Source organism: Vulpes vulpes, chromosome 5 (assembly GCF_048418805.1).
Source record: "Vulpes vulpes isolate BD-2025 chromosome 5, VulVul3, whole genome shotgun sequence".
Classification (NCBI taxonomy): Eukaryota; Metazoa; Chordata; class Mammalia; order Carnivora; family Canidae; genus Vulpes; species Vulpes vulpes.
Window position 1 is genome coordinate 56,208,216 of NC_132784.1, and position 143,142 is coordinate 56,351,357.

Genomic DNA, 143,142 nt, shown 5'->3' on the forward strand with positions numbered 1-143,142 from the left:
TCAGCAGCTGTTTACTCTGGTGAAGATAATGAAATGTGAAAATAGTCTAAAAGATTGTTTGGAAGTACCTCGGAGGTTCTTTTCCCCTGTGAGTTAGTGAATCAGTGTCCAGCCGTGACCTCTATTCCATATCCTCTAATTAACGCGGAAGCCATCAGGGGACAGCACGCAAGGGCCGCCCAGCCCTTCCAAAGCACAGCCCGCACACGCCATACCCGGGCACACAACCTCTGCTTGGCCGGGGCTCATGGCCTACGCACCAGAACAGAGACAAAAGAAGACGCCCATACAAATATCATTAAAAGTTTATTATTTTATTTCAATATTCAAGAACAGTGTGTACTCCACGAGAGCCACCGTCACAGCACATGCTGTCCGGGTGTAGCTGCGAGGGGAGCTCGCTCGGCCCACGGTTGGCTCAAGGATGTAGAGAGAGAGTGTGTGTGTGTGTGTGTGTGTGTGTGTGTGAGACGCAACTGGAGGTTTTGTTTCTGAAATCTTGTTCCTTGTTCCCCTGTAACCCTCTCATCATTGAGGCTATAGATTAATAGACATTATATTAAACCCACACTGGACATCGGAATTAGGATGGGATTATGCTGATACGCAGGCTACTCCTCATGTTCGTGCTAAGGGGGACGATGCCAGTGTGGGCTCCATGGAAGGCCTCTAAGAGACACGCTAAAATCAAAAGGCGGGATCAGTACGTTACGAGGGAAGTGCAGGGAATGTCAGTTCCAGTTAGAAAAGGCACGATTCGGAGGAGCCCCTGGCCCGGCTCCCAGGGCTGCCCAGGCCCGGCCCCTCCTCTGGGTGAGCGGGGCGGGAAGGAGGCGCTCCGAAGCCTATTCTCTACACACGTCCGCGTCTAGGATGCCAGCGGACAGCGCGTTATCCGTCCACCAAGGGTTAGTATCTGCAATGTGCACTGCCGTGGGATGTGTGACCAGGGTGACACTGCGAGGCCACCCAGAAAACTCCTCCAGTCCCGCTCTGAGACAAGCGTCTCCCTGGCCCCTCCTGCTGGGCTCTGGGGGGAAACAGGTGGTTCGTGGAGGCCACCCTGGCTCCCGCTCTGCCGTCACCTAATTTCCGAGAAGCTCCTGTTTCCCGCTGGGGCCGCAGCCCAGCCCGGCCTTGCCTCCCTGTCCCCTCTCTGCCGCGCCTGAATTCCACTACGGTGTGGTGGGCAGCCGCCACCCGCAGGCGCCCCTCCGCGCCCACCACATGGGACTCTTCACAGCTGCCCGCCCGCACTTCACATACCGAAGCCCCCTGTGCCGCTGCCGACCGCCTAATCCTGGAGGGAGAGTGAGTGTGTGTTAGGGGGTGAGCAAGGGGCAGGGCAAGAAACCAAAGTAAGCCTGGACCAGCAGTCCTCACCGCCCTGCACGTCTCTGTGTCCACGGCCGCGCGGCCACGGCAGCGCCTGCGAAGCCGAGGGATGCGGCTCAGCGAAGCCGGTCGGAGGATGGAGGTGCGCGCGTCGGGGCGTCGGGGCTGCGCTGCCGGGGGCTGAGGCCCCGAGGACACGTCGTCTCCGGACACAGCGTGGCTGTGGAATATTCGGCCTGTTTCCTCCTTTGAAGCTCATGGCCAGAAACCGCCGGTGGGCCGCGCGCCTGACCCTGCTGTGTGCACAACTCGACGGGCGTTAGGCAGGAGGGTGCTGCTACGGGTGGGAAGGACGGGGCGGTATTAACGTCTAAGGCGGTTATATTAAGAAGCTGAGGACAGGGTTCTGCGGCCACCAGGCGGGGCTTCAGCGTCTGGCCATGGGTGACCCGGAACGACTATCTCTTCCTCCCTGAGGAAAGGAAACACAGAGTCAGGCCATCTGCATGGGCAGCCGTGGCCTCCACGCCCTCGAACCTGGGCTCGGGGGGTCTTGACACTGCGAATGGACATGTGTCCTGGACAGACACAATTTGAAGTCAAGAACAGAGTTGGCGGTCGTGGAGGGGGAGCACAGGTGCGCGGGGCGGCGGCTCTGAGGACACGACAGGGAGTGTGAGTCCCCACATCCCTCAGGAGGACGGTGGCGGGGGACACCCCTTTCTTTGGGCATTTGTATTTTTATTCAAGTTTTAGGCTCTTTCTTCTTAGGTCATGAGTGAAAAGGTCATCCTGTCAGGGATCTCCCTGGGCCTGTGAGCAAGTGACATACGTATGGAATATGCGCTATTCACCGGGTGACCCGCGTGCCCTGAGCCGACGCGACCTACTCTAGTTACGTCTGCCACGCCACACAGTAACATCAGTACCCGTGGCCCAAAGCCAGAGAGCCTCGCGGCACAGTCACCGGAAGGGGTGATGGTCGTGATTTGTTGGGGTCCTACGTTTTCCAATGGAATCTCTGTGTCGTCAAATGACTCATCTGTGGGATCTTATTTTCCTAAATGAGAACATTCACGGACTCCCAGTCTCCGGAGGACCTGCAGGGCCCTAGGGGAGCCGTCCCCCCCACGGGAGGGCCCCCCCCCCTCGCCTGCCAACCTGGGTGCTGCCCTCCGAGGAGCCCAGAGCAAGTCTGCACCTGTCTCCCCTGCCTTCCGAGTTCCCGGGAAATTCATCTGCACGGCTCCCTGTAAAGCGTGATCTAGTCCTGAAAAGCGGCAGATGCACTGCTCCCGAGAACGAAGCGCATCCAGGGTGACTCAGGCGACGGCCCCACCACCCCTTTGCAGGACAGCTCCTGTGAGGCAGCATTTCAATTTCCTGACGGCTCCCTCGGAAAGGAAAACAATGCTGGGCATTGGGTTTGATTTTCCATGATCGGACCTACAACCAGCAAGTACCTCCGTGATCGAAAGAGAAAGCCCGTCCTGGAGGCGGGAATCCTTAGCATCCGTGGCATCCCTGCTTTGCCGTCGGAGGAGCCGACATGTCGAGTCACTTCCGCAAAGCCATTCGGCCCAGGGCAGAGTCAGGGGTTGCACCAGCACCTCTGCCCTGTGGGTCTCCCACGTTTTGAGCGGGTTGACCTGGAGCACGTGGCGGGAGGAGGTTGGCCCGAAGCTGCATCTGGGGTAGGGTAGGGTAGGGAGGGGAGCTGCGGGAAGGTGGAGGCCCTGCTCTGCAATTGGAAATGAGAAACTGATAATATCTCGATGCGGTTCCCTGACTGGGAGAAATGCAGGGCTCTCCACCCAGTTTCCAACCAACAGGGGCAGAAAGGCCAAGGGAATGGTGCCCGTTAAAACACTGGGAGGCGCCACGTCCCCGCGCGCCTCTTTCCAGCCCCTGTGGCCTCTCAGCGGTTGTTTTCCATCCACTGTAGCTGCACCGGTGGACTCACCCAGCCCGATGACCCTGGTTGGCCAGTGTGTGGACACTTCTCGTAGTAAAATCTAATGAGAGCCACACGAATTGAAATTCACTTTACTTCGACAGATCGAAGCTTCTCTTGAACTTCTCAGAAGCTTTAAAATTTCTAAACTGCTTGGTACAAACAGAAATTCAGGAAAATATCGAACCTATTAAAGATACACGGGCCTTGTACCCTTGTGTTGGTTACACACCATGAACGTCCTGAGCCAAGACAGGGCTGTGCCGGCCAGCTCCGCCTGTGAGCACCCGACCCTGGCCGGGAGCCAGGCCTGTGTCTGTACCACCGAGGCCAGAGGCACCTTCCCCAGGGTTGCCGTGTCACCTGGCCACTCCTTCAGGGGACAGGCGGGCACTATGCCAGCTAGCTCAGGGATTGCTCACCTGCGATGGGACACACCTGCGATTCCCAGGCGAGAGGGACACAGCAGGTTCCCACTGGGCCTTTCTGGTGCAGGAAGCCCTGGGGGGAGCCCAGGAGTGGTCTGGGCATCGCAGGTGAGTCACAGGCAGGAGACTGCTTGGGAGACATTGCTATGCTGAGTGCAGGTCTGGGCTCCTCATGGCCACGGCCCAGAATTCAGCAGACGTGTCATGATGACCTCGGTGACTTGGACGTGGGGTAGAATTTGTCTCCTTACTCAGATTTGCTTTAGGATTTAACATGGAGGAGGGGATCCTGCCTGCATTTGAGCTGATGTGGAACGAGTCGGCACGTCTCGCATGACATGAGCATGCATGTCACACACAGAAGCCCTGTCTGGGATAGCAGGACCTTCCCGGCACCTGGAGGCGGGCCCTGCACCCATTGAATCTACACTTGGGGTGGGGGCTCCCCACACATGTCCTCGCTGAGCCGACCCCACCGTGCATCCCGACCACGGGACGCACCACACGCACAACTGCGTGATGACTCTTTGGGTTACAGACCCAATTATTCCCCCACAAATTGTAAAACTGTGACGTGTTAGCCAATTAGAAAGCCTAGTCACGCAGGTGAGAGCCCTTGTATCACGGTGATTGGGGTCGAGAGGCCTCGGGCCGGCTGGTGGAGGGCCAGCCTCAACCGGGGTGGCCTGGGGCCGGGTCTCAGGGCGCGATGCCACCAGGCCTTGCACAGCACAGTCTTTTCACGTTAAGTGAAGCTGCCCACTGTGACCACAGCGGGTGGTCCAGGGACAGGTGGAGCAGAGGTGCTCCCGCTCTCATCCACCACCCAGAGCACCTAGAATGAGCAGTTTCCATGGAAATGTGTGCCTTCCCAAGAATGTGACCTCCGGCCCCATGATGCAGGGTGACCGAGCTTTCACGTGGAGTAAGGATCCTGGTGAGTCTGCGGTGCCTGGCCGCTGGCCGCTGGCCGCGGGGGAGCGGGGCGTGGGCGTGCCGTCTGGGGACTAAGCCCAGCCTGACCTTTTACCGGGGCCACCAGGCCTTTCCTCTGGGGACGGCCATGCCAGCCTTTCACCCAAGAAAGAGGAAAGTGAAATCTTTCATGATTTGTTTTCTCTACAGCGTGCCACGAGCATTGTGGGGTTTACGCCCTCTGTGTGCCCTTCCTGCCGTAACGCAGGAACCCTGTCTTCTCCACGCTGCCATCTGCCTTCCTGATTATAGTTCTTTGGGTCAGAATGCGAGCTGAGGGGGGCACCTTGTGAATTATTAGGACTATTAGCGTCAGCTCCCAGGACATCGAGCCAGCAAATGGGCGGCCTCGTGTGGATTCAGAGTAAGTGGGAGCAGTAGCTCGGCTGTTCTAATGAGAGAGCATGTGGGAACATGGGCTCACAGTGGAGCTGCCAGACTGTCCGCCCCCCTGGGCACCTGCTCTCCGTGCTCACCCAGGGATGAGCACCGCTCCCCAAGCCCTGAGTCAGGCTGCACGGAAGGTGTGATACGTTCCTGCTGGGGTGGGGTCCTCCCCGTCCCCTCCAGCTGGGAGCCCTGGTGCGCTGGCTGCTGCTGGGCCCCTGGCTCTGCTCCAGGCCCCTGGACGGGTGGCTGCAGAAACCCCAGCCCCATGTGTGCGGGTCTCGTCCAGAGATGCATGGCTGGCCTTTCACTGCGCGCAGCTAAGCCGGGGGAGTCAGGGGCCCTGGGGGGCAGGGCCCTGGGGAGGGGTGCAGCCCTCTGTGTGGGGAACCCTGTCCCCGTGTGCCCGGCTCCTCAGGGCCTGGGCTTCCTCCAGCCGGGAGCTTTCCCTGAGTGTGTGGCGGCTCTTCAGTCCCCGGCCCAGCGAGGCCTCCTCGTGTGGCCCCCCTCCCTGGAGCCGGAGGCAGGTGCTCCCTCCAGACTCTGCCCTGTGTCCTCCTGGTGGCACAATTCCAACCACTCTGTGTCCCTCATGCAAGAATATGCTCTTCACGGGGCTGTGGATTCCTGAAGCTGGGGGAACATCCCCAGCCCCCCAAGAGCATCTGCCTGTGGAATGAGCAGAACCGCATGGTCGCAGACAGGGCGCCTGGACAGCCTCTGGCCCCTGACTGTGGGCACGGTCAGTGTGGGCTCCCAGCCAGCCTAGCGCTGGGGACAACCTGTGGATGGGGGGTGGCGCCTGTCACTGTGCTCATCCGGGCCTCTGCCCACCGCATGTGGCTGCCGGGAGGTCATGCCTGAGGCTCTCGGATGTCTAGCCTACAGCAGGCCAGCTGGCCACTGCCGCTATCCCTCATGCCTGAGCATGGAGCCGTGGGTGAGCCCCGGAAACTGCTGTGAGCTGCTCTGGGGGCCATGGGGGTGGTGGTGGTGGGCATGAACGGAGGCCGAATGGGCCCCTCCCAACCCCTGGCAGCCTGCCTAGGGCTGGTTAGAGCTGAGGATGGGTGGCAGTGGGGCTCTCTAGGTGCCCAGGCTGAGGCTGGAGGGCGTCCTGTCTCCTCCAGCCCTGTTGGGTGCCTGGCCCTGCCATGGTCACTCACTGATGGTTAGTGGCCTGGGTCTAAGACCCCAGGGTCGACACCAGGTGTCCCCCGCATGGCCTCCGGGACCCCTGCCTGCCTGCCCAGTGACTCGGCTCCCGCTCCTTTCCCTGGGACTCACACACCTGCACCCAAGGCCACCCCAGGCCTCCCAGGGCGCGGTGGAGCCTTGTGTGGGGACCCTAGCATGTCCTTGAGCTCCCCAGGGGAGCCTGGAACAGGGCAGCCAAATGGGCCCCCAAGAACGTCCCCGAACCAGCTGGGCTGGCAGGTGAACCCCAGGGAGCCCAGTGTGGGATGGCCAGAGGCCTCTCCCCAGCAGCCCCGACCAGTGACCCCGGAGTACCCTGGATGTTAAGAAGGGTTACATTACCAGTTTGAAGATTTTGGAAAGTGTGCCCTGGGCGTCCGTGCCCTTGAGCCCCTTGTGAGCTGGAGCGCGGCCTCCGTAGCCAAATCCCGGCTTCTGGCCCTCGGCTCCCTGCAAGAGACCAGACAGCTCTCAGGGTGGCACCCGTGGGCCTCTGGGGTGGGGTGGGGTGGGGGCAAGGGCCAGGCTCCGTGAGGCAGGGGCCCCGCCCGGGCTGCCAGCATTAGACATGTGCCCAGAGGCTCCCACTGCAGGACCAGACTCATGCACTTGGCCAGTTGGCTCCAAGAGAAGTGCGGTGTGTCGAGCAAGAACAGCTGAACGCCGTGTGTCCACAGGGGTGCAGGACCAGGGCGCAGGGGCGGCTCTGGGCCCGGGGGGAGCTTCCCCGGGTGGGTGGATATGGGGGGCCAGGCGCCTGTGTGGGGATCCCTGCCTGCTTCTTCACGCACATGCCTCTCATCCCCCCTCTGCTGCAGGTCTACAGGGTGCAAGCTTTGCACTTTGCACAATTTTGAGGTCCGTATGTTTCCAAAGGAGAAAGTCAAGGTTCAAATTCTCTGGCCTGGAGGAGGCTTCCCTGGGATGTCCACGGCCAGCTCCCCTGGCCACAGCGTGGGTGCCCTGAGAGCTGCCGTGGGACCCTCCTGGGGACCCAGGATCGGGGCGGCCAGCAATCCATGTCCCTGCTGCCACACACCAGGGAACAGTCCCAGGCACCCAGCAGCCTGCATAGAGTCCCGGCTCTCAGGTCCCTGGCTGTGGGACCTCGGGCAGGCGTCCAAGACACTCTGAGCCTCAGGATCCTCTTCTATAAAACGGGGATAAAATGGCCCCTCCTTCCGGGGTGGTTGAGGAGGGGACTGCAAGCCCCTGGATGCTCCAGGCCTGTGCCTGCTGTTGTTACGGGAGAGGCCAAACCCTCACACTTGTGGGAGGAGGAAATCTCCTGCGTGTCACAGAGTGATGGCAGGTGATTGTGGGAATGCAGGACACCCACGCCCTAGGACCAGTCTATCTTCCCATATGCTTTACTTGCAATGGGAGCATCCCCTGTGGATGGGAGGGAGGCATCGGGGGATCAGGCCATGCAGACGCAGAGAAGGTAGCGTTTGCAGGACAGGGGGCTCCGCCTCGGGGGGGCCAAGCAGGCCATAGGGGCCTCGGGTGAGGTCCCTCTGCCCCGCGAGCCATCTTCAGTGCGCAGGGCCTGGGATTTCGGATCCTGCCAGCAGGGCGTGGGGAGCTCTCTGTGGTCTGCTCCTAAGGACCTAGTCACCGAATAATCGCGTCCTCGGGGGGAGCCCCAATCCCCGGCCTCAGCCTACGGTGATTTCAAGCCCACACGTTTGTTTTGGGCTGTGGGGTTGGGGATGCCGTTCAGTCCAGGCCCTATCTGAAGGCGCTGGAGACACAGCTTCGGGGATGGGGGGGTGGCAGGTGGGGGCCGGGCTGCCCTGGAGCCCTGCTGCCCTGGTTCCGCGGATGCGCTCGCTCCAGACAGCACACAGGGGCGGGAGGGGGACAGGCCACGGCCAACGTGTGCAGTGCTGAAGGCAGACACGTGATGTGGACAAACCACAGCTCGCACACCGCGCCAAATCCTCCCGTCTCTACTGCTCTCCTCCAACAACGGAGCTTCTGAGAACAAGATTCAAGGATAGGTTTTTCAGATTAATCATCTGCTTGACTTTTCCTCCTTCCAAGTTCTTGGTCACTCCTATCTTTGGACAACCTAGAACTTGCCAAGAAATAAATGTTCAACATGGTTTAGAAAAAGACGGGGGCGGGGGGGGGGGGGCAGGGGGACTTTAAGAAGCTCCAAGGAAGAAAGACAGTCCTGTAGTTTGAGAAAACAGACAAACAAACGAGATGCGGAGAAGGATGTTGCTTTGGAAAAAAAGAGAAAAAGAATAAAGATTAGTTGGCCCCAAAACGGAGACGCAGAGGGAAGCCGAGGTCTTTCCGGTTAGCTGCCGGCCGGGGCGGGCCGTCCCTGCTCGAGGGGAGGAGGTGGTGGCGCCTGGCCCGCGTCCCCCGCCGACGCTGCCTCGTGCCCCAGAGTGCACGCCTAGAGAGGCAGACCCCGGTTGCCAGCACGAGAGGTCGTCCTGCATGTCATCTGTCTCCTGCTGGCACAGAAAGTCAGGAATTAACTGGCTGTGAGGCCTCGCCACGTGTTTCCTACATGCTTGGCACTTTCTTGCAAATTCATGGGCTTCAGAAGAGGCTCAAATGCATTTGCATCGAGTGTTCCAGCAAACTCCCTGTAAGAAGGCACCAGGGCCGTCCAAGGGCTTCATGGAACACCCTGCTCTTCTCTGTGGGTCTTGCCCTCCTCCCGCCCCTACCCCTACTGCTCCCCCTTTCTTCCTTCCTCTTTCTTTTGAACCCTAGCCATCCATTTACATGGCGCTCGTTATTGAGCACCAGGTATGTGCATGCTCTGCACAGGGTCAGGTGCTCGTAGGGCACACGGGGTTCCTATAGGCCACTGGTTGCTCTTCCATTTTACTCTGCAGTGACAGCTTTAGAGAAGTAGGAACCACATCTAGCATCTAACTGAAGCCGATGGGTTTGGTTACGATACACCCATAGGCCTTTAGACTGGTTCAGACACCAAATGTCACGGGTGTCTAGAAAGTGGACAAGCTGGCCATGTAAAACCTGGATGGACCCATTGCCCTCGGTTTTCAAAGGCCTGAAATTCCTCAAGAGGCTTTCCTGGATGGCCCGATACCTAAGCTGTGGTTCTCACTACACCATCGTCAAACCCCAGAGCTTGGAGCCTCCTTGGATCATGTGACTGAGGGCAACATCCTTCCCATATGCTGGTGGCATTGTGTTTCCTCAACCAAGTGTCAACCTGGGGCAGGGCTGGTTATTTGGTGGGTCCACTGGCCACAGGGCCTCCCGCTGACTGCACCATGGGGACTTCCCTCCAGCTCTTGTGTAGGAAGGAAGTCAGGAATATTCTCGAGCATGGAGCGGCCCCTTCCTGGGCATGGAGGCAGGCGCCTGTGCCCTGCTGCAGGGTCAGGAGCAGTGGCCCCCGGGTCCTCCCAAGACGGGAAGGCGGCCTCTAATGGTGTGGGCAAGCAGGCTTGACGGGGATGAAACGGGACCATCAGGTGGCCCAACGGGGCAGAGCATGGAAGCTGGGCAGCTGTGAAGAGCAGAAGGGAGAGGGAGCCGCGTAGACACGGGAGTGTCACCTACCCAGCTAAATCTGCTGAGGGACAGTCCTCGCCCCTGTGTGAGAAAGAGAGAGAAACAGTGACATTGTGATCAAGGCAGGAGGAAAAAAGCCTTTTAATAAACAAGAAACAGTGATCAGGATCGTGCTGAGATGGTGAAGGGTGTTCACGTTGGCTATGTCCCAGGGCTGGCGGTGGCCACGGGGGCGGCTCGGGGAGGATTTGGGACCAGGGTCCTGAGGAGAGCCAGCCGGGAGCCAGCAGCGCTGTCTGCTCGGGTGCGTTTCTTAGCCTGTTCTACTTGGGGTCCACGTAGCAAACATTTTGCTGCGAGGCCAGCCCTTTTGGTATATTTAGGGATTTCAGGGAAGTGCTACAAATGGAAGGACCATCAGTAACAACGTTCAGAGGTCTTACCTTTCCTTGCGATGGAGGAGGTGTGCGTGGTGTCACCTACAAAGACACACAGAGACAGGTGAGCTCATGGACTCGTGCCCTCACCTCCCTGCTCCATCTACTGGGAACCCGAGGGCCCAAGGATCACCCCTCTCCACCCAGCCTCCCCATTCCTGTCCTCGTTCAGTGAGAATATAGGCCCTGATGATCCAATACCAGGCAGAGTTTCCAGAACACTCAGAAAGCATTTCGGAGAAGGGACACATCAGCAGGCCCCATAAGGAGGAACTGCTTCCTCCCCGGGGGTTCTGGGCACACCCTGTACATGGATGGGGGCCATGGCCCTCACTAGGGGTCGGAGGTAAAGTGCCCCCTGACACTCTCAGGTCTGTGGCTCCTAAAACTCATTTATCAGCATGCAATATACTGTCTGAAATGCCTGCTGCCCAAAAAGCTTATGATCGGAAGCTTGTGGTCCTGCTTTTGCTTTAAATCCTTATTTTTTAGAGCAGTTTTAGGTTTCTAGAAAAAAATGCATGAAAATGAGAGAGTCCCTATGCATGCTCTCGTCCTGCACACTGTTTCCTACTTACTACAGCCTGGCATCAGCCTGGCTCCTCTGTTACAGACCATGAACCCAAACCGACATGGGTGTATTAGGTGAAGCTCATCATGCACGGTAAGGTTCCCTCTCACGTTGTGCGTTCTGTGGGTTTGGACACATGTGCAATGACATGTGTCCACCAGCTCAGTATCGCAGAGTCCTTCCCTGCCCGAACATCCCTCTGTGCTCTGCCTTTCATCTCCTCTGCCCCTAAACTCTGACAACCACTAAACTTTTTTATCTCTTTGATGTTTTTGTATCCATGGTTTTGCAAAGCCTGCATTTTTAAACTAAGCATCTCATAGTACTTTAGTCTCAAAGGAGTGAGTTCTTTGCTAGAACATAAAATTCAGCAAGGGGCAGATGCAGTGTGGACCTTGTGACCAGGTGCTAGAGTTGAGCTCCCATGACCAACCTCACCCTGAGCAGGAGGGACACATCGTTGGGGATAGACTCAGGTCCTCACTGATTAGAGCTCAGGGTCATCTGGGGACAGACTTAGGTCCCTCATGGGTTAGAGTCAGGGTCATCTGGGTATAGACTCAGGTCCCTCATGGGTTAGAGCTCAGGATCATCTGGGGATAGACTCAGCTCCCCATTGCCTAGAGTCAGGATCATCTGGGATAGACTCAGGTCCCTCATGGGTTAGAGTCAGATCATCTGGGATAGACACAGGTCCCCGTGGATTAGAGCTCAGGGTCATCTGGGGATAGATTCAGGTACCTCATGGTTAGTGCTCAGGATCATCTGGGGATAGACTCAGGTCCCTCCCTGACTCCTGTCTAACAGTAGTTCTGTGCATGTTGTGCCAGAGGAACAAGAAGTGTCCCCTTCTTCAGGAGACACTTGGCCACCAAGAAGTCTGAAGGGTACTTCTGCAGAGATGAGGGCCTTCGGTGGGCCTCATGTCACCTGAGGTACCTCCAGCCTCAGCTGGGCTGTGGTTGGAGTGACAGGTGCCTTGCACCTGGCTCCCACAGATGGGTGGCATTTATGGCTGTCCCCAAATGCCCACAGTCCTGCCTCAAACCCCCAGGCCTGAGACCCAGCCATCACTGTTGCTTCGATGAACGAATCTTCTGTCTTTGACGATCCTTAGACTCAGGTCTTTCATGGGTTAGAGTCAGGGTCATCTGGGGATAGACTCAGGTCCCCATGGATTAGACTCAGGGTCATCTGGGGATAGACTTAGCTCCCCATGGTTAGTGTTCAGGATCATCTGGGGATAGACTCAGGTTCCCATAGATTAGAGTTCAGGATCACCTGGGGATAGACTCAGGTCCCTCATGGTTAGAGCTCAGGGTCATCTGAGGATAGACTCAGGTCCCCATGGATTAGAGCTCAGGGTCATCTGGGGATAGATTCAGGTCCCTCATGGTTAGCGTTCAGGGTCATCTGGGGATAGACTCAGGCCCCCCTGTGGATAGAGACAGGGTCTTAGGGATAGACTTAGCTCCCCAGTGGATGAGGCAGTGGCCAGGCAGCCCCTGACCCCTGCAGTCTTGATTCTCCCTGCTGCCTGGTGCTCACAGGGGGATGGGAGCACTTACAATGTTCTTGAAGAAATGCACTACGGGGTTTTCATCTTGGGGCCGGCCATGCTGGGACTTCTGGGGCAGGGAGCCATAGTGGGCAGTTCTCGCTGCGTGATGTCCATCCTGGAAGAGAGGGCGCGATGACCTTAGGCCTCCTATCCTCTGCTCTGGCCTCCCTGGGGAAGCTGCCTGTCTTCTGTCCTGGGGATCTGGATTCTTTTGGATCAGGATTTATGCTGGGACATGGCGGACATGACACAGGACATTCCTGGGGCAGCACATCTGGGGGTGAAGCTGCGATGCATTGGAAGCATCTCCACCCCGGAGCCAGCATCGGGCTGCTTCCAAGTCCCGTAAGCAACAGCACAGGGGGAGAGAAGGGAATTCAAGGGTGAGCCCACCTAAGCCGGGCGCCGGGTCAGTAAGCAGTGAGAGAAAGCTGTTATTTTCCTGAGCTTCTGCTGTAAATGAAGGAAAATACTTAGGAATTACATGTAAAACATAATAGCAAAAACAAAACAACAACAAAAAAAAAACTGCCATGAGCTTTGGAGGGTTCAACACGTGAGCTAGCCTCTGTGTCTCAAAATCAGCATCCCAGGTCACAGTGGCAGTGGTGTCTGCCCAGTTGGGAGGACCACTCCCACATCGTGAGCAGGGGGGAAGGACGGGGCGGGGGTTGGGGCCCGGTGCCTCCCAGCTGTGGAGATGACATGGAACGTGGTGGGCAAGAGTGAGGTTCACAGAGCAGTGGCCTCCATGGCCCCCACCCCCGTGGGCCAACTGTCACCCACACAGGAGTCCGACCACTGGGGACAGGCACCCTGAGCAGCCTCCATAGAGATGGGGTCTTCTCCAAAGAGCCTTCCAAGCAAAGGCACCAGGGCCTGGTGAGAGCTTGGGGGGCTGACCCTGGGGCTTTCCTCCTGCTCGCCCAGTGACACAAGCGGGCAGGAACGTGAGTCAAGGTTCCTTAAGGTCAGAGGGCCCTTTCTGTTAGAGCGGATCAGTCACCTGCGCTGACGGCCCTCCCTGGCTCCTGTCCACTAGCAGCTCTGTGCGTGTTGGCCAGAGGAAGCCCTTCTTCAGGAGACACTTGGCCACCAAGAAGTCGGAAGGGTGCTTCCGCAGAGGTGAGCGCCTTCGGTGGGCCTCACCTCACCTGAGGTAGCTCCAGCCTCGGCTGGGTTGTGGTTGGAGTGACAGGTGCCTTGCACCCGGCTCCCGCAGGTGGGTGGCATTTATGGCTGTCCCTAAGTGCCCACAGTCCTGCCTCAAACCCCCAGGCCCGAGACCCAGCCATCACTGTTGCTTCGATGAATGAATCTCCCGTCTTTGACACACATCAGTGTATCCGTTCCCCTCTCTGCAACCGATATTAAAACCAAAGCTGGGTGAGCTCCTTCTCTGAGTCCAGACACATGTGCAAACGTGGGTGACCTCTTCCTCCTTCCCTCTGGCCACTGACCATCGGCCACTGGCCACCAGCCACCAACCACCAACCACCGCTGCTTCTGTTTCACCAAATGGACGCCATTGCTCCAGCTGGCAGCCCACGGAGAACCCACTGCCCACTCAGGTCTATACTACTTGCCACATGTTTGCCCTGAGTGGCGTGGCCCCTCCCTCATCTGTGCCCTGCCAGCCTCGGTGCAACTCGGCTCTTGCTTCCGTGGGACTTTCTGTGCCCGGCTCACCCTTCAAGTGCTGCTGCCTGGACAGGTGGGTGGTGGGAGGGAGCCAGGGGTTCCATTACTGGGGAACCCCTGAGCCTCCTTGCCACTCACTGCCGATGCTGCAGGGACCTGCATAATCTGCTTCTTCCTCCACATTCTTGTCTTTCACTGAATTTCCAACTGTCGGGCTTCACTGGCCAATCCCCTTCAATCAGCGCACCAGCCTTGTATGCTTTCCTCCGGTGAAGGAGTGAGCATAAGGATTAAGGACTAAGAAGCAAAATAGATGAGCCAGGAAATGATTTAAATGACTTACTTTAAGACAAATACCTCCTAAGCGTCTGATACGTCTACCAGGTGGTTATTTATGAGATGTCATGCTAATGGTCTGAAATGATGAAATGAGCTCGAAATCCAGTGCATTCACAGAATGTGTGAAAAGCTCTCAAAACTCAATAGTTAATAAAAAACAACCCAGTTATGGGGCAGCTGGGTGGTCAGTCAGTTAAGTGTCCTGCCTTTAGCTCGGGTCATGATCCCCAGGTTGTCCTGGGGTCTCTAGGATCTGACCCCAAGTCCCTGTTCAGCCAAGAGCCTGCTTCTCTCTCTCCGTCTCCCTGATTGTGTGCTCTATCTCTCAAATAAATAGTAAATAAAATATTTTTTAAAAACCCAGTTAAAAATAATGGACCAAACACGGAATTGATGCTGCATGAAACAGGTCAGGCCGGGGGCCAACATGCACATGAAAAGATGCCCAACATCATTAGCCAGTAGGAAAATGCAACACAAAGGCCCAGGAAGATACCACTACACACACATTACAATGGATAAAACTAAAAATACCGACAATACTAGGTATTGGTGAGGATGTGCACCACCAGGAACTCTCTTGCACCGCAGGTGGGAATGCAACATGGTACACTCTGCAAAACACTTCAGTGGTTTCTTTGTTAGCTGTCTACTTTCCATAGGACCCTGGGATCCTACTTCCTGCTTTGAATCATAAAAGAAAAACGATATTTTTGAAAGTCCTTTTTTTGTAATGAATATATTGGTCACCAATTTTTTGAAGGAAAAAGTAATTTAAATCTTAAATGAAAACTTCTATCTGGGGATCCCTGGGTGGCTCAGCGGTTTAGCACTGCCTTTGGCCCAGGGTGTGGTCCTGGGATCCCGGGATCAAGTCTCGCATTGGGCTCATTGGATGGAGCCTGCTTCTCTCTCTGTCTCTCTCTCTCTGTGTCTCTCATGAATAAATAAATAAAATATTTATTTTTTATAAATATTCCCTTAAAAAGGAAAAGAAAAGAAAAGGAAAAAAAACACCTGTCTGTGAAGGTTTATCAGGAGCCCAATTCCTAATCACGAAATTGGCCAACAACCCAAACATTCACCGTGGGAGAAGGGATAAAAGAAACCATGTGCCCATGGTTTGTGCCCATGGTTGCTGGAATATGGCTCAGCAATAGGACAGAACAAACTTTTGACACAGACAACGATGCAGAGGCATCTCCAAAGGATGCTGCACTGAAATTTCCTACCGTGTGATCTCACTCATGGGACGTTTTCCTGACGATTAAAGCATAGTGAGGGCGAGCAGAGCGGCGGTCGCCAGGGCGTGGGGATGGGCAAGGGGAGCCTGTGGTGGGCGTGCAACGGGAACGTGGTAGGGGGATGGCTCTGGGGTGAAGCGTCCTCCTGTGGTGGCAGCTACACCAAAGGCCACATGTGTTACAATTCAGGCCATTGCACACCGAGAACCAGTCCGGCTCCCTGGAGGCTGATATCTCAAGTGGCCCACGGCCTCTAGCGGGCTCCGCCTTTACGAAGCTGAGTGTCCATGGAGACACGGAGTCATCACCCGGACTTCCCGGCGGGAGGCCTGTGTCCGTGAGTCCGGCCATCCTCGACAATATGGCGTCTCCCGTCCCTCTCTGGGCGCTGGCTCGCGCAGTTGCCCTTGCATGGAACATCTTCACCTTCCAAATGTGTCCACTTTCCTAACAGTGTGGCCCCTCGAGGCTGGAACACCTCATGCGGCATCAGACTGTCCTTCCTGCAGAACCATCTTCCCTCTTTGGCTAATTTCAGTATGTTTCTGGAAAGAGGAATAACCTCCATGCGACGACCCCCAGAGCTCCTGGCGCTGGGACTCAGTGCAGGTCAGCAAGTACTAAGTGGACAAAGGCATCAGGAAACCTGCTTTGTACCGTGGCCTCGACTAGAGAGCACCCCGCGGGGAGCAGGGAGGCCCGGGCCTCACACCGGGGCTGGTGTGATCGGGGGGCGCGGTGCGGGCTGCTGGGGCGTCTGTCCGCTCACCTGGGAGCAGCGCAGATGGAGGGGCCCTGGGGCAATGCTCCACTGCACACCAGCCCCACGAGGCCACCGAGGAGCAGCCAAGGGGTGACAGGAACTCTCCAGTGAGGTTTACGTCTCAGGGCATTTCTCAGACTCTAGACCGCGTCTTTAACCTATTTATTAAGGGGCTTTTGCAGGAGCGCACCTCGCTTGTCGTGGCGAAGATGCCCTTGTGTGGTGGCGGTGGCACGGCGGCGAGCTCTGAGCCACTCTTCACATTTTTTTTTTCAGTTGTGGTAAAATATACGTGACATTCACTGCCCTAACTGGTTTTAAGTGTGTGGTTCGGTGGCATTAAGTAAATCCACACTGTTGTACTACCGTGACACCGACCACCTCCAGAAGGTCCTCTGCATTCCCTCAACTCTCTCCCCTCGTTCCCTCTCCCCGGGCCCTGGCGCCCACCATTGACTTGCTGTCTCCCGGGTGGGACTGCTCCAGGCCCTCCATAGGAGCGAGCGGTTCAGGACTTGTCCTGCTGTGTCCGGCTCCTTTCCATCGGCTTCAGGCCCTCACGGCTCATCCATGTTGTAGCAGATGCCAAGATTTCCTTCCCAGATTTGTAAGGCTGGATGAGGTTCTGGAGCATGGACACACCACCTTCCACCACCTTCTGTGTATCCGTTCATCCTCTGAGGGACACTTGGGGTTGCTCCCACCTTTTGGCTCCTGCACTGCATCCCTGGCCTGTGCAGGCCTGGCCATGTTTCCATGGCCTCTGACACCAGGCAGAAGAGACACCTGGACCCCCACTCTCCCTCAACAGCTCGAAGGGACGCTGTTGGGTGGCGAGGAGTGTGGGGTGGCTGCGAGGAAAAGCTGAAGCCCTGCTCCAGTCCTCCTCCAGGGGAGTCTCTGGGCCTGCCCCGGCAGCAGCAGGAGCCCCCGGCAGGCCTGAGGAACCCCTTTAAAGATACTGGGGTTTCGGTTGTTATATTTTACAGTTTATGGGACGTGGGTCCTTACCTTGTTCTCATACCCCAGTGAGAGTAAGGGGACCCGTGTGCTGGGACAGGAGAGATGGGGAGGACACTGGCGGGAGGTAAAGGGGGTCAGGGCCCAGGGCCCCAGGGTGACCCATTGGCCTATAGACCGGGGGCCAGGTGGGGGCCGAGGGGCATCCCCTGCTGCAGCCCTCTGCATCTCATTTCTGTCCCGAGGCCCTCCTGGTCCTCAACCTCTGCTGCACAAGCACCTGGGGTAGATGGCATCCCCTGCCAGGCAGCCCACTGAGCTGGGGTTTCCTAACAAAGGAAGGATTTTTGGCACTTAGTTTTAGTTGTATTTTGTTCTGTCTGTAGTCTTCATGCCCAGTAAGGGGCACGACGCAGGGCTTGATCCCACAACCCTGAGATCAAGGCCTGAGCAGAGATCGAGTTGGACACTCAACCCACTGAACACCTGCCGGCGCCCCAAAGCTTAGTATTTAAGATAAACAGTTATTCTCTGATGATGCACTTTTGTGTCCACTAAGGTTGAATTAGAAAAAAAAGAGGCAAAATGGTTATAACATTTTACTGTTGTTTCTCAAGATTGGTGTGTCTTTGCCCGAGTCCACCCCATTCCCAGCAGCTCTTTCCTCTGTGGGAGGTAGAGAGGCACCGGGGCCTCTTCGGGGTGGCTGGGACCAACTGGGACGAACTGGGATGAGGGGTAGGGCGGCAGCTGCGGGCAGGGCTGAGAGCAGTCAGAGCCGGGGAGGCAGAGGCCCCGGAACCCCACCGCGTCCCCCCCACCCCTCATCTACACCTGCAGCCAGGCCGTCTTGACACAGCATCTCCAAAATATGTGCAGCTGAACGTTTTGGACAAGCGAGATTTGAAAAAAATAATCTACTGACTTCTTAATGAAAGCTTTTGGACTGACAAGAAAAATTATATGAAAAAGTCAAAATTGGAAAGAAAGGTTGTAGAAGAAATTCTACTGCATAAGGACAACCCTTCTTTCTCAGTTTGGCGAGACAGCGTTCAGGCCTGGCTCTCGCAGACACGCGGAGAAACGTGCAGATGTGATCTCAGTTTGCACGATGTTATGTGGCATTATTGTCACTTTTTTTTTTTTTTTGCATCGTGATTAATAAAACAACTCCTGGATGGCAGGTACCATCATGCTGAGAAGACTTAACCACCAGAGGCGGGAAGCCATGGCACAAAGGGCAACCATTTCATTAAGTTTTAGGGTAAACTGCTTTTTCCAATGACCTATGTCATGGTGTTGCTTTTGAAAAATAGGGATTATTTTCCCTCCACTTGAGATAATGTCGGACCCCGGCAGGGGGAGCCCGTGCACCAGCTTCCAGGCCACCTCCCGGTCCCCATTCACACCTCAGAAGGGGATTTTTAACAGTTTTCCAATTTACCAGAGAGCTGGGAGTTCTTAAACCTGCAAGGACTAGCAGATTAGTTTTCACCCGCCACGTCTGCAGATCAATGGTCATCACTTTGGGTAAAGACTCATTCCTTCGAGCCTGATGGCTGTTTCATGAAAATAAGGAGCATTTGGCAGCACGTTTGCATTTGGATTTGATCAGAGACAAATTGACAGGGTCATTCCCTCTCGGAAGAAAATGCCGTATCTGGAAAAAAATTAATATTCACTGTGCCTGGGGTTTTGTGGTTGGGGGAAAAAAATCTCTAGCTCTTACTTTCTTACCTTATCCGGAATCAACCGTTGGAATGTCAGTGAATGAAATCCTAGTGACTCCCTGGCTCCTGGATGCATCCCCATCCTCCGTGTGCTCACCACTCCGGGGGCTAGGCCCCGAGATGCATGAGTGTGCTCCGTGTTGCACGAGACACTGCCCAACGAGACCTGGGCCCCCTCCCCTCCCACAGCCCGGCCTTCGTTTGCCACTTTTCTCTCCTGAGTGGATGGCGAGGAGGTGCCGAGAGGGCAGGGATGAGTCACTTCATATGCAGGCACTAAGGAAGGATGCTAGAAGCCTGGCCGAGTGTAGACCCACAGCTTAGAGCAGTCTCCCAGGAGCCCAGAAGCCTGCCTGAGGACCAATACTTTCTGGTGCTTTAAACCCAAACTTCACACTCCTGTGCATCTGGGCTGCTGCCTCCGAGGCTGAGTCCTCACAACTGAGCGATGCCCCCGGGGTGTGTTACAGCATTGGAACGGTTTTTTCAAGGCCCAGCAAACTGTCCCAGCTTCCTTCCCATCAGGTGTATGAACCTAAGGCACATTGTGCTCCCCAACCTTCCCTCCATGGTGCGCTAGCTCGGGGGAAACTGGCCTGCCCCTACCTGCCCCCCGAGTTTCCACACGATGGACAAAGACAGGAGCTCGGGTGGAGGGGCTACAGGAGAACCCCTGCCCTTCCTCAGGCTTGAAAGCGAGGCTCGCCATGGAGGTCCCCAAGGTGGGTGCTCCTCACCCGGCTTTACTACTGCAGCGCTCTCCGGCGTGCTCCCACCCTGGCCCAGCAGCCTGGTCGCTGGTCCTCCACAAACCTCTGCTCCTGTGAACAGGATCCTGAGGCTGCAGGCAGCCAGCCTCTCTCTGTGCTGTGGCCCCTGACACCCCTTCCGAGCAGAGACACTCCAGGTGTCACCTGTTGCCCTCCGATGGGTCCACACACGGGACGGCTGGTGCGAACCACAGTGATGGTTTTCTGACCAGTGCGGTCCTATTTAGCCAAGTCATCCAAGTTCTAGAAACGTCTCCCTGTGCACCCAGAAGATCCCATTGAAAAAGGGAATGAAGAAAGTGATTCTATTTGCTTTAAAAAATAAGGGGTGTATGATTCTTAGGCTCGCCCTCACCATTTGGAGAACAAGAAATGTTGCTCTGCACACTCTGAAGCAACCACTCCCTTTAACAGGTGCGACAACCATTCCTCGAGAGGGGATACAAGGGTGTGCAGGCCGGGTGTCCTGACTTTCAATCTGGGGCCCAACGCAGTGGGCCACTGCACCACGCCACATTCGTGTGGGCTCCATGTGGGACACGGGCTGATGTTCCAAACCTAACGTGGGGCAGTAGATGGAGAAATCACGGGCAAGCCGTACGACAGAAGAGAAAGGTAAGAAGGAAGAATGTTTTTTTTTTGTTTGTTTGTTTTTAAAGAGTAGGGCTTATTTTATTTTATTTTTCATTTGTAGACTTACCTTCCATTGACTTGTGCATGTATGACGAGCTAGAAACGAAAATGTTCCCGTGTATAAGGAGAAACGAATGTCTGTGGACGGAGTCAGCTCCAGGAGTATGTTAACGCCTGGAGGGTTGGGTACATGTGGCTGCTGCTCTCCTCTAGAAAATCAGTCCCTTCCACTCGGGTGAACACGGATAGTTGGGACAGCAAATGCGAGAGCAGTTAGCATTCTACAGGATGCAGTTGTAGGTCATGAGAGCTAGGGGCCCGTCCACTCCCACTGAGCACGGAGCAGCTGGGGCTCCTTGTGGACACGCAGACCACACAGTGGGCGTCATTCCATTCTGTTTGTGTGACGGACCCCGTCCAGCCCCCCAGCCATGCACCTGGCACACACATCTTGGGTCCTTACTCCTGCACCAGGCAGGCTTATTGCCACCGGAGATTGCACGTGGCCACAGAGCGGTGATGGGGACACTTGCTGTGTGCTCGGAGGGTTTCACCAGGGGCCTTGATGGCATCAAGGGATTTGCATTTGCCTTTTCTTGCCCCAGAGAAATCTTTGATTTTGTGGCATCCTCTCTAGAGAGACTCCGGTCCAGGAACCATGCATGTGACCTCTGTGTCTGTTTGAAAAACCCGAGCAAGACTGGGGGTCACTGAAATGTTTTTCTCCCATCAAAGTGGTAATTGGCCCAAATACGTTCTCGTGTATGGTTCTTGTGCTCTTTGTATCGACGGACCAGGAACGCAGCACACGACAAAACCCAGACACTGTTCCGCCTCCTCAGTGTCACCTCACGTCTTCTGCGGCTTATAGAAACCCCTCGTGTCCAGGAGCGATCTTGTTTCGACGGTTCCTCCTCCTGAAAGAGTCCGGGGCTCGAAAGGCTTCCTTCTTTCCCCCAAGACACTTCCTTACACCCTGCTGGCCGCACCGACCTCCTGCCGTAACCCTGCCCCCACCAGGTGCCGAAGGAGATGCCCCTGACGCGTGACCCAACGCGGCACGTGCACCAAGGCCCACGCGTCTGGGGTAAAGTGAGCCGCCTGACCGTGAGGGGTCTGAGCTGTGGCCTCGGGCCCTTGTGGAGCGGGTGCGGGTGTGTGGAGGAGAGAGCCGGGGCAGGGCTCCCACCGCACCCTGGACCCCAGCGCTCCTGGAAGCCAGGGTGGCAGGCCAGGCTCTCCCACTGCCTCGGGGCCACACTCCCACTTCCGCCGCCTGTGGTTTTCGGGGGAAGCCATCGCACCGGTCTTGCTCTGATTCCAATGTGCCTCTGGACGGAGAGGGTTGGTTAGTATGGGGCTTTTTTTGGGGGGGGGGGGCAAAGTCAAGACAGTCTCACTCTCACTGACGGGAGAGAATTCTTCTCTGTCTAGATGACACGTGCAGTTGGTCGTGTGCTTTTGTTCTTTGCAAGTTGAACAATATATTTGTTCCTGAAATGTTGACTCGGGCAAGTCTGATTAGAGCTTTTTTACAGAAAGCTGTGCGGAGTTAACAGCAGCCTTGTCTATTTCTGGAGGAATCTGCAGGCAGACCTTTGATGTAGAGGGCAATTTTAGGGTCCCCGGTGCCTGTCCTGATAGTAGATTTCTTCTGGGGTGGTGAGACAGCCAGCAGGACGCAGCCTGCAGGCTCGGTGGTTTGTGGGGTGCGGCCTGTGGGCATGGTGGCTTGTGGGTGCAGCTTGCAGGCATGGCGGTTTACAAGGTGCAGCCTGTGGGTACGGCGGGTTGTGGGGTGCAAAATGTGGGTGGATTGCGATTGTGCTCTTGTTGCTGACGTCCAGCTCAGCAGGGACTGTGCCCTGGTCTTGTGATCACAGGGACCGGCTCCAAAGTCCAGGGCTTTGCTCGCTGTCAGCCAACCATGAAGCTGGGGTGGAGACAACAGCTGCTGTCTGGGGGCAGAGGGGGAGCAGTGCATCCCGGCTTCTTCTGGGAAATCGGGAACCTGACCACCTCCATCCCCTAAGGGATGGCTCTTCCCCTCCTAGTGGCCACGACGGAGTCGCGGTCAGAGGTCTGGACGACGACAAAGGAAATACGAGCCTGAGGCTGTCACCGCGGGTACAGAAGGACACAGCGAGCCCAGTGTCGCAGCTGGTGCCCCGTGTCCAGCTCTGTCATCCTGGGAAGTGGGTGCGGCGGGCGGAGGGGTGTGGAGGGGTGCCGGGCACCTGCCAGAGCTGGAAGTGGCTCTCAGGTGGGCGCAAACACCGTCAGGATGGTGCTGTGCTTTCCGGCCGGTAGCTCTCCCATCTCCTCCATGGGGACGTGGTGCCCAGCTCCGACCCGGCCCTTCTGCAGAGGCATCCCCACGCGGGAGCAGGAGCGTGGCTACTGCCACCTGAGTGCCCCCAGAGCCCCCAGCGTCCCCGCCCTTTCCCTTGGAAACAGGCCGAGCTCGCGGGTCCTCCCTGTGGGGAAGTTCGCCCCCCAGAGTCAGCGGGGCTGGAGTGGGGCTCGTGCCCCGCAGCTTCCCGACGCTGCCTTGCTGTCTGCCCAGAACGGTGGGAAGCAGGGCTGGACGCAGGCTGCACCGCTCTGATCTTTCTCTGTCCATCCGGGTACTGATTTTCAAAGGCCCCAGTTGTGTGACGCATACAGAAGTCTCCCTTGGCATAATTGTCAAGCTAACATCACAGCAGAGCAGAGCCTTAACCCGAAACATGACCCCAATGTTCCTTCCCGGCTTGGAATCCATCGTCTCTGCACAGAACGTGGACAAGCAGTTTCAGGGGTGGGGGGGCAGGGTCTGGAAGATTCTCTCCGGGAGGAAAAGGCATGTTGCCACGGGTTTTCCAGCAGGTGGGCGGCAGGCCCCTGCTTCAGCAGTGGCGGGAAGTGGCTGTCAGGGGGCGGAACAGGCCACCAGCCCTGCTCCGGGAGAGGCTGGGCCCAGCGCAGCGGCGGCCTCCCATCCCGGTGGCACACTCCCCGGGGAGCTCGGTGGGGGCCCACGGCTCCTAGGGCCACTGGCTGTCCTTCCAGTTGCTGAGCACTGCGCAGCCGAGGGTGCTGGGGCAGGGGCAGCGCGTGTGCCTCTCTACTCCTCTGCAGTAGCGCGGACCCTGCAGGCTGCAGGCAGCACGCCCACCTGCTCTCAGGTGAGGACGGGAGCCCATGGTCCATGCAGAGCCACAGCCTGTGTTCCTGGTTCCTCCTGTCACCTCTCCACAGTACAAAGTGTCTTCGGCTCCTTAAACTCTGGTGTGCAAGGTGGCTGCCCAGGGCCGTCTCCAGCCATAGGGCCTCCAGCCTCCAAAGGCACAGGAGCCAGAGAGCAGTCAAGGGTGGACGCTGCAGCCTCGCTGCTCCCCGCCTGCCCCAGGGCTCCCGTGGAAACCACATGCAAGAGGGCTGGACCCGTGCTTCAGGCCATGATGTCCGGATGGGGACCCCATGCTGGGTGACATGGCCGGCTGTGTGGAGCAGGACAGGCAAGAACGGAGATCTGACTTTTTCCTAGGGGACTGCCTTGCATCGCTTTGCTCCCTGTTTCTCACTTGGAACTCTTGCCTCTCCAACGTGTGCTTGGGTTCCCAAACACGATGCCACCTGTCTGTGGGTCCCCTCTCCCCACCTGCAGTCATCCCATTCCGTCCCTGGAGAAGTCGCACTCTGGCCATTCTAGGACCTATATGGAACCTCCTGGAATCAAAGACTTCGTGCTGGGGAGTCGGTTCGTGAACACCTTGGACAGCACCGGAAGCCGTCCATCCTTTGATGGGTTACCCTGATGTCACGGTGGCCGGGGGTCCCTAGCTCCCCGCTGGATCTGCAGACAGAGGCCGACAGAGAGGAGGAGGAGGAGTGTTTGGGAAGGTCAGGGTACAGAACTGCTCGGCATCACTCGTTGGTACTTTTGGAGTTTCCGAACCACAGAGGAGGGGAGGCGGTTCCAAGTATTTGTAGGGTAACCATAAATGAACACATCAGAAATGCCAAGAACCTATTACCAGACACCCGCAGCATGTCCACTGCACCTTGCAGTGTGTCCACTGGTGGCCACACAAAGATGGTGCCCTGTGGAGTATCTGTGTCTCTTAGGCCGGGTTATTTTAACGCACGTGCAAACGTCTGTCTGGGGTGAGGAGGTGGGGGCGACAGGTGTTGCTTTTTCCCTGCCAAGTGGTTTTGTAAAAGAAAATAATCAATATTCTGTTGACAGTTTCTTAAGTGACCCGAATAGCACAGCCCTGCCTTCCTCTACTTTGTGTCTCAGGAGCTCTGGCAAAGTCTCTGCCTCTTCGCCCAGGGGGCCCGCTTCTGATGGCAACTGTCTCGGCCGGTGGAAGAGATACTGGGGCCGGAGCGTACAGTGGTTCCAGGGTGCAGGGGGCAAACCTGCCCCATTTCGGAGCTCCAAACCCAGGCGTTGGGCCTGTTGCTGTCTCATCACATGTACCACACACTGCTGTGGCCCAGGCGCTCTGGGGGCCTCCCTGAGTGTCGGGGAGCACAGGCCTCCTGGGTGGGGGGGTTGGCGGTGATCAACGAGCTGCTGAGAGAGGGCTTCAGAGAGTGAGTGTCCCCGGGAGCGGGGACACAGCCAGTCGGGCTGACACCTCAGGAGGGGACTCTCCACTGTGTGTCGGGACAGCACATTTACCAGGCTGCCCATCATCTTCAGGCACGGCTGGTGGACCTTCTGCATCTTCCCAGGTTAAACTCTCAGGTGCCTGCATCCTGCGCCCGCGGTCACCTGGAAGCCTACGCCCGTGGCCGTCACTGTGTGTAGGGAGCGGCATGGCTCCCGGCTGACTCGGTACCTCCTCTGGGGAGGTGACACCTTTCCAGACTCCCCCTGCCCACCATCCAGACACCCTGTGGGACCTTTGTGCTCTGAGCAGCAGGACATGAGGGCAGGGGATGGCTCATCTTCTGTCCCCATGCAGGTTCTGCCAAGCCCGGGGAGCGGGGGGACAGCACCTGCTGCTACATTTCCCATAGACACACGTCATGTGACAATTTAATTCAATGAGCGGTGGCCAGTGTATGTCAGGCACGGCCTTCAAGGGCAGGTCAACGCCACGGCTGCCGCCAACTCCATGCTCCAGTGCCTCTGGAACCAACAAGGTCCCGGTGGCCCTGTGGGCCGGTCCACCGCCTGACCCCACAGCCAGCCCCATGCAGGTCATCTGTGCAGGGTCCTACCTGAGCACTCACAGGCTCTTGAACAAGAGCTTCCCGTCTTCATACCTTGTCCCTTGCCTGTCTCCCCTCAGGAGCGGCCCTGCTCGAGTTGGCAAATGTGCCTTCCCCATGCACGTAACACCTGCTGCTGTTGGCAGGCAGGAGCGTGCCCGGGGGTGGCCCCCACTGGCCGAGGACGGGAGGGGCCTGGCGGGGTCGGCGCACGTCTTACCTGGTACATGTTGCACAGCCCGGGCTGGCTGCGGGCATGAGAGGGCACAGGGCTCCTTCTCTGCTTGAGCCAGGGCACCTGCCAGGGGACACAGAGTGGCCATTGAGTCTGTGCGGCACCACCAGCAGAGCCCCCAAGTCCTCCAGAAACGTCCCCTCCTGAGCGGGCTTGGTGAGCCCCCACGCGGCAAGGAGGAGGAGCGGGGACGGAGGTCAGAGGGTGAGGGCGTGAGGGTGGTAGACAGCGACCACGGAAGGGACAGAGGAAGGACGAGAGGGCACGGGGCCCCCAGTGCTGCGGGGGAGGATGGAAGAAGACAGGAACGAGGAGACAGATCTAGGGAAACCTTCTGGAGCCCTGGACCCAGAGATGCAGCCAGATTCTCTTAAGGTTGTAGCGGACACAGGACCTGTGGGGTTTTGGGAGGAGCAAGTGGAAGCAGCACCTTCCAGAACGGTGACACCTGCTGGAGGCCCCCAGCAGGATGAGCTGGACATTCCCCCTCAGGAGACTCCCTTTTCTCAGTGCAGCTGTGGGAGCCTCTGTAGGGATCCCCAGGAGAAGCCCTGTCCGTTCTGCGGAGGTCACGGTGCTATGTCCCTCAGGCCTTCCCAGCCACCGACAGTGCGCCAGGAATCGGCTCTAGGAGCCACCCGTGGCCAAGGTCACGCCAGGCAGCCCCTCGGGGTTACACGGTCTCACACTGCTCCTGATCTTGGTGAGATTCAGGGATTTCAACACTAATATCAACTTAATACCCCTGCAGGTGAGCGTGCGTTCACCGTGACCCTGAGTTCTGCTGTACAGCTTCCTAAGTGATGTCTGCTCCTTCTTAATTTTTTAAAAAATATTTTAAAAAGATTTTATTTATTTATTCATGAGAGAGACACAGAGAAATGCAGAGACACAGGCAGAGGGAGAAGCAGGCTCCCTGCGGGGACCCTGATGCAGGACTCAATCCCAGAACCCCAGGGTCACAGCCTGAGCCGAAGGCAGACACTCAACCGCTGAGCCTACTACATGCCCCTGTAGTGTTTGCTCCTAGTGTGGCATCTTCCCGAATCGTTCGCTGTAAGGTAGTACCTGGTATCACCCAGGTATCACCCTGAGTGGTGTGGCTGACAGAGCTTCACTCTGGGGCCAGCATAAGGGGCCTGCAGGAAGTTCCTGTTGTCTGATTGTGTGCAGCAGGGCAGGGGGTGCATGGGGGGGGGGTAGAGAGAGACAGAGAGAGAGAAAGGGAGGGAGACAGAGACTGAGAGAGATAGAGATGGGGGAGGTACCTACAGTGGTCAAGAGACAAAATCAATGTAAAGGATTTCAAGAGCTGTCTCAGGGTGGCTGCAGATGATGTGGATTTCTTAAGCCCAGATCCCCGGTTGGTTCAGTGTGGAGTGATGGTGGTAAAGACACAGAAGGATGTGAGTGGGCCAAGGAAAATCACTGTAAACACAGGGTCTCCGGAGGCAGACGTGGGGGGTCCGGTGTGGCTGTCCCTCCCACACTTGGCCCCCCACATGAGGAGGCAGCTTCTACACCTGCAAGAAGCAGCAGTGACCTCAGTCCAAGGCAGGTACCAGAGGAGCACGGTGACTGTGTATTTGTGTGCAAAGGGCATCTGGTGGGCAAGCCTGCGGTGGCCCTGGCTCTGCTAAGGCCTGGTCTTCTCTGTGGGTGTGACACCCCCACAACCATTGCCGAGTCCGTGTTATACCCTGGCCAAAGGCAAGGAAGGATTTTCTAATTTATGTTTTCCCTGCTTGAGACACTGTCTGTCCTCACAGAGGGGACCAGCTCCTGGAGGTGTTTCCAGGAGCCCCAGGGCCTGGGTCAAGCTGCCCCCGAGCCAGGCTGCTCCACAGGCTGTTGGCCATGCAGTTCGGGGAGGGGTGGCTGGGAAGGCAGGCCGCCCAGCCTGGTAGGGGAAGGTGAGGGGGAGACGCGTGTCTTCCCTAAGGGTGATGGCAGAGGGACCAAAGGCAGAGGGACGAGTCACCCAGTGGCTGCGCTCACCTGACCTCCCGTACAGGTGCCGTGACTGGGCGTGCCCACGGGGGCCAGGGGATAGAGGCAAGAAGTGCCCCTCGGAGGAGCCCTCGTTCATGGGGCTTCCTCAGAAGAGTCCCTGCTTCTGCGACCCTCCCCAACGTTATACTGTGTCCTCCAAAGCTGGACTTCGGGGCAGTTGAGAGTGGAGTGTAGACCTATGGAGAGGCTCTTCCCACGTGAAGCCAGAGCTTAAGGACAGATGTCTATGGTACTTAGAGGCTCACGGGAGCTCTGGGGCGTCTCCCCTCCTGAGACACAGGCCTCCGCATCAGGCCCTGCTCCCCACCATCCAGGCAGCCTCGCCTGTCACCAAACGTCTAATCCTTCTACCAAAAGGAAAATCAGCGACGCTTGTCACTCTATGTGCATGAACAGACATGGCAGGAGGTGAGCGAGGACCAGCATCTCCTGACAACACACTGGGCAGGTGACCACATCCATTAATCCTGTGTTCGCTTTTATTTCTAGTTCATCCTCGACCCAACCTTATCTATGACCTTCATGCTCACCAGCATCTGTGGGACAAGCTGGCCCACCTCCACATCCACATTCCCTGGGGGTTTCTCGGGCTCCCTGGGACACAGCCTCAGCAGGGCACCCAGGCGGGGTGGGCCTCCCTGTGCTGAGCAGACCGCATCCCCACCACACATGTGCACATGCACACACAGAGACACAGCAGAGTCCACGCCGTGCACAGGTGTCCCTGCCAGCACGGGACGGCACCCCCAGAGACTAACACATGGAACAGGATGAGAACAGCCAGAACAGAAAGGCCAGGACGCCGAGCTGCCCGTGGAGAGGAACACCTCAGTGTCTTCATGCAGAAGCACCCGAGTGAGACACAGACCTGTGTGTGTCGTGGTGGCAGGCGCTCGGGCCTCACACTCGCCTGCTGGCTGTCATGTCAGGAGCCCGCGAGAACACCAGTAAGAAACGCATTTCATAGGAGAGGGATGGAGGATGGATCCTGGAGAAGGCAAGTTCGAAATTCCAGTGCAGTCAGCACAGCACCCTTGGTCTGTGACAATGTCTAACGGGTGCAAAAGGAAGAAATGTACACGGACCGAAAGTGCATCACGAAACCAAAGAGGCAGATGCTCACCAGAAGGCAGTCCTGTCAAACACGGTGACATAAAGCACGGACGTGTCGCTCACGCAGAGGACGTGGAGAGACCTCCCAGTGCAGGGCCACACGCCCTAACAGCTCCTGCCTCCTGCAGCCACCGCACCCTGGAGGCCGAGGGCCCGGGGACAGTGCGAAGGCACAGCAAACTGCCAGTGGCCCGGCAGACAAAGCTACTGGTGAGAATCTATCAGAGTAAAAACACTTCATGAAGAAATTCCTGTGGGAAAGCTCAAAAAGTAGTGTTTGAAATATACCTGCCCTGGTTGCAGGTTCTCTAGAAAGAGCTGTGGCCCCAAATGGTCACATCACTACCTCTCGGACTTGCGCAGATTGGGGTTGGGTTCATGTGCACGGCTGTGCCCCTGGGGGCCGAAACTCTCCACTGAGTGGGTGTGCGGGGGTCTGCAAGCCTGGGACTCGGGGCTCACAGGTGCCACATGGCCCGCCCCCCAGGCTTCCTGCCGCGACCCTCCCTGCCGCCGCCTCTGAATGCTACACTCCCAAGATTACAGAATACAGCTATGAAACTGGGTGACAATGAAGAATTAAGGGATGGTAGGACTAAAATGCATTAAATGAAGTTAAAAGGCAGTGGAGGGGGGAAACCCAGGGAACAGAATATGGTGATTAATTTACAAGTATTACCCCGTGGCAGTCAATGACAAACGGTTTTCAACCCATACAATCAAATCAGAGGCACAGAAATGATCCTGAGTGCTGATGATGGGATACGGAGAACAGCAGGTTATAAATGGAGCAAGGCTGGAGAGTCGGTACAGATAGGTGCGGGCATCGGGGGGACTGGCTTGACCAGAGAATAGCCTTTAAACTACCCTGGCCTGGAGCAATCTGCGAGGGGTGAGTTCTCGAGGCCTTCTTCCTTGGGGCCGGCCTGGCGTGCATCACTGTGTCCAGCTTGGTTACCTCATAAAGCCTCACTCCTTCCAGATAAAAAGGAACAAGGGTGGTCTCCAAAGGGCTCAGGGTTTGGGCCACTGCAGCTGTGTGGGCTCGGTCACGGTGGGCCGTGGGGTCTGACAGGGAGTGGGTGGGGTGGCTGGCAGCAGCTGGTGGACCCCCTGGTCCCCAAAGTGCACATGCATTTTACCCTTCCCGGTCAGGGCTGCCTGTTCCCACTGAGGCCCCACATTCCAGGGCACTGGGAAACCTGTTCTGGAAGCAACAACACAGCCCTGTTTCCTCCTGCCACCAAGGAGCACATTCTCCAGGAACACACTCTGCATTTAGGGCTCTCACAGAACATGCCTCCTCAAGGAATTCATAATGCGCTTTGCTTGAATGTCAGTGCCCCGGCCGCACAGGGGTGGGTGTCATCAGTGCATTCCGAGGATGGGTGGGGGCTGCTGCCGACCTGGGGGTGGGGAGCCCCATGCCGCCTTGGGGGGATGGGGTGGGGGGTGTTGGGGCGCAGCAGACGGCCCAGGGACCCACAGTCCCCTCCCCCAGGGGCCCTGCATCCAGCCCGGCGCAATTCCATCAGGAGAAGCATACTCCAGACACACAAGCAGAGCCGCTGCTCCCTGCCACCCACCTTTCAAGGTCGTGCAGGCCTGGGGGTGCCCTTTAGGGTCCTATATTTGTCTCGGGAATGACAAACTGTGGAAACAGGAAATGGGTTTTTAGGGAGGATCATCAGGGCCTTTTGCTTCTCTTCTTTTCTCCAGCTTCGATCCAGATATCTTTCTATATGAGACGAGGGCTCTGTGGGTTTACACACAGCGCACAGCAAGTACTAAGCCAACACGAAACAGGAAGCCCTCAGCAGCCCACAGAGTGAACACCCCAGAGCCCTGGGGCTGAGCTGGGCGCATGCCTGGGCGGAGAGGGTTTTTAGCTCACATTTCCAGTGTTTAAGAGCAAAGAATCCATAATAAAATAAAATAAAACGCAGCACGTTCAGCAAAGACGCGACCCATGACGGCACCTACGTGACCACATGTGCAAACTTCTCTGGTATCAAAAGGCAAGGCTGTTCATTTTTAAATCTTCTTTATTCAACATTCGATAGTGAACAGAATTGAAACTTCAAAAAGTTCTAAAACAACTTGTTTAGACATTGTTTTCATTTTTAAAAATCTTGTGAAAATATTTTGATTTCTCTGGATCCTTGATAATCTGGCAACACTATTTTGCAAAGTGGATGCCTACTTCTGCGATGAATCTTTTCTTTGAAAGCATGAAAGAGTAGAAGAGCCTTAGAGTAACAAAGGTTGTAATTCTATACCAAGGGAAAAAAACCACGTATGCACGTACATATCTATGTATATGTATCCATTCTGATATAAAGTCACAACGATTGATACAAATGCATTCGCAATTTTATTTTGACTTAGAGCATTACCACTGAAATGAAGCCTGTTTTGTAATATGTGCTATACAGCAATTTAATCTTTTCTGCCCAGTGTAATTATATTTTTCCTGTTCCTTGAGTTACGCAGAATAGCTTAAGCTTTCGGACTGGCGGTGCTGCATGCATGTGGAGCACTTAGAGTAACAGCAAGACTCAACAGGCAGCCAGGGTCTGGTGTGGCTTGATAGCCGTGCTCTGAAAAAGCACCTCGGACTGAAATCAACATTGGAAATAGGTCAGATGACCAACATTTTGGGGTGACACAAGGCTGCCCAAAAGGAAAAGCAAATGTCTACAAACACAGACACTGAAAGGACCAAGCAGAAGGTGAACGCCATCAGCACTTAGGACGCGTCAAGTGTTAGTCACGAGAAGGCATGACCAGTGACATGTGAGTGATGGCACCTGGGGGCAGATGCTGGGGACCTCACGACCAGCACCTGCGGTATCCCCAGCTCCTGTGCCGCCATGTCCCCTAATTCCCGCGTGGCAAAACTGCCTTTGTTTAAACACAAATCGCTCAATGATTTCACAATCAGCAGTAATTCTAAATTCTGTAGTTAGAGACTGAGCAAGTTTTAGAGACCCCTTTAGAAACCACAGGTCAGAAGCCTCTTTACATTCCCAAGACTTTCAGAGTCAGCATGATACGCACGCAGCCAGAGGAAAAGTGACAACTTAGGTGTTCTGTGAGCACAGCCAATAAACCCGGGCTTTCCCCAAAAGACCCTCTGCTTCCACAATGACCCAGCCAGGCAACACCCGGAAAAGGCATACAGCACTCTATGTGCTTGCTACGGCAAAGCCACTCGGGACTCAGCTCCCTGACGGGATGTCACCACAGATGCCCCATTCACACCGACTCCGGGAGCCACTGCTGGAAACTCAGGAACAATGGGAGCTTTTTCCCTTGCGATACAATTTTTATCTACAGAACATTTACATAATTACATAATGAGAGCTCACAGATCCTCTATTCAAATTAATGGAATAACAAAGTAATACAGTTTCGATTCATAGGCACTCTCAAGGATCCCTCCACCCCTTGCCCCTCAATAACTCAGATAAAAGACATATCTGCTCAAGGCGAATTTCAATCTTGAGTTTGTTCAAAAGTCCTCAATCGCATGATTGTTCCAAGACAACGCGAAGCTACAAGACAACACGAAGCTAGCAGCGCTGACACCAAGAAAAGTGAGCACAACACAACGTCGAACCCAAAAGCGTGGGCGCAGAAGCGAATCAGCCACCAAGCCCCCAAGCGTGAGATGCCGGTGACCCTAGAACGCGGTGCCCGTGCCGGGCCCCACTACGGATGCGGAATTCAGGATGTCCTTGCATTCCTGAGCCACATCCTGATGGCATCCCCTGCGAGGACGGGGGAGAGGCTGAGCTGCGTGGAAATGCGGCAAAGCAGCAACCCGGCCCCCCGCCCCCCCGCCCCCCGCCCGCGCCTGTGGCCGGTGAGCATCGCTGGCGAGGACAGACAGCGAGACAGCATCCCCGCCGGGGCTTAGCTCACCTGCTCACTCTCCTTCCTTTTCCTTGTCAACTAAAGTGGACACACGTTGTGTGCGCCCCTAGTTACTCCTCAGAGCTCACCTTGCCTGAGCCCCGCTTGGGCACACCCCTGTCACCGCCAAAGAAGCGCCCGAGGGAGTCAAGGATGCCCGTGTCTCTGTGCCTCGGGAGGAAGCCATGCCTGGCGTGATCCATGGCGCTTGCTGAGGCCAGGTACTTGGATCCGTGCCTCTGGGAGGGTCTTTTCTGTGACGCCATCACATCCAGGCCCTCGGGAGTGGCTGCGCTGTCCTCTTGGATGGTCTGGAGCTCGTCTGACTCCGAGGGCCTGTCTTTGAAGGTGTTGTCCTCCCTCCCCGGGGCATCTCGGGAAAAGAGGCGGATCAAGTGGGGGCGGCCCCCTGGGTCAGCTGGGTTGGCGTCCTGCCAGGCATTCTTTGGGTCCGCTGTGCGCTTGGAGTCTGTCACCGCTGTGTCCTGAGAGGGGGTCCCATTGTTCTGCTCCACATCTGCCTCCCCTGCAAACAACAGTGAGATATGAACACGGGCCGTGCAAAGCAGAGCAAGGGACAATGCGGCTTTCTTCCAGGGCTGGGGACCTGCTTGTGTCCTATGGAACCCACAGAATGCATGCGCGCCCGGGGCCGTCAAGCTACCTGGTAGCCCCAGATCACTCGTGGTGGGACCCAACCTGGACTGAGCGTCCTACTTGCAGGTCTTGTCTCGGGGAACCCCAGGGGCTGCTTCAGTTACTCGACACGTGGTGCCCTAGATAAAGCGTACCCCAGCTTCCTGCTGAGGAGGCCCAAGCAGACACAGCAGTCACCCCTGGGCGCCGCCGCTGCTGCTGCTGGGCGTGGAGGGGCCAGGGCTGCAGGCGCCTCTGTGGGACATCGAATCCCTCCAACTCCACTGGTGCACAAGCTAAGCGTGTCGGGAGCAGTGGTTTGATCAAAGGTGTTTTCAGTGTTCTCGATAAAAATGGAACTTCCCACATCTTTTTGCAATTCATGCCCTAAAGAAATGGGGCATTTAGAATCCTTGAGTTTCCAGATTCCACAAGAGGCCTCTTGCATTAGAGAATTGCTTATTCAGGGTATTTTAATTTGGCTTTTCTTCTGCAAGCAGCCCCAGTTACAAAGTGTGAAGTGGGAATGGCGTATTCTGTGAGCCATATGACCTTCTCCCAGCTTTCACGCATGTACAGGAAAATACCACATTTCCTTCCAGAATGGCAACACACCCATTTTGCTCTCAAGTTACAAGTTAGGTTTGAGGGTATGTCCACCCTACTTCACTCCCCCCTTCATTACATATCTATAGAAAATGTGGGTTTACTCAGCTTTCCTCTAATATCATCCATCCATCCATCCACCCAACCAGCACCAATCTGTTCACTGACATTTACCAGCAACAGCACCCACTTGCCCATTTATCTGCTGAGCCACCTACCTACCAATCCAGCTACTGATCCAGTCACTGACCTGTGACTAACCAGGTCAGCTGCACATCTTTTCACCTACCCACCCAATCACCCATCCATCTGCCCGCCCACCCAACCATCCATCCACCTGCCCAACTACCCACCCACCCAACTGTCCAATCATCTATCCACCCACCCCCAGCCAACCACCCACCCAACAGCCCAACCATCCATCCACCCACCCAACCATCCACTCACACACCCAACCACCAACTCAGCCACCCATCCATCCACCTGGCCACCCATTCATTATTTATGGAGCACTTACTAACCATCATATACTGAGCTAAATGTTTGGGCTGCAGTGATGAAAAAGATGTGGTCCTTGTCTCATAAATATTAATGGAAATGAATATTAGGAAATGAAGTATCCCCCAAAAAGGCAGGTCCCCATCCTAAGTCTCAGTCCCTGTGAATGTAAACTTATTTGGAAATAGGATCTTTTGTGGATATAATCCAGGTAAGATGAGGTCGTCCTGGCTGAGGGTGGGCCTAACCAAGTGACTGGTTGGTGTCCTTATAAAAAGAGGGGGATACAAAGGGGATATAAAAAGATACAGATACAGACACACAGGGAAGGGACCTTGGGATGGTGGCAGGGACGGGAGTGACGTGGGAACACCCGAAGGTAAGAGACAGGGCACAGGTCCTCCCCTAGAGCTGGTGGCGAGAGGACAGCCCTGCTGACACCTTGGTTTCAGATTCCCGGCCTCCAGATGAGAGAAGAAATTCCTGTTGTTTGAAATCACCCAGGTTGTGGTACTTTGTTGTTGCAGCCACAGGACACAACTACTATGTATAATTTCCTATCAACCTGTGATAGAAAAGACAACAGAGCAGGATAAGGGGCTTCAGGGGCCCCAGAGGGATGGCGTGAGGGGTCAACGGCACACACTGGGGCGGAGCTGAGGGCCTCTGCCAAGGGGCGGGCACCCAGCGCGGGTCTGGCGGGGAGAAGTAGAAAGGTCTGGAGCTGGAGGGCCTGGTGTGAAGGAGAGGCCAGTGTGAGGTCAGCAGCAGGGACAGGGGTGGGGGGAACGAGAGGCCAGGAAGGCCCAGGGGCCCAGTCAACATGGCACAGGCCTCAGAGCCCAGGAAGGGCGCCCAGGAGAGACCTGCAGGTGGGCCCAGGTGGGTGGGGCTGCAGGCCACGGGAGAGAGAGGTGAGGTCACAGAGCTGCAGTGCGGCGGGTGTCACACGTGTTCTCGAAGTGCATGTCTCTACAACACACGCTTTTGCTAACACGTCCAGAGCAAAGGGCAAAAGACTTCATGCTCTTTTGATAGAACCGCAGTGGTCAGGAGGCTGCCCCCCGAATGACACTCTTTAGGCAGACACCACCTTCACTTGCGTCTCCAAGGTCGAGTGAGTCACTCCAGCATATGTCCTCAGTGCCCACCAGGGACAAAGTGCATGGCAGGGACACCTGGCACCCGGGGTCACCGTGACTTCATTTAGGCCCCGAAGAGACAGCAGTTGGTGGCTACGCCTAATGCTTTGGGAATATATCACTTAGCGCATGGCACGTCCTCCCTGACCACTGACGGAATCCAACTCCTTAAGAACACATTACTTATAGTGTGTCTACCAAATGTCTCACGGCATCGGGGCGACAGGAAGACGCAATGTGAAGAACACCATGGCCAGCAGAAAACTGTGGATTTTTGCAGGGATGTGCTGCTAATTTATACGTTGACAAAGAAATTGAGGCTGATTTTCTAGCTGTGCTTTATATTCTGTGGCTAATATCAATTAATGCAAATGTGGAAGAGAAACAAAAGCTATATTGTACAAAATTAAACGCATTAACAAAACACAAGCGCATCTGAATACTAATATTTGTATAACAGTTGGGCTTTGTGTCCTTGAATAGGGCTGTTTGTGAGGCAGGGAGAAGGGCATCCGTGTCCTGAAAGTAGCTCCTCTGAGCACACAGGGGCATGGGGAGAGGTCGGAATCTGTGGATGTGCAGCCTTTTTGGTAGCGACAAGCGCAGTTTTAATTTGTCAATTAATATCAGCTTTCACCAAATTAAAGCCCAATGTGGAGTTTCTGTTTAGACCGTAATTGTGGAGCATAGCATTCAGCACACAATTTGTGAGGCATGGACCTGGTTCTGGCCAGAACATGCACTTATAATGCTCAGTTATGGTTCAAATTCTACAGGAATTTGTGATAAAACTTCTTAAAAAAAAAAAAAAAAAGAAAGAAAGAAAGAAAGAAAGAAAGAAAGAAAGAAAGAAAGAAAGGCTCACCTCCATCTAATTGCTAGAACGACCTCTAGAGAACTTTAGTGGGAATTGAGCTGAACTTCTGAAAACGATGCTGCGGAAATCACGGAATAGCTTCCTGGGACATCTCTGTGGAACAGAGACGTCATTCCCTGAGAGTGGCTCCTGGGGCTGAGACACCCCCAAATCAGAGGATGACACTGCGGGGCGCCGTGTCTACTGTTGAGGGAGCTCACAGATGCGGACCTAAGCCAGGCGGTCCCTCCTACCCCTGGGAGTCAGGCCCCTTCCCACCCACTCTGTCCCCGGCAGGCGGGGTGTCCCAATGCCTGTGGCTTTGCCCCTGGGAGTCTTTCTTTTGTGACCAACTACAACCACTTTCTTCCTTTTTCTTTTCTCTTTTGGCCACTTTGTGCCGGGGTCTTGCTACATCGCCATTGCCGGTCCTGTAGAGCCCAGCTCCTCTCTTGGGATTCCATTTACCCACTGCTGCTGGAAGGTTGGGCACAGTCCAGGCCCCCGGTCCGGGCCTCAGTGCCATGCGCACCCAGGACGGGCTTGCTGGCCCCCCTGGTCCATGTCCTAACCCGCAGGCCTGCGCTGGGCACCTGCGCTGAGCTTCTGGGACGCAGCTCCAGGGTGGTCAGCGGCACAGTGCGGCCGTGAGTCTGCGGGGTCCAGCCGAGCTTGGCCTCTACCTCACCCCACAGTGAGTCTGCACAGGTGCCCGGCACAACCGTCTGATCACTGACACGCCGATGTCGGCTGGGCCATTCCTCCAGAGGGACACAGTAGACGCCCCGTCTCCGCCTGCCCTCCTGCCCCTTCTTTGCTAGAAGAACTTACTTAGCTGTTGGCATGGCAGCTGTTAAATTGCTTTTGATATTCTTATTTTTAAGTGAAGACTTCCCTTCAGTCCTGAAGGGCTCTACATCAGGTCTAAGGAGCTCTGGCTTAGAAACGGATTTCAGTCGGATAATCAAATTTTTTCTGGTTATGAGACGTTTTGTAATATTCTAGATTTAATCAGTTGACATGGCTCTGAGCTACCAGAATACACAATGGAGTCTCCCCGCTTGTTCTTTCACAAACTCCAAGTTCAAGTGTTAGGCCTGGGTGCTCATAATGACCACAGCTCGTTGAGTGGGACTGACCTGACAAGCCATGTCGTCCACTTGTGCTCTGTGATCCATTGGAGAGAACCTGACCTCAGGGAGAGCACCTGACTTTGGGGAGGGCACCTTCCTCGGGGAGGGCACCTGACTGCTGGGAGGCACCTGACCTCGGGGAGGGCACCTGACCTCGGGGAGAGCACCTGACCTTGGGGAGGGCACCTGACCTCGGGGAGGGCACCTACCTCAGGGAGAGCACCTGACCTTGGTGAGAGCACCTTACCGCTGAAGGGCAACTGACCACTGAGGGGCACCTGACCAGCTGCATCCAGAGTCAGAGCCAAGGATGATCAGAGGTCTGCGAGGCACAGCAGAGAGGAGCCCCAGAGACCAGCCTGAACCCCTCTAACTAGCTGGCGGTCCTAGGCAGGTCCCTGACTGGAGGGTCTGCCCTGGCACGGGGAGACGCAGCCACGTTCTTGCCTTAAATCTCGCAAGGCCCCTCTCAGCGGCACCGGTAGGATATGGCAGGCTGAGCTCCTACTCAGTGCCCCCACCCCGTCCCACAGCTGGCCACATGGAGCCCGGAGCAGAGGCCCTTGCTGCCTGCATGCTGGGTGCTCTGCATGCATTATCGACAATCCTAGAAGCGGATCATTCTAGGAGCCCTTCTGTTCATACAGAGGAAACTGATATAGAAAAGTTAAATAGGAATCAACGGAGGAGTTGATGTCAGTCCAGATCTGCAATCGGCACATCGCAGCTCTGGGTGCCTCGTGGCCCGTCTTCTCCTGCCCTGACTGGCTTTAGCCGCAGCTAGGCATTTGCATCCAAGGGTAAAGTTTCACTGCAGATAATTGGCGGCTACACTACGTGTGGATCACAGCTGCTTAACAGAGAGGGAGTGATGAGGAAAAAGCCGCCTGCCCTGAGCCCAGAGCTCAGCTAGGACCTGCACTTGCAATCAAGAGACCAAGATGTGCCCATGGGCCCAGGCGCTCTGCAGGTGGGAGGGGCTGTGTCCTTACACACGTGTCCCCGCTCACCCACACCTGCAGAACATGGTAATGACTGTTAAACACCCCAAAAAAGTTGAGTTCAGGAATCCTGAACACTGTATTGCCACTCTGGCAAGAAGTATCACCCCTGAGGGTTTAGAAGCCCAGAATGTACTCTCTATGCTTGTTCAGAAAACTCCCCCACCTGTACCCAGAATATGACACACCCCAAATACTCCTAAGATTATCTCAAATAATGTCATGACAAAGTGATGACTGTCCTATATTTAAATATTACTACTTTTTATTTTTATTTGTTTTTTTTAAAGATTTTATTTATTTGAAGGAGTGAGTGAGAGAGAGAGAGAGAGAGAGAGAGAGATCTCCATCAGGAGGAGGGGCAGAAGGAGAGGGAGAAGCAGACTCTCCGCTGAGCAGGGAGCCCAATGTGGGGCTCGATCCCAGGACCCTGAGGTCATGACCTGAGCTGAAGGCAGATGCTCCACCACTGGAGCCACCTGGGGGCCCCTTTATTACTACTTTTTAATGTAGAGCATATATCTTTTGCTCTAGGCCACTACACCCATGGAAATCAAATTTCCTGAATAACTTCCATCAAAATCACCTCTGTGTGTGTGCGTGTGTATGTGTGCTTGTCCACGAGAAAAATATGGATGTCAAGCCACAGTCCAGACCCAATAAATAAGAATGCAGAGGATAGCACCTGGTTCTGCTTTTTTTTAACAGGTCAGTGGAGTGAGTCGGTCTCTGTCCAGATAGCTAGGTTCACCTATTCATGACAGCACTGCGTGCACTGTTCCCCCTCACCTCCACTCACTGTGCATGGTCACTGGGAGGAGAGCTCAACCTGGAAGACCCAGAGCATCCTGAGCCCGCTGCAGTGCGGGTCTGCTTCTTGCCTGTGGAAATGTCATCGCTGGGACTGGGACCCAGCACTTTCTGCCTCTTTGGGTGGACTTGAGATGCTGCCGTACAGTGTGCTGAGTCTGTGGGCGAGGTCGTTGTGGGCACGGCCTCAGCTTGCCCCCTGGGTCTGCGCCTTTCTTCCAATGCCAGAGGCTCTCAGGTCAACGCAAATAAGAGTATTTATTTAGTTACTCAGAGCATGACTACACTGCTCACCAAAGCAGAATAAAGCATGATCCAGAAATCACCTGTGTGAATGCAAGTCACTCTATTATATTTAATTAAATAAGAATCTTCTACTGATAAGATGGGACAGTGCAAACTCTATGTTTTCTTCTATGAGTGGAAATCTCAAAACGCTACACCAAAGGGATCAGCGATTCACCCAGGCCATTTAATAAAATTTCAAATTCACGGCCGGTCAAATCTCCAATGAGATGGAAACAATGAAAAATGAATATCACTCAGCCAATTAGGGGTTTTGCCAATATTACACCCAAACACGTGCAGCAGATACTTAGCCCACCCAAGTCATTGCTGTTGGTTTAATCTATTCCCATGCGCTATTCCCGTCTCAATGGGTGTCCACACTTCACGGGCCGGGGAAATAGTGAATGCTACGGGCGGAAGGAATGGGCCTTCACATTTCGGTCTTGGGACTTGGGCAAGTTGTGACCTTGCTGGCATATTAAGAGAAAACACACACCCACTGTATAACGAGCTCACAATTTCACTAAAGAAAGAAAAGGGATTTGGTATCAAGAGAACAAGAAAGGTGTCATCTCAGAAGAAGGGGCTGTGGAATGCCTTTGGGTCACTTCTTGGCCCTCCTCTGTGTCCCAGGCCCACCCCAAATGGAGGCCGTGATGTCCAGCCCTGCTGAGGGACCTCCTGGCGAGGTCAAGGCTGGGTCTTGAACATGCCTGAGACTCCGATCCAGCTCCTCCTGCCCCTGCAAAGGCTCCAAACCCCACACATGGCACCACTTCTACTTTGGACTCATGGTTGTCACTCTGTTGCCAGCTACTAAAATACCCCCACAGAGGGGCTTTTGTGAACCCCTTTCCACATATATTCTTTCTATGTGACATCCTCAAATCCTTGGGCAGAAAATAAAAATTTGTTCTTCATTTTGAGGGATCAGACTGGTGTCACTCATCAAAATCTTGGCTTTCACAGCATCTATTCCGGGGGCACATCTAGTTGGGTTCAAAACCTAGAGTACAAATCTAGTTTGTCTGAGTTGTTTCAAGATCCCATCAATGGCCCTGAACCCCACAAAGTCCCAACAGAACTGATTTGATGAGTCTGTCCTCTATCATTGGGATTTTTCACCCAAGGAACTAGGATTTTTCCTGGTTCAAAAACATGGTTTCCCAGCTTACCATCCATGCCACTTCCTTGTGATGGGCATCATACACCACAGACCCAGACAGAGTCTCAAAGGCCCCATAGGAGACCCCCAGAATCACTGCCTCTGAATATTGTCTAGGGCCCACAGTGTAGACGACTGCTAAGGAAATGGTGGGGCTCTGAGAGCTAAAGTACAAGCGGCTAGAAATGAGTGTTCCTAGGCACCCAGGCACCAGCCAGAAGGCTCACAAACGGCTCGCGGCCCTGCCCTGTCTCCCCCTGGATCGTGCACCTCGGGGAGCCCCACTTGCAGCATCGTCTGGTGTTGGCGGCAGAAGGGACTGTGCACGGACAAAGTCCTAGACGGGGCAGTCAGTCACCTCCCTGGGCTGGACGGGGCATCCGCACAGTGATGGGGATGCTGGCACTGGGACACTTGGTGACTTTCATCTAAATGTACAATGGCACAATTCAGAGGAGCTGTAAGCGCTGTTGTCCTGGTGCGCTGAACCGTTTTCTCTTGAGCGATCTGCAATCCGGTTTTTCTAGCTTACAGTCCCTTTAGGAAGTATTATCCAAAAATAAGCCCAGATATCCCAAGGCACCAGTGTACCCTGTTTTTCCTAATTGTTCAGCTTCATCCTTAGCTTCTAACTCAAGGCAGCAAGCAGCAGGAATCCACAAAATGGAGGAAATCTTCAATTATTTGGTCTCTGGTTGTTTTTTAACTCACACTCTAACTTACACTCCCCCCCCCCCACCCCCCATATATTTTCATCTTGTGGTATCTTCAAGATTACCAAGACACTGAAGCCATGGTACCATCTAGAATCCCACGACTGGCCCTATCCTGGGCCCTCTCTCACCGGGACAGGTGGACGTGGTCAGGCAAGGCTGTGCACACCGCAGCTCACGTCCCCTAGGGCGAGCGAGCCGGAGCCCCGCGCCATTCTTTAGAGTCAAGAAGATCCTGCGATACGGAGAGGGCTGCAGGAGCCCAGGAAAGTCACCTGACACTGCAGGCCCCAAGCCCCTACTGCCCAACCACCGCCAGAAGGTGGTACGGTCTCCTGCAGCCCAGGGCTCGAAACTGAAGTAAGAGGAACATTAACTCTCCACCCCCCACCCCGAAGTCTTCCTAAATTCTGATTCTCGAGTCGCTTCTGCCAGAGGGAGGGCAGATGGTGCGGGTCTGCTCTTTCGGGGTTTTTACGGAAGGCAGCTCTGCAGGTGAGCACGTGACCCCCAGGGCGTGCCTGCCCACCTGCCAGTGGACTCCAGCCTCCGAGCCGGTCGTCCCCGGGGCTGCCCACCGGGAACTGCTCAGAGCGCCAGCTCCTTGGGCAGGAACACGCTCGACCCCCCGGCGCAGAGATTCCAGGAGACCCGAAGAAACAGGAGGCAGAGCCTGTTACCTTTGTTTAGACCTGAGGCTGGGCCAGATTCTCATTTTCCCTAAAGGTATTAAATTAGTCACATACTATCAGAACAAAAGGTCCAGTGTGCTTTTCTGTAAGGGAGGCTTTTTTTTTTATTATTGTTATTGCTTGTTTTTAATTTTTTTTGCCTCGTCACTCTGGGCCTGAAGGTGCGGGGGCCTCTGCAGTGGGGGCAGGGACCCCCACCCCCACCCCGGGTCCCACCACCAGAGTCTAGATTATAGACTCTCCTGGGAGTCTTTCTGAAGACTGTTTAAGATAAAAGCGTTCTGACAGTAGAGAAGCATAATTAAAGCTCCACAGACCTGCTATAACCAAGTGCAAAAATAAAAACCAGCCAGTGTGCAAAGGGAATGCAATTCTTAATGGGGGGGTGTGCTTCACAGCAGACACTGGAGATAACAACTGCAGGCCTGGCTGCCTGGCCCACCCTGAACCACCTCCAAGCAGGACCAGGCCGCCACGGGGAGCAGGGGAGGCCCTGCTCCCTCACCTAAGGTCTGAAAACATGAGCTGTGGATGCAGGGGGTGGGGTGGGAACAAGGAGGTGCAGGCAAAGTGCCTCTGTCTCCATCTCTGGCCAGAAGCACCCCACTTTCTTTCTTTTTTTTTAAAATTTTATTTTATTATTTATTCATGAAAGACACAGAGAGGGAGAGAGGCAGAGACACAGGCAGAGGGAGAAGCAGTTTCCCTGCAGGGATCCTGATGTGGGACTCAATCCTGGGACTCCAGGATCATGCCCTGGGCGGAAAGCAGGCACTAAACCTCTGAGCCACCCAGGGATCCCAGCACCCCACTTTCTAAGTGAAGTTCTTAACACTGGGCTTGCAGATGTGTCATTTGACAGAAAAGCATCCTGTCCCACTAATATGATACATCCCAGAAGAAGAAGCAGCATCTTGCCAGGTGTATGTGTGACCCATCAACCAGTGCCCATCATGGCAGGGGCCAGAGGTGCCACACTGGCCACCAAGTGTGTGGCTCTGTCAGGCTCTGACTGAACTCGAGTCAAGCACCCCCATGGAGAAGCCAAGGGCAGGCAGCAGGGAGGGGCCTGTAGGCTCTGTTGCAGGGATAGCCACGTGGGAACCAGTGCCTCTGCCCACATGCCCAACTCCCATCTTAGAGATGGAGACAGGTGGGGGCCCCCTTCCTGCGAGGGGGTGCCTTGTATCCCCACGCCCCAAACCAGGCTTGGACAGAACTTCACTGGAAGAAGACGGTGACATAGGGCACCAGGGTGGCTCGGTTGGTTAAGCATCTGCCTTCGGGTCAGGTCATGACTCAGGGTCCTGGATCAACTCTTGCATCAGGGCCTCTCCTCACTTTGCAGCCTGCTTGTCCCTCTGCCCCTTCCCCTTGCTCATGTTCTTTCTCTCTCAAATAAATAAATAAAATATTTAAAAAAATAGAAAATAAGATAAACAGACCGTGACAAGCAGGCAGGACCGTGGGGCAGGAGCCCCATGCCCATGCTTTGGCTGACCGTCGGCTTAAGGAAGGGGCACTGGGAGTCCCTGCATGTCCCTGACCTGGTGGCTGGGCCCCTCTCTGCAGAGGACCCGGGGGGATGGTGGGGGGTGGCCAGGGCGGGCGGAGCCATGGAATTTGCGAGTGTAGGCTAGGGCTGAAGAGGACCCTCCTTGTTTGTGGAGCACTTCTGTCCCTGGCTCACTGTGCTTGGGGTCACCGGGGAGGGCGAAGGAAACAAAAAGGCCATGGTTGTGGCCGTGGATGTGCTATGGCAGAAATTCTGCATCTATGAGAGGCATGCAGCCGCCCTCCAGGCTACCCGCACAGATTTCTTTCAAACTTTTCCACCAACGAATCTTATCAACCCACCCATCTCGCACGAATGCCTCCTTTGTGTACCCAGAACATATAGTTTTTATCTGCTCTAAATAGCTCACCCGTCGAGCCCTCCCACAGCAGGAGCAGGTCACGGGACAGGCAGCCTGTGTGTGCGGTGAACCACCCGCGAGGGCTGGGCCGGGCTCCCCTGGGAGTCTGCACTTCGTAGACACCCACGTCGTCAGAAGCCCGCTTCCCAAACACAGCTGGAGACAAGATGAGAGATCAAGAAAAAAGCCCACTTTCCACGTAGGTCCTGTGCCATGAGCAGCTTCTGCCCATCGTCACGGTAGCTCTGTACCGGCCATGACCAGGCCCGGAGAGGCTACGAGATTTCCCCCAAGGAAGTGGCATCACAGGAACACAAGAGCTGCTTTTCACTGGGGAGTAAATCAGCTGAAAGAAAAGTATTCCTGCTTCTACATCTATTTTACACAGTGGGGCTCAGCAGACGCTGCTAGAATCACACAGAATTCAGACTGGGAGACTCAAGGTTGGGGGAGTCAAATCCAGTTGACTTTGGTTCTTGGTTCTACCACCTACTCTGTGGCCTTGAGCACGTGAGTTCATCTTTTCAAGTCCTGGGTGTCTCAGCTGCAGAGTGGAGCATATTGTTGGGGCTCCCTCCAGTACTGCCAAGGTGCATGTGATACAGGCTCTTAGCACTGGTTCAGTGATCATCCATCCATCAGGGCTTTTGTTACTGTGGCTGTTAGACTGTTTGAAAAATGACCCCAGGAATACTTTGCACAGTGATAAGATCCTATGCATTTCCATCCACCGGTCCACCCACTCACCCACCACCCATCCATGCAGCCACACATCCCTCCATCCATCCACTCATCCATTCATCCCTCCCTCTCTCTACCCACTCACCTATCACACATCCATCAATCCACCACCCACTCACCCAACCACTTGTCCATCTATCCATCCACCCATCCATCCATGCATCCATCCACCCACCCAATAGTCATTTCATTCCCATGTTAGGCAGAATTCTAAGAATGGCCCCAATAATTCTCACCTGTGTATAATCCTTAAAAGCCTGTAAAGATGATGAGGTATCCCTTGTGATTATGTCACATGGGACTATTTAATCCAATCACATTAGCCTTTTGAAGGCAGAGAGTTTCCCTAGCTGATAGCAGAGGTGAGAGCAGAGAGACTCTCATGCAAGCACCGAACGATGGGAAGCAGCACCGTAGGCTGCAGAGAGGGATGGTTTACCTGCAGGGTCCAGAGACGGGGCTCTAGTTGCTGAGGGTGACCCAGGATGACAGTCCCCAAAGACCTGGACACCTGATCCCAACAACTACACGGAACTGGATTCTGCCGACAACCTGCATGAGCCAGGACGGACGCTCCCCTCTGAGCCCCATAAGTGTCCAACCTGGCAGAGACACCTTGACATCAGCCTTGGGGGACACTGAGCAGAGAACCTGCTGGAGCCAGCCTGGACTTCTCGCCACAGGCCAGGAGCTCCAGATGCATTGTTTTACGCCGCTAAGTGTGTAGTAACCGGGGACGCAGCAGCAGCAAACAGACACATGGCTGCTGTGCGTCCAGGAAAGCAGCTGGAACAAAACAGAGTTCCTGCCCTCACGTGCTTGCAGATCAGGAGACAGGAATTAACAAAACAAGCTCACAGATAAATACACGCAGCTTTACACAAAGGAAAGAGGGTCAGTGGGAGGGCCTCGGGGTCAGGGAAGTTGTTGCTGGGAAAGGGTTTGCCAGATACCAGGGGCCGCAGGTGGGGGGCCCTGGGCAGAGGAGGCGGCAGGCACCAAAGCCGTAGGTGGGACGGGGCCTGGACACCAAGGGGAACGTGGTCCCAGCAGGCTGAGCGTGCGCACTGGGTGCTGAAGGCCATGTGGTGTGCTCTTTGCTCCTTATTCTAAATGCACGAGAAGCCCCAGAAGAGCTTTTTTTTTTTTTTTTTAAATAATAAATTTATTTTTTTTTTTTTGGTGTTCAATTTGCCAACATACAGAATAACACCCAGAAGAGCTTTTTAACCAGGAAGCAACATAATCAAATGTACATTCTCAGAAAGTCCTTCTGGTTCCACTGAGGAAAAAAGCCAGTGGCAGCGATCAGTAGAGAGGCTGTGGGGCCTCCTGGGCAAGGGACGACGGGTGGCCTGGGCTGGGGTCAGGGTTTTGGAGCTGGAGAGTGCAGATCCGAAGGCTGGGGGGATAAAAAACCAGGCCTGGTTTTGGCGAAGCTCTGGGGATGGAGGAGGAGAGAGGGGTCATGACCAGCCTCCAAGCAGCATCGGCATCACCTGGGAACTTGCCAGAAGTGCATATACTCTGGCTCCGTGCCAGACCGGCTGACGAGAAACTGGGGTGGGGCCCTCAGTCTGTGTGGTGACAAGCCCTGCGGGGACTCTGACCACAGGGCACCTCGAGCGGGGCCAGCACCGCTCCAGCATACGGATGAATGTCTGCCAGATGAAAAAAGCCCCTGCGAGGCTGTAACAGAGGCTCTCGATCCAGGCTGCACGTTCAAGCCCCTGGACGCACTGCCCCCCAGACTGAGTCCACACAAATCCCAGGTGGGGTGAGGGTACCTTAGAGGCTGCCTACGGGGCCACAGGGCCAGCCAGGTGGCAGGTGTCTGGGTGTCACTGAAGGAGTGCCCGGGCTGTCCTCTACCCTGGGGAACATCAGACCAGCCTGTGCTGAAGCCCATGCCAGCCTGGCTGACTGAGGAGGGGTGCGGGCATCAGGCTGGTTCCTGCAGTGATTTCAATGTGTCTGTATGTCAACAGAAGCCGTGGGGGCAAATGTGGGGCCAGTCTTTTCAAGGTTCCTGTATGTCCCCCCACCCCCAAAGTTCGATGCCTGGAGATAAATAGGAAGGTAACAAGGGGGATCCCTGGGTGGCGCAGCGGTTTGGCGCCTGCCTTTGGCCCAGGGCGCGATCCTGGAGACTCAGGATCGAATCCCACGTCGGGCTCCCGGTGCATGGAGCCTGCTTCTCCCTCTGCCTGTGTCTCTGCCTCTCTCTCTCTCTCTCTCTCTCTCTCTCTCTGTGACTATCATAAATAAATAAAAATTTAAAAAAAAAAAAAGGAAGGTAACAAGGTGCAAGGTGTTGAGGAGCTACCAGCATTGCAGCAAAATGAAAGAAAAGTGGAAAGACCTCAGAACACCAAAGCAGCGTGATGCCCCTTAAGAGTGTCGCCCTTAAACCTGTCTTGGTTACCTTTATCCAAAACAGGGACTTCGACGCCAGAGTTCCAGGGTGTACACAATGGTCAAGCTCTGTGCAGACGCCCTTGGGGGCTGAAGGCCTTTTCCTGAGAGAGGTGGTCTGCCCCTAGTTCATGACCATCAGCAGCAGCCATAGAGAAGTAGTCCCCCTCTCCTGGCCCAGCCCGCTGGCCCTGACCCCGCATCCCCCAGGTCACTTCCTTCGCTGTGACCCACTTCCGCCCTTCATCCCTGCTGCCCCTCCAACCTGGCCCGAGATCCCCCAGCCGTGGACTGTGACCTGCAGCGTTTCTTATTATGCGAGACAAAGAAGCTGTGACCTCATCTCTGATTTGTGTGAAAATCACTACCTTGTCCGACGTGAGTTATCGCACCCCGAAACCGCACAGGATGGTCAGCTCGGCTCAGGCTCGTGTCCCAGTGTGGCTTGGGGTCCTCCTGAGCCAAGAAACCCGTCCAGGGTACCCAGGTCCGTCCTCAACCAGGCGCCCTGCTCCCCGTCTGTCCTGGGGACTTGGGAGACATGCACAGCCTCTTCCTTCCTTCACGAGATAGAAGAGGTGCCATGGAGCAGAGTGCAAGCATGCTTACACAACCTGCCCTCGCACATTTGCACCAACTTGTCTAAGTGGCACCTGTGGGGGCAGCAATTGGGGCAGGGGACGCATCAGGCCGACGTGCAGAGGCTTCGCTGAGAGGGCCATGAATGTGCACCAGGAGCGAGGCTGAGTCCGCACAATGCCGCAGCCACAGTAACCGTGGGGGATGGAGGAAAGCATCGTGAAAGCACAGGAGATGTCTTTTCCCAGAGGCAATGTGGCAGGACTGCTACAGACGGGTTGAGGGGGGAGGGCAGCTGTGGGCAGCATCTCCCAGTGCCCAGTGCAACGGTCAAGGAGATGGAGGCCAGGTGCATCCTGCTGGTAGGAGGCTTCGGAGTGAGTCCCCTCCGGGTGCTGCCCCAGGCTTGCTTGCTATGGGACTGTGGGAAGATGGTCACCTGCTGGGGGACAGTGGGTGCAGAGGGACATGTGACACCGGTTACCATGTGGGCACCATGTGGACTTTGGAGATGGCACCTTTCCGCTGCTCCTGATTCCCATAGTCTCTCTGTCCTCCCGCGCATGTGTGCACACATGCATGTGCGTGCGTGTGTGTCCATGTATGTGTGTGCACGTGTGCTGGGGGGACAGGGCAGGAGGGGGAGAGGGGGGGTGCCTGGCTGGAAAGCTAATGCTGTTACTCGAATGGAGGTTTAGGAACGCGAGCTCAGTTTAAAGGAAAAGAAGCAGGGTGGCCAATAACAGAACAGGGGGCAAAATCCAAAACAACAGCTCAGAAGCAGAGGAGACGCAGCCTCCCCAAGAACGAAGGCGATGAGATCTGAAGCATACAGACGTGCTGACACATCCCCACACTTGGGTGCCAGGACCACAGAGAGCACACGTCTCTACTCCAATTTTACAAGCCAGGCCGTCAGGCCCAGACAGTCTGACCCCATAGCACACAGCGAGCAGAAGTGCCAACCCAAGTTTTCTGATATCACACTGCATTTTTCATACCACATGGTAACTAGTCCTGGGAATTAGACTAGATTGTAAGGTCCTAGATCCATGGCTGTGTCTGTTCCGCACTGTCTTACAGTCTCACCTCCCCAGGGCTTGGAAGAGAGTAGTCACTGTGTATGGATGGATGTGTGCATGTGGGCATTTGTGCGAGTATACATACGGACGCACCCAGGAAGTGGGACTGGATGTACCCCCTCCTTAATGAAGGAATTATTCATTCATCAGTTAATTCACATGATGGGTGCTACTATTAGCTTTTCATGTAACATTTCTTTTTTTTTTTTTTCATGTAACATTTCTAAGGGGCAAGAAATTTTACAACTGGCTTACAAAGCAGAGATTTTTTTGTTTCTATTCTGTACTGAGCAGAAATCAACATGGTTTCACTGAGTTAGCAAGGTATTCGCATCATCAATGATGCAAAAGGTGTTGGCAAACAATGCCCACCACCAAATCTGGCCCACCTCCTGTTTTTGTACAGCCTGTGAGCTAAGACTTTTTTTTTTTTTTACCTTCTTAAATAGTTTTTAAAAAATAGTATTTCATGACACATGGAAGATATAAAATTCACATTTCAGGGTCCATAAATAAAGCTTTACTGGAACCCAGTCACGGTCCTTTACTGAGAAAATCATTGGTGCCGCTTCCATGCTCCAAAGATAGAACTGAGTGAGCACCAAGGGGACCATCTGGCCGGCAGAGCCTGAAATATTTACTATCTGCCCCTTGTTACAGAGAGTTTGTTGACCTCGGTGATCTGCAATAGCATTTCCAGCTCTGAGAACAGGAGTTTCAGTCATGCACCCGTCATAGGACACAAAACAGCTAAATATCAGACAAATTGAGGAGAAGTCAATGCACCATGAGCCTGGAGGACCAGAGTTTGTTTAACTCCTTTCTTGCACTGTTGAAGCTTTTGTAGCTTGACTCATGAGACATTTTTAAAAATGTATTTGTTTTTAATATAATGAACGGAATTAATGACTGTCTTCAAAGAAGAAGCTGAATGTGTATGCCTGCCAAAAGGACGTCGGCTCTCTGGAGTCAGCTACTTTCAGTTCACACCCCAGGGCCATTCCGGAACCTCCGCAGGGACCCGAGACACAGAGAACAATAATCCAGATGCAGGAGGTGCAGGGAAAGAATGCACCAGCAGACCTGCCTGGCCTGGGTGTAACGTGAAAGCTGTTTCTGAGACAAATAAACACCCCCTCAGGCAGGAGCTGTGCGCTGATTGGGCAGGAGGAAAAGGGCGGTGAGCCCTCGTCACCTGTAGGCGGAGGAGACGAGGGCAGGAAGGGAGCACGCGGGCACGTCTACAGCACCAGTTGTGCTGTGGCACCAACGTCTCGCATGGGACTTCTGAGTTAAGAGGATGTCCTGGCACCTGTGCCTTGCTTGCCTGCGCCTGCACGTCACTGCCCCTGTTCTTAGTACAGCGGAACTTCTCTGGTCACTGAGGAACGTTCTATACAAAATCACATTATAAGTGATGAAATTCCAGTTACGTGTCTGAGTCCGCATCTAGCTGGCCATTCACGTGTGTGCTGTTCATCTGTAAAAACTGAACATTAGGGGTGCTTGGGTGGCTCTGTCCATTGAGCATTTGACTCTTGGTTTCGGATCGGGTCACGATCTCAAGGTCTTGAGATGGAGCCTGTGTCGGTCGGGCTCTGTGCTCAGTGCAGAATCTGCTTGAGATTGTTTTTCTCTCCCTCTGCTCCTCCCCTTGCTCCTCTCTCTAAATAAATGAATAAATAGAATCTCAAACAAACAAACTGAATGTTATAACCTTCTCATCTCCTTTTCTCTTCCCTTTCAATTCTCAAGTTTGTTTCCTAACTAATCGGCTGACATAAAACTGCTTATTTTGGAAGAATTACCGACAAAAGGCCTGTAGAACACAGGAGCCTAGAGTGGCCCAGCCTACGTTCTCTATTTGAAACCAGTGAAAAGATGTGAAGTTTCTACTAATCATAGCACTACATATATATATAAACCTGGAACTATCTGATGTAGAGATGAAGGAACACCCATCCACAATAAAATGGAAATAACTATCACTTCCTGTGATCTTTTTGGAGCTTTTGCTTGTTGAATGCACAAATATCCAACATCAAATACCCGCAGAGGACGGAGGGAGTAGGTGCGTAGAAAGCAGCTTGCCTTCTCGTGGTTTCAGCCAAAGACACCTGTTTCAGAAACTGTGTCCTCAGTCTTCCGGAAAGATCTGACACTTGGCATGGATGGGACCGCCTTGCATGGTGTTTGCCGGGAACAGAGGAAGGAGGAAGCAGGAGTCCAGGATTTAACTGTTTTGACTGGCAATCCCTTCTCTCAGCTGAAACACAACTTCAGTTTAACTGCCCCACCTAGAAACATTAGCGCTGTTTTGTCAGTACTCAGAGAATACTTTCATCCTTCCTGACCCAGAAAAATCTGGTCAGAAAGGATAACCTTGTATAGTTGCTCCATTGGGCAGGACAGAAATAATCGATACATTTACACTTCAGTAAATGAGAGGGTTATTTTTAGGCCTTTTCTTGGAGACAGTCGCAGATCTGTACGGTAGCACTTTCTGTCCCTGCAAGCCAAGGAACAATGGTGTCAAATGTCTGGCACAGCAGAGATGGGGGCTCTTCGCACAATGTCTGCTTTTCACAACTGGCGATCCGGCACCCAGAAAATGCCTGCGCCGTGCCAGCCTCGTACCAGCTCGTGATAGCTGCTGCGAGCTTTTAAGGATAAAAATAACTTGAAGACTCTTCAGGTTAAGAAATATTCAGTGAAATACTTTAAAAAAAACTCAAGCAATAAAATACAACTTTTTAGAGTGAGAAAAAGTGACTCCGTGCCAGATAATAGGGAGAAAATAAGACATTCTAAGATATTTATAAAAATGGCCTCAGGTGAACTCTTGTCAACTCACTTGCTGCTTAGATGCATGTTGTTCGAGCACAGTGCATACATACTGATACACTCTTTGAGGGGTTTATTTTGTTTTTTGGAAATCATTTCAAGACCATTTATCATGCTCCTACAGTCAGATAACCATTTAATTTCCTAGAGTATCCAGCCCAAGAAACCAAAAATATCCCCTAACTTCTCATCCAGGGGAAGAAGATACTTTTAAAGATTTACTTATGAAAATTCAAAATTGACCACCAGGGGTACTTAGGATAATCTATTTTTATGTTTTGTTGCATGAACCCTGAACAAACTGGTCATTTCATAAGAAAATTATCCTAAGTAGAAAGTCAGCATTTCCATGTCATGAAAAGAAGCTCACATCTATCTTCAGATGTGGGCGTGTGTTACCAAGTTCTCTAAGGGAAATAACATCTGAATCTTCATCACAGAGACAACGTGGTGACGTTTCCCACCTGTCTTGGGTCATTTCAGGGGTCCTGGTTGCTGGTCCCGGAGTGTCTAAGGCTCCGTTGTGTGATGTAACCTGGCTGGTGGCAGTCGCCACTCACTATGATCATCGAAGGCCAACGTCGCTCACAGCAGGGTTGGGGGCGCTCCAGAGGTCCCTTGGTCTTTATCTCCGCAGGACCCCAAATGTCGTCCTTAGAAAGTGGTTCATCGGAGACAGAGCTTTTAATCTCCATGAACGCCCCCTGCCTTGTAATGGACCGAGCAATGTCATGCTGTCATGTGATGGGAGCGCATTACCTTCTCCTCCTGCTTGCCACGTGGGCCCAGAGTCGACAGAGGACAGACACGGACACGCATCAAAGCCCATCTTTCCACATCTGCTGGAAACACCATTTTACCGGATGCCACTCCTACGTCAGAGCACTTGGGGCAGGGATCTCCCACATGGACTCGCTCAGCATTCAAGGCCTCAGATGCTCTTTTTGCCCCTTGCTTACCCAGACTCCCACTACAGGCTCTGCCCCCAGCCCCCATGTCATGTGCATGGGCCTGTGTCCTGATCACCTCCGCCCTCACCCTCCATGCTGTGCGAACCCCCTGCCCCCCACAAGATGTGCATCCGTTCTCTGGATGCTGGTGGCCTGGGCTGATCTGGCCATGACGGCTATACCTGGCAGGCCACCCAGGTTCACATTCAGGTGACGGAGTGCTCCAAGTGATAACCCTGATGACCTGCTTGTGACCGCCCGGGGGCAAGAAGCCTATTCTGCTGAGGACCCAGGGCCACACGGACCCACCAGGGCTGCCAGTGAACACAGCACAGCGGGCAGGGCAGGTCCCCGGGGTGGCGCTGTGTGGCCCGAGAATGACACGGGGAAATGTTTGGAAAGTCAAATTTGAGGAGCCGAGGACTGATCCTGCTGCGCTGCCCTCCTGCCTCCCCTCTGCAGGCCTGAGGTCCCGTCTCAGCATCTGCTCTGCAGCCTCACCCTGGATGCATAGCCACCACGCCGCTTCCCTGTAGCCTGGTCTCTCAGGGCCCCTTGCGCTCACCCACCACCAACGCACGGAGACTGCACTCCGAGAACCGCCAGCAAAACCCTCTTGCGACCGTCCTGCATGTGGCAGAGCCGCCCTGTCCTCCCACGTGCTCCCTTGTCTCCCCGGGCTCCCCTGCTGGCAGCCCATGAGCTGCTGCACTGTCCACACACGCTGGGGTCAGCCTAGAGGCCACTCTGGCCCCAGGTCTCGCAGATCCCCCTGGCGGAGGCTGGCCCTGGCCCGAGGCCCGGTCTCCTGGCTGGTGCCCCCTGAGCATGCTCCTCTCGATGGAGGCGCTCTGTGGTTACATCGTGAGGCACCCAGTAACTGTCTGCTCTGGGGACAGAACAAAATCACATCTGAAACTCTGAAAATCAAATTAAGCCCAACTCATAACAGGAAAAAAAGCATTCGTTAAGCAACAGCCATACATTTTTTCTGTTTAAATACATTTACTTCTAGGAAATGGATGTATCTGTCCCCTTGAAGACAATTCTGAGGATGGTGGTAGGTTTCTGTGTTGTATTGTGTGCACACACGTGTACAAGTGTGTGTGTGTGTGTGTGTGTGTGTGTGTATGTGTGTGACTGGAGACTGGACAAGGTACGTCCAGATACGTTGATAAGTGGGTGTCTTTGATCTTCATATAGATTGTGAGCAAGGCTTGCTCTTCTAAGTAATCCACTCACGTTCCCAGAGTCAGTCCACTTATTCTTTCCCGTTGGATCAGGAACACTGTGTTCTGGGAAGTGCAGGCGACAGGAGGACCCAACGTGGTCTCAGAACAGCGAACGGCAGGTGCACAGCCCAGCCACTGTAACCTCCAGGAAAATACCACAGCCCACAGATGAGAGAACTGACGCTGACTGTGTCAGTGCCGGACAAAGCAGGTCAGCGATATGTGAGGCAGCCACCTGCAGAGACATGTGTGACCGATGGCCTTGCAGCCTGTGGGTACTGTCTGGGAACCACTCAGGCCCGCCTGGGAATCCAGAGGGCAGGGGTCACGACCTACACGGACGATTACGGAATCCCGCAGCACTCAGTATCTCAACCTCCCATAGCAGAAGCCTTCCCAGGATTAGAGCAAGTGTCATGAATTTATTTCATCGTCTTTTTTCTATTAGAAAAAGTGCCAGTGGACAGTGGGCTTGCCTAGCTGGTTAGCGTGTCCTGACGCAGGACGAAGGAGAAGGAAGCCCTCCACGAGCTGTAGTGGATAAGAAGCGGACCACAGGTGGAACCAAGGGCCCGCCTCTCAGGACAGGCTGCTGACAGGGGCTAAGGCACTACGTGAAAATTCCGCCATAAGTGGAAGTGTGGCTCGGCGGCCAGCCTGGAGTGGCCCAGACGTCTGTTAGGGAAACACCCGGAGGAGAAGGTTTCATTTTTCATTCATGCAAACTATCAGCTGCACATACAAGAAACTTCATAATCCACACATTTGCAGGGCTGGGCCAAACTGCACGGTAGGCACGGGCGTTCATTTTTATATGTCATCTTTTTCCTAGTGGTGATGGGAAGGCCTGCAGCCACTTCCTGTCCCTGGAACGTCACAGATATTTACATCTGAGGCTGTCTGCCTATTTTGGGACATTCACAGACATGGAACTTACCGCACCATGAGCAAAATCCCCAATTTCGCTGGAGTGCCTTCAATCACCGGCCCACTCTCCCCCACTCTAAGCAAACAACTCACCCCCATGAAGCACAGCAGCATGGCTTTCTTGAGGTGAGGTGAGGGCAAGCTTCAGGACGGGCCCGGGGGACAGTGGTCAGAGCATGTGCGGGTCACATGCCAGCCCCTCCCTCTAGCACCAGCCGGCCTCCTGACTGTGAGTCTGGGGTGGGCCGACCCTCTCGGCATGTCTAGGGGGGTTCCTGGGGGGCATGTGACAGATCTCGGTCCCCAGAGACTCTGAATGACCCTCTTGTTCCATGGGTAGAGGGAGAGTCAGCTCTGGAAGATGCGGGGGAGAGGTCTGCAGTGTGGCTAAGTATCGGCTCAGAGAAACTGCATGCGGAGGTGATCAATCCTCCAACGATGACCACCATTCGTGGAGGTGGGGGAAGAAATCCCTGTTGCAACAAAGTATCTGGGGCCCCTCCATTCCTCAGTTGCCTACAAGCCTGACATCTTCATGGATTAGTGAATCAGGCACTGAAAGGCACTTTTCCGCTGTGGTGGAGGAATGATGCTTGATAAGCACCCACATGCAAATGGCAGACCAAAAAGTGAAAGTGTGCAGACAGCCCAGCCCTCTGCAGCTCAACATACAGACGAAGTAAAGCCATCACGGTAGGCATCTGCCCATGAGAAGGGAGCACCTGCACCCCACCACCACCACCACCACTGCCACCACCACCACCACCACCCCACCGAGACTGTGGGCAGCATGGGCAGGACAGGTGGGGCGAGCAAGCAGCCCTCGCCTTCGCCCACTGAGGGGGGAAGCATCCAATCGAGAGTGTCAGAAAGAAGGGGCGAAGCACTGACACTCGCCACTGCGGGGTATGGGCCTTCTCCAACTTCACACTGTGCGAGGTGTGAGAAGCCTGTTACAAGGGCCACGGGTGTCGAGTCAGCAAAGCCACAGACAGAACGTGGATTAGTGGTTTCAGGATATGCAGGTGGTGGGGAGGATGGAGAGCTGCCAGCTGGAGATGTTTCCTCTGGGGTGACAACAATGTTCTAAATTAGATTATAGCAGGCACGGCGCAACTCTACAAATATACTAAAACCATTAATTGGTCCAATTAAAACAGGTGAGCTTCATGGCATAGAAATGGTATCTCAACAAATCTCTTAAAAATGGAAACAATGAAGGGTGTCTCCATTTTACTGTTGTGTTGCTTCAATACAACTTTTTAAGAAAACTGAAAAGAAACCAGAAGATGAAAGGGGACACGCTCAGGGTTTTAGGGCAAGAAGCCGAAACATGTTGAGTACTTAATTCCGAATGCCAGCGAATTAATTGGTGCTTATGTATTATCAGAATACCTCTGTGTCACACAATGAAATAATTACTCGTCAGAAAATTCTAAGCAAAAATTATAATCACAAAACTACTAAAAACAACTCAAAGTCTAGAAATCTAATTAATTTTCTAAAATGTGACCACATGGTGCTGGTAAGAAGGATGCTGTCAGTTTGAGAATTAAAGATCCAAGTAACCCCCATCTATCCTGGCTTCTCTCCTTTGAACTCCTTCATCTCCACTTGGGAGCACATTCCTTCCACCCAAAGTCGCCATGCAGGGATGCACGTGCTCAGCAAGGAGCAGGTGAGAGGTGGCCCTGGGTGCTCAACCGTTAGGTGGTGTCCTCCACCTGGGAGTGTTTTGTGACCCTGCCTCCGGAGCCTTCCGGAGATTACAGGGTAGTGGAGAAAAGGCAGGAGCATATCACAGCAAACTTGCTGTGACCTGCACCTAAGGATGTGGGGAGGGAACAAATGGGTGCCCTGATGCCGGGAACACGAGACAGCAGGAAAAGCCAATGCTATCATACCGAGACCACTGTGTCGTTCCCCCCAAATCGCTGCCCTTGTGGGTATGACAGTCCTCATCGTATAGATGTCAACAGCAAGGCCCGAACAGGTCAAAACAGAAAACATGCATTTATTAAGAGAGAGTCAGGATTCGAGGCCCGTTGTCCTCAGGAGGGCAGGGTGTCAGTGGTTTGGCTCACAGGTGGACCCCCGCACTCACACGAGATGCAGAAGGAAGATGCCGTCGTCTATGGGGTGAGCATCCTTGTCTGGTCCCCGTGCAAACCCTGACCAAGAAAACACTGGTCTGTTCCTTATCTTCCAAGATCCTGGGAGGGTAGGATCTGAGCTGCAGGGGGAAGTTCCTGTGGAGCAATGGTTCCAAAGGGGCATCTCGCTCATCTGAGGACGTCGGAGCTCGGGTTTGGTCACTGCTGCTGTCCATGCCTGCCTCTGCGGGCCATTATTTCTGGTCGCAGGCAGGTGTGCTTACATACTTGCCACCAGATACCCAATGACCACCTCCGGCTGCCCAGAGGACGCCCCCTCCCATAGCCATGGAAACGAGTGCTGTTTGGGGTTTTGCTGAGTGTGGATACTGTCGCTGCCGACATCCTTGACAGGGTGACAGCAGCAATGACAAAATGGACACGTTTGCAAGGAGCAGTTCTGCTCCCATGTTCCTGTCCTCTTGTGACCTGGAGAAGCTAATTGCCCCCAGAGCACTACCGCTCCACGGAAGCAGCTCCAGACTTGCGAACTGCTGACTCATCAGGACATAGCTGGCAAAGAACACTTCCCTCCTGGCTCAAGTGTCTGGCTGGAGAGAGAAGCAGTTGCAAAAATAAAGACGTGAAAACTCACATAACTTTTGAAAATAGGGTTCTGAAACACAAAAATAGCATTCTACTTATATTTTAAATGTCAAATGACATCCTTTCCCTGCTCTATAAGCTTTGCTGGAGCCGACAGCTTGCGACCAGGTTGTCCTCTGCACCCTCAGTGATGGGAGCCCAGCTTCACACTGCTCAGCTGAAGGTTCTGTGTCAGCAGGTTAGGAACCCCCACCTCTGAAGACTTTATCTGGGGTGGAATAACTCTGTTTGAGTCAGTCAAAGTCCTGCTGATTGTCTCAGGCCTCTAAACCTTGAAGGATCGTTTACTGGAACCCAAGGAGCCTATGTATAAGTCATGACTGTGTTCCTCTTGGGCTCCCGCCCTCCCGACCTGCAGGAAGGCCTAGAGTTCCCCAACTTTCCCTTTGTTCTCCTGGGTTGCTCCCCCGACAGGTGGCTCTCCACCCCTACATCACTCTGGTATTTCTTTCTCTAATTCAATTTTAATGAACGTGAGTAAGCATGACTTGGGGACCGCGCAGCACCCCTGACACAATGAGGAGGATTCCTGTGAACGGGAAAAGCCAGAACCAGAACCTGCCATGTAAGAGGGAAACGCCCAAGGGAACTCCCAAGTCCTGCAGGGGAAGCGTCCTGCCCATCACTTCCCAGCAACAGCAGCTGCGACAGTGTGCGGCAGCTTAGCAGACCCTCAGATCCAGACCCCTCAGATCCGGACCTGCCATCCTGATCTCACTGAAGTACCAAAGCCCTTGAGTGTTCCATCTGGGCCAGCAACCCCCTACAGGAAAGCCGCCAGGAGACCTCTACCTCCAGCAGCACACACCTCTGGCATAGTGTAGTGGAGCTTGCTCTTCACACATGGAGTCACAAGGATAGACAGAATGACAGACCTTCCCAACAGGAAACCAGCTCGAGGGGACGACAGCCTCCACCCTCCCTCCCTCTCTCTGTGCGTGAGCCTGAGCACCTGTGCATATATGAATGAGGGTGTGCATCAAACTCCATGCCACTATGGTTGGGGCTGCATCTGTCTTCCCCAAAGATGGACAAATCTTATCCCATGATCTCCCCCTGACCCCTGGGATCACACAGCATTCTAGGAGTCTCTGTTGTGTTCACATCACAACGTTACCACCTCGAGGCCGGTGTCCCACTGCCCTCACTCCTCCACCTGTGGCATGCTGGATTTTGATACAGTGTCATGTTCCAGTTGTGGGACCACTGGTTGTAACACTTGCTCATGTCTTTGCCTCTTAAAAAGTTTCTGGGGAAAAAGATATTGAGCCTTTAGACATCATGTTTTGAAGTAATTTAAATTTTAAAAGTTTCAGCTAGAGGCAGGAAGGTAAGACCCCCTTGGTGTTAGAGAGAAGGGAGAAAAAGGTAGGAGTGCCTTCCTGTGTACACTTCACAGAATTTGGAAAGTCCTGAAATAAGAATGGCCTGAATGCACCATGTCCACCTAACAAAACATTCCAATTAGGATGTGCCTAAATTACATCAGTTTACCTGGACTTTACTTGCTGGCGAAGGACGTGAGCATGTGTGCCCCCGACCTCCCGAACACGAGCATCTCTAACTGCCTCTGACCACCTAAACATGATCATCACTACTGCCCTCGACCTCCTGAACATGAGCATCTCTAACTGCCCCTGACCTCCTGAACACGAGCATCTCTAACAGCCTGTGACCACCTGTACACAGCATCTCTACTGCCCCGACCTCCTGTACAGGAGCATCTCTATTGCCCCTGACCTCCCGAACACAAACATCTCTAACTGCCCCTGACCTCCTGAACACGAGCATCTCTAACTGTCCATGACCACCTGAACATGAGCATCTCTACTGCCCCTGACCACCTGTACACGAGCATCTCTAACTGCTCCTGACCTCCCAAACATGAGTATCTTTAACTGCCTCTGACCTTCCAAACAAAAACCTCAAATCAGCTGGCACCATGCCACATTTATCACATCGATTAGAAGCCCACCCGCCACCACCATCACAGGTACAAGAGGTCACCTGCCAGACAGATGTGGGGCTGCTTCTCCGGATTCAGATGTGCAGGGGGAGGTTGGGAGCCCAGCAGCACTGCTGATGGAAGGTGGTGATGCTCCACTCAGAGGAGGAAGCCTGGGCTGAAGCAAGGACCTGCCTTTCACTTGACCCTTTAGTGGCCGCGAGCCAGGGAGCCCCAGGAGGGACAGCGAGGAGTCAGGACCACTAACAACTTTCCTGGCACATCATGCACCACAGCTCAAGGGAAAACTGGTCAGAATGCAATTGCATTCTGTAGGTGGAACTCTGCAGGGCCGTGGTGTGGCCAGGAGCAGGGTTAGTCGGCATGATGGGTAAGGACAGCGTGAGTCTGGCTGTATTTGGCCTACAGTGCTGCTAAATCCAGAGCTGTTTTATTTTCCTTTCTAAACACTTCATTTCTTCAATTAAAAAAATACTGACAGTAACGCTCCTGGTAGAGGTGAGCAAGTGGGGAGGCTCACCCCATAGAGGTTCACGGAGGGGACACCCGATGCCCCTTGCCTTAGCGGGAGAGAAGGATGAGAGGTTTGCGGCACCTCCTGAGTCATGGCAGCTGGGAGGGGTGTGTGTGAGTGCCGTTTGGCCTGCCAGCGGGTCCTGTCTGCTGGCCCCAGGCTCCTGGATGTGCTCTCGGTGGCTGAGGCTTTGGGAGCACAGTCTACTCTGCACGCTCAGGTATGAGGTGGGAATGGGACACAGTAACCCTTACTGATAGGAGCCACCATGGGCGCTTTCAGATTGGAAGCCCGACACCAGGCAGGCTTGTGCATCAGGCACACAGTAGCAGGTGAGATGTGGGGTTCCACAGAGAGGGGCCGGAAGGGCCACGCGTCCCTGGGCCTCTAGCGGGACCTGCCGCTGGCCTCTGGCTGCAGCCCATTGCAGCTGCTATTTGTGCATTTGTGAAGTCTGTGTCCCCTCTTTGTTCTGGAAGGCATTCAGGCATCCTATTGTGGCTCTGATGGCCTCAAGTGACTCCCAGCCGCCCCTTCTACAGTGAAGGCCAGGACCAGTGGGGCTGAGTGCTTAGGGCAGCCACTGTCAGGCCGTCCAGGAACAGGAGCGGCCTTCCCTCTTGAAGCGAGCCTCCTCTGGACCTGCTCTGCTGACTCAGGTGCAACGGGCCGCCTCCTAGCCTCCTTCCCTCCTCACCTGACCTCACCTACAGATGGTGCGAGGAGGTGTTGAGAACCTGTTCGAGCCCATGCCCACCCTGGAGGAGCCTCCCTTGACCCTCCTTAGAATGTGATGGGAGTGAGGGGGTACTCTGTATTTCCTAAATTTAGACAAGGTAAGGAAGCCACCCACACTAGTCTCTGCTGTGACGGGTCGGTGTGGCCTCAGAGTGGACAAGCCCTGATGGCCAGGAGATGCCCAGCCCCACACACCTGTGTCTGCAGGGGCTCTTAGCCTCTGTGCAGTCAGGGGTGTCCTGCAGGGGGTGATATCTGCAGGGTGCCTCAGACGGTGGGGGCAGCCACTCTCCCACAGGGGCTTCACCGTTATGGGGAATTTCCATGGAACACGTTAGATCAACTAGAACCAAAACCATAAACCATATCTATGGACAGCCGTTTTTATGAAAATACTGGAATGAAGATAGTTGTAGCATTTATAATTTCAAAGAACAAAAGCAGCTCTCAGAGTTTCAGGCATATTTTTTCAGTGGGAAGAACGTGTACCTGCACGGGCATGTGTCCATGCACCCACGTGCACACGGGAGCAGGTGCATGCACCTGTTCTAGGCACATCATTCGCTCAGCAGCAGCCAGAGGCAGAGATTCTCAAGAGCAAAAAGCTCAAGCGTAGGTCGAGTTGTCTGAATGGCAGTGTCTTCAGAACACAGCAATTTGTAAGTCTGTCTCAGGGAGAGGAGAGGACAGTGCAGGGGGTGGGGCGGGGTCCTGCAGATCCCTGCGTTATCACCAAACCCTAAGCTACCTGGGCCAGGCCCTCGGCAGGGAGACGGACCACCCTGTGTCTGCCATGGGGAGCCCACCTCCCAGGGGCACTGGGGGGCAGACGACGACACAGGCCCCAGAAGGAGGCAGTGTCACTCGATCCTGGCTCCCATCCTCTTGGCCAGACAGGGCCCTGAGATGGGCTTGTGTGCTGGTGCTGGGGCCATGGGACTACTTGTGACCCACAGAGCCTCAGTGGACATGATGGACGCTGTCTCCCTGCAGATGTGCCCTCCTCTGGCTCCCCACGTCGCCCGTGGAAGCAGCTTGGGTATCTGAGTCACTGCTGGCCTCGCTGGGCTCTGACTCAGGGAAGATGACGTGGAGCTCTGAGATTCTAGTGTTCGGTAGGCTGGCGCGGCTCCCCGCTCCCCCCCATCCTAATGCAGCTTGGGACCCCCTGGTCCCAGCGTGGCTCACCGCACCCCTGCCATCCCAGTGTGGCTCGCCCCCCTCCCCCGTCCCAGCACAGCTCGGCACCCCCTGTCCCCCCTGTCCTAATTCAGCTTGGCACCCCCACCCCCGACCCAGCACGGCTTAGGCCCTCCCACCCCCGCCCTAACGCGGCTGGGCCCTCCCTCTCTGTCCCAGGGCAGCTCGGCCCCCTGTCCTAATGCAGCTCTCTTCTACGGAGGCTAGTCAGAGGAGGCCTCACTAAGGAGATGTCTGGGGACAGACCGGAAGGGGTGGGGAGCTCATCACTCAGATGTTGGGGAAGAGTGTTCCAGAGGGAGGGCACAGCTGTGCAAAGGCCTTGTGCTCCAGAACAGAGATAAGGTGGGTGAGGGAGGCAGGGGAGTGTAGGGGGAGCTGTAGAGGCTCCTGGCACCCACGGGGGCCACAGACTGTGGTAAGGGCGCTGGGGCTCTGGGCAGGGAGTGCATGCCCTGGGCCATGCGCTCCATGAAGGTCTTGAGAAGAGGCTGGCTGGGAGCGAGGGTGGGGGTCCAGATGGAAGCGGCAGCCAGGTGGGCTCCTGGAATCTTCCAGGGGAGTGCTGACGGTGGGCCGGACACTGCGGTGCAGGGGTCAGTGGTGACTGCCTAGTCCATGAGCCAGACAAGCCTGGAGGTCCCGGGAGCGTTAGAGACCAGTGCTGCCAGCCGAGGAGCACCAGCAACACATCCCCCTGCTGCCACGTGGCCGAGGGGAGACGCTCCGGGTCCTGAGCATGGGTCAGTCTCCTCCGGGCACCGGCCTTTACTGTCCCCCACCCCCCACAGCCTTCCTTAGATGGCCTGTCTGCAAAACGAGCCTCAGGGTAGAAGATTCAGGGAAGGGGGCACACGCGCATCCACACTTCTACATTCAAATACCACACGTACAATCAAGTGGGCAGACTACTGGAAGTGCAGGGGGTTTCATCTGGAGGCCAGGCTTCCGGAGAAAGTGTGCCCTGGGTGGAGACAGTGGGTGGCAGTGCCACCTACCGCTGGTCAGTGGCAGCCCTGCACATGGCCCCTGACTCCTCCCTCATATGCTCCCCTGGGGCTACTTTTCTTGATGCCATTTGTCCCTCACAACAACCTAGAGGTCAGCTTTAGGGGCACCCGGGGCTGTGAGTCCTGCCAGAGGCCTGGTCCCAAACTCCGAGTCAGTTGGTGACGCTGTTTGTCCAACAGACTGTGGCGGGCTGCCAAGTAGAGGCTTCCCCAGGTCTGAGCCCCACGCTGACCGCAGGGGTCCTGGGGCATCCCCTGCTCCAGAGCTACCCAGGAGCAGGTGTTGGCTGGAAATACATAAGCCCCAGTATACAAACAGGGTGGACCCCCAGGGCTGCCTGGGAACTGGGAGGCAGGTGCACGTGGGTCCCAAGCTACAAAGCACCACTCACAGGCAGGCAAATGCATGGAATAATACGTCTCCTGTTGTTTTGCTGCTTTAACACACCCACCAAATGCAGAGTGAAAGCAGCCTCTGTTCCCCGCGGGTGCCCCAGGATCAGCCTTTGTGCCCTGGTGGGGCTCAGGGCAGGGCCGGAGCAGGAACTGTGGCCTTGTCTCTGTGGCCTCCGGGGCTCTGTCCTGGCCAGCACATGCTCACCTCTATGACTGGGGGGTCAAAAGTTCCTCTTCCATCTGTGGCTCTGACTCTAAGATTTATATTTGCCCCAACGACACGCTCAATATTGATTGCGTTGCTGGCCCAGGGATGAATAACAGGCTCAGGCAGCAATCAAACCATGATTAGCAATAAAGGAAAGTCAGCGTCCACGATTCTCAGGAGCAGGTTGCCCACTAGCCACCCTTGGAGGGCACTGATGACCATGCAGAGGGTCTGTGAACCAAGGGCCCATAGGAGCCACGGAGCATGTCCCTGGCCTTTGGTCATTACCGCCTTGAGATAGAACTTTGCATCAGTCATGACTGCTTCTTCTAGTTTGGTGGCTTCGTCTAGTAATCAGAACTGATCAAATATAAATATTTCTTGAAATAGTATCTCAACAAGATTTCCTCATGGAAGCGTCTTGGAAACAAACAAACAAAAATGACTTTTTAAACTTCTCACAGAACATATGTCTGTGGCAGAGAGTATTTTCTAGCCCATGCCCTGGAGGTCCTGGTAGGGTGTGCACAAGCCACACATGACACCGACGAGGCCAGGTCACAAGCGGGACATGTGCCTTAAACTATGCGCCCAGGTTGGAGGAAGCTCATTAACCAGTAGGTTATAATGATAACCCACCTATGAAACTAATCACTACGTTTGCTGTGAAACTACCCTGTGGTGGTCCATGGCCACGTGATTATTGGTGATAAAAATTTAAGTAGGAGAAAAGCTCTTACAACGGGCTAAACACAGCTGCATCCTTTGAGGGATGCACGCAGACTTCCCGCTGACGGTCACCGTGGGGGGACAGGGTGCCCTCCAGGTGGATGTAGGTCAGCTTGCTCGTGAGCCGTGGGTGGATTCTCTCATCTCCCCTGCTGACCTGGGAGGAAACCAAGGCCCATGAAGATGAACACATGGGCAAGAAATGGCACAGCTAACAGGTGGTGCAGTGGCATCACCTCTTACATAAAATGAGAAATTTAAAAAAAAAAAAAAAAAAGGACAGGGTCTCATTTTCCATTTGGGCAGCTGGGAATTTCCAGGTTCAACATATTCACAACCGCCATTCAGTTGACCTGCATGGTCTTACTTGACTTGACCTCGACTTCACGCTCTTTCTATTTTGTTCCCCTGTGTATTTTCTTATTGTGAGCTAACTCAAGCATTGTGAAACACACACCTGCACACACACATATGTACTTAACATGTCGTACTCGTATAAACTGAAATGTTCCCAGGGTGAATACTTTCTTGCTGAACAGTATACATCAATAATTCTCCTTGCAGTGTTTGAGTGGTGAGGGACTCCCCCCATGGTTCTCCATAGGAGTCTGTCCCCATCTGCCGGGTGCACCACACTTAGCCATGCATGTGTCACACACCGAGGCAGGGTGCACCTCACTTAGCCACGTGCACCTCACCTTGCCATGCACGAGCCATGCACAAATCATGCACTGAGGCAAGGAGGCTATGTTCTCGCGACCCTGCAATCCTGCAGAGCTGTGCTGGAGCTCACCTGATGTGCGGGGCACTCATCTCTTCTGCTCTGACTCTGGAGATGTGGGTCCCGTCTGGAAGGAACCACACTATTCTGGAAAGAGCAGGGCTGCCCTCTTTGGGGGATTTTGCTCCTTTGTCACTACAATTTAGGGAGACCCAAGGCTTCCGCTCACCTCAACCACCTGGCCTGCCCTTGCGTTAGCTCCGTTGCCAGTGAACTCTGGAGGGAGGGCATGGGGACGAATGAGCTGCCTTCCTTGCTGACTGCTTTTCAAATGATGAGGATCATGTATGACATATGTGTGGGTGCATGGCTCAAAAAAAGCTCGCTCACCGGCCAACCACAAAATAACCCGGTTCCCCAAAGCTCCGACGATATGTGGTTCCCTAGGCTACCGTGTTTTCTTCCTTTCTGGGTAACCAGGCAAACCGTCCTAAGCATAATTGCACACCGTCAGAAAAAACATTACACAAAGAGATTTGCGAGTGTGCTCTAACCAGTGATTTGCTTAGATTAAGGACAGTCCTTCCCTGGGATGTTCCCATGAAATGAAAAGGTAGGTCAAAGTCTCCCATGTGCTGCTGGGAAAGGACTGGCTCCAGCCCTCAGGGAGGAAGCTTGGCTGGGTTGGGCCGTGCACGCTGTCACTCGGGGCACCTCCCATAGTCTGTCCCCCACCACGCAGCCTTCTTGGCCCCTCCACTTCTGTCCCTAAGCCTGGACTCTGACCAGCTGAGGCACGACAGCTTTTCTCCTTTCATGGAAACCTTGCAGACTCATACATGTCAGATGAAGGAGACAGGGCCATGCTTCTGACCCAAGGGCAGCGTGATTGCTAGGAGCTGGGAGACGGTCGCTACACGGGTGTTCAGAGAATTGCGAAAGCATGGTGTTTTTCATCGCACTCGGGGAACTATTGTGTAGTCAGGAAAAGTGGGAGGCAGCTGCTGGCTCCATGTGGAGTGACATTTGTAGAACACTTCATAACTGAAAAGGAATGCTCAGATATATTTTCTGAGATTAGACTGTCAAGATCGACAGTCAAGATCCATGTAGCTGCTTCTCCCCTCATCACTCTGGGGTTTCTCTGGATTCCAAGAAGGAATTTTTTTTTTTTAGCTAATTTTAAATACTAAATTTAAATAGTTTCACTTAAGACATTGCATTTTCCACTTAACAATACAGTGTTTATAAAGTGCAATGTTTATTTCCTTTCCCTGTGCACATATTCTGTATTCAAGTATCAAGAATGCCCAGGATATTTACTGTAGCACTTGACTTTAAAACTGCTGTGGAATTTGCTACAAATTTGGGTCCTTCAAATGTTGTGTGGAACAACTAGACCTAATTAATGTCAGGTTAGGCCCAGAGGAGGCACCACCAGAGGGAGGAGCTCCACCCCAGGGAAGCCTCCAGGCATTCCTCCTGGCATGCCTCCTGCACCCTGGTACAGCTTGGTAAGGATGGGGTTGCAGACTTTCCCCTGCTCTTTCTGCTGATGCAGGAGGGGGAGATGACCATAAGCTCAAAAAGCAGATGCCGGGCAGCTCAGCGGGGCCCTCTGGGTTTGTATTAGTCAGGCCTGCTGAGCACAGAACAGTGGGAGCCATGAGGCCCCCCCGGCCGGCCTCCCCATAGGTCAGATGCGGTCAGCTGGCACGGCTCCTCACACCCGCCCTCTGCTGTGACTCAGCCTGGGCTCAGTGTCTGTGGCACATGCTGTGAAGTGGATGACTAGGCGTTTCCTGACCCCATGCAGGCTGCACGCAAGGGCGCACGCGAGCATCTCCATCACAGTAGACACAACAGTCAGAGTCTGCTTGTGCCCCCCATTTCTTTCCATTAGAAGAACATGAGAGACTCCTAACTCTGGGTAATGAACTAGGGGTGGTGGAAGGGGAGGTGGGCGGGGGGTGGGGGTGACTAGGTGACGGGCACTGAGGTGGGCACTTGACAGGATGAGCACTGGGTGTTATTCTCTATGTTGACAAATTGAACACCAATAAAAAATAAATTTATATATAAAAAAAAGAAGACAAACCAAAGTTTGTGACATAACGGAAATGGGCACCTGCCCCCTGGTTTTCACCAACTACAGAAATCCATCTGCAAACTGAGTATCTATTTGCACTGAAGCTGCCTTTGAACAAGCTTCAGAGATCACATGGTGCTCACGCCGATTGAAGGAAACGCTCATGATACAAGACCCTTCTCCCATTGCACACATGTGCAGTGTGTACATGTTTGTCTGATGAGGAGAATGACGGGCATTGTTATGAACTATCCTGACAGCATTTCACCTGGGGAATCGTGAGATGATGATGTTTGCTACAAAAATAAGTAAGCTTAGCCAAAAATCATTCTAGAAGGTATTCTTGTCATATGGAAAACCTGAAACTGGACATTTTTATTCTGTCGTTCTTTGATGTGTTTATGTACATGATCTGGATTATGGGAGTAGAAAGCCGTCTAGAGGAGCCTTTATTTTACAGGCTCACAGGTGGATTGATTCTTGAAATCGACACTCAGATGCTCCATTCGGACCAGCAGACTGCCTTCCGTCTGCATTTGGGAGGCCTGCGTGGATGCCTGGCCTCACGTGCTGCCCCAGGTCCCTCCAGCACCTCTGCCGCCGAGGAATTCCCCCCCCCCATGGAAGGCAGTGACTATGCTCGGGCAGCCCACCCCCCGCCCTATCCCAGCTCCCACAAGGACCAACATGCTGCAGTATGAGCGGGGCTGTGGATTCTTCTCACGCTGACTGACCCCACTGGTTTCCATTAAACCCACCTGGTTGTTTCCAGTCTCGGGGCCCTTGAGTTACATTTCAGGACAGTTTAAGATACTGAGACAGTGGGCAGTGGTACTTCTGGAATGACGGGTGTTTACCCAGGACAGAATCACAGAAACACAAGGGATTTTTGGTCTGGGCAGGTGCCCCGCTGCCCCCCTGTTCCTGCCTCCTTGGGAATTCTTGGAGAAGAGAACAGAGTGAGGCACAGGGACCCGTCTGCATGGGGTCTAGCCTCGCTGTGTGGTCGTGGGCAAGTCACTGAGCATCGTAGTCACATGCAAAGGTGTTTTTTTTTTTTTTAATGTTAAAACCAAATGAAAACGCATTCGTTCATTCTCCTCAGTGGGCACAGAAATGACTCTGAACCGCGTACGTAAAAGCAATGACTGTCAGCAGGGCACCACAGAAAAGGAAACTTTTATAGAAAACAGTTATTTTCTAATACTCGCCGAGTCATTCTTTGTGGTTGAACTATCTGCGCTTTGGGACAGCTTCACTTCCCTGTCAGTTATGTCGTAGAGGCACCGTTAGGTTTTCCACCCATGAATGGCCACAGAGATAACTGGAGAAGTGTTGCACTGTAGGGACGCCTCTGGGGAGCGTCCAGTGACCGTGCAAGGCACGCGACAGCTCGGGACAGGCCTCACCGGGGAGAACCGCCAGCAGGAGGCCGACCAAGGACACCTACCCCACGTTTCTGCGGCGTCTGCGTTGTCGATGCTGGGAACAGACTGATAGACGAGTCGCGTAATTAAAAATTACAACCTTCCCCACGTGAGTGCAGCTGCACAGGGTTGTCGCCCGAAGCTACGCCCTCGCATTCCCCTGTCACGTACCGAACACCTCGTTGTCTTCCGAGGCCTCCCGGGCCAGCTGGTGGACGCTCCTCCGGTCGGGTCCTCCTGGGGGAGTCTCTCCAGCCTGGAAACAAAACAAAACAGGGCCCTGTCGTGAGAGGCGGTGCTTCATCAACAAGGTAGTCGCTAGACACTGTGTGTGCGTCTCAACGTTGCAACAGTCACATTCCCGTTCACCTCGTGTCTGGGCTCAGGGCGGTTTCTGCAGAGGAGTCTCAGTTCCGGCCTGTTTGCTCTGCCCGGGCCCACAAGCATCCTCTACTTCCAGGGGAGGCACCTGGGATAAAACGCCCCAGGTCGCACCTGTGCCTGTCCCGGGAGCCCCCCGCCCCCCGCCTGCCAGGCCCGTGGGCTGCAAGCCATGTGCAAGAGGAGCCGGCACCGAGCCTGACTCCCAGGCCTCCCTGGCTTCCCGCCCCGGCCGCCTGGGAGTGGGGCGCCCTGGGGGGCGGACGCTTTGGCCGACGCCAGGTGGCGCCCCCAGACCCTCTGCTCTGTCCTGAGCCCCACCTGTGGCACCCAGCTGCCCGCCCTCCACCAGGGTGCCCGTTCTCTTTAAGTTTAAAATTTGAAGGGCATAAAGTATATATGGTTTAGTTTCTATTTGTTTAATCAACTGTGTTTCAGTAGTGTGACGGGGAGTGTGGCTGCCAGAGGCCCTGCCCCAAGCACTGTGGGAAGGCCTGCCGTGCACCCCGCATGCCCCACCGCCCCCACATCTCCCCACCTCCCACCACCCCAGCACCCCTCGCATCCCCCCACGACCCCGGCACCCCTGCCAAGCCCTGTACTCTGCTCTGTTCCTCACTTTTGTCCCTACAAGGAACCCTGGCGGTGGCTTCCCCGGGGCCCACAGCTCACCCTGTGCCTCAGTTACCCCCACAAGCACCTCCGGGCTCCTGCGCAGGACCATTTACTGGGTTTGCATTTTTCCAGGTTATAACCCGCACTGTGCAGGCTCTGGTTTGCTGCCTCGCGAGACACAGGCACAAGGGGACATTTCTAGGTGCTCCCCGCGGCCTCACTCTGGGCTCCACTGTTTCTCTGCATCACTCCCCCACCCTAACCTCTCTCCTCATTCCCTGAGTCTCTAGCTATGGCTGAGGGATACGTACTGTTCTCATTTTATACTCTTCTTCTGAAGGGGGGTGGACAGGCACAGTAAGCAACACTAAACCCCAGAGCCAGACAGCTTGGGAGTATGCTCTGGCTTGGCTTTTATTTATGAGCTGTGTGACCTTGGACAAGTCTGTGCTTTAGTTTCCTTTGCTATAAAAGAACGGAAATACTGGTATTGTGTGGCTGCATGTGCTGGTTGGAATGAGGGTTCATCTATAAGCGCTCTGAACCTAGGAGGCACACAGGCACTGAGTGTTAAAAAAAAGGAAACTGGGGGAAAAAAAGATGAAGATCCTCCCTCCTGCCGTGGCTCCTGCACCTACCTGCCTCCTCCCTAGCTCCGTCCCCATGCCATGTCTTGGGGGCGTGTTTGCCAGGCCCAGCTTCCCTTGCTCTGGAGAGTGGGCGCACAGCCCCCAGGTCGGCAGCAGCCCTGCAGAAGCTTCCGAGGACGCCCACCCACCCAGCCAGACATCCTGTCTCTGCGCTTTCCCTTCCCCGCTGAGCCTCAGGGCTCGGAGCTAGGTTTGCCACTTGCAACAAAACCCATCTTGACTAATACGTGTTTTCCCGTGAGGAAGCCATAAATTACTATCACATCAACGGAAGGTCTGATTCAGAAGGACAGATTCCCAGGGAGGGACAGGCACAGGCAGGCAGCCGCAGGTGGGAGAGAAGGCGACGCCCAGGGGGAGGGGACCTCCTGGTTCTGGGGAGGCCAAGGCCAGTCCTGTGGATCACAGTGGGCCCTCTGTCCCCGCCCCTGTCCCCAGTGCCCTCCGGAAGCCGGAAGCCTCCACACCAAATGAGTGTGGGGTCTCTACTCCGCCCCGGGCAGGCGGGAGCAGGTGAACGTGGGAGATCCCAGGCTGGGGCGGTTCCACCTCGTGAGCAGTTGAGAAACGTAGAGCCAAAGCAGCAAGACGGTGCTGTCCATCCTACGGACAACACTGGGGAAGAAACTATTTCGTGTTGCTGGGAATCAGGAATCGGGGTCTCTGAGAACGGGAGCAACGTCACAGGCTTTGTGTGGGACCCAGAGTTACAGAAACCAAGCTGTCCCTGGGCCTGGACACCCCCCAACCTCCTGCCCTCAGGGTCCAGGCGGGTCAGAGTGTGCGGGAGGCAGGAGGTGGGAGGGAGGACCTCACCCTGCTTGGCCTTCAGCCACTTCCCTGCCTGGTCCTCAGCTCCTCCTCCTCCTCCTCCCCAGGGAGGGCCTGAGCTCCTCCCCTCTGCATGCCAGGCAGCTCCCACTCCCCATGGGTGCACTCCTCTCCCCACCACACTGTAAAGTGCGAACAGATCCTTGCCCCATGACCCTCTCTGTCTACAGACCTTGCCCATGCCTGGCACCCCCACCAAGTGCTGGAGAGAAAGCTGCTCAGTTGTTATGTTTGCAACAGGTAACTTCTGCTCCAGTGGGAGGTGGTTTAGGATGGATTTTCCATATCTACCATTTTAATTCTAGATGGAATAAAGCTTGGCCCAGGAAGCCCTTCTGGATCCGCTGTGCCTCAGCCGGAGCCTTGTGTCATGTGTACTGGTTTCACATCTCTCTTTGAGGCTGACCTCAGTGTCCTGTTCTTCACTAAGTACAAAATAAGTATTACTGGAGAAGTACTGAAGTAAACATGACTTAGCTGCCATTTTATTCACCTCCACCCGACAAGTGAGCAAGGAGCACACGGGCTGTGCAGGACGGTGTGTGGAAAGTACCCAGCAGCCCGGGAAATCTACTGACTCATTTCTGTCCAAATAAAAAGATTCTTCTGAGACCTGATGCTGTTACTTCTCCATGAATAGAAAATATATCCTCATGAATAACACATTTTCAATAAGCAAAATGTCCATAAGCAAAACAAACACAATCAAGATGATGTGTGTCAAACATAACGGAATTTTCAGGGTAAAGAAATAAAAGCTTCTTGTAGATGAAGATATGCAAAGAGGGTCAGTCCCCACGACCCAGGACCCAGAGTGTCACTGCCCCAACATGTCCTGATTCTCAAATCATGTCTGTGACTCCCAAGTGTCTAAAGGATTTCAATGGATTATGGTTTCTTCACAATATTGGTACTGATTTTCACTTGCAGCAGCCTAAATATGTGAGAGCTGACCCATGTAAGAATCCACTGACTTTTTCATATTAATTCAGGGGAAAACACAAGACAAAACTCACATAAATGTCGATTTAAAAATATTTCTAAATATAGATGAGATCTCTTATTCAACAACATCGAAACAATGCTCATTATAAATCAAGCAACGTGCTGCATTCTTAGATCAAGTACTTAATCTCATCACTCGACAGGCATCATTCCTGTGTGATTATAAAACCTCCTTTCGAGCCAACGGGCCTGTGCTCCCTGGGTGATGCCCTGAGCAACACATCCATGCAAACGCCACCAGGCGTCTGGTCCCTTCCCATCCTCATGCAGAAGTGCAGCAGGGCCTGTGCAACTCTATCCACACTTTCTCCTCAGGGCCTTGGGTCTCTCGTCCACGCTGCTCTTGGGAGCAGCAGAGCAGATAGCACCTGATTCTCTTTTCTGGTTCTGGGCGACCACCATGAATTGGAAACCCAGGGATAGAACAGACTTTAGTGTTGGGAGGGTTTTTAAATTCTCTTTAAATAGAAGTATGGGAGTGCCTGGGTAGCTTGGTCGGCTGCTTTGACTCCCAACCTGGACCTGAAGCACTGTTGGGGGGAGTGGAGTTAAACTGTCTGGCACTGTTCGTGGGGCACACAGTGTAATTAAGAAGGTCTGGGGAGTCCAGAGCCCCCACCCAGGAGGCAGAAGGTCAGGGGACACGCCTTGGCATGGCTGTCGGGTCCACATGCTCATGCCCAGTCGGAGCCCTTCCTCATAGCTGGATGGGCTTTGATCTTCACGCCCCAGGGGCTGGAGGGAGACCTACGGCCCGCAGCATAACCCCTGGCCACACCACACCAGGCCCTCGGCAGGTTTGCTTACTCCCCACTTCCTGAGTATTCCAGAAGTATCCAGCCAAAAGGCAGCAAGGCTGGAGAAGAGGCAAAGGTGGCAGCACATGGCTGAGAGGCCAGCCCTGTGGCTCTCTAGTCATCATGGCAGAGGGACAGATTCTTCTCTTTGCAAGGACAAGGACACAGAAAAGTCTGCCCCAGACAAGTGGTGGCGTGGGGTCGGAGAATCCTGGCCATCTTCTGGTTGTGGTGGGGAGACTCTGGCTTACTATAACTCTGAAAACTGTAAGTGTTGGGAGCCATCAATATAAAAAAAAAAAAAAGCACAAACTGCTATGAATTCCTGGGTATCACTTGAAATTCTCGCTGCTGTGGCTTTGAGATTCCCTGACAGTCTCGCATTGACAAGCTGAGAAAGAGCAATGTAGATCTTAAAACTGATGCAGGGGTGTGCTAGGGGTGGTTTCTATCACTGGGCACCATCCATTCTTATAATACATGACAAATACTTAGCTCTGCAAGAAATGTTCTTTTAGCTGAGCAACAAAAATGCTTGTAGAATAGAACAATGTTTTCAACTGGCTGAAGAACTTTATTTTTACACTTTGTTTTGTGTCTTAACCATAATGGTCTGAAGGCTCAAAGACACGATTTGCTTTTCTTTTTGAACCACGTACATGGTCTTCTCCTTGACAGTGGCAGAAAGAAGATAAATTCAGGAAAACACCTGTCGGGGTGTAGGGCAACTCCTGGGGACTCTCAGATGCATGGATCTCTTAGCAGGTACAGGAGGCAGACATGGGAGGGGAGACCCACCCAGAGGGGTTGGCAGGAGAGCATGGGATGCTCCCCACTCTGAGAAGGTGGGGCTTCTGGCCAGGAGGGGCTCTGGCAGCAAATGCCCAGGTCTCAGGATATGGAAGGGATATTCTTCCCCACATCCTGGGAGGCAATCCTGTCCCTCCTCTGACTGAAGCCCTATTGTGTGGCCCCTTCTCTCTCCCAGTGGAGAAAACTCTCTGGGGTCTCCAGCTCTGCATTGCATCACCCCCTCCATGCCCTGTCCGCACTCAGCTATGTAGAGTCCTCTGAGCACATTCCAGATGATCTGACCAGTTCTCACTCAAGTAGGTGTGCCATGGGACCAGCCACCACCCACTGCTCTGGTCCAGAGAAATTGTAGGTTTCCCATGCTAACCCAGCTGGGCCACCTCTGCAGCCAGATGAGCCTGCTCTCGGGGTGCCGGTGGTTCTGATCTTTTCTGGCCACCACACTATTCCCTCTGTTGTTGGCGGTAGTCCCAGCACAGGCAATGTCCTTCTCCAATCCTATTTCTGCCATCTGGCACCGGCTCATTTGCTGATCCTGACCTATGCCCTCTGACCCCCACGGCTGAGGTAGAGGAGAATAACCACTCAGTGTGGGAGGGTCAGCTCTGCGAGGTTCCCTGGGCATCTATTACCCTGGGGCTAGGATAGGGGGAACCCATATAAATCCTCCGTGTAGACCGATTTACAAATGCTACCTTTACGTGTATGTATTTGACATGTTTTTGCTTATTTAGATACTAAAAGACACAAATTTAGCACCCAGTTTCACAACATACAATCAACTGTCTGCATACTTATCATGTTATCTGAGACACGGAATCTTTGCTATTTTGTTTTTAAACAAAATATATTTATTTCAGGGGCCTCTGGCCTCTGGTTGGGTGACCTTTCCAGTGTCCCACCTTGATGCTTTGGCTGAGAGTAGAGGAAGCTCCATACGTCCTCAAGCCCCTCAAATCCCACAGTCAGCCACCAACTTTACTCCCTGTTTGGAGTTAAACTGTGCCCCTTAGAAAGATACGTCCACACTCTGGCCCTTGGTATCTGGGAATGTTGACTCTGTTTAGAATCAGGTTACTGCAGTTGTGATTCATTATGATGAGGTCATCCTGCACTGGGTGGGTCCCTAACCCAGTGACAAGTGTCTTCATAAGAGAAAATTTTGACACGCAGAATACAGAGGCGCAGGGAGAGGGCCATGTGCCAACAGAGGGATGTGACCCCAACCAAGGAAAGCCAAGGACCACGGGAAGCCACCAGATTCTAGGACAGAAGCCTGGAACACAGTCTCCCTTGGAGGATCCAGCCCTGCCGACACCTGTGTTCTGGACTTGCAGTCTTCAGGAGTGTGAAAGAATAAATTCTTGGGGTTTTTAGCACCAGTTTGTGGAACTTCACTGCAGAAGCCACAGGAAATGAACACACACCCCTCCATATATGGTACAAACAGCTCTGGATGTTGACTTGAATGGTGAAAAAGAGAAAGAAAAGAAAATGCATTTTTGGTAGTAAGGAATTCCCAGTCCTCTAACCTAGTACAAACCAGGAATCATTCTCATTTTTTTTCTGTGAATAAAACACACACACACACAAAATACCTCATCTGGCCTTGACTTCTAAACTTTAAGCAGCAAAGTGATCCCTAGGGGTCAGTGAGGGTTCTGTACTAGGCTCCGCGTGAGGAAAGAGGGACCTGGGAATTCATAGGGTTCATTTCTCCAACCACCCAGAAAGTATGAATCAGTGCTGCACCCATCAGCACTGCTCCAAGTGGAGTAGGAAAGGACGAAATTGAGTAAAACCTACCAAAGCCATTTACAAACCAAAATGCTGGTGAAAGGCATTTGGGTTTCAGTTTTTTAGGCGCTGGTCTGCTCAGCTGATTGTGACTTAGTATTCTTCTTATCCAGTAACCTCCTGGTGACATAACCCACCATTTGAGTGTATCACAGTCACTGTAAAAGATTTTCTTAGGTTATAGCTATGTACACATACACAAAATTGTAAGTACAAATATGCTTTTAGTCAGCCTCAAAATTTAGAAAGACAGATGGTCTGGAGGTGACAATTTTAGAAGGAATGGCTCAGAGGACAAGTTTCTAATCATTGTACTAATTTCTGAAAAAAAAAATAATTTAAAAAGTCTATGGGAGGGGAAAGTCCTGTAGCCACATTTTTAAAAAGTCATAAAATTTACAAAGGTCTGATTCAAACTGAAAAATACATAATAGGACAGGAAATATGTTGGAACTTTTTTAAAGTGACATTTAAAACTGGAAGACCATTTTAAACTGTGAGACTTTGAGGAAAGGCCTATCATAGGCTGCTTAAAAAAGGAAAAAAAAAGAAGAACTGATTTTGAGAAGTTTGCAGTACCTTAAAAAAAAAAAAACTGTAAAACTTGAGTTGGGAACCATGGGTTTAGACTCAGGGAGTATTATCTGGTTTGAGTTCCCTGAGTTCCCTGATTACATTCCTAATCACTCACTGGTTCCCACTCAATGTGCTGGGGGTGTAGCAAGATGGAGAGATGCCTGGAGGAGTTCACAGTGTTAAACAAAGCGGACACTTCAGAAACGATATCAGAAAACCATCAAGCCAACCAACATCAGACCAGTGTTCAGTCAAATAAAGTGTGGGGTCCATAAGCTTAGTCACACCACAGTGTGTAGGTAGCGTAGGAAACACATCACATCTACCTTTTCTGAGATCCCTAGAAGAAAAGTCACAGTGATTCACTGTAAACTATTTACAATGCTTATGATCTTCTGCAAGATAAGTGTATATGATGGGTTCATCAAATAGAAAGTTTGGCTTTATCTACTTTTCTGAAGAGGACTGACACCAGGCTGGTGTTGACAGCAGAAGAATCTGAGATCTTACCTCCACAGGCTAACAAGCTGGCCTGCCAGCACCATGGATGCTGACAGGAGACAGGAGACTCCTGGGTCAGAGATGGTGGTTGGCGTAGAGCTCACCGCAGTCCCAGCCTCTCATTGTCTGGATATGAAGTTCCTACAGGTCCCAGAGGCTATGGAAGCCAAGCCTCAGCTCTTATAGGTCAATGGGATCGGGCCCAGAGGGTCATCAGCGCATGTGTGGTTGTGCTACAGGGGAGGGACCTTGGTTTAAGGGAACCTGTGTCCTTTATAAGAGAACATACACCTGCCACCTGCCTGCTCCAGAGGGAGACATGATCTCCATCTGCTCGGGCTGCTCATTATGCAGACACTCTGGAACAGATCATCCAAGGCTCTGCTTGCTGGATGTTAGAAACACAAGAGAGTCCTGGGGCCTCCTCCTGAATGCAGGTCATACACCAGGCAGCGGGCTAGAAACTGACCTATGGAACTCTTCTCCAGCTACGTGATGGCGCACACCCTCTTGGCATCGACCCGTTCATGGTTCAACCCAAATTGACAAGTTTTATTTTCAAGTTAAAAGTTCACCAGGGCTGAGGGTGCCCAAATGGCTCAGGTCATGATCCCGGGGTCCTGGGATGGAGTCCCCACCTTGGGCTACCTGCTCAGCACACAATTTACTTTTGTCTCTCACAAATAAGTAAATAAAATCTCTAAAAAAAAAAAAAAAAAATCACCAGGACAGCTGTTCTCAGATGCTTTTGAAGACAACAAAGCAAGTCAGGAGGACTTCAGGGACAACTCAACCAGCCCATTTTCTGACTGAGGTCACTGGAGCCAGAAGCTCCGATGCCCAGTGCTCACTGACCATGTCCTTAGGTTGGAGCCCAGATAGAAGGCTAGAGACAGATGTGCAGGAAGGGGGGCTCTGCTCTGGACACCAGGGCATAGGGGAGGTGTCAGGGGCAGCTGAGCATTCCTGGTGGGTAGGTTAGGGCTCGGGTCCACGTGCTAGAATGTAGCCCCCTCAGCCGACAACCTCCATTGGCCCAGACAGCCTCCCTGGGGCTGGGATGGCTCTGTCACCCAGAACAGCCAAGTCTGTGCCCCCTGATGTGGGGAAGTCAGTAGCCCCTCTACTCCCCACCCTGCCTGGGACTTCCTGGGACCTGCCCAGGACTCGCCTGGCTCAGCGGCTTCCCAGAAAAGTGATTCTGGGAGCCGAGAAAGGCGCTGGCCCCATGGAGCGAGCCTGCTGGAGTTGGAGGAGCTGTGAGGGGACTGTCACGGAGCAGTGGCCCGCATCTCTCCCCATGTGCGCCTCTGCCAAGGAGGCCCGTGCTGCCCGGCTCCAGGCTGCAGAGTTGGCAGAAGGATGTAGCACGGTTTCCACGCGCTCAGCGTAGAGGAGAAGGATGTATGGACAGAGCTCCCAGGGCCTGGGATGTGCCGGTGAGGAGAGCACGTCGCAGACAGCAGTCATCCCTGCCCCTGCCCCTGCCCCACAGGGGCTTGTGCTGCTGCAGTGGCAGGTGGTGGAGCCTCCAGGGAAGGGAGGGCTACTGGGACATGGCCTGGGGTGGGGGACACAGCCCAGGGGAGACATGGCCCAGGAGGGACATGGCCCGGGGGGGGACAGGGCCTAGGGGGGACATGACCCAGGGGGGACACAGCAGGGGGGACATGGCCTGGGGTGACACAGCATGGGGGGGACATGATGTGGGGGGGACATGGCATGGGGGGGACACGGAGTGGGGGGACATGGCCCAGGCAGGCGCGGGGCAGTGTGACGATTCCCCATCCTTGGCTCCGTGCACAAGTGCTCGGAATGCGGAGACCAGGCTGTGGGTGATTCGACTCTAGGCTCAGGGGGTGGGGGGGAGGGGGGGCACAGCATGAATGTGCGGAGAACCATGGACTCGCTCTAAGGGAAACTCACTCCCTCACTCTCTTCTATTTTCTTTAAGAGGCAAAACGTTCTTTGGACACTCAGAGTCAATCCAGGCGCCATGTGGGCTGGCTATGTACATGTTCAGTTCCTACAGCCCAGCCTTTCAACCACACCTCAAAGATGCATCTGCCACTGACACAGGGGAGGCACCTGAAGAGGTCCCACCTGCCAGCTCAACCCAGGTGAATCTCTCTTCACCAACTAGCTCACACAGCGTGAAGACCGGATGGCAGCTGCGTCACGTGCGTGCAAACATCCTTCTGTACATTCTTGTTACTCAGACGTGAGAATAAACTTTGTTTGAAATCATAAAAATACTGAGGTATCAGTGTAGGAAAAATTTCTATGAGAGTGTGTGTGTGTGAGTGTATGTGTGTGTGTGTTCCTGTGTGTATCTGTGTGTGGGGGGTAATATAAATAGTTCTTATAACTTTGCACTAATGACTCAGCATTTTTAGCTCTTTCTTAAAAATAAGAGGATCATTCTTACTCTTGCTCCGGGCTGGGTTTGGATAAGTAACTAGCAAAACATTACAAGTGTTTAGAATCAAAGCAAAGAATATGAAGAAAAATGAAATCCAGAATCATGGCTCATCTTAAAGCCATGTCCCCTCTTATGCAGAATCAGAACAGAATGTGGAGGCAAAGGGCAGGCCCCCGGGACAGTGCAGACAAGGAGTCCTCGATGTGGCATTACCGACATCATGGGCTAAGGCTTTCCTGTGCACCGGACTATGTTTTGCAGCATCTTTGGCCTCTACCCACCAGATGCTCATGGTATCCTGTGCCTGTAACAACAAGAAATGTCCCCAGGCATTGACAAATGTCCCTGATGATGGGAGACAGGAGTCACTCCTAGTTGAGAGCCGTTGGTCTAGACAAAGAAAAGTATTAGAGAGGGAGAGAGAACTACAAATCCATCCACTAGTGGACTTGCTGGCAGTAAGTTCTTTACAAAAATACTTTGTAAGTCATCAAAACTCTTTTAATTTGGGTTTAATTCAAGAGGAGGGACAGCATGATCAGACTGGAGACCAAAGGTGAGAATCTGATTTAATTTAGAACAAGCACCCCTGTGGCAACGGCTCTTAGATAGGACACCAGAGAACAGCCAACAAAAGATAAACTAGACTTCATCAAAATTTAAAACTGTGCTGCAATTGATACCATCAAGAAAGGAAAACTACCTAGAGAAGAAGAGAAAATACCCTTGAATCATGTATCTGATGAGGAACTAGTATCCAGAATATGTAAAGAGCTCTTATACTTCAATAACAAAAGGCAAAACACCCAAGTTTTTTTTTTTTAAATGGGCAAAGAATCTGAATAATTTCTCTGAGGAAGACATACAAATTGCCAGCAAGCACATGAAAAGATGCTCAACATTATTCTGCATTAAGAAATGCAAATCAAAAGAACAATGTGAGATACCACCTGACATCCATGAGGATGGATACAGCCAAAATGCTGACCATAGCAGTAGCTGATCAGGGTATGGAGAAGCTGAAACTCCCAGACATTGCTCACAAAATGGTGCAGCCACTGTGCAAAAATGGTTTGATGGGTCCTCAAAAAGTTAATCATGGGTCAGCATAGGACTCATGGAATCCACTCCTGGGTATATGCCCACAAAACACGAAAATGTATGTCCACACAAGAACTTGTGTGAGAGTGATCATGGCAGCATATTCATAACAACACACAGTGGAAGCAACCCAAAGGTCCACCAGTGAATGAACAGATAAAGACATTGCAGTATATCCCTGCTGTGGAATAGCATCTGTTAATAACGGACGCCTGCCACGTGGATGAACCTTGAGAACGCTGTCCTGCATGAGGGAAGGTGGCCGCCAAACGCTGTGGTACATGATTACACCAGGAGGCGTTCAGAGCGGTCAGCAGTCACTACCACTCTAGTGGTGGGGGCTGGGGGAGGTGGGTGGGGGGTCGGGCAGGACTGCTGGTGGCAGCCAGTCGCTTTTCGAGGTGACAAGTAGGTTACACAATCAGACACTGGTGGTGGCAGCTGTACAATCCTGTGAATATACTAAAAAGTACTGAATTGTATACTTTAGATGAGCACATTTTATGGTATGCAAATTTATCTCAATAAACATGTACCTAATAGCCAGGACCCGAAGTCTCGGCTGAGGACTGCATAGGATTCAGTATCAAGATTCCAGATTGGTTTTTGAAATGTGGGGAATTAAAATTTTGGGAGACTTTATCCTAATTCCGAGGCTGGTTAACTCTCCACCTGGTGGTGGCAATTAACCTGAATGGATTTATGGATTAAGGCACGGAAAATGCTCCCTGTTCAGTCCTGCAGACCCCAGAAAGAAGGAACAATGATGTTATACATCTCCGGGAGGTGAGATGTCAAAGCCGGGGCTCCTTTTCTAGACCCATTTGGATGGCATCAAAGAAAACACAGCAAGCATTTCTGAAAACGAGAGTACATGAAAATCCAGGTTTTGTTTTTCCATTGAGAAACTGTATTAAGAGAAATGAAATCTATGTCCACACAAACACTTGCACACAGGCTTTTGTTCATAGCAGTGGTATTTTTAAGTGCCAACAGGTGGAAGCAGCCCCAACGCGTATCAGTGGATAAATGGGTGCATGGAAGGAAGGTGGTCCGTGCGCTGAGAGACGTCATTCAGCCAGGAGACAGGATGAAGCAGTGGCCTGTGCTGCAGGGGTGGATGCAGACACAATCTGCTCATGAGAGAAGTCCCAGAGGAAAGACCACACAGCGTATGATTCCATTCACTTGAAATGTCCAGACCTGGGAAACCCAGAGACAGGAAAAATTCACAGTTGCCCAGGGCTGGAGGTGGAGGCTGAGAGTGGCAATAGCACTGTGTCTTTCCGCAGTGAGGTCAATATTTTAAAATTGTTGGACTGTCCTGCATACCTGTGCAGATACTAAAAACAAAACAAAACAAAAACAAACAAAACACTAAACCATATGCTTTAAATGGGTGAACTGTATGCACGTGAATTACATTTCAATAAAGGAGCTTCTAAGAAGCATTAGGAGCTCCGAGTGCAGGCAGTTCCCAGGGAAAGGTCCCACTGGAGTCCCTGCAGGAGAATCTGGAACTCCGAATCTGAGGTCGTTATGAGCTATTATCTGATCTGAGGAAGTGGCTATTGCAACGACTCAATGTCAACACCACCGTCTCCACCGAGATCATTTTGCAGCGCAATTAGGATCGCAGAGTTCTTCAAATAATGAAGGCAAAGGAATGAGCTCAAGGTTTTATTTAAACATTGACTTTTAGGAGTCACAGCAAAACAAGTATTAACTAGCGTCATGGTAAAAGTGTTTATCGAGGCCTGTTGCGTAACCGGACATACTAACATCTATTTTAGGGACACAAATATCTTGCCATTTATTCCTGGAAGCTACTGCTCTATCAGCTGGTCCCGTCCTAAATAAGAAGGATGGTCACAAACCAAAGGGTGTGGGGCGAGGGACAGGCAGAGAGAGGGAGAGATGGGCCGTGCAGGGTGGCTCCCAGAGCTTGGCGGGGAATTGCAAGTTCAATTAAAATGCACTCATGGTAATTTGGGTGAGGACATTCCTTCAGTTCAAAGGGAAAATCTATGTTACTGAAAAGAGAATAAGGTGATGGAAAACTCAGATCTTCTTAAATTGAAGCTGAATACACTTCCTTTAGTTTCAGGTCATAAAAACCCAAGGGTCCTATTTAATTTCTGTAAACATATGACCCTGTGCTGGCAGGCGGTTCTCTAACTGCCAGTTATCCTGCAGATGCAGCCCAAGGGCAAGGAAGTCTGACGCTTCTGTGTTTTTCTGACTGGACCCCTCAGCCCCGCCAGCCTCGCAGCCCCCTTGCTCACAAGGTCATAACGGTCGACCTCAAAGGGCCCCGCCCTGGGGAAGCCTGCCCTGGGGTCTGGCCCTCTGAGGGCACAGTCGTCATTTTCCATCCTCACTTATTTTACAAATCCGTATTGATTTTCCATATGGGAGACAAGGTGGAAGTAAAATCGCTCTAAGTAAAAGGTAGGTTTTAATGAGCACGTTAATGCAGTAAGATTAAAAAGAAAACGAGAGAAATCTCCCCCAGAACTGGGTTTGTACCTGGCATTTTGGTGCCCATGCTCTAAGGGAACAGACTCGTGCTGCAAATGGAATGATCACTTGTCTCTGCAGCCGCTCTTCCTCAGAGCTGGATTGTGCTCTGCCTGTGATCAGTGGGGAGGGCCGCCAAGGCAGCAAACCTGCCCCAACGTGCTCTCAGAGCTGGAGAACAAATCAAGATGCCTTCAGCTTGTCCCCATTCAGCACCAGGATGAGTCACCTGGACTCCATTATGAGATTAGATACGTTCAGAGACTTTCACGCATCCACGTGGTGACAGGTCCGATCACCAGGAGCAGGAAGCCCCATTCCTCATTTCATCAGGCGTTTGAACAGTCCTGCCCTCTGCAAAGGTGCATTTAGGAGAAATTTTGTTTTTCAGGACACAGACCTTCTCTTGTTTCATAACTGAAGGTAAAATCAAGTCAGAGTGTAGTTAGGTGATGACACAAGTCATAAAACTATTTAGAAACACCTCTTTAAGGGGCATGTAACTCATCCCTACAGGTCAGGTGGTGGCTGAGTGACCCAGTACGCAGATCAGATGCGTTTCTCTGTGTCGTGCATGAAGCTCATACTTTTGTTCTGAGCATGGCGGGAACTGTGACTTAAAAAAACCCACACTCTGTCTCCTTGTCTTTAGAGCTCTGTTACATGATCAGGAACAAAAATGTAAAATCAAAGATGGGTTTTCTTCTAAACCCCGAAGAGTTGACAAGAAAGGCATGAAATATAATGTTCCTTAAATGGAGTAACTAACTAGTTTGTGTTCCAACAATGAAATGAGAAAAGTCTGGGTATTAAAAATGGCTCATCAAAGGAAAGTGTCATAAGCTCTTAGAATGTCGTACAAATATCTCGTCATATTTCACGTTGCGATGCACTGCAGTACACCACTTTTTTAAAAAACTCAAATTGTCACAAAGTAGAAGAGAAGGGCAAAAACAAAAAAGGCTTTGCATTCAATTTATTTTATTTGATGTATGAGTGGTAGTCACTATAGCCCTTTAATTTAGTACCAAAAAAACCCCCACCTAGGACCCATGATTCTGGATGCAAGGCACACCCAGAACCACTGCCATTGCAAATGAAAACCAGGAATGCCTCCTACTCGATCTGGAAGACCAGATCCCAGCCCAACCATGGCCCTCTTGGTGTCTTGAGCACAGTGACCAGGATAGTACACGGGATGGACCGAATTCACCGGGGGCACTTCAGATGCGCATTCATGACAGCCTTGCTTTGCATGTGCATTTGCTCCTGCATTTCCTCCCATTTCCTCCTTCCGGGAGATAAGCCTGGGCCAGGGCCTCTGCACCCCCAAGGCCCAGGGCTCCCAGGACCTGGTGGGTCTGAGGCTGCCCGTGGCTGTGGTCCCCCCAGCCTCTCTGAGAAGGCCCTGAGCAGGGCTCCCCGCGCCCCTGCTTCACTGTGTCGGCCTCAAGGCTGGCCTCTTTCCATGCTCCTCAAGCACCCGGACAGGGAGGCCTGGGACAGGCTGCAGAGCCAGCTGGCGCCCCTCACAAGAAAGGAATGGGGGCGCAGGGTGAGGGCAGAGGAGGGGACCCTCCAACCCTGGCCCCAGGTCCCTCCTGCTAGCAGCACTGGGCCCCCCAGAGGGGCTGCTCAGGAAGTCCCAGCAAAGCCACTCCTGTGGCCGCAGGGACTCTGAGCCCTCACCTGGGACCACTTGCATGTGGGGCTCAGGAATTCTGAAGTGCCTCCCTTAAATCCCACTTTCTGCATGCAAATGGCATCCCTAAATCCTAGCGTGGAGCCGGGGAGACAGCGGAACCCGACAAGTGAGAAGCTCAAATCTGCAGTGGCTCGGATCTCAGGGCCAGCTGCACGCCCACAGCACCCCTCACAGGGCAGGAAACCGGCTCAGGGTGGACGCTGGAACCTCGGGCATAACCCAACCTTGGGGGTGGGTTGGGGTGCTGCACAGGGACTGAAGACTGAGTCGCTGCCCACGGGGGTCCGCGGGGAGGCCAGGGCCAGGGAGGGCAGAGGAAGGGAAGGAGCTGCCTGCAGGTGCAGGGTGGCCTGTGCCGGTCGGGGGCAGGAGAGGACAGCCAGCTCGAGGGCGAGAGCCTGCAAGCTGTGCTCCAGGGCCTCTGTTCAAACACATGCAAGAACAACATCAGAGCTCGCCGTTCCTTCGGTTCTTGAGGACGTTGGTATTTTCTTAAGCATCTTAATGCAGTTATGGGCCAGCACACACCTCTGTGAATCACCCGTGTGGCCGTAACCCTCCACCGCCACATGTAATTAATGTTACCAGCGCGCCTTACTCACTTGCGACTTGGGCTTGGTTCCATACGCCTTGTGCTAAAGTGTAATTAAGGATGCCTTAATAAGACTCTGTTTTGCAAGCACCAAAAGCCGCAGAAACATAAAAATGAATTTTATCTAGGCTTCTGTTTAACTACAGGATAATTAAATTAATGCAGACACCAAGTCCCAATTAGGAGGATGACATGTCAGAATCACCTAGGTGCAGACTGAGCAGGAGAGGTGAGCATGCAGCTGCTGATTAGCATTTTATAGGGTTTGGGGCTAGCAGGCTTGAAACACCACACACACACACACACACACATGTGCCCGTGCACACACACTCGGAAAGATAATTTTTCACAGACATTACAGCATATAACATCTCTTGCTTCCAAATTTAAACTTTGAAAACCACAGTGCCAAACATAATAAGTGAGAAAAGATAGGAAATGACTTTTGAAAATTAGGATTTTTAGGTTTTGCATCACTAAAAATATTTAAGAGGGTTGTATCACATATATAAAGAAATTCTTCATTAATAACAAACAGGTGCCGGGTTTTCATATGAAGGGACATGCTTTTCACTGCCAGCATCTAAAGTAAAGCCCTCAAAGATAAAGTGACTCAGTGGCATTTCTGAGCTGACCTGGCGTGGGCTGAAAAACGGGGTTCAACCAGCATGCTGCGAGCAACCAAATCAGCAGGCAGCTGAGTCACTGCTGGTGATGACAGCAGCTCACCGCCCAACCCAGCCCCAGCCCCAGCCCCAGCCTGGGCCGTGGGGGGGAGGGCACCTCACGCCTCCACTCCCATAAGCACTTCCACTCCAGTAAACCAGGGCTCATCGCTGCTCCTCCTGGGCGGGGGGGAGGGGGGGCACCCCGTCTAACACTCACCAAGTCACTGATGGTACATGAATAACTCTCTGCTCGGCCATACCCGAGATTCTGTTCTCCGCCAGAGGTAAATCCAAAATCAAACTTGAAAGCCATTTCACATAAAGCACACCCAACAAAGCTCAAAGACTGTCAACTTGAAAAAAACCCCACTGAATAAAAGGAGCCCCACTTCCACTCACTCTGGGCCGCGCTGTGATACAAGGGCTAGACCTTGGACCCCCCCCTTCCTCCCCTGACGGCTCTCACACAATAACTGAGTATCACAGACACAGGGAAGAGGAACCAGGGAATTTTACACGGTGCAGTAAGAGGTGGTTGAAAGCCCTGTGTGTGCAGCTAAGACCACGATGATAGAGGCCGGTCCTGTGGGATCACCAGGCTCCGGTCTCGCAGCACCAGCCAGTGTGAGAGAGAAGCCAGGCGTGTGGGCCGGGCGACACGTGGTGCATATACTGCCTCTTCTGTGGTTTTATCCAAAGAATTATTTTATTGTCCCATCATTTATATTTAATAACCAACGTTAATATATCACTTATGTCTAACAACTGCTGTCGTCCAAAGGTAGCAGCTTGCACACTGGGTCACAGTTCCTGATAAAAACTAACTTTGCAAATGAGCTTCCAGACCTAAGAAAACCTCTGGTAGCTCGAAAGAACCCTCAACAGGAGCTCTTCGTGGTGTCAGAGCCGCTGGGTTTTCCGGCCCAGAACCGGAAGCTGGAGCCCTCGGGGTCCGAGCCCTCCTCGACCTCAGCCCCAGATCCCGAGGCCGCGGCTTGGCAGAGGGGAAGGGTCCCGCCCGGTGTGGCGCGTGGTCCAGTGCACGTGGGGGGCGGTGGGGCCGCGGCCGAGCTCACGAGCCACCGGCGGGGCCTGCTGACTGCAGGCAGGTTTGTGTTGCCTCGGGGCACCTCTCATAATGGGCCCGACGTTATTTTTATTAAGGGCTGTTGACGGGTGGCTTTGTTACTAATCACGACTCATGTCTTTAATAATTACATGCGTGTTTGTGGACGTGTTGCCGCCCGACTTCCGCAGGTATGGGCCTTCTCCGTTTATCAGATGAAACAAGATACCACATCAGAATCGACCTCAGGGCCCGTCTCTCCACAAAACTGATGCGGGATTTCCTCTTTGAGTCCATCCTAAAGGCAGAAGCACCGGAGACTGACTCCGCATGTCCTAGAATCTTCTACAAAGTAAAAGCTTAGAAAGACTGTTCCCTAACGTCAGTAAAAGATTCTGCCTCTGGAACACAAGGTGCACCCATGTCCCCACCGGCAGGTGCTTCGGCTGTTCCTCGCGGGGCCGGAACCCGCCCGGCGGGCTGGGAGCGTGCTCCCCCTCCAGGGGCGGCTCTGGGTTCCCAAGGCAAACACGACTCTACAAGACCCAATCGCAAGGAGATGTTTCACGTTACATTCCTTGGCGTGTTATCAAGCCAGAGACAGATCCGCTCTGAGGCTCCCAGAAGTGTAATGAGAAGGTTATTGATGATTTCGCAGATTTTGGAAGGTTTCTCTCAAATGGCACGTTTTCCTGCATGATTTTATTTCTCTTTTTTTTAGGAGCTCGCTTAAGTTCTTCTGGAAGCAAGTCAGGAGAGCAGGCTCCGGGTGCATCGAGCTCTGAAGCAGCCTGTACGCGCGCATGCGGTTTTAAAGGCGCGAGTCTGAGTTCCGTCCTGGCGCTAGGGGTATGCGGAGCAGCGGGCTGAGCTGCGTGTGCGAGGACGCGCTCCCACAGCACACCGCACCCTCCGCTGCCGTTTCTGGTATTTGTATGTGTGTTCGTGCTCTTCAGAGGATTTCACCCTCTGCGTCCAGTATTAGCTTTTGCGTGAAACTGTACAACTTTGACAGAGACCAGAATTTGTTTCTCTGACCACAACAACAACAAAAAAAGTACTGATGCTTACTTAGGAGGGTTTTAGGTATCCTGAGACATGGATGGAGCACCCCGTGGGCCAGGCTGCCCCTCCAAACACGTGGCTATGTAAGTCTGAAGGATTTAAAGTCAAACATTTAGGGAAGCCTGGGTGGCTCAGTGGTTGAGCGTCTGTCTTCGGCTCAGGACATAACTCCAGGGTCCTGGGATCAAGTCCCGCATCGGGCTCCCCGCAGGGAGCCTGCTACCCCTTCTGCCTGTGTCTCTGCCTCTCTCATGAATAATTAAGTAAAATCTTAAAAAAATAAAATAAAAACAAACATTTAAAATTTGGTTCCTCAGGCATGCTGGCCACGTATCACGGGCTCCTTAGCCGCATGTGTCTGGAAGACAGTTCAGTGCTCCATGTGAGGGGTCAAGAGGACATCTTCATGGGGCTGCATGTGTGTGTGAACTAGAGATACAGAAGGAGGCCAGGGGAGACGGAATGGACTGTGAAACTGCAGAAGACAAGGGACAATGGCAGTCTGCCGACACCTCACTAAGAGCTTACTACACGTCGTCGAGCTGTTTCCATCCCTCAGACTATGTGCTCCATGCTTGGGAGGAAATACCTCCCATTTTTCAGTTCCCTGAGCTTTTAAAGGCACATTATATGATTTACTGAAGAGTTAGCTGAGTTCTCAAAAGAATTCCTGTATGCGACTTGCCCAAGAAAATAGAAATTATACACATATGGGTCCAACAACTGCCAACTGACAGCAAGTGTGTTGGAAAGGTCAGTATTTCTGGGTGAATTCAGTGCCTCTATGGCACCAGAGCCCCTTTGCACGATGCTCCAGGCTGGGGTTGGCGTGACTGCAGGAAGTGGCTTTCTCAGTAATCCCACTTCCCCCCATTCTGTGAAACAGCCCTGGTGACAGCTGTCGCTTGAACAAGGAAGTGCAGGAGGAAGAGTGGCAGCGGGAGAAAACAGCGCCAGTGTTTTTGGAGACCTGCAGGGCCCGGTCTCGGTCCCGGGGCACCCTTACTCCGCGGTAGGCTGGACAGCACCCTGCCCCAGGGGGCCCGCCAGCTGTCACCTGGCTGGGGCTGGTGGTGGGATGGGTGTGCTGGGCTGTGTGTGGAGGGGATGCTGGGACACATCCAGGAGCAGAGCTGCTGCAAGTCTGGCCCTCGGTGAGTGTAATTTCTGTCTGAGAAGAGGGGGGACTGCACGGAGCAGCTCTGGCTAATGATGGCCATCAAACAGAATGACTTCCCATTCTTGGGGATTGTATGATGGAACAGAGCTTTCTAAATGGGTGAGGTGCCCTGTGGACACCCACAGCTGGGATGACAAGTCACAGGAGTTAGGACCCCACAGAGGAATGGCCTTGAGAGATCACCCTGTGGTCAGATGAGGGCAGCACCGTCCACAGACCTGATGTCAGTATCTGCACAGGAAACTTATTCTCCCAACAAAGTGAAAGATGGTCCACGTGGCAATGAGAGGAGCTATTCACTCCCATGTCTTTGTGATACATTCAAACACTAATGCCTTACTTCTCAGACCATCATTCGAATATCACCTAGGGGGTCTCATCAAGCCAGTGGATTTTAATGATGACTAAATCCACGGATAACTTCTTTAGGGGTGGGATTACCCTGGAGAGGCGGCAAACGTGCTTGTGTTTGATCCCACCTGGCACACACTTGGCCCTGAAGAACAGCCTGAATAACAACTCAGTCTGATTTGAAATGCCAGATCACAAAGCGACTCCTCGCTGTAAAATATGGATGTGAACCTAAATTTTGCACCTGTGGGGAACCCTGTGAGCCAGATCTGAGTTCTGGGAGAAGTCCAGGGAGGAGCCTTTCCCAGGCCACCCAGAGATGAAAGGCAGGTTTTCAGGATGACTGTGGTTTGCTAGGTCTTCAACATTTCAAGTAACTCGTCGCTTGATGTCACTCATTTTGGAAAACATGCAAGTATGCCAGGGCGGACTGTGGGTTGTCTTTATTTGTAATGATTCTAACCAGCAATGCCCTCTGCTTTCAGAGGAGAAAAAAAAATCAAGAGACTTTAAGTTCATCCCCAAGAGAACTGATGGCAGTGTTAAAATAAAAAAAAAAAATTAAAAAACCCAAAACCAACAAAGTTGAGAATTCAGATATTAAGAAATAGTTCAAGGGCACTGGAAATCCTACTTCCTTAAGGTAGGTAGGAAATTGGGGAGCAGGGAAATGCAAAGTTCCATGCTGAATGAGACAAAAACCCAGGGCAGCCTATGTAACATATGTGGTCTCTATCCCGAGCACCTGTTGCATGTGGACCCTGACCCGGGGCCTGTCACCATGGATCTTATTCTGTGGGCACATCAAGTTTGGACCCTATCCTGGGGGCCCATCACCAATGGATCCTATTCAGTGGACACATCAGTTAAGGACCCTATTCCAAGGGCCTGCTGCAAATGGACAGTTTCTCCAGAGGGACAGTCGGTCTAACACCTTTTATTCAAGCTGAGGAAAGGTAACGAATCCCCATGCTAGCCAGGTCTCAGGTGTCTTGTCTCCCTGTGCCGGCTTCCCTACGTTGCTCCCAAGTGCCATCCACCAGACATAGCCTCCCCAAAGGCAGGGGAGTCTATTTTTAGCCTGTGGAACTGGTTTCTTCCTGGAGCCTCTGTGGGTAGAGTCTGCTGAGAGCCCTGTGAGTCTGGGCCCAGAGCCTGGGGCCTTGGGCAGCAGGCACAGGTGTCCTTTGGATCTGCCTGGGCAGCTGGGATGCATCCTTCCTGGCTCTGCCAAGTCACAAGGTAACCATGGCCTGGCTGATGAAGTGCTGAGCAACTACTGAGCCAGTACTACACGCCAACCAAACTCTCCCTGGACTCAAGAACACAGGGTCACAGAGGCATGTGAGAGGTTTCTCTGTGTCTGAAGAAGGGGAATGATTTACAGGAAGGTCACCAGACTCCTTTCATAGCTGGGGTCTCTCTTGCTCCCACTCCCCCTGGGATACTCTGCTTTGTGCTGGGGCTGCAGGAACAGGCTGTCAGTCATCATGCTACCTGGCCGTGCATCCTGCTCCACCTATTACCAGCCGTGCAAGGTTGGAAAGGGGGTCTTCTCTCTGTCCAAGCTATCTCTTCTGTGATGCCGCCACCTCCTGCATCCTAACCTGTCTTCTTCAGGAGGAGAGGGAAAGTAGTAAGAAGACTGCAAGGTGCTGGGTCACAGGAAGAAAGCTGGCTGTTGTCTCCTTCCCTTGGGAGCCAGGCTGGAGCAGGAAGTCATGGCAACCCAGAGGTGCTGCAGGTCCCAGGTGGGATGCAGGAGGTGAGGGGTGGGAAGGCAGGGGAGCAGCTCGTGCATGAGGCAGGGTTGTGGGGGAATGGAGGTGACTCTGCTCTGCATCTACCCTCCCCATTAACAGGCCGACCTGGCCCCGATACCAACAACAGCTGTCCTGTGACCTTCCCACGAGTCAAAGTGTGCATCACGGAACTGCCTGCAGAAACATACAGAATGGCCAACAGTTGGGCAGGAGCTCACACCATATTATTCTTCTCTGGTGCATGCCTAAATGCCGGGTAACATCTCAGACACTCACTCAGAAACATGTCAAACCCTTTTCCATCCAGTTACAAAAAAAGCCCAAAATTTAAAGAGATTTTACATATAACAACCATCTGCAGGAACCAGTGTTCTTAAATTCCCAACTTTTAAAATCATCCAAATGGTAACCACCAGCTCTTGGACAACAGGAGCGCAAGTATAGGCTTTCCAGCTGCTCAACAATCTCATTTTGGGAGAATCACACAAATTAAAAGTGTGTTTCATGGCCTTATAACGTCAGACAACAAGGAAGACATGAAAGCCACAGAGCAGTTTTTAAAACTGGAGCCTCAGATCCATCCTTACAAGACTTGCACTCCCCTGGTGCAAACGGGTGGGAACTCCCTGCCAGGGGCCCATCTCCACTTTCACTTCTGGTGGAGATGCCGTCCACACTTCTGGGCTTCGCAGCACCTGAACACACAGCTCAACGCTACTGCCCATTGTGACGACGACAAGGTGACCGGTGGTATGGCTGAATTTCTAAAAATTAACAAGTCATCCCCCTGTTCAGCATTGACTAGAGTTGCTTACGTACTTACAAAATACATAAATCAGCCCTCTTTTAGCAGGAAGGGGGGAATCCAAACCAATCACGACATTATCAACAGGTAAATCCCTTCCAGTTCATCTTGGGCCTGAAATCATTAGTCAAGAAACTAGATGACACTGTAACTAACTGAGATCAAATATGACCAAGGACAGTGTATCCTCACACGTTTACTTTACAAGGAGGACTTGAAAGTAAATTATGGCAAATCACCCCCCTTGGCTGATACAGAAACAGAGCCCAAGCACCGAGTAGAAGGACCCACGGCTGCTGAAGTCATTGTTATTCATAAAAACTACACCACAGACCACGGTTCAGGGGGTGTCACGGCTATGGCCAAGTCAGTGCCATGAATTGCATATGGAAGCACATCCATGTACAGGTGGCGGTGGAGGTCCTCCACCCTCAGTGCAGCACCCTGGGCCAGCACCATCGTCTTGAGCTGGGACACACGTAAGGTGAAGTTGAGGTAAAGTATCAAAGGCACAGAGTGATTTCCCTTCCCTGTCCCCACGATCAGGGCACATTCAACGTCAGCCCTGCTTTCTCATCATCTGAAATGACCCCCTAGTGGTAGAGGAAGCCCTGGACAGAGCATGAGGCAACCAGGGGCCTGTGAGTGGCAGGCTCGTTGAGGTTGCCCCCCCCCCCCCCCGGAGTGGGTGGGGAGGAAAAGGCTGCCAGGGGCATCTAGGGCTATGCAGAGAACCTGCATCAAGAAGGAACCGAGGGCTGAAAACTGAGGTGGATGCCATGCTGGAAACATAAGGATGACAACTTTGACAACCCTGGAAGGATGCCAACCGTTTCTATGTGCATTTTCCCCTTTGGCTTATCTGTACCCTCCAAACAGGTTGAGCGAGCAACGGTGGGGACGGTGGGGGCAGGGACAGGACGCAGGTGCCCCTAGCAGGACAGCACGGCAAGCCTGTAGCGGCCCAGGGTCTGGGCTGAGGCACACAGGTCGTGGTCTGTGTGTAAGGCCCACTCTAGACGTTTCTGAGGCAGCAGGTAACACCCCAATCATTTTAGCGGGAAACCCTGGCAGCCACAGTACATGTCAGGAGGATTATGTTCAATGACAAAACTGACTTGTGTCTGAGGGAGTTTCTGAGCCAGGCTGACTTCTTACCTTGTTGCTCTTCTCCGCACTTAACTCCCGCTTTCCCGCGTGGTTTCCCATCCTGGACCGCCGAGCTCGTCAGAAGCTGCAAGAAAAACAGAAGGCATTGGCCTTAAAGCTAGTACTCTCAGAATTTTCTACATTGTCATCCATCAGAGCAATAGTCCTGTGACAACAACTGGCTCATTTCTGAGAAGAGAAAACCAAAACCTTCCAAATCGAGAGACATCAGAAGCCTTCTTAGCGCAGGCCTGTTGGCTTCCAGTTGCAAGCAAACGCAAGCAGGCGGGACTGCTGCCGGTACCCACGCTCTGCTCGGTACCAAAGACCCTTTCCGCATGTGTCCTCATCCTGGACGATGGGCCCGAGTCCAGCACTCTCGCGGACAGTGTCCACCCCACGGCACGCACACAGGGGCCTCCCACCTCCCCAGCTGTGGTGAGGCGTGCTGAGAGGCACAACGGGTTGACACTCCTGGAAATGAAAGGCAGACTACTGGGCTTGCTGTTCATAGAATCCCGGGAGCACAGAAATGGCAAGGGCAGACTAGAGACTGCTTATCACACAAGTATCCCAGGAATCTGCAGAATTTGCAAGGAAGATAAAGTTGGATTAAAAAAGCATCTGATCTTCATCTGTTTTTTCTAACATAAACTTTAGCAGCAAATTCATGATTTCTCCTGCCAAAGGCACAATACAGGAGAATTTAGCCAAACTCATTCTACACCAATTGCTTATCCACTCTCATCCGTGGATGTGTGCGAACCACCAGGACCACTCGCTCCATCACCATTGACCATTGCCTGGCTTCAGGTGCCAGTCTTAAGGGACAGTTACAAAGCATCATTGTCCATGAGGAACTCTTTTTAAAGAACATGTGAAAGCCAACTCTGTGCTGAACATGAAACAGCTTTCCTTGAAAGATAAATGAATTGTCTTCTAAAAATGGGGAGGATTTCTAAAACATTACATTTGCCTGGATAAAAGGCAAGCCTTGCCCCCCAAGAGGCACTCCTCAGGAAAAGGGGAAATACTTCAAATCTAAATTTTTCCAAAGTCTCCCATAGAACCAGGCACCTCTGAGTGTCCATGAAGGATGCCTTTGCCTTTGATTTGTCAAGATTAACTGATCATATAATCCTGGTCATGAGGACTCCAACCAACGGTGGGATGGGTGAGAAAGAAGCAATGACAGTTTGGAGCATCGCCTCCCAGGGTGTATGTGTGTACGTGAGCAGTTACATAGTGGAGACCGTGAACAGCCAACCACATGTGGAGAGAACAGCCTTCCTTCCCCAAAATTTGTAAATGGACATCAGGGAAGGGGACTTCCCTTCCTTCTCACATGTCAGTGAGAGCCTGGGAAGAGAAAGATAGTAGTAGTAATGAGTTCCGGTAAAATCAAAGACATAGCTCGAGGAGCGATGAAACATCACTAACAGAACAATCGGTGAATTCCTCATGTTTCATGCATGAGACCAAAAAACCCCAGTGTTTAAGAATGTACACTTGTAAAGATGCAAGTCTACCTTTGCAGATAATTTCAGCCTCCAATGTGATTCTATCATCTCTCTACCAATTTATTTAAAGTGGCCATCACAGAAACTCGCACGGGAAAAATGGAGGTTTGGGTGCACATGGTGCTCTACTTGATGGCACAGAAGGGGGAAGAGAGAACTTGTTTTTGTCCTCTTGGGGTCTATACAATGGTCACATGATAGTGTGTGGGTGTTCTCCCAGGAGACACAGGTCTGAATGCAGGTTAGAACACCTGCCCCTCTCTTTGACGCCATGTAAGGTTTTAACTAAATATCAAGAACTTGTAAGATGTATAGGATACACAGAATAACAATGCAGTAAACATCTGTGGATCTCCCCTGCCTCCATTTTAGCGATAACAACTGGTTATGCAAAACTAAACATGGGTAATAACAAATATTGTTAGAATGTCTATAGTACCCAGAGCAATCTACAGATTTAATGCAATCCCTCTCAAAACACAAATAGCCTTTTTCACAGAACTAGAACAAATGATCCTAAAATTTGTATGGACCCACAAAAGACTCTGAATGGCCAAAGCAACCTTGAAAAAGAAAAACAAAACTGGAGGCGTCACAAGCCCAGATTTTGAGATAAACCACAAAGCCATAATAATCAAAGCCATAGGTTACTGGCACAGAAATAGATACATAGATCAAGGGGAAATGGAACAGAAAGCCCAGAAATAAAACCAGGATTATATGATCAGTTAATCTTGACAAATCAAATCTTGACAAGAAGATGTAATGGGGAAAAGACAGGCTCTTCAACAAATGGTGTTGGGAAAACTGGCTGGCTCCATGCAAAAGAATGAAACTGGACCACTTTATTACACCATACACAAAAATAAAATGGATTAAAGACATAAATGTGAGACCTGAAACCATAAAAAAAACCTAGAAGAGAGCTACAGGCAGTAATACCTCTGACACTGGCTGTAGAAACATGTTTCTTGATATATCTCCTTATGGCGAGGGAAAGAAAAGCTAAAATAAACAATTAGAACTACATCAAAACAAAAAGCTTCTGCACAGAGAAGGAAACAATCAACAAAACTAAAAGACAACCTAAGGACATTTGCAAATGGCATATCTGATAAAGGATTAGTATCCAAAATAAATAAAGAACTGATATAACTCAACACTGAAAAAAACCAAATAATCTAATTACAAAATGGGCAGATGAGTAGACATTTTTCCAAAGAAGACATTCAGATGGCCAACGGGTGCATGAAAAGATGCTCAAGATCACTCATCACCAGGGAAATACAAATTAAAGCCACAATGAGCTATCACTTCACACCTGTCAGAAGAGCTAAAATCAACAACCCAAGAAACAAGAGGTGTTGGTGTGGATATAGACAAAGGGGAACCCTCTTACGCTGTTGGTGGGAATGCAAACCGGTGCAGCCACTCTGGAAAAGTGTGGCGTTTCCTCAAAGAATTAAAAATAGGGCTACCCTATGATACAGTAATCTCACTGCTAGGTATTTACCCAAAGATACAAGATACTAATTCAGTGTTTACAGCAGCATTATCTACAATAGCCAAATTATGGAAGCAGCCCAGGTGTCTATCGACAGGTGAGTGGATAAAGAAGATGGGGTATATATACAATGGACTATTACTCAGGCATCAAAAAGAATGAAATCAGATGCCTGGGTGGCTCAGTGGTTGAGCATCTCCCTTTGGCTCAGGGTGTGATCCTGGGGTCCTGGGATCGAGTCCCACATCAGGCTCCCTACAGGGAGCCTGCTTCTCCCTCTGCCTGTGTCTCTGCCTCTCTCTGTGTGTCTCTCATGAGTAATTAAATAAAATCTAAAAAAAAAATAAAAAAAAATAAAAAAAAAAACAAGGAATGAAATCTTGCCATTTGCAACAACCTGGATAAAGCTAGAGACTTTAAGAAACAAAACAGGTGAACAAGGAGAAAAGAAGAGAGAGAGACAAACCAGGAAACACTTAATGCCAGAGAACACACGGATGGTCACCACAGGGGAGGTGGGCGAGCAGGGGGAGTGGGTTAAACGGGATGGGGAAAAAAATGAAACACAGGCAAAAAGAGTTAACTCCTTCTAAAGCCAACAACTTGGACTTTCGGGAGTTTCTTCTCTCTGAGCATAAAGACGAATGTTTGCACCCGAGCGGCACTCCAGCCCAGCGTTGACTGCTCCGCACCCCTACTTCCACCAGCGTCCAGCGCCCCCTCACCACATTCCCAGTTGGTATTAGGCAAATCCCAGAGCAATGTTCTCTCCTTCCAGAAAACAAGTCTCTAAGGATTTAACCTAAATCACAATTGTGTGTGTGTGTGTGTGTGTGTGTGTGTGTGTGAGGGTGGGTGTGTGTGTCAATATTTGGGGGCTGCTTGTGGACAAAAGTAGAACTATTTTTGAGCAAAGGGCGTTTGAGGCTGGAATCCAATGACAGACACCTCCCCCCCCCCCCCCCCCCCGCGCCTTGGAGAAAGGTAATGCTTCTTCCAAGCTGCTCAGTCCTGATCAAAACTTCATCACACTTTAAAGCAAAACTTGAGGTCGTCCTTGGGAGGGTTGTTCCTGAAATATTTAATCACTACTTAGAAAACTCAAGACTACCGAGCCCAAGATAGCTCGAAGTAACAGAAGTCCATGAAATATTCTATGAATGCATACAGAAGCAGTTAGATCTGACTGGCCTCTCAGATTAGTAGAGATCTTATACGTGTCATTTCACACAGGCAGATTCTCACCTTAAACGCACAACGTACATACTGGCCAGGAGAGAAAGATGAGAAATACAAGGTGACGAGGGACATATACTCGTCGATCGGGGCCGTCATCATCCAAGCGGCAGGCACTGGCTCTGCTGGGTCTAACTGTGCATGTGGAGCCAGCAGGTGGGGCCGCAGGCTGAGAAGAACCAGCTGCAGACCAACAAGCAGGACGCTTGCAGGTCATCTTTATCCCATTTCATTTTTTCTTAAGTTTCCTTATTAATTTTTTAAGGAATCTACCAACCCAACATGGGGTTGGAAACTCTGAGACCCTGACCTCGAGAGTCACATGCTCTCCCGACCCGGCCAGCCAGGCGCCCCTATTCCATTCCATTTCTGAGATTAATTGAATTGAGACAGAGGATTTTGAGCCTGTGGAATGCTGTTTGGAAGCCAGCTGACTCTGAAGCGTCTTGAGTAATCCGAGAGGTTTCTTGTGAAATAATAAAAAGGGGAAATGAAGGAAGGGAAGGGAGGATGATGGAGCTCAAAGCAGGATGACCTCTGGTTTGGCAGGAGCTGCCACACACTGTTCAGGGGGAACAGCCCGTTCCAGAGGGGATTCCTAAACAGGCCCCTGCGGTTACTGGAAATTTCCATCACATGTACATGAGCATTGCGCATATGTCAGCATCCGCACTGTTACGAGCCAGCGGGCTAAAATTTGGCATATACCATTCTAGGTAGCAATCCAGTGTTGCTGGCGCAGACTTTGTGTTTCCGAGTTCACCCACACTGAGCAAGACTCCCAGCTGGTCCCTTGGTGGAGATCCTGAGGGAGCCGGCACATGCCAACCCCCCCGCTGCGGGTGGCTGGGGGTACCGGTGCCCCGTGGGCTGGGGTGCTTGGCGGCACAGAGGTGAAAACAGAGTGCCACCAGGTACTTTAACCAACCACATCCTACTGGAGTTCTAACTTTTTAAAGTGCAGACAAGGCAAGTCAGAGTTGGGTGCCAATCTAGGCTTGGGCTAGGGACGCAGGGCCACGGGTCCAGCTCTCTGAGCCTCAGATGCCTTTAAGGCAGAAGGAAGAAAAGCCCTCTGGCTGTCCTGCACTGAAGGAAGCACACAGTAGGGCTGGTGAGGGTGAGGGTGAGCTCTGGGCGCTGCTCATTTCCATCCTCTGGTCCCTCCCAGCAGGTGCATGTGATCCCAGGAAGAGAGGACAGGGGCAGGCACGCAGCTGTAGGAATAAATGCACAGACCTCTCCAGGGGCATCCACTCAAACCGACAAGGTCCAGGGCAGAGAAGGGGAGAGAACACCAGTGCCCCCGAGAAGCCCAGGAGTGACACCGTACAAGGAGCCAGAAACCAGAGCTCAGGCCCTGCAGGGACCAGCCCGACACAGGAAGTGAGGCAATTGTGCTGAACAGGGCGGGGAGAGAGCATGAGTCTCCCAGCCCCCTCAGGAGACAGTGTTCCCCAACCTCAGAGGAGCCCTCAGATTCTAAGACACCATCCACTCTTGGTGAAGTGCCACCGAGGGCATTTTTACAGGCAGTGGGGTAACGACTGTGAGACAGAGAAGGTCTTGTTACTGGTCTTTCTAGACATCGTCCAGAGCACAGGGACTCCCCTGAGCACCCGGAGGCCAGGGAGGCTGGGGCCGTGGTGTGGGGTCAGGTGGGGATGCTGCAGCCTTCACGGTGTGGGGGAGCTCGGAACCGCCACCTGCTAAGTTATGTAATTACAGGAATAGCCTGTAAGCTCTATTCCCATTTCACAACCAATAGAGTAACGTTTAGAAGCCTGAATCGAGGGATGTCTGGGTGGCTCAGGGGTTGAGCGTCTGCCTTCAACTCAGGTCATGATCTCACGGTCCTGGGATCAAGTCTTGCATCGAGCTCCCAAAGGGAGCCTACTTCTCCCTCTGCCTGTGTCTCTGCCTCTCTCTCTGGGTCTCTCATGAATAAATAAATACAATCAAAAAGAAGAAGAAGCCTGAATCTAGCTTTGAGTGTATCAGGCCTTTAGGAAAGTTACTTTATAAATATGTCTTAGGTGGAAAAAAAAATTATAGTGGGTCTGAGATGTGATATGTTTCTAAATAATTAATTAGCACAATAAAAAGAAATAAGACCTTAACTGTAGCAAGTACCCTTAAAAAACACACGAACGGTAAGAACCTGCTTCTTACAGACACTTGCATGGGGATAACAAGCTCACTAATGAGAACAGCAGAGATGACCTTAGTTCTCTACCAAGTATCTTACAGGAGCAACCAGTGGAAAGTGCATCATTTTGATCTGGGTTTTAATTGCCTGCCTGCCAGCAGCTGTTCATCATAGACCATCCTTGGCAAATCAAACTTTTCTCAGCTCCTAGAATCCCTTCTGTAGAAACGGACATCGTACTACCACAGGGTCCAGGAAGGTGATGGACCTGATGGCCACAGGCCCTGACCACACATCACTGACACAGCTGCCCTGTCTTCCCTTCCCTAGAGAATGGCTTGTATGTTACACAAGGCACCAGACCCAGAATGAGACCAATAGGGAGTTCATTCTGACCCCAAAGAGCTAATCTTCCACATATCGTAACTGGAAACATTTGACTGCCTTCTAATAACATTTTTTAAAAGATTTTATTTATTTATTTATTCATGTGAGAGACAGAAAAAGAGAGAGAGAGAGAGAGAGAGAGAGAGAGAGAGAGAGAGACAGGCAGAGGGAGAAGCAGGCTCCCTGCAGGGAACTCCAACCCAGGACCCCAGGATCACGATCTGAGCCAAAGGCAGAGACCCAACTTCCAAGCCACCCAGGTGCTCATAACATTTTAAATAAATAATTGCTCCGTACTCAGTAGGGAGCCAGAGGACGATCTGTCCCTGTCATTGGTCCCTGGTGCCATGATCCACACATGTTAATTCAGAGCAATGTTTTCCCCCGTTTTGTGTGCACTTGCCACAGTGTGGGCGTGGCCAGTAGGGACCCCAGCAGGAGGCCACTGGCTGGGGGTTGGGAAGGACGGGGTGGGGTTTGCAACACTGTGGGTAGAGCACCAAGCCCACGGAGAACTTGCTAAAATCCACCTGCTGGAATCTGTGAGTCATTTCCAGCAGAGAGGGGTGTTGATACATACTTACAGGAGCAGGATTTAAAAATCCCACTAGAGGGGTAACTTTGGCTTTCTCGATTTTTAATATCAATTAAATGTCCTTTGCCATTAACCATAAATGAAATATTTGCCTTTCACTAGACTTTACAGGTCAACAGCCTTGATTGTTATCACTACTGCAGTTCCCACATCACCTGGGTCCTCACAGCCCCAGCACCTGGTCACTGGGGTCCCCAGTGGCACCCAGGAGATGCTGTGCAGACACATGCTGGGGGGGGCAGATATTGGGATCCTGGGAATGGAGTGCATTGGTCACTTATATTGGCTGAGGAGCCACCAGGCAGTCGGGAGTATTTCGTCGTATTTCGGAGGTGGTTCAACAATACGTTCTAGAGGAATTATATGTTCTAGAGGAACATAAGGGAAAGATGGTGGATTCGTGCATTTGCAAAGAAGAGGTTTATCTGATCTCTGAATTGTGGCAATGTTGGATATTGAGGGAAAAGCTCTAGAATTCAGATTGACAGAGTGTAGTCAGGATATCTCAGGAATGAGGTAACCTGATAAAGGTAATAAAACAGGAAGTGTGGGACACCTGGGTGGCTCAGTGGTGGAGCATCTGGCTCAGGGCATGATCCCAGGGTCCTGGGGTCGAGTCCCACATCGGGCTCCCCACAGGGAGCCTGCCTCTCCCTCTGCCTGTGTCTCTGCCTCTTTCTGTGTGTTTCTCATGAATAAATAAATAAAATCTTTAAGAAAAAAAAAACCAGGAAGTGGGGAAATTTCCAAAGGGGCATCCTTATTCCCTTTTTGGGAAATGCTAACCCTAGACAGAAGGAACTCACCGGGGAGCTGCTGGCTGATCCTTCCATGGGAGCTCTTCCCCCACAAGGGAAGACTGCTAACCTAGGAGACCCCAACTTCCTGGACACCGTGCCCCCCGACACTCCTCCTCAGACCCCTGTGCGGTGCTCCCAACACTTCCCAGGCACACACCAGCCACCTGTCCGTCAACACTGAGCACGGGGAGAGAATCGCCAGCCGCCCCACGCAACTCTGTGAAGCCACACAGCCTGACGGAGTTTCACCCAGAGCCAAGAGGGTCTACTGTGATTTTTCCAAAGAAAGGTCTAAAGGCTTCAGAGTCAGGAAATATTTTAAAGGTTTTGAGGCAAAAGAAGAGGTGGGAGGAAGGGCAGCTGTCTCCAGTTCAGAAGCTTGTTTAGGAAGAAAGTACCACTGAGCCCCAGGCAGGCCGTGACCTGTTCTGACCTTGAGCACCTTCCCTAAACTCAGCCTGGGCTCCCCGCTGTGGAGGGGGCCAAAGCACCTGCCTGCCCCCATCAGGTGTCGGGAGATGCAGGGATATGGCCGCGGTGGGCACGGGCGGGGGAAAGGCCAGGCTTCACAGATTCAAGCACAAAAGGACACGGCCCCAAAGTCGTCCAAAGCACCCGAAAGGAACGGTAGGGACTCGCAGACAAACGTGTGTGCTGGACACCTGCCGAGCGTGCGCTCACAGGGCCAGCCGTGAGCCGGAGCGCCATCGGAGCAGGCCGCCAGCCGGCGCGCAGCCCCGCCAGGCAGCGACCTTACCCTCACCGCCACACGCACTTTGCTGGGGGCAAAGAGGCCGATGAGCCGCAGCTTGTAATGTGTACGTGAGGTTCGCTTTCAGAATTTTCTGCTCACACGTTCACGATTCTGTGACGGGGAGAGAGGTTTTTAGATTTTGTTGCTCCTACGGGGGAAGAGGAAACATTCCCCGTGTGCAAACAGGTCCTAGGAAGTTGGCCTGGCTCCCAGCACCGGGCCCGCGGGCCGACGTCACGTGGAGACCGGCCTCCCTGACACGTGGGGAGAAAACCCGCTCGGGACGCAGGGGGCACACAGGGCGCGGCCGAGGCTCTGCAGCGGCAGGCCGGGCACAGGCGCCAGACCGGGGGCGCCGCGCTGGGACCGGGCGGCCGGGGCTTCGGGCTTCGGCGTGGAAGCCTGGAGCCTGGGCAGGCCCTCTCTTGCCGGCGCTCTCCCGCCTTGCCCAGAGGCTTCTGGCTCAGTTCCTCCTTATCTGTAAACCCAGGATGGTAAATGCGACTTCCTGGAGCTGCTGTTAATCTTTGACAAGCACCTAAAGATAGAGACCATGGGTCAGAGGACAGCAAATGCCAGTAGGGGCGCGGCCCTCTGCGACCAGCCCCCGGGCCCCGTCTCCCACGGCATCTCCCCACTGAGCCCCGGCAGGGACTGTCACAGGGCTGCCCAGGCGAGCCACATGGCCTGGGACACCTGAGCCATGACCATAGGGCCATGTGCATCACGTGACCCAGGGCAGCGTCCGTGGCCATGAGGACGCACACAAACACTCTGGGGGCCGCTCGGGGCCAGGGCTGGTGATCAAAGGACAGAACAATGTTCCTTCGACTCCCGCATATCTCAGCCCACCTCCGAATGGCTCATAAATTCCCTGACAGCGGGCGTGACAAGTCCTGATAATTACGCACAGGGAAGAAGAAATGCGTCAGCTCAGGCCTATGGCCAAAAGACTACGGTCTGAGTCCTAACTGCGTCTCTTTCTGAAGATGCATAAAACATTTAAGTCCTAGAATTATCGATCTAAAATCTCCAGATTCCAATCACCAACCCTACGTGGTCCTGTGGGAGACAGCAGATCTCACTGGCACCTTGTCTTCACGCAGGCACGTAGCCCTGAACCGCCCAGATTCCGATCCGGGACAAGAATGCTCTGCATGGTCATCAGCCCCGCCGGAGACATGGCTCAGGCCCCAGCGGGTCCCACTGCTCACCCGGGCATGCCACCTTTTACAGGGTGGGTCTGTAATTCTTGAGATATGATGGAAAGATAAAGGGTGTGGGTGAGCGAGAGTTAGATTTACACAACAGAGAGGGAGACGCATCCAGGAGAGCAGGACACGGTGGCAGGGGCCAGGGGTCTGGTCTCAGGAAGTGGATAGCTGCCGACACCACATGGTTCCTTACACACTAGGAACACTTCAGGGCACAGCTTCTTCATCCGCTGCCCCTACACTGAGGCACGGGGCTATGCTGTGCTCCTCACTTTACAGATGGGGAAGCTCTGAGGTACAGAGAGGTTGGGGACCCCAAGTCACACAGCAGGCCCTGGCAGGGCAGACTGGCTTTGATCTGACCCCAGGCACGCACGCGGCAACCTCATGGAAAGCCATCCCCACAGTTCCGGCTCTCACTTGGCCGTGACCCAGACAAGGCACTTAATTTCTTCTAAGAAAGGGTTTCTTGATGCATCGAGTCTTTGATTTACTAAGGAAATGAGCTCCATCCAAAGGTCAGAGGGGGCACCTCGTCCTCCACTTCACACCTCGTAGCCTTTGCTCTCCTGGTAAAAATACATTCGTGGCGACTTCACCAGCCACTCCTCACACCCTTCTGGGTGAAAACCATGGCAGAGCAATAGTAAATGATGAAGCTTTACAGGGATACATCATGCAACGAAGTCTCTTTTAAAACTGACTGAGGGGACTCCCAGGTGGCTCAGCGGTTGAGTGACTGCCTTCGCCTCAGGTCGCGATCCCATGTCAGGCTCCTGCATGGAGCCTGCTTCTCCCTCTGCCTGTGTCTCTGCCTCTCTCTCTCTCTCTATCTCTCTCTCTGTGTTTCTCATGAATAAATAAATAAAATCTTTAAAAAAAAAAAAAAAGCCTGTGACTGAAAAAAAGGCATTTAAATGAATAATTACCAAGCTCCGAGAGTACAAGCATAGTATGAACACAGACTGACTGCCGGAAGCTTGCATTTTGAACTTAAGCTTTCCAAGCGGGTTCTGCGTGACCTTTGGGTTCTACACGGTATCTTAAAGACCAATATTTAGTACTTCTAGGTTGAGGCCTTATGATTTTCTCGCTCCACCAAAATAAGACTGTCAGGGACGGCGCTCTAAGGACACCCAGGGCTTCCCTGAAGCCCAGCTATAATATTACAATAAAGCGCCTGCACCCTTTATACTCCTTACTAATCACAGCATTTCCCGCTCGACCTCCTTCACAGAGCCTGGTGAGGCGTGGTAACTCCTAGAGGCAGAGCAGAAGCAACTGTAAAGAGGAAAAGGGTGTGATGGACTGGGTGACGGCGAGGGGGCGGGGGCGTGGAGGAACGTGGACAGCAAACCTGGGTTCCAGGCCCATCTGCTGTCAGCAGCGAGCAGGCTTGCACAGGTCCCCTGGCCCCTCGGCGCCCCACCTGCCGCCCGTCCGGGGAAGCACGAAGGTGGCTTGGGCCCGGCAGCCGGTGGCAGCACTCTGGGTCTGCCAGCGGTGGGCATGGGCTCCTGCACCCGCTTCGCATGCCCAGTGTCTTTGCATTTCAAGCGTTCCCTGACAGGGTTTAGACAAAGACGGCCACTCTGTGTCACACGGCCACAGCCGGTCTCTTGAAGCCAGAGGCCACATCCAGGATGAGATGCTACGAAAATGCACTATGAGAGTATCTGTTTGGTGCCCAGTGCTGGAAGGAGCAGGGCAAAAAGAGCTGGACTCCCTCAGGCCTGTGGGCACGGACACACACACACCAGTGTGCACATGCCCATGCTCGGCCGGGCACACGTGCACACTCCTCTCTGCCTCTTCTGAGGTCTGGGACGCTAGGGGGACATCCACCTGTGTTCTCCAGACTGCCACTCTGTACGGGGGGCTCCTTATACCTAATCTAACGTACTTTTGCCTCAAACCCTTTATAGAGTGAGACAGGGCACACCCAGGCAGCACATGTGTGTTTGCAGACCCATCCTCGATTTATAGCATCGCACCCAACCAGAGCAACGTGTGAACCGTGAGGAAGCCCGAGGGGTGGGCATGGCCAGGAGGACTAGCAGAGCTGGGGGAGAAGCTGAGATCCATGGAGCAGGTACACCAAAAGGGGGGTATGGGATCCAGGGGCACCGAAGGCCCAGCAAGGGGCACAGACCCTGAGAATGGAAGCCCTTCCCCAGACAGAACCCAGGACCCCACAGACAGGAAGTGTGGGAAGCACAGGTGGCAGGGGTGCAGAGCACACAGGTGGGAGCCAGAGTCACGGTTCCCTGTTCTCAGTTCCAGAACAAAACCTGGCTGCACAGGGATCAGGAGGCGCAGATGTAGCAAAAGGTGCAGCCACCCACATATAGGCGTGGAGCCTGAGGCCGGGCCCAGGAGATCCCCAAGCAGCAGCCTTCCCCCCACACGTGGTGGGAAGGGGCCCACAGTCAAGGGCAAACCACACAGACTCCTGAGAGGCCGGGAGGGGATCCAGCGCGGGGTCGGGGACTCTGCCCTTCAGAAGGGCCTGGGCTTCACCTGCTTTGAGGGACGAACAGACACATCCTGCTCCCCCTCTGAACACTGTCACGTCCCCTTCCCTCCACGAGGCATGACCAAACCTCTGTGATTGGGCAGGAAACCCCCACGTCGGCTCTGTGCAGAGGCTCCAGAGCAAGTGACCCGTTTAACCTAAGGAGAGGATGGGGAGACGCTGGGATTTGGAGCCCAGGGCAACTGCCTCCCGGCTCCCACCTGGTGACAGGCATCACGGTCAGGAAGAGTTGCTCCACTGCAGGAGGTCAGGGATGAGCCTGGCTGGGCATTGAGGCCAGGGTATGTTTTTTTCAGATTCCTCTCTCAGCCCATGTCCTGAAAGCAAATGAAGTTAAGTCTCAGAGATCTAGGATCTGAGTGGATGGTGTCCCCGTGGCCCTCATGAGACCACCACCCAGGACCTTCTCCATCTTCATGAGCAAATTTGTTGTTGTTGTCATTGTTGTTGTTTAGAATGTTTTGCAATTTTGTCCAGGTTTTAATCTACCTTCACATTAAAACATCCTTTCCGTGCAGGACACTTTATTTTGGTGTTGCTAATCCTCTGTAAATATATATTTATATTTACATTTAGTGTTAGGGCTGTTACCTCAGGTGGCTTTTTTCCCCTCATGTGGCTTTAACTGTGACATTTCACTGCACTTTTAGGAAGTTTGTCTGCTGGGTCTGCACACTTCCACCTCCCTCCATAGAACAATTTCCAACCACCAGTTTGACATGAGTAAGGTCAGCTTTCAAGAGCTGCCTTAAATCCCTCTCTCTTTAAAAATAAGTGTTGACACATGGAAATAATGACAGAATGAAAGAACCATCATCTCCCCGTTGGGACGATACCACCTTTCACGGAGCCATATAACATGACACAGCGAAGCTATAGACGCATTCCGCATGCCTCTGACATTTGATTTATCCTCTTTATATTCCTGGGAAGACAACTGCAGCTGCTGCTCACACTTCATAAATCCTGGGTCTCAGCTTTTCAGACACCAAAAGAACCAGAGTAAAAGCCACCAAAGCTCTCCTACTGCCACACACACACACACACACACATGCGCGCGCACACACACACACACACAGAAGCAGAAACCTAGTTCCTAAAATATAAGTAGCATATTTATTTTATTAAATTCCCGCTTTAATTTATCTGGTCTTATAAGGCACCACATAAGCCAAAGCAATCACGTCCCCCTGAGCGGGGGCGGGGGGGAGGGGGGATACCTGAGCGGTGACGAACAGACCCAGGTGCATGTCTCGTGTGAGTCCAGACCCTGCTATGCATCCGCGGTATGACGATGCTCAGAATGAGCAGAACCCATCCACCCGTGGGTGCAACAGATACGAGCCCCCCCATGCGATGCCAATGACACCAGGCAAAGTGCCCATATGTTGTGTCCCTGGATGCATACGCATGATGCAGCATTTAAGCACCTTACATGCAAAATGCTAGTGGACCACAGGGTTGCTAAACACTGAGCAGGAAAGGTGGATATCCTGGGGCCAGCCAGGGATCAAGCAGGCCTGTCAGGAAGCAGGGGACTTGCAGGGCAGGCAGCCAGGCCGGGGGAGCAGCATAGGGCTGCTGGGGAGGCTGGGGGCCTGAAAAGGGGGTACTGGGTGGAGGGAGGATCCACCTCACCACTGCACAGTACTGACCCATCAGAGAGGCGACCTCCCTCTCCTTCCCTCTATGGGGTGGTCCCCCCCAATCAGGAGCCCCGTGGTGGGGCTTGAGCAGACGGTTTGCAGTGGGAAACCCATCTGTGTGCTTCTGAGTCCCCTGATAACACAGAAAAGCCCCTCAGGGCAGGACCTACACCCATTTTATCCTGCTGGACTTAGAAACCCAGAGCAGAGCAGTCCGCACATCACAGTCAATGCATTTTAAAAATGAATCATGCATTTTGCCATATCTGGGATGCCTGCAACACAGCTCTGTACTCTTTGCTTTTGCAGCAAGTTTCGCCAAACTGTGAGGTTTCAACTACATGGGAGAGTCTGGATAGAGAATAGGAGCATCCACAAACATTCCTCACCAGAGGTGCTAGCACTCACCGGGCAGGACAGGGATACTGGTTTCTGAATGTGGACAGGGTAGCAAATATAACGATACAAATAAAAGTATAAAAGTAGAGAACCATATCTTCCATGAGTCACTCCTTCTAACATGAAGCCATTTTTTATCAGTGATACGTACAGGTTTTGTTGACCTGATTAAAATGCATGTTTGTGAGCATGTGCATGTCCATTCGGATAACCCTGTGTAGAGGTGACCTACGCTCCTACACCTGGTACCCATCACCTCTTTCACACAGAGCTGGAGTCCTCGGAGTTTACTTGGGAGCTCATTAAATACATATTCCTGCCCCCAGGTGCCAGGGCTGTGGGTGGTGTCCCAGAATTGGGGGCCAAGAACTCTGCATTTAGTAAGAATTCTGGAGGAAACGATGCAGGTGGTAGGCAGAGCACCCAGGGGCACCAGACACCAGCCCTCCCGTCCCGCAGCCTCGAGAGAGCCCGCGGAGCCGGGCCAGATGGCCATGGCAAACACTTGGGTGGGCCATGGGCTAGCCTGCCACCAAGCTAGCACTGCCCCCCACCAGCCAGCTAAGCAGATGCGGGAAGCTCTGTTCCGTGTGTGCCTTGCCTCTAGGTTTCCAGATCAGACTGGATAAGGAAGAGTAACCGTGAGTCTTTCTGTCTGTCTGTTTATGTCTGCTGTCTGCTGGTGGTTGATGTGGAGGTGGCCTCTGTGTCTGCACGATCTTTGCTGGTGGAGCTGTGCTTGCACTTGGCTTTTTGCTCCCGCTGGCAAGGTGGCTTTGACAGACGCTCCTCACTAGAAGGGAGGGCAGGGCGTGGCCGGGGCAGGCGCCCTGCAGCGGGGGTTGGGTGGTGCAGGTCACCCCATGAGGCAGGGCTGCTCTCAGGCGGTGGACAAGGCCATCGGGAGCTCTCCCCCTACTTAAAAGTGGGGCCGCCATGCTCCCCACCCTCTGATAAAAACCAAACCCCCACCCAATATAACTGCAGTAAAGAGGAGTCATTCTCTGAAACGTGAATTTCAGAAAACTGCCCTGCAAGGAGGGGTGTCCCTCCAATAGGGCCCATGTCTCAGCAAGCCCCACTCACAGGAAGTCACTGCACTGCTGGCTTCCAGCCAGGAGCCAGGGAGCCACAGGGTGGTGGAGATGGAGCTGTGGGGTGATGGAGACAAGGAGCCATAGAGTGATGGAGACAGGGAGCCATAGGGTGATGGAGACAGGGCTGCTGCGGGATGGTGGAGACTGGGAGCTGGGTCCACAAGCAGGCAGCGTGGCTCTTGGCTGGGGCTCTGTCTCCAGGGGCCCACACTACAGGGCGGCTGTAGCTCCATGAGCAAGCGTGGGCCCCAGCAGTGGAGTGCTCAGAGTGCACATAGTCACCAAAATGTCAGGATGGTTGGCACTGAATATTGACCACCAATCACAACCAAACCCAGTGTGCAAGTCCAACCAAGTCATGTCTGCTCACCAACGAAACATCAACACTACTCGGTTCGCTAGCCAGCTTTCAAATTGGGGAGATTTAAAGCAAATCCAAGCCATCATTACACATAAGCAAAATCCGTGTGCTGCTAAGTAAGAACCACTGCATTTAATAAAATATTCTCAACAGCTCTTGTAACTGTGTGTGTTTTTGAATTAGCAATACCTACTAAAGAGAGACACTTTACCCTCAGAAAAACAGCCAAGGGGCTCTGAGTAGCAACTCACTTCCTGTAAGAAGGCTGAGGTTTCAGGCCTCCGAGAAACCCCCTCACACGCGAAAGCGTCACCCTCCTTGTCACTATCTATGAGCCACTGACCCCTTTCCAAAGCCAGTGTTGGTTTTGATGTGGTGTGCTGTGTGGCCATCAAGAGAGATGTTCCTGAGTTCCTGCAGGGGAAAAATCTATTTCCTATGTAATACTTTCCCTCCCAGAGGAACTGTTTTGCAAAGGCCCCAATTTTGGACTCGTGTGGCCTGCTGGGACCAGGTGCCTGGTGGCACCCTCGGGGGTGGCCAGGAGGGGCAGAGGGCAGTCACATCCCCTGATCCGGGGGCCTCTGACTTGTGAAGGCCAGTCCTGTGGAGCTGTAAGGACCAGAGATTCGGGACACGGGTTCAGAGACCCGTGACATGTCACGGACCGAGACATGTCACTCGACAGGCCTGCTACCCCTAGAAAACTCAAGTTTCTTATGTGTATAAACAGGGGTCAGGACACTGCTGGTGTGTAAACTGGGGCCAGGACACCGCTGGTGTGTAAACAGGGGTCAGGACACCACTGGTGAGTAAATGGGGACCAGGACACTGCTGGTGTGTAAAGGGGGGCCAGGACACTGCTGCAGTCAGCAAGGGATGGAGAAGGAACACACTGGGCCTCCAGAGGGAGGGCCTGGGAGCCCGACACGCTGCCTTCCTCCAGAGCCCCATGGGTACCATTAGCCCCTTCGTGTCCTTTTAGAAAACAATCCGTCTGGGGGAGCAACAGGTTAGCCAGGCCTCTTAACGGACTCTGTGTGTGTCCTGGAAATATACTATTGTGGAAGACAGTGGCACATAAAAATAAACTCCTGGGTTGAGAAGTTCAGAGGATTAAACTTTATTTGAGTAGCATTTGGGGGACATGTGGGTGGCTGTCAGTTAAGTGTCCCACCCTTGATCTCAGCTCGGGTCTTGATCTCAGGGTCGTGAGCTCAAGCCCTGCACTGGACTCCATGCTGGGCGGGGAGTCCACTTAATAAAGCAATAAAAAAAAATAACACAAATAACATTTGGGGAACAGAGTGGTAGCTCTTACTGTGCAGACTGCTGCTTTACTCTCCTGAGGACAGAGGTGTCCAGGAGCAGTGCCCCCAATAGCATATACACTGATTCCAGGTGTAAGTAGGTGGGGTGTGTGTGTCAGGGTGTGTGTGTACAAATGTGGGCTGTAGTATGTGTCTGTGTGTATGTGTGTGTGTGTCCAGGTGTGTGTGTGTGTCAGGGGGTATGTGTCAGTGTGTGCGTGTGTCAGGGTCTGTGTGCAGAAGTGTGGGGCTATAGTATGTGTCTGGGTGTGTGTGTCCGTGTGTGTGTGCCCGTGTGTGTGCCAGGGTGTGTGTGTAGAAGTGTGGGCTGTAGTATGTATCTGGGTGTGCGTGTGTGTGTGTGTGTGTGTGTATGTGTCAGGGTGTGTGTGTCACAGGGTCTGTGTGTAGAAGTGTAGGGCTGCAGTATGTGTCTGGGTGTGTGTGTCAGAGTGTGTGTGTGCCACAGTGTGTGTGTCAGGATGTGTGTGTCGGGGGTATGTGTCAGGGTATGAGTGTGTGTCAGGGTATGTGTGTAGAAGTGTGGGCTGTAATATGTCTGGCGTGTGTGTGTGTGTCAGGAGGTATGTGTCAGGGTGTGTGTGTTGGGTGTGTGTATAGAAGTGTGGGGCTGTAGTATGTGTCCGGGTATGTGTGTGTGTGTGTGTGTGTGTGTGTGCTGGGTGTGTGTGTCAGGGTGCATGTGTGCCAGGGGTGTGTGTGTGTGTCAGGGTGCATGTGTCAGGAGTATGTGTGCCAGGGTATGTGTGTGCTGGGAGTGTGTCAGGGTGTGTGTGTATCAGGTGTGTGTGTGTGTCAGTGTATGTGTGTGCTGGGAGTAAGTGTGTGTTGGGGGTGCATGTGTGTCAGGGTGCGCGTGTGCCAGGGGCTGTGTGTCAGGGGTGTGTGTGTGTGTGTCAGGGTGTGTGTGTCAGGGGGACCGTGGCCCAAGTTATCAGACACTGAGGACTGTCTCCTCTCCTGTGCTCTCCGCCCATGTTTCCACGCTTGTTCCCCTTGGTTACTCACCTTGCTGTGTGTGTCCAGCACGAGTCTCTACTAGAACATTAAGCGTGCAATTTGCTCAATCAGTTACAAATAAACCTTATCTTCCTTCCTTTATTTTGGAAAATGTTAACACTTTCAATCTCAAAGAAAGGGAATTGATTTAAAAGGAAATCAAAATCCCACCGAGAGCTCGCAGACGTGAACAACCTGTTCTAACCCCTGCGCCAGAAGACGCCGGGCCTGGAGGGGCCACCACGGCTTCAACAACGAAGAACAAAGTAAGAGGACTCACTCTACCCGATGTTAAGGTTTCCTACTCCGCTGCGGTCACCAGCATGCTGCTGGTAAGGGACAGACATGAGGATGGCTGGAATGGAACCCAGAACCCAGAACCACAACCCACACAAACACATGATTTCTGACAATGGAGCAAAGCAACCTGAGTGAGGGGTGATCTGCTCTGCAATAGCCCCACATCAACAGGACACTCCTAGGCAAAAACAAATCAAAGCAAAACAAAACGCCCTCAACCTATGCCTCATGTTTCCTACAGAAATTAATCCAAAATGGACAAGAGATTTATGTGCAAGAAGCAAAACCAGAAATACGCAGGGTGGAAAAAAAAAAAACGGGAAAATCCGCAGGGCCTCAAGAGAGGCAGAGTTCTTACCCTCCCCTCCCCCACCATCCCAATCCACGAAAGGAAAGATTGATAAACCAATCTCATCAAAATGAAAATTTTCCTCTCTATCAAAACCCTGTGGAGAAGATGAAAGACAGCTACCAGCATCTAAGCATCAACCCCCGGGGCCAGTGTCTAGAACATAGAAAGAACTATCGAGACCAAACATCCAATTAGAATGCGGGCAGAGACACCAACAGGCTGTTCACCGAAAGGATGTACAGATGGCGGATTCACGCGTGAAGATCTTCAACGTCATTCCCCGTGAGGGAAATGCAAATTAAAATCACGATGTCACCATACATCTCATGACAGAGCAGCTAAAATAAAAGGTGGCAACGCTGCCAACTGCTGTCAAGGTTGCGCACATCCTGGGTCACTCCCACCCTTGCTGGCGGGATGCAAAATGGTGCAGCCCTTCCAGAAGAGTGTGGCAGGGATTCTTTGTTTTTTTAATAAAATTAAACGTGCTCACCATATAACTTAGCAACTGAACTCCCGGGCATTTGTTCCCAAAGAAATGAAAGCCATGCTCATGCCTGGGTAACCTGTACCTTGATGCTCAGGGCGATTTTATTCATAATAACCAAAAACTGGGAACCACCCAAGTGCCCTTCAAAGAGTGAATGGTTAAAACTAAAAGAAAACAAAAACAAACAAAAAAAACCCCACCCCAGAATGGTGCATCCATACCATGAAACACAACTGAGGAATAAAGAAGAGTGAGTGGCACACGTACTCAACTTGCAAGTTCTCAAGAGAACTGTGCTGAGTGAAAAGAGCTGATTGAAAAAGGTTGCATATTGTATGACTCCGTTTATACAGCATTCTTGAAATGACGAAATAATAGAAATTGGGGACCAAGATGAGTGGTGCTGGAGGCTCCGGGAGGGGGATGGGAGGGCGTGGGCCACGGCTGAAAGGACAGTGTGCACCCGGGGCAGGACCTCCGACTGCACCCTGGGTGACCACATGCTTCAACTAACATTTAAAAGTTCGGGTGGGCATTTGGGGGGCTCGGCAGTGGAGCATCTGCCTTCGGCTCAGGGCATGATCCCAGCGTCCTGGGACTGAGTCCTGCATCAGGCTCTCCGCAGGGAGCCTGCTTCTCCCTCTCCCTGTGTCTCTCTCTGCCTCTCTCTCTGGGTCTCTCACAAAAAATAAATAAAATCTTAAAAAAATAAATACATAAAAGTTCAGGTGGCAACTGAAAAAATCACAGAGCTGGCTGCTGCCTGTTGCTCGGGTTCCTCTTGCTAACCGACACTGCATGGTAATTTTTAACCAGATTCCTTCGCTCCGGGTTCTTGTTCATTCCACTCCTGATGGGCACTTTTCCTTGTCTGGTAGAAATGCACCATCAGGCCGATGGCCTGGGTCAGGTTGCGCGCGTGGCCCACCCTCCAAGACAGCTGTTCCGCTCCAGGTGGTGCAGACCGTAGTGTGTAAGGGGGCCAGCGAGCCTGCGGTACCCAGATGGCGCTGGTCCCTGACGTGGGGGCAACAGTCTGTGCAATGACTCCCTGACCCTGAGGGTTAGAATCTCAAATAAGCACAGGTATGGGACAGGGTGCTCCCCAAGCTCCCGCTCCTCTGAAAAACTCTCTCTAACCCAGTGTGGGTGTCCCTTGCCAGGTCAGCCAGATGCCCCCTGGACCACGGCTACACCCCTCAGCATACACCCTAGCTACCTCACACGCCTGCCGCGGATGCAGAGCTGTAGGCACACATGTTGTTGATTCTCACATTGTGGCGATGGGAAAACAGAGAACAGGAACCAGAACGCGCCTGTTTCCTGCCAGAGTCTTACTGAGATCCCCCCAAGAAACTGAAACGTTTTGCAAACCCCACTCTGCCTTCCGAAGCAGAAGGTGAAAGTAGACCCCCCCAAAAGAAGCCAAGCAGCACCACCAGCATCCCACCAGACCCAGAGCCGCCTGGGCATCGGTGCAGTGACCACAGAAGGCACAGACCCTGGAGCCGTCACCACCACTAGGAGTCGGGCCCAGGAGGGGGCCCAACTCTGCTGGGTCATAGGTGCCAGGAGCGCAGGTGGGTGCAGGGGGCTGCAGGTGGGCTCAGGAGGCTGCAGGTAGATGCAAGGGGCTGCAGGCGGGCACAGGGGGCTGCAGGTGGACACAGAGGGCTGCAGGTGGGTGCAGGGGGCTGCAAGGGGCTGCAGGAGGCTTGCAGGCAGCTGCAGGTGGGCGCAGGCGGCTGCAGGTGGGCGCAGGGGGCTGCAGGTGGGCGCAGGCGGCTGCAGGCAGCGGCGCGGCAGCTGGGACCGGCCCAGCGAAGGCGGAAGCGAGGCGAGTCTCCCGTCGCCGCCCCCTGCTGATCGAAGAGAAACTTGCTGCGCCCGGGGGCGGGCCGGGGCGGGGCGGGGGGCGTCCGCGCGCCGAGCGTGCAAGCAGCCCGCGCTCTGAGCTGGTAGGGACCCCGGCCCCCCTCGGTTCCACACCGGGACCGTCTGCACCGCCCGGAGCCGCCTCTTTTGACCTTTGTCACCTCCCACCCCTAAACCCCACCCTCGCCGCCACCCCAGGCCTCCGGCTCTCGCTGCGACCTGGTCGCCGGGCCTGGCCGGAGGCCACACCTGGAAACCCGTCGATGCCAGCGCCCGCCGCCCGAGACCGGCGTCCACACCTGCGCCCCCTCCTCGCAGGGAGGCCTCGGGCCGCCACCTGCCCGCCACCTGCGCCCCGGTCCCCGCGGTCCCCGCTCCGGGCGCCGCCCGCCCCGCAGGCTCACCCACCGCGCTCGCCGCTCCGAGGCCGAGGGGTCCCCGCGGCCCGGGCCCCGCGGGTGGGCAGCGGGTCGGGAGCTCGCCGCCGGCGCCGCCTTCCGGGGCGGGAGACGCGGGCCGCCAGGGCCGGAGGCTCGTCCTCGCTGGCGCGCCGCGCCGACTGCCGGCGGCTCCCTGCTCGGCGCGCACCCGCCCCGCCCCGCCCCGCCCCCGCCCGGCTTCCTGCGGGCCAGGTAAACACGGCCGCGCCGAGCCCGCCCACCTGCCGCGCCGCCCCGGCCGCCTGGGGCACCCGCTGCCCCGCGAGCCTCTCCCCGCCTCCCTCGCCAGGAGGCACCCGAGAGAACAGCTCCTCCGTGCCCGTGCCCGTGCCCGCCGCAGCGCAGGGGCCTGCCGCATCCACCCACTGACCCGGGCAGCGTGCTCCCTGCCCTGCCCTGCCCTGCCCGGGCCGGGCCGCCGTTGGGAGCCGCAGGAGATGAGCTTCGCTGGTCCTGGCAGCACTGACAGGCGCCCCGGAGAAGGCGCGTGCCCCCCCCCCCCCCCCCCCCCCCCGCGAGGCAGGCAAGGGGCACAGGTAAACAGACCAGAAAATGCCCAACTCGGAGGGGCCGAGCCCCGGTCCTGCTGCCCCCAGGCATGTGCCGGCCTGGACGTTAGTCATCTGGACGCACAGATGTGGTGGTGGATGGCGGGTCTCCTAGGCCTCCTCCCGGCAGTAGGAAGGGAGGAGGGAGTGCCAAGGTCCTGGCTCCTTCCTGACTTGGATTCTGGGTCAAGGAATTGGATCTGACATTCCCTGGAGCCTGCGGGGACCCCATGGAGCGTGTCAGGAGTGGGGGGAAGTCTGGTGCTTGGCAAGAGGCAGCGAGCCCCTGACCCTGGGCTGGCCCTGCTGGTCCCAGGGCTGCCCGCCCAACCCCACGCCTCGTATTCCCCAGGGATCTCCACCTCCAGCCAAAGCCGCTGATTCTAAGAGGAACTGTCCACGGTGTTCAAGGGTTTGAGGTGATGCTTTTCCTCAGAAAACCCTGGGGGAGGGGAGAACATGGATTCCCAACTTGGAAGTGAGGTCAGCAGGGGCAGCCAGCAGGAAGGGGCTGCTGGCTGTGCCAAACTTCCTAACTTTTCTGTCTCTTGCATTCAGGCTCCATTTCAGAAATGGATAATAAACAGAGTGGGAGTTAGGGAGTCAGACACACAGCAGGGGTGCACAGGGTGGTGAATCAAACCCAGGAGGCTTCCAGGGCCCTGACTCAAACCATTCATCACAGCTCACCCCCACCCCAAACTTCTTCAAGTTCAGGCCAGGGCAACCCAGAAACCGGGCACCATTTGGACGCCCATGTCAGCCTCACAAACAGCTTCTCATCCCCACAAATGTCCCAGGGTGAGTGGGCCATGGAGGGCCTGGGGTCCTGCCCTGTGGACTTCAGTGGAGGCTGGCCGGTGGGGAGGCCCACAGGTCATGCTGTTTCCCACTGTTTCAGAGGACTTTCAGTGGTTTCGAGAAACTTCACATATGCCAACAGCCGTCTCTGCAAATGTCAGGCTTGCCAGCAACAATTCTCTTTAAAGACTCTTTATAAAATCCTACTATGCCTATTGTGCAGGGACATGGTGCCCCCAAATTCCTAGTCATGAGTTCTTCAAGGAAACTGTGTGCGAGGGAGTAAGGAAGACTATTCAGTAAGGAACGGAGGCAGTGGCGGGTCCCTCGCTGTGGGAGTCACACCTCATGTACAGATGGCCACATCCCTTTCACAAAACACAGAGATTCATTTTGCTGAATAACATTGAAAGGGGTCTTTTCACAAGTAAGGAGTAAATGAGCCAAAACTCGTTGTCTCTGTGACATTTTTAAGAAAAGTCCTATTGCCCTTCTGTCCAACACTCGCACACTTGATAATGAGGGCAGGCCCCTTGGGCACATCACATTGCAGCAAATGACACAATAGGCTATGCACGGTCCACACTCAGTAATTTTTGTTCAATGGAGCCAAATTTCTGATTAACCCGAGCTAAGGAAGTAGGTAAATTAACCTAAATGATTTCCAGTCGACCAGACCACTTGCATTTTGAGTTTTCATCAACAGACTTAGCTTTGTAATTATGTTTTCGCACAGATGAGGACTGAGCCTCATTTTCACCCTGGTTGGTAATGAACAAATTGCTGGTGATAGTCACAAAGCAGGCAGTTTACCCGCAGAGGGTTGAAGGTTGACTATTTCACCATCAATTCCAGTTAATAGGGTCGCCGGATGGCCCAGTCTGCTGGGTGTCTGCCTTTGGCTTGGGTGGTGGTCTCGGGGTCCTGGGATCGAGTCTGTGTGGGGCTCCCTGCTCATCGAGGAGCCTCCTTCTCCCTCTGCCGCTGCCCCTGCTTGTGCTCTCTCTCTCTCTCTCTCTCAAATATATAAGTAAATAAAATCTTTAAAGAAAAGTTCGGGTTCGTACCTGGATAGACTCTGATCAGGTCACAAATACCAGTAAATTAGGTGCATGAACTCCCAAAAGGCAACAAAAACCCCCATGTAAACAAGGAAACACTTGAGGACTCTAGACCCCACCCATGCCCACGGCACCCCCACGGTGCTCCTAGACTCCTTTCACCTGCAGCCTCCTCGGCAGCTCCAGGCACCTGGGATCCCCCCACCCCGTCCCGCCCCCCCACCAAGCTCACAGAGCCCCTGTTCAGATTCACAGATTCACCGCCCCATGGCTGTTTGCATGGAACTTGGAAATGCAGTGACCGCAGAAGACCCGAGGGTCTCTCTACGTGCTCCCCAGGGCACATGGCGAGACAGGGAGGGGGCAAGCAGGCACCAGCCCCACAAGCTCTGGGGGCCTGACCTGCTGAGGAACCACAGGGCTTGGGAACAGCTAGTGCAGAAGAGAGAGACAGAGCCAGCAGCAGGGGAGGCGCAGTGGGGAGAGTGCCTCCAGCTCCACCCCAGAGCTGCAGGGTTTCCCAGAACCGGAGCCTGCCAAGGGGAGGGGGCCTGGGAAGCTTCCAGTTGGTGATCTCCACCCTCTAGAGCGAAGAGCACCCTGGAAGGAATATGGCCTTAATACTTAGTAAGTCCTGCTTGGGCCTTTGTGGGTTTGGGCACTGAGGGCTGTCCAGGCATCAGCTGCGTCCTCAAGGCCGCGATGGGATCCGCTCCCCATGCCCCACAGGGTCGGGACCACGCAAGGGCACAGCTGGGGCAGACGGTCCTCAGGGACATGCCTCTCTGTCACCACTGTGTTTTAAGCAGGCAGAAGGGTGCCCGGCCTAGCAGGCCTGAGCATCGAACTTGCTGTGTCTATTGGCGGGGCCAGAGTCAGAATCTGGTAACAGGCAGGCTAGTGGCTGACCCACGCCGGTCCCTCTGCTGCGGATGGCGGAAGGCGCTGCCCGCTGGGACAGGCAGGGCGGGGGAGTACATTGAAGGAGACAAGTGGTCTCACTGATATGGAGGGTCTGCCCAGGTGGCCTGATGGAGAGAGAGACAGAGAGAGAGAGAGAGAGAGAGAGAGAGCCCTCAAGGGCAGTCTGGGTGCTCAGATAACCCACTGCGTTAGGAGGTAGATGACCAGAGCCTGGCAGAATGTTTCTGACTCGGTCCCCTCCCCCGTATGCTCAGCACAAGGATGCCTCCACCATGCAGGGGCCAGGGGGTGGGTCTGCCTCTCTTTGGTGTCCCCATTGTCTCAGGGATTATCCCAGTGCTGTGTGCACACAGGCCACAGCTAGACTGAGGGTCCTTGGCAGGCTGCCTGGGGAAGATAAGCACCTGCCGCTTATAAAGAAGAATCAAGGAGGAAAATAAGACAGGGAAGGGGCATAGTGGGTGCTGATGGAAGCAAGCCGTGTAGATATCTCAGAGGTGGGGGTGGAGGCGCGCATTCCAGGACATGGGGATGGTAAGGGCAAAGGTCCTGGGGTGGGCAGACCTAAGTGGTCCAGGAATCGTAAAAGCCCACTGTGGCTGGAGGAGAGAGAAGCAGAGGGAGCACATTCAGAATAAGAAATGGGAGACTGGGCCTGCGGACATACCCCAGAGGGTCTGGGCAGCTGGAAGAATGGCCTTGCCTCTGACAAGGGAGAGGTCAGGAGCGTTGCTCTCTTTTGGACATGCCTATTAGGTGTCCGGGTGGAGATGGAGTGCGGTGTGTTTGATGGGAGCATGGGAGAGTCATTGGCAGAAGCGCCACCTGACATTCCAGATAAGCAGGTGGGAGGAGGATCATGTGGGAGGAGGAGCCAGGCAGGGAATCCCAGGAAGGTGGCCACTGTGGGTCACCTTCACCAGGGCCAGGGTGACAGCCTGGCCAGAGTGCCCTGGCAATAGTGTCAGGGGCGGTGCCTGCATACCCTCCTTTCTGGAACTTTGCTAAAGGGGTAAAGCAACAAGGGGTAGGGGGCAGCTGGAGGAGTCAGGAGACAGTTGTTTTTCAGGATGTGAGAAAGGACAGCCTGTGTGAACCCAGACGGAACCTTCTGGAGAGATGGGCCCCTAGCCGCCCGCATTCCTGTTTGGAAATACTTCTCAAGGTCTGTAAATGTCTCTCATTTAAACTTTTCTCACAGTCACGGGTGCAAATTCCGTGGGGCCCAAAGCTCATAAAATTTGGGAACTCTTTTCAAGAAATAGAAGAACAGGAATTCAGGGTGGTCTGAGCAGCCACTCTGGGGTCTGTGGTCTCAGTGGGTGGACGTCCTCATGAAACAAGAGGGTCCCAGCACCCTGTCTGGCTCTCCTGGGTCCTCGTGCCATGTGTCCATGCTTCTGTGGCTTCACTTTTTCACAATCCTAGTGAGATGGGACTTGAGTTGCTCCACACCTTATAAATCCCATTAGCCTTCGAGAAACATTTGCAGCTCACAAGTCTGTTTTATAACGGCTCCCTGCCACCCGTTACGAGGACATGATTTTGTGTTTGACGCTTCTGGCCACTTTGTGCAAGGTAAATGGCACCCGGGAGTTTGTACCAAAGTGTGTGGGTGCTCTTCACGACAGCTAATGAGATTACATCTTAGAATATTCGATACTAATTGGATGATACGGAAGAAACCAAACCATTGCTCAGTTAATCTGTGTATCTGCATTACCGTCTCTGGGATCGAATGTTTATATTATAACTGTTCTTATGGCAACCAAAAGCAGCCATCGCCGAGGTCAGTTTTGGTGAGGAAAATAGAAACTTGCTTCTGTTTGGCAAGCGGGTGTACCATAGGCTATTAAAACAAATGTAAACGAGCATGGATGATACGGGATCATGGGTGATTCTATCGCTACGATGGCCTGAAATACGATCAGGTTTGCGCAAAGAAAGGCAATCTGTTCAAAGCAGATTTAAAGAAATGCTTTGTTTCCCTCAGACCCTGTGTCCTCAGATCTGACCTTACTAGTCAGCATGACAGAAATCCACCTGTCCTGCTGCCCCTGCCCCCACCTTGCCCTGCCCCTGCCCACCCTGGAGTTCTGTCCACCCCAGGCAGGATCCCACTGACCACCTGGGGCCCACACGGGCCCAGGAAGCATCCAGATGCTCTGAGTTCCCACCATCTCACCCTCCCTTGCATCTCTGTGCAGGAACCTTGGCAGGTGCTTGGCTACCCTTTGGAGAGCCGGGACCCAGGGGCATGCTTCAAAGGAGAAGGAAAACGTATCCTCCCTAGTGGGTGAAAGTGTGAGTGTCCTGGAAGATACAGTGCCGTGACCAGGACCCGGTTTCTCTCTTCCTGGTCCCTTAATCCCTCTGGAATCCTCACGGTCAGCTCTGTCCCACAGGGCAGCTGACAGCTCCAGGCCCCACTTGGCTCTGCGAGTCCAGGGCTGCATTGACCTGGGACCATTCGGAGTCTTGGGTCCTGTTCACTGAAACCAGGGGGGATTCTCTTGATTTGTTGAGTGCTCGAGCCCAGGAGCCAGGGCATGGGTTCAGCTCCGCTGAGCACACATCCTTCTGGAGGTGGTGTCTGGGAACTGGTACCGGAGGAGGGGACATCGCCTCCGAACAGTGATGTCCACAGCTAAGTTAGGGCAGGGCTCCACGCAGGGCTCCTGCACATGTACTCGCTTTCCAGAATGGCTTGGAGATGCCTTCGCCTTCCCTGCAAGGACATGAAGTCAAATCTCACACACACGCACGGCAGCTCTTAGCTCAGACTGCAGGTGAGGTCAAGCCCTGTCACCCCCTGGAGGTACTTCCTGAGTGTCCGGGGACATGTGGCTGCCCCCCTCTCCATGGAGAGGGAAACGAGGACTAATTGTAATGAAAGCCTCCATGGAAAAGATGAGAGAGGAGAACCGCAGAGCTGGCCTTGTGGGGATGGACAGCACAGCCCGGGCTCCTGGGTGGCCGTGTGTGGGGAGAGCACCTCAGGGGCTGGTGTGGGGAGGCCCTCCCGCCACCACTTCCTGGCTAGGGAGATCCAGGGCTGGGTGTTGGCAGGGTTGGGGGTGAGGAGCCCCGACTGACAGCTTCAAGTCTGCAAATACAAGGTTTCAGGTTTTTTTTTTTTTTTTGGAAATACAAGCTTGTTTTTTTAATTAATTAATTTTTAATTTTTATTTATTTTTTTTGCCAATACAAGATTTTTAACAAGTTGGGCTTCAGCCCTCTGTTGCCTGTCAGTTGCTTAGTAACTGAGCTGCAGTGTTTGTCAGCCCCACATGAGCTGGAGCTGCTGGGGCAGGAGTGGGGCTCCTGGAACAGGCCCTGCCTCTGCTCTACGTGGGATCTCAGGGCTGTGGCCTTGCCCCTGGGGCAGGAGGGAAGGAGCGTGTCCTCCCTGCCTGGGGGCATCGCACAGGGCTCAGCTTCTACCTTGAGTCTGGGAGATGGGGGTGTGGCTGCCTGGGAAGGGCTCAAGGATCATGCTTCCCCCTGCCTCCCTCTTCCCTTCCCCTCTATCCAGTCCCTACTTTCCAGCCGACACTGGGCTCAGCTCCGGGGGGACACCCTCCATGCCCCTCACCAGGCTCTTGGTCTCCAAACTGCCCCTACTTTGGATTGCACGCTGTAGGGTGACAGGTTTGCCGCACACCAAGCTGTCGCCTGCATCTTCTCTGTCCGCAGGAGGTGGTCAGCTCCGGGTGATCTCTTTCCTGAGCCACATGGCACTCTCCCACTGGGATGTCCCGAGTCCTGCAGCTCTATGTCATCTAAGTGCCCCTGACCCCCCAAGGTCCTGTAGCCTACGCTCACTTTCCAATATCAAGGATGACCAATCACTGCCTACCTCATTCTGTATAAAGCTGCTCGTAATAACATTGCACTCTTGGACCAAATTATGGATCGAGTGCAAGTAGAAGAAAACCAACGTGAACAATAACTTGAGCAATAAAAGATCTCCATTGCAGGCTGTCACAGAAGGTTCAGAAAGAAGGCTGCCTTCAGGTGTGGCTTGACCTGGCAGCTCAGGGGCTGTGACAAGGGCCCCCTGTGGGCTTTGACAGCACGACCTCATCCTCTGCATGGATGTCTCTTCTCAGTGCTTTCGGCATCTCATGCTCCTCATTTGGAGCATCTCAATCTTCAAATGAGAGCCTGGGGCTTCTGTCTGGTGGGGCTGGCTGAGCTCATGATCCACGATGATCTAAAGGGACAGCCTCACTCTGGTTACTTTAGAAAGAAGTGTTAGCCCCACCAGAAGAAGCGGCAGCTCACACTTACATGCGACACATACATAAGAAAGATTTTTGTCACTGTGCCACATAGGCTTGTATCATTGTCAAAGCATGGACGCGAGGGGCAGACACAAGGTCCAGCCTCTGCTCTGCAGCGTACCAGCCGTGCAACCCTGGGTCAGCTAGTTAGCCTCTCTAGGGCTCTGTTTCTTCACTCATGAATGGCGGTGCCAGTTCTGTCCTTATGCTCGATCGTCCCAAGGATCACGAGACGGTGGGGTGTGGGATGCTCAAGCATGGCCCGGTACCTAGCAGAGGCAAGCTGTGTCTGCCCTGCATCTGCGCATTTTTTATGCACAACAGAAAGTAAAAACTGTTCAAATAATCGTATGGAACGATCACAGGCAGGCCAACAGATCAGATGTAAGGCAGGAGCCCTGATAACGTTAGGCATGAGTAAGGACGACTTCCTGTTGACCAGGGACATGGAGCCCTAGAGGGTGTTCAAGATGCTTATCCTCTTCAGCAGGGTGAACACTGTCTTCAAAATGTCACCTACTGCCTGCACATGACCTCAGGACTGATGACTTGAAATCACAGGGTGACATGAGAGCTAGACGCCTGCCGTCTCCAGAGGGCTGGGGTCGGCTGTCAGAGCCTTGCACTGAGCACAGATCCTCCCTGAGCCAGCCTGCATCCCTGCTCCCCCTCACGCGTCTTCGGGGCAGGTGCGTCCTGCCCCTACTCCCCGCCCGCGGAATGGGACGGAGAGCACGGGGCATGTCTCCCCAACCTGCTCCGGGGCCGGAGAGCCTCCAACTCCCACAGGACACTGCTGCTTGCTGGTTACAAAGAAGTTATATTTTTAACATTTACTGTGGGTTCAACCCTGCCTCCCCAAGTATTTTCTGGTCTTGTTCTCTCTCTCTCTCGTCCCCGCCCCCTTCTCCTCATGTATCTATACACACGTCTATGCCCACAGATAGTTCCTTACGGGTGACCTGAGTGCTCGGGCCGTGGGATGGGAACCGGTGGCCACTGCCTGGGTGGTGGCAGGGCCGTTGTTGTTGCTGAGCGTCAGTGATGTGTGGTCTCTCAGCCCCAGGTCCTTAGGGGGTTCCAAGATGCTTCTCTTGCAAACTAGGAGCAGCTTTATAAGTGCTCACGGCCCTGCGATGCTTAGATGTGGGTTCTACTGATCCCTAGGGACCCGAGGGAGGGGCAGTGGGACAGTGGTTGACCAAGTGATCACCGAGCTGGGAGTGACAGAGAGTGCACAGCCTGTCACACAGGGTACTACTCAAGCACTGCCTGTCTATGGCTGGAAGTTAAAAATGCAGAGACACATTTTTAAAAAATAAATAGCTCCAGATTATTATACTCCTGAGAAATAATTACTCGGGCATAGCATGCATTTTCACTCTCAGACGTTGTCATTCTCTCTGTATTAATAAAGCTATAATTATGCTGTAATTATTATTTCATAATCTACTTTCCCTACTTAGTAGAATCTCGTCAGCTTGCTTTTCCATATTTTCCACCCATAATGAGATGCCAGCCTCCTTGCTGCTCACGATGGTGCTTGGGGACTGGTTGGTGCCCTTGATGGGATTGGCTTCTTGTAAGTGAGTCAGATGCAAATGTGCCCTGCCCTCTCACATCTGTCCTTTACCCTGCCTGGCTTTGCATGTGGTACCCAAGGATGCTAGAGTCAAGTCGGTTATTAGGGCAACACCTCAAAACCAAACAGGATGAAGACACAGGCATGCAGACCTGTTCTCTGCTGCCCACGGGAAAGAAGAGCTCTTGGGACAGGAGGCATCCTGACTCGGAAGTCGGCAGGTTGGATGCCAATCTGCTCAGTATTTGGGGTAGAGCTTGGAAAGCCGCCAGACCTGGGGAACATGGACTATGGCATGCTATGACACAAAGGACACGGGCCTGAGAGTTAGGCCCAGCTTCTGACTCCTTTGATTTATTATATCCTATTGGATGAGTCATGGGTTCTTTTCAAGGCACAATTTCCTCATCTGTGGAGTAAAATTACAAGGGGTCGTGAGTGTCAGATAAGAAAGTATCTGAAAGCACAGGAGAAGATTTGAAGGACCAGTAGAACTGTAGTGTTCTTCTTGCTGCATAAGGATAAAAAGTCTTGGGGCACCTGGAGGGCTCAGTCGGTGAAGCATCTGCCTTTGGCTCAGGTTATGATCCCAGGTCCTGGGATCAAGTCCTGCATTGGGCTTCCTGCTCAATGGAGAGCCTGCTTCTCCCTCTCCCTTCCCCTGCCCCCTGCTCATGCTCTCTCTCTTTCTCTCTCTGAAATAAATAAAATAAAAACCCTAAGATTCTTCTGAAAGAAAGGTCCCTTCATTCATTTTAAGTGAATCATTTGTAATTCCATTTATAATTTGAACCCGCCTTTATGAAATCATAGATACCACAGGTTTAGACCCAGAACTCAGAGTATCTGGTAACATGCCATGCTGCATGAAGGAAGGAAAGTGGGAGCCGTGAGGAGTAAGACTGATGGAGAAGCCACTGGTCACATGTGTCAGTGTCTCTTCACGTGACAGTATCTTTGAGGAAATGACATGTTGATCCCCTTGGACATGACCCTCAATTTCCACTTTCCATTTAGAGGGTTCACAGGTGCTAGCTAGAGAGAGTCAGCCGGGCAGGGCTTTTCCGAAGAGTTAATGAGGCTCTTTCATGGGTGCATCTGACTTAAACGGCAATGATCTAAATTGGGAAATGAGACGGATATATAATAATCAAGTTGGCAGAAAAGCGCAGTTAAAGCCAATTAAGTGTTAGGTGCAGACTCTCATTATTTGTCAGGAGCATCGGGGAAGCATTTAAAGATCAACCTGGTGCCTTTGTACTGTGTTGGCAAAGGAAAGTTCCATTCACATGGTCAGAGCACACAGCACCTGTCCCAATTAATCAGATATTTCAAGTTAATCCTGGAAATAATAGAAGCCCTTTGGAAGCTGTCCTGCTTCTTCTGGATACTTGAGTCACTCAGGCAATTTGTTTAGGGCACTAGGATTATGCCTTGAAAAAAAAAACTAAAGTAATACCACAAAGAATTTGTTTATTTAAGGCAATACATCTAAATATATTCACAGGGCTTTTATCCTTGCAAAGTCTGCCAGATAGGGATTCTAAACTGATGACTATTCCTGCCTGGGAAGGTGGATTAGCCCGGGTTCTCCAGAGAAATAGACCTGATGTGAGGGGGAGATGCCTGGCTATGTGTTGATCCACCTGCCGTGTGCGACTGGGTTTATTTCAAGGGTGTGGATGACAAACCGTGGAGACAGGCTATGGCTAGAGTCTGCAGGACAGCCTGGGGAGCTCAAGCAGAGGCTGGAGCTATAGTCTGGGCTGGCATTCCTTCTTCCCCAGTGAACCTGTGTTCTTGTTCCAAAGGCTTCCAGCTGATTGGGTGAATTCCACCCACATTCTCAAGGGCAATCTTTGCACTGGCGACTGCCTGGAGACATCTGTTGTGTCTACCAAATATCTGTATGGAAACACCTAGATTAGTATTTGACTGAACAACTAGGTGTTGTAGACTAGCCAAGTGGACGTGGGAAATGTCCCCATGGTGGAGGTGTTGGTTATGCCTCAAGACACAGTGTGGGAATCTGTGTAGACTCCTTGACTAGCATGGATGTCCTAATGTCAGCGACTGGATTTACACAGAGGCCCCCTCCACAACTTCTAGAGTCGAAATGAATTTAATGTTTAACGTCAATGGCTGGGAGGTAAACATGCAAACGTTAAAATGTATTTTTTGTTTTTCTCCAACTCTTTATGCACTTTAAGGAAATAATTGCCTTTAGGATAGACATCTGGATGCTTTTAAAAAATAGCATTTGGAAGAGTTGAAAGACAAAGTGCTGGAAGCGGCCTCTAAGACATGTGTGCCTGACACACTGGGGCGCAATGTTTTTTTTTTTTTTTTGTGCTAATGCATGCCTCTGAACTTCTTTAAAATGCCAAATTATTCTCTTCTTGGAGGGCTGCAATCAGTTCTCTGCTGACTATTATAAAAAATGTTGATAAAAGCAAAATTTCAAATGCTGTTCTACAAAAATTATTTAATCATCTCTGGCTTATTGTGGAAATGTATACGAGATGTGTGTTGATGTGTCACTGTGCAGTCTCGCCTTGGCAGATGCAATAATAGCCAGTTTTATGAAAAACGCAGTTTATTCATCTGTGCAATATATAATCTCATGGCAACACGAGTGCAGCCAAGGACAGCCTTACACGCATGCAGAATACGGTCAGAACCAGGAGCATCCGAAAGGTTGCCTCCTACCTTCCCCAAAACACAATTTTCTGCTGGCTGGTGATGGAAAAGTCTGACTTATAATGTGTGATAATTTGATTTTAAAGCTCTGATTCATGATATGATGCAAATGCTCCAGGAGGGGCCGACGAAATGGAGGCTCTTCACTATTTCCCTTTCGCAGGAACCAGTTTCGGATCTTCCCTGGTCTGATTCCAGTGGGCCGAGCTGGTGGTGGAGGCAGGCTCCCTGTGAGCGCCAGTGTGCTATGTGCCCTCCCAACTCCCTGTTCCACCCAGAATAAACCTGACTGCAAGTGCTTTTGTAAACGTAGACAGAAGTCCTTCAGCATAATGTATGTGACATTAAATGCGGCTGATGGAAAGCACAACTACAGACTGTGTAAAACTCTGGAAGTGAGGTCTGAGGGTGTGGAGGGAGCAAGCTGGCTCAGGAAACCAGGCTGGGCAGGTCAGAGAGGCAAGATCACCAAAGTCAAGGACTCTTGAGATGTACACCGAAGATAAGCACTGGCCATTAACAATTCCTATGCGGGCAGAATAAGATCATCTCTGCCGAGAAAGATGCAATACCTTTGAGCACTTCCACACACTCTTGAAGCAAACATTGATTTCTGGAATTGCCCTTCGGGATACCTTGGGCTCTGTAGAGAAGATGTCGACTCCTCGACATGATGATTTGCATGCTCGACCCAGTTTCCCTTCTGCACCTGCAGTGTGAAGGCAGCCGAGCTTGCTGACCTGCCAGGAGCTTGGCTCAAGAGGGGCCCTCTGTGTCCTGGTCTTGGGGAGCCCGGCTCCCTCTGGGTCTCTCTCTGGGGACTGTGATCACAGGAGGAAGAACTTTGGCTGGAAGGGACAGCAGCACAGTAGGGCTCCAGCTCTGAAGGCAGAGACTGGAAACTGGGGGTGACAGCTGGTCTACAGGGTGAGGAGGAGACGAGATAGCAGACACTGAGGTCTCGGAGCAGGTGGAGAGGCTGTATCCCATGGAGTACAAGAGACCTTGAGTACCAAACACCCCCTGGGACACCTGGGTGGCTCAGTGGTTGAGTGTCTGCCTTTGGCCCAGGGTGTGATCCTGGGGTCCTGGGATCGAGTCCTGCATTAGGCTCCCTGCATGGAGCCTGCTTCTCCCTCTACCTGTGACTTTGCCTCTCTCTGTGTCTCTCATGAATAAATGAATAAATAAATAAATAAATAAATAAATAAATAAATAAATAAATTTTAAAAGAAAACATCCCCTTGCCACGGGGTCCAGCTGCATCACAGGATTGGTTGCTAGGTTCTCTCTGTGTCCATTCAGAAAAACCAGTTTGATTTGAGCTACTTTGAGGAATAGCCATCTGATGCTCACTTACCTCCTGGCCATCGTCAATTCACAGGAAGATGCCTGGGGACCCATGAAACGGGGCAATTAGAAAAAATTGAAGACTGAGGAAGTGTTTTCCATAACCAGACCACTATAAGGTTGAATGATTATTGAGCTCTCTATCTTTTTTTAGTTAGTTTTATTTATTTATATTTCTCTCTCTTCATAGTCATTTTAAAAGTAGGTCTAAGAGAGTCTCCATTTTGTATAGCATGTTGTGAACACTTCATCGATGTTTGTAAAATGAAACGATAAAAGATATTTGTGTTAAACGTTGGTAATTTTACATCTGGAAGGTGACTTATAAGAATGTGGTGCCCGACAGTACTGGATTTGAAATGTATGCACAAAATCACGGGGAGTTGGAATCCCACACCTACAGGAGTAGCGTACCGTAAAATATTTCTGATTCTTTGAGTAGAATTCAAAAAGCACGAGGTCCTGTTTTGAGATATATTTTTTTATTCTGGTTGAGTTGAATTCCATCACTCTGAGAAATAGATGAAAAGATACCACCACGGCCATTTATGTTACCGATGTGTGGAAGCCAGATAAGCAATGATTGAGAAGTAAGACTTTCTCCTTGTCAATCGTTTGTACTTCTGTACAGGGGGACAACAGAGCGACACTTGTGATCAAGAGCATCCATGTAAGAATTGCAGATGTCCCACCAACACATCCTCTCCAACATTTGTGGTTTCCTGCCTTGTTAATTTTCCCCATTCTCACTGGTGTGAGGTGGTATCTCATTGTGGTTTTGATTTGTATTTCCCTGATGGCAAGTGATGCAGAGCATTTTCTCATGTGCTTATTGGCCATGTCTATGTCTTCTTTGGTGAAATTTCTGTTCATGTCTTTTGTCCATTTCATGATTGGATTGTTTGTTTCTTTGGTGTTGAGTTTAATAAGTTCTTTATAGATCTTGGAAACTAACCCTTTACCTGATACGTCATTTGCAAATATCTTCTCCCATTCTGTAGGTTGTCTTTTAGTTTTGTTGACTGTATCCTTTGCTGTGCAAAAGCTTCTTATCTTGATGAAGTCCCAATAGTTCATTTTTGCTTTTGTTTCTTTTGCCTTCGTGGATGTATCTTGCAAGAAGTTACTGTGGCCTAGTTCAAAAAGGGTGTTGCCTGTGTTCTCCTCTAGGATTTTGATGGAATCTTGTCTCACATTTAGATCTTTCATCCATTTGGAGTTGATCTTTGTGTCTGGTGCAAGAGAGTGGTCCAGTTTCATTCTTCTGCATGTGGATGTCCAATTTTCCCAGCACCATTTATTGAAGAGACTGTCTTTCTTCCAGTGGATAGTCTTTCCTCCTTTATCGAATATTAGTTGACCATAAAGTTGAGGGTCCACTTCTGGATTTTCTATTCTGTTCCATTGATCTATGTGTCTGTTTTTGTGCCAGTACCACACTGTCTTGATGACCACAGCTTTGTAGTACAACCTGAAATCTGGCATTGTGATGCCCCCAGATATGGTTTTCTTTTTTAAAATTCCCCTGACTATTCGGGGTATTTTCTGATTCCACACAAATCTTAAAATAATTTGTTCTAACTCTCTGAAGAAAGTCCATGGTATTTTGATAGGGATTGCATTAAACGTGTAAATTGCCCTGGGTAACATTGACATTTTCACAATATTAATTCTGCCAATCCATGAGCATGGAATATTTTCCCATCTCTTTGCATCTTCCTCAATTTCTTTCAGAAGTGTTCTATAGTTTTTAGGGTATAGGTCCTTCACCTCTTTGGTTAGGTTTATTCCTAGGTATCTTATGCTTTTGGGTGCAATTGTAGATGAGATTGACTCCTTAATTTCTCTTTCTTCAGTCTCATTGTTAGTGTATAGAAATGCCATTGATTTCTGGGCATTGATTTTGTATCCTGCCACGCTACCAAATTGCTGTATGAGTTCTAGCAATCTTGGGGTGGAGGCTTTTGGGTTTTCTATGTAGAGTATCATGTCATTGGCGAAGAGGGAGAGTTTGACTTCTTCTTTGCCAATTTGAATGCTTTTAATGTCTTTTTGTTGTCTGATTGCTGAGGCGAGGACTTCCAGTACTATGTTGAAAAGCAGTGGTGAGAGTGGACATCCCTGTCTTGTTCCTGATCTTAGGGGAAAGGCTCCCAGTGCTTCCCCATTGAGAATTATATTTACTGTTGGTGGGAATGTGAACTGGTGCAGCCACTCTGGAAAACTGTGTGGAGGTTCCTCAAAGAGTTAAAAATAGGCCTGCCCTACGACCCAGCAATTGCACTATTGGGGATTTACCCCAAAGATACAGATGCAATGAAACGCCGGGAAACCTGCACCCCAATGTTTATAGCAGCAATGTCCTCAATAGCCAAACTGTTGAAGGAGCCTCGGTGTCTATCGAAAGATGAATGGATAAAGAAGATGTGGTCTAGGTATACAATGGAATATTCCTCAGCCATTAGAAACGACAAATATCCACCATTTGCTTCAACGTGGATGGAACTGGAGGGTATTATGCTGAGTGAAATAAGTCAATCAGAGAAGGACAAACATTATATGGTATCATTCATTTGGGGAATATAAATAATAGTGAAAGGGAATAGAAGGGAAGGGAGAAGAAATGGGTAGGAAATATCAGAAAGGGAGACAGAACATAAAGACTCCTAACTCTGGGAAATGAACTAGGGGTGGTGGAAGGGGAGGAGGGCGGGAGGTGGGGGTGAATGGGTGACGGGCACTGAGGGGGGCACTGACAGGATGAGCACTGGGTGTTATTCTGTATGTTGGTAAATTGAACACCAATAAAAAATTAATTTATTAAAAAAATAACTTTATTATAAAAAAAGGAAGAATTACAGATGTCACCTTTAGAGTAACCAAGAGAGATTATTTAAATAATCAGAAAGCTGTGGAATTGTTTAGAGCGTTCTTGTAACTCATCATGTGCCGAGGCTGCCTGGATGTGGTCTGTGTCATAACGTACAAGGCCTCCGAAGACAATATGTCTGTGGGGTGGTTTCTGGGTCACAGGGATGTGCTGAGGGGTCATCGGGAAGGTCACCACCTGCTGACCCCAATGGGCGACGAGAGGCCGCCCAGCCCTGCCCTGCCTTGCCCTTGCAACCTGTGCCTGGCCTGCTGTTTTGGGGAGGGTGGCCTTGAAAGAGCAACATGGTATTGAGGACATTTGGATGTGCTGAGCCCCGTTAAGGCTACTCTCCATGCTAAGACGTGGCAGTTGGAGACCTTCTTGCTGTGGGGCCAGGAACAAGCCCTGCAGGTGGATTCCCTGGTCCTTACATCTGCCACCTGTCCAGGGACCCAGCCCTGTTCTTGGGTCTCCCCTACTCTCCGAGTCCAGGGCCAATTTGTGAACCAACAGGACATCTCCTATGTCGATAACGTTGCCAAGTTGTCCCCTTACTGGTCCCATGGAGAGCTACCAAGCTTTCTCCCAAGTGTATCGGGAAGGAGAGAGCCAGCCTCCCGGGGGAGTTGCTATGGTGCCTGTGTGAGTCCAGCTCCTTTCCGTGTCATTAGTTCATTTTGTATAAATTATCTGCTCAGGGGCTCTAACCATTTTTTTAAAATTTTTAAATTTTTTTATTTTTTAATATTTTTGCTGTGAATTTTTTTTTAATGCTTTGTAAAAACTGTGTTGGGGAAATCAGCCACATGTGATACGAGTTGAAAAAAAAAGAATTTTTTGACTTTTTGGGAGCTTTTACTCTTTCTGAAAATATTCATTAGCTGTGAGATCTAATCTTGAGACAATTCTTGGCAGCGACAAATCTTTGTCTCTTGCAGGACAGGTAAGATTGATGAGGTGCTGACACTGTTTTGAGTTAAAAATGATATGACTTTGTCTTTATCCGTCTTTGGAGGCAGTTCAAAAAGAGGGGCTTCAAAATGTTTTGAGCGATGTCCTAAGCATGTACTTTCCCCAGGGTGCCCTCGTGAAAGTTGACACACTTTCGGAGGTGGACGGACTCCATCGTATCTGTTGAAAACAATTCTCATGATGTTAGATTTGTCCAGATGAGCAGAAGTGTCCAGGTCAGAAGACAAGCGGTGGGCGGGGGGACGAGATTCCCAGGTGGAGGGAGCGAGCACGGGGACAGCCAGGGGGCAGCGGGAAGAAGGAGGGTCCAGGCGTGCAAGGCCCTGAGCGCCATCCCGAGGGGCTTAGCTCCGTCCCAGGGCAGCAGGCCCCGGATGCTTTAACTCAGGAGCTGCAATAGGATCTGTTTTTAATTTCATTTTTTTAAATTAAATAAAAGACATTTTCTTTTTTATTAGTTGAGGTCGTTTTGGCAATATTGTGGGTTGCTAGAAGGTCTTCTGGTGTCTATGAACGTGACCTCACTTGGAAATAGGATCTTTGCAGATGTCGCTTCCTTAAGATGAAATCACGCAAGATAGGGGTGGGCGCGAGCCAATGGCTTGGTTCTTGTAAAAGGGAACTTTGAACTCAGAGTGCAGAGGGAGGAGGCTTGTGTGTGTGTATGGGGGGGGGGGGGGCGGGTAGAGGACACAGCCACGGGGAGGAGGGACCGAGGAGGTTCCAGTGAGAACCCTCTAGAAGGAACCTGCCCTGCGGACACCTTGATTTTGCACTTCTGGCCTCCAGGACTGTGAGGATGTAAGTCTGTCCAGGATGTGGTACCTTGTTCAGCAGCCCCGGGGAGCTGCAGCAGGCACGGAGCGTCACACCCGGCACCTGGCTAGCCCTGGTGAACACAAACCGGTATGGAGCAAAAAACACTTGCTTGCAACTGGTGAGACCTTAGAAGGGAGGGAGGTTTCAGCGTCCACTCCAAGAGGGCATGGGACTGCTGTTGGGTAAGGTGTCTCTGGCTGCCACTGGAGGCTCGCCCTAGGCAGAGGCCGCAGGTGTCGCTGGCCAGCCTGGGGGTACACGCCTGGGGATGCGTCTCATTTCTGTTTAAGAGATATATTCAACGGGAGGTGATGTTGGAGTGAATGTCAACCCAGACGGTCCGGGGGTGTCACACTAGTGAAAGAGCTTGAGAAAGCCTGACTTCTGCTCCAGTAAGTCATCCTCAAGTTCAGTCTGATTCTGGGAACCTGACCTCTGGTCGACATATAAAGACACCTGCTCCACTTTAAGGATTGCAGAATAACGCTTTTGTAATTGAGAGGGATTTAAAATGATGACCCCAGACACTGACTCAGTAGTTTACTGTGTTTTAATTATGAATTATGAAGGCTTTTGTACATACAGAAGAGGAAGCAGAGTACAGGGACCCTCAGGTGCCCTGCTAGGAGGGAACAGATGGGAGCATGTGGGGTATTCGCTTCAGTCTGTCCATTTTTCTGTAAACTATAATCACACAGAGAGCCAAACCCTTTGTTTCTCTCCTGCTCCTTCCTCTCTGAAGTCCGTGGGCATCATTCCCATGCCAGCTTTTGTACTTTATGCATACATGTAGGTAAATATCATGTATTTTTCTTTTTTTTTCTCATTTTGTGTGTTTAAAACACGTGGCTGGTATTAGACTGTAGGCATCTTTATGAGCCTCGCTTTTTCACTTCACATTGTTGTTTTTGAGATTTATCTGCAGGGTACACGTTGCTCTAGTTCACTCATTTTAACAGCTGCTGTCAATGCTCTCATGTGAATTAAATCCAGGCTTTCTTTTCCCTTCCGAGAGCTGTTAGGCTGTGCCTACTCTTTAATACTAAAGAGTGTTCTGCAGCAAACATTCTTGTGTAGTGGTTTTTCCTTGTTCTTTATCACCTTCTCGATTGGACACTTAGCTTCCTCCTCCTTGGTCTATTTTTGGGGAATGTGTGCAATGAAGATTATAGCTGTCTGTCCACTGCAGCCTCAGGTCATAGAGGCTTTCATTTCTGCTCCTTTGAAACGTTCAAAACTTCCCTTTGTGATTTGTTCCCTGGCCCTTTATTCGTGTGTGCGTAAAAATGCGTGGTTGCGTGTGATTGACTTCCAGATGCGTGTGGGCGGGTTGTGGCTACCTTTTTGTTGCTGATTTCTGATGCGATAGCCTTGTGGTGGATGTGTTTGGTTTGACACCAATTCTTGCATATTGTTGGGAATTGCTTTGTGACCTGGTACGTGGACAACTTTCATCACTGTTTTCAGCATGAATGAATCAGAAGATTGTGCATTTCCTGACGGTTGGGTACAGGGTCCTGCATGTGCATTCTTAGTCATGAGGTTTCAATCTGCTGCAGCCATACTAATTCTTTTAAAAATATTTTATTTATTTATTTATTTATTTATTTATTTATTTAAGAAAGAGAGAGAGGGCTGGGGGTGGGGTAGCAGAGGAAGAGAGATAAGCATCCCCCTCGCTGAGCACAGAGTCCAAACCAGGGCTCAATCTCACAACCCTGAGATCATGACCTGAGTTGAAACTGAGAGTCAGGCAGTTAACCGACTAACCCCCCCCTCCCGGCACCCTCACAGCCATACTAGTTTTTTAAACCTTCCTTAAAGGGGCTCCTGGGTGGCTCAGTCACTGGAGGATCACCTTCGGTTCAGGTCATGATCTCAGGGTCCTGGGATCGAGTCCCACATCAGGCTCACAGCTCAGTGAGGAGCTTGCTTCTCCCTCTCCCTCTGTGACTCAAATAGATAAATAAATTCTTTAAACACACACACACACACACACCCTTTCACTGTGAATACACCTGAGACCCACAGAATGTCGTAAAACTCTGTGTGGAGGGTTCTCGCACATCTGTCACCAGTTCCCGCTGGGGTTAGCAACTCACAGCACCAAACTGCAGTTATGGGAACCAAGAAACCAATGGACCTCAGGGCTCTGCAGACCTGAGGAGTTCCCCACTTGTCCTTCTGAAGTCCCTTTTAGGGCCAACATCTGGCCTGGGACTCCACACTAAGTTGGCTTCTGTGTCTTCTTTCTGTTTCTCTAGCCTGACAGAGGGCCTGAGTCCATCTTCTCATTCAGTCGTGAGGCTTTTGAAGAGTTATGTCGTAGGTTGTCCCTGGACTGGGGCGAACAGTGTTCTCTGAGGACTCAGGTCTGCATGTGTCACCTTCTTTGGAAGGAGGGTTTGTACAGACATCATCAGTGACGTTACAACTGGCCTTCCTGCGGTGACTGCTGTCTTTATGAGGAGGGGCTGTTGGACGCACACACGGAGGGCAGGAATCACTTACTGATAAGAAAACTAAGGTGCACAGAGTGGACCTGCACCCCAGGGTCAAATGGTGGGCTCGGGACCCCCATCTGTGCACATTTTGATATGCATTTAAAATATACTTTATTTCTGGGGCGCCTGGGATTGAGCACCAAGTAGGGCTCCACACTCGCCATGGAGTCTGCTCAAGGATCTCTCTCCCTCCCTCTGCCCCTCTTGCTCATGCTCGCTCTCTCTCTCTCTTTAAAATAAATCTTTAAAAATAAAATAAATAAAATATACTGTCAGGTGAATTGTTGACCAGCTTTCCTCTGTTCAGCTTTTTCTTGTGTATCTTTTTCATTGACTTGCTGTCACTTTTCTGCCATTATGCATCAGTATGTTTCTTCCAAACACTTGCAGCCATGGCTGTGGCTGCTTCTGCTCAAAGTCTGGAATTCATGGGGCAGCCAGAAAACCCAGGGACGTCACCACGGTGTTATTCCTGGTCCCCAAGTCCCCAGCCAGTGTGCCTCTTCCTCCCACCGTTCAGAAGCTTCCTGCTTTTATTGCACATGTATTCCATCCAGGAGTCTTAGTTGTACTTATCTGGGGAAGAGAAGAACTCCTACTCCATTTTCCTGGAAAAGGACTTGGATAGAATTGTTTTTTAAACTTAAAATACTCTTCGATCAAGACCTATTTTAGGACTTTTATCTGTTTCTCCAGTTGTCCTATTTTCCTCATCCCCTTCCTAAGCTTAGCAGCATTTGAAGCTCCTTGAGGCTCAGCAGGAGCCTGTAACTCGAGAACCCAAGGCTTGGGGGGGGGGGCTCCTTTCTGGAAGTTTCCCTCCTGTGGGATGAGCTCTGGGCAGGCCCCCTTTCTAATTTCTGGAAGTACTGAAGCTGTGCCCTCCACCTCCACCCCTCAGGAAACGTGCACTGCAGAGCTAGTATCTGCTCCCCCAGGCTCTCAGAAGGAAGTAAGAGAACACAAGGAGTTTGAAAATAAAGACGGATGGATGGTTCTTCTGCAAAGCTGCCCCATATTTATGTGTTTGCTTGCACCTGGGATCATTAAGGTCCTCCGTGAGGATTTCTGAATTTTTGAGGATGCGCTACTCCCAACATGGAGCTATTGGTCTGTACTCTTTTATTCTGTATTCTTCACCTACTCCCCAAATTGCAATCAATAGAGACGTACCAACTTTCTGTTCTCAGATTTTCACATCCTCAGCAACTGTAAGAATGGCTCAGGGAGTAAAGGAAATGTGCACGATGCTGATTGAAGCCCCTCAATAGGGCAGTTGGGGTCGGCCAAGCCCGGAGAAGAAGAGGGGCCAGGACTATGGGCTCTGCTAACCCAGCTCGGGCCCAACCACCTGCTCCCAGCTCACTTCCCCACCACCCAGAATTCAGCCTGTAACAACAATCAGGACCTAATTGTGTGAACCCTCATGCGAAGACTTTCAGAAGCTCACTGATATTAGACACTTTCGGGATTATCCCAGGAAGTTCCCCTTTAAAAGCCCCTTCGTGTTTTCCTGGACCTCAATTCCCCACCAGTTAAAGGATAGGTTTCTCAGCTTGAATTCCCATGACTTTTTGATTCTGAGGCAGGCCACGTTTCAATGTGAGGCGCGTTGTGATCACCACTTTCTTTTTTTGTTGTGTAATTACGGTTATGTGAGAAAAAGGCTTCCTCTTTACAGGCAGGGCTTTTAAAAAAATGCAAATTTAAACGTTCCAAGTTATTTCTCTTTAATCCTATGACTTTATAAAATAAGAAACCAGCAGGATCATGAATCATATTATGGATTTTTAGGTGCCTTTTCAGCATGCTTTTTCCCGAGAAACAATAGACTAATTATAGAATGCGAGTCCCATCCAAACATGATAGAAAACAACAAGTCCAAATAATGTGTGAATTGTTGGCTGTTCCTCAGCATTTTGGTCAGAATCAGTGATGAAAAATTGAGGAATATAAATAGTACAAACTTGAAAAATTGTGAAACTCATGACACAAATCCAATTCTTATTTACATGAAGCCAAGCAAAAACTTGAAATTTATGTATGGATATTAGTTATGGGTTAAAAACTGGTTAAGTTCCTTTGCCTCCTAAAGATTGGAAATATATAATGAGGAGGGTGTAAGTGTCTCCATGTCCAGACTTTGAAAGGCAAAGGGAAAAGCTGAGTGACAAGTCATGATGCTCTTGATTCTGGGGGCTCTCGCTCCCAGCCCTGCCCAGCCTCCCACCACCGGCAGGGGACACACCCAAGTGGTGTGCACTGGCGGGGCTGTTCTCTTCCCCTGGACGGGGTCAGACTCTCCCAGAGCCCTGCGGTCCCCAATCCCAGGGATAGTGAAGAAGCCCCTTAGCTTCAGCATCCTGGGCATTGGCTGACGTTGTGTTCTCCTAAGACCCGACTTCACCTTGCTCCATGATTCTCTCCTTTCCCCAAACTCTGAGTTTTCTCCCCTGGCTTGAACCGTCCCTCATTCATGCTCCACCCTATTAGATTGCTAGAAGGAAATCATCTCCTTCACCGTCTGGGGCACTTCTGTCTTTCACAGTTTTGGTGCCTCGACTTGTGTGGATTGGACCTTGGCTTAGGATTTCTGTCTTCTCACCCAGGGAGGGAGGCCCTCCGGGCCTCTGCACTCCACTCTTGGCTGCTGGTGAGTTTTACTCCTGGTCTCGTGCTCCAAACCCTTGTCTATCACTGGAGCCTAATGTGGATTTGAATGTGCTTCTCTGGAGTATTTGCTTGACTCACGTCTTTTGGTTTTGTGATCTGGCCACTTGGCGATCTCTGTGAAGGGGTCAGAGGCTGATGGAGAGCTTGCCTCTCTTATATGGGATCAGAGAATCTGGTCTGTTGCTCTTCTCTCGTCTTTTTTTTCTGCTCAAATCAGTGAAGTGTTTCATGCCCATTGGGAAGTGATAAGTTTTGTGTTTCTGTGTTTACGCTTCATCCATGGTTGAAATTTTAGAATGGACAGACATTTCCCTCCATGTCTATAGACTTACATTTAGAAGGCCTTTATTTCTCGCTGTGTAAAGTATCGATATTTTCCTACCTCCTGAGGTGTTACGAAATTAGGTTATAAAGTCTCTGAATGGAGCTCTATTCTGATTGGTTCATAGATAAATAAGGGCTTATGTAAATACAGTTTAATTCCTTGAAATTTAAGAAATTTAACCTGTAATATTTTTAATGGGGCATGAGTTGTTCTTTTTTTTTAATTTATTTATTCATGAGAGACACAGACAGAAAGGCAGAGACACAGGCAGAGGGAGAGGCAGGCTCCTGACCCTGTGGGAAGCCCGATGCAGGACTCAATCCCAGGAACCCGGGATCACGACCTGAGCCAAAGGTGGACAGACCCTCAACCACTGAGCCACCCAGGCATCCTGAAAGAGTTGTTCTTATAGAAATCAATTTGAAAATGCTTTAAGAATTCAGGTTCAGAATTTTAATACACAATGTTAAGTATAGCACAAGTGTACATTTTGGATCTTCTTGGGCATATTCTTCCTAAACCTACACAGGTTTGCTTATTGAATAAGCTAGCTTACTCCTACTAAATGTTTAAGATTCTCCAACATGCAAAATTGAAGTTAAGTAAAATTTATTTTATTATATTTTAAAGATTTTATTTATTTATTCATGTGAGACATAGATAGGAAGAGAGAGAGAGAGAGAGAGAGAGAGAGAGAGAGAGAGAGAGAGGCAGAGACACAGGCATAAGGAGAAGCAGGCTCCATGCAGGGAGCCCAATGCAGGACTTGATTCTGGGACTCCAGTATCATGCCCTGGGCCGAAATCAGGCACTAAACCACTGAGCAAACCAAGGATCCCCTAAGTTAACTAAAATTTGATCATTATTCTGACACACTCTATTTCAACAGTAATTATTCTAACTTGAAGATAGTTTTCTAGGTTTTTAAGTATCTTAAAAATTTTGGACTGATATAAATTCAGTTGGTTAGCATCTTCTTGAGACACATCGGCCATTTATGAGTAAAATCGAATACTGAAATGTTATTAACCATGATGGAAGTTAATATACTTTTACCTCTTATTTGTATGTGTTGCAGAGAGATGTCAGCCTTCCTTGGGTTAAATTTGTGTGAGTAAATGTCACTGACATGGGATCTCAGGAACCTCTGCTGCCCGGCAGCATTTAGAGATGTGTGAATGTCCTCCGTGTCTGAGTCCCTACCTGCTTCCCCTTTTATAGCAACAAAACAGTGCTACTGGCAGAGTTTCAATTTTTATTAAAAAGGTTAGATTTGTCACCACTTTAACTTGAATTTAGTGTTTTTCTCAGCCAATGGTTTTCAACTAGGGACACCTTTTACATGTCTATGGAGTCTTTTCAATATTCAAGTGTTTAGGACCTCCTCCAGGGTGGGAGAGTCTCCTTACTTGATATTCTCAGTAAAGTCTTAGCATATTCACGATGCACTAGGTCAAGATTATTATATGTTCTGTCTGAAGGTATCTTTCTCTGTAAAGATTATGTTCATCCATTTTTATAAATTAGATGAAATAATCCTTCTTTTTTGAAAATTGTGTTCATTATTATGTTTAATGATATTTTGTGTAAACCCCACTTGGACTGACTTTTTTTATCTTGTGTTGAAAGCCACAAAAACAGGGATCCCTGGGTGGCGCAGCGGTTTGGCTCCTGCCTTTGGCCCAGGGCGCGATCCTGGAGACCCAGGATCGAGTCCCACGTCGGGCTCCCGGTGTATGGAGCCTGCTTCTCCCTCCGCCTGTGTCTCTGCCTCTCTCTCTCTCTCTGTGACTATCATAAAAAAAAAAAAAAAAAAAGAAAGCCACAAAAACAACTAAAATTCTTGTCAGTTGTATTGTTCTTATAGTGAACTCATCAGATCATTTGCTTTTGAAAATTAATGGTAATAAGGGAGGTGCCTAGGTGGCTCAGTTGGTTGAGCATCCAACTCTTGGTTTTGGCTCAAGTCATGATCTCCGGGTCACAAGATGGAGCCCCACATCAGGTTCCACACTCTGGGTAGAGTCTGCTTGAACTCTCTCTCTCTCTCTCTCTCTCTCTCTCCCTCTCCCCACCCATGCTCTCTCTCTCAAATAAATAAATAAATCTTAAGAAAATTACTGGTAGTAAATGAGCCATAGTCATTTTAAGTCTTGGAGGCTCCATCCATCACTGGCTGAGTCAGGATTTCCAGATTCCAGCTGAGCAACAGACTGAGCTGTTAACTCAAGATCAAGTAGAACAAGAATTAATTAACTGCATAGGACTGGCTGAATGATAAGGGATGACTGTGGATTTTGTTTGGAATATGGTTGATTCTTTCATGCTCTGTTTTCTGAATGTGTAATTAAGTTCCTCTTCTTTCTTCTAAGATTTCTATGACTTATAACAACTTCGTAGATTCTGGTTTGTAACCCGAAACAATTGTTTAAATGATATCATGCCTGATGACTCTAGAATTCTGAAATTTTTATTGGGCCTTCTTATGTTTATGACAATAGAGTTATCCTCACAGTTTCAATAAGACTGTGTCCTTGTTCAGAGGCTGTGATTGGAATCACTGAGACTTTGACCAGAATGTCCTATTTGGAAAGGATGCTCATTGAATCACATCGGACCAGACACTTATAAGAAGCTAAGGTTGAACTCATGGAGCTGATGCTTCAGAGTCCTCTTGGAAAAACTGTTCTGGTATTTTGCTTAGAGGGTTCCAAAGCTTACAAGTGAATAAGGATGATCGCTTCCTGGCAGACTTAGGAATCTTGAGATATTTTGAAAACCTCAAGAAGAGTGGAATTCACTCAAATCTGTAGGTATTACATGTGATATCTGATGCACCTTCTTGCCTTAGCTTCCTTAGCCTCCAGAATGTTTTGTGATACAATCTGAGATTCCTTATGAAAACTCCAGCAAAGCAATCTTAGGAAGACCTATAAGGTAAATCACCACTTTTATATCACCTGTGTAAAAAAAAAAAATGAAGCAGAGTCTAATAAGATCAGCCTTATTTTGTGAACAAGAACAATCTTTCTTTGAGATTACTTCTGATCAAAAGGCTGCAGGAGAATTTTGTGTTTCAGTTGAAAATTTGTGCCATCTATAGCACACCTTTGTAAGTTATCAGATCCTAGCCTTGTTCATTGTCTTTGAACCATTTTACATTTTTATACATTGTGGTTAACTGATGAGTATGCAAACTCTTTCTTGTGTGGTAGAGATTTAATTGGGTTTTCTGTTTGAGAAAAGACAGTTTTAATGCCTAACTGCATTTGGACTGTCATCCAAATTGTCAACTTTTACCAAATTTAAAATATCCCCAGTACTCTTTCCCACTTTTTCCTCATTCTCCCCTAATTTGACGTCATTGAGGACTAAAACCGATGGCTATTCCCCCCTGGGTCTCCAGGGTGCACCCAGCTGGCCCACCTCCCCAGGATGTGAAGAAGCCCTGGGAGCTGAAGCCTCATGACCTGTGTCAACTTGAAAATAAAGATCCACAGTGAGAGACAAGTCAGTGTTTATTTGGGATTAAAGAATCGTAACTTGGGGAGCACAGATTCAGGTAGAAACCCAAATGTGTCCCTCTCAGTGGGTGAAAGGAAATGTTTTTACAAGGAAAAGAAGGGAGGAAATTTCTGTGGCTGTTTCCATAAACCAAGTAAGCTACTCTGGGTCTTACACTGATCCACTATGTTTTTGGTGCTAACAAACAAAACTATTCATGGTGTGTGTGCTTTAGTTAACTCTTGTCTTCAGAAAGTGCACAGCCAACAGTCTAGGATCAGGATGTCTGTTGTCCTGTTGCTTTCTCAACAATTGCTTAAAGTAGTTGTTATTTTGCCCAGTCTAGAGATTTTGGCCCAGTTCAAGCAAAGGTGGATAAGGTGGTTTCTCTCCAATGGTCACCCTGATTCCATTGTAAATGGCTTCAGTCATGTCCATTTTGTACACTCGCTGTGAATTTTCATCTTCATTGCTGACCATCACTGGCCAGAACTCTTTCTGGACAAGTTGCCATCTGGTCACCAAGGCGGTTTGGTGAGATGCCTCATACAAGAAGTGACCAAGACCGTGAACAGCATCACCAAGAGCATTGATATTCTAGCTTCAAGAAACTTAGTCTGTGCTGCTGAATGAATGGAGATTTTGTTTATTGTGAGCCCAGTATCTATGAATGAATGATAGAGTGAGCAATTTTCTGTTGGCTGATGACACAAGCCAGTGGTACTTTAAATTCCATGGTGCAAGGGCTTCTTCTGGATTGTTTCTGGATTATATACCTAGTACCTAGAACAGCATCCGACGCATAATAGTTATTCAGTAAATAATGGTGGAATGAACTAATATCAGTACACCTAAAATCATCAGTTTTGATAGTCTGTTTGCTGAGACTTTTATTAGTGAGTGGAAGAAACCCAACTTGCATAAGGTAAATGAAAAAGAGATTTAATATAATAATACAACTTAATACAATAATACAAG

General features: G+C 52.1%; 1 protein-coding gene across 6 annotated transcripts; it reads right to left on the reverse strand.

The window, feature by feature from the left end:
* Window positions 1-293: 293 nt before the first annotated feature.
* Window positions 294-115,698, reverse strand: MBP (myelin basic protein). Of its 6 annotated transcripts, XM_072760179.1 has the most exons (10): window positions 115,212-115,351; window positions 93,268-93,343; window positions 69,077-69,161; window positions 33,012-33,448; window positions 25,864-25,941; window positions 12,363-12,470; window positions 10,230-10,265; window positions 9,835-9,867; window positions 6,619-6,726; window positions 294-1,807 (listed from the first exon to the last, which is right to left on the reverse strand). In XM_072760179.1, exons 2-10 carry the CDS (start codon window positions 93,316-93,318, stop codon window positions 1,763-1,765), a joined length of 981 nt encoding a protein of 326 aa, XP_072616280.1. In that variant the 5' UTR covers window positions 93,319-93,343; window positions 115,212-115,351; the 3' UTR covers window positions 294-1,762. The 6 variants fall into 6 exon arrangements, with proteins under 6 accessions (XP_072616280.1, XP_072616284.1, XP_072616283.1 ...); XM_072760183.1 differs by lacking the exons at window positions 25,864-25,941; window positions 115,212-115,351 and adding an exon at window positions 115,614-115,698; XM_072760182.1 differs by lacking the exons at window positions 25,864-25,941; window positions 115,212-115,351 and adding an exon at window positions 115,465-115,491.
* Window positions 115,699-143,142: the final 27,444 nt, after the last annotated feature.

Coding starts and splice junctions, on each gene's coding strand:
- MBP (XM_072760179.1), bottom strand. CDS start 93,318: ATGGGAAACCACGCGGGAAAGCGGGAGTTAAGTGCGGAGAAGAGCAAC. Junction 9,868..10,229: donor CTCCTCCATCGCAAGGAAAG/GTAAGACCTCTG, acceptor TTTCTCACACAG/GGGCGAGGACTGTCCCTCAG. Junction 1,808..6,618: donor TTTCCAAAATCTTCAAACTG/GTAATGTAACCC, acceptor TCCTTTCCTCAG/GGAGGAAGAGATAGTCGTTC.